General features: G+C 48.9%; 3 protein-coding genes and 1 non-coding gene across 9 annotated transcripts; 2 read left to right on the forward strand and 2 right to left on the reverse strand.

Moving 5' to 3' along the window:
- Positions 1 to 33,554: 33,554 nt before the first annotated feature.
- On the reverse strand, positions 33,555 to 43,320 carry CUNH1orf109 (chromosome unknown C1orf109 homolog). 4 transcript variants are annotated; one of them, XM_032246995.1, is made up of 6 exons: positions 43,097 to 43,320; positions 42,001 to 42,105; positions 41,271 to 41,548; positions 37,319 to 37,498; positions 34,376 to 34,494; positions 33,555 to 34,216 (listed from the first exon to the last, which is right to left on the reverse strand). In XM_032246995.1, exons 3-6 carry the CDS (start codon positions 41,543 to 41,545, stop codon positions 34,179 to 34,181), a joined length of 612 nt encoding a protein of 203 aa, XP_032102886.1. In that variant the 5' UTR covers positions 41,546 to 41,548; positions 42,001 to 42,105; positions 43,097 to 43,320; the 3' UTR covers positions 33,555 to 34,178. The 4 variants fall into 4 exon arrangements, with proteins under 4 accessions (XP_032102886.1, XP_032102887.1, XP_032102889.1 ...); XM_032246996.1 differs by lacking the exon at positions 42,001 to 42,105; XM_032246998.1 differs by lacking the exon at positions 43,097 to 43,320 and having other exon boundaries at positions 34,376 to 34,498; positions 42,001 to 42,206.
- A 739-nt stretch (positions 43,321 to 44,059) lies between these two features.
- CDCA8 (cell division cycle associated 8) lies at positions 44,060 to 61,304 on the forward strand. Its single transcript, XM_032246994.1, has 11 exons — positions 44,060 to 44,204; positions 44,302 to 44,410; positions 44,532 to 44,660; positions 47,805 to 47,845; positions 50,824 to 50,896; positions 52,629 to 52,714; positions 53,966 to 54,030; positions 55,106 to 55,201; positions 57,283 to 57,409; positions 58,557 to 58,643; positions 59,909 to 61,304. The coding sequence occupies exons 2-11, from the start codon at positions 44,317 to 44,319 to the stop codon at positions 59,951 to 59,953; spliced, it is 843 nt and encodes a 280-aa protein (XP_032102885.1). The 5' UTR covers positions 44,060 to 44,204; positions 44,302 to 44,316; the 3' UTR covers positions 59,954 to 61,304.
- Positions 61,305 to 66,943: 5,639 nt separating this feature from the next.
- Positions 66,944 to 115,596, reverse strand: EPHA10 (EPH receptor A10). 3 transcript variants are annotated; one of them, XM_032247002.1, is made up of 18 exons: positions 115,382 to 115,588; positions 113,247 to 113,311; positions 111,852 to 112,530; positions 104,367 to 104,522; positions 103,101 to 103,451; positions 86,595 to 86,728; positions 82,799 to 82,970; positions 78,499 to 78,607; positions 74,649 to 74,710; positions 74,379 to 74,504; positions 73,050 to 73,235; positions 72,509 to 72,570; positions 72,082 to 72,285; positions 71,635 to 71,784; positions 71,191 to 71,384; positions 70,441 to 70,596; positions 70,159 to 70,267; positions 66,944 to 67,759 (listed from the first exon to the last, which is right to left on the reverse strand). In XM_032247002.1, exons 1-18 carry the CDS (start codon positions 115,485 to 115,487, stop codon positions 67,634 to 67,636), a joined length of 3,147 nt encoding a protein of 1,048 aa, XP_032102893.1. In that variant the 5' UTR covers positions 115,488 to 115,588; the 3' UTR covers positions 66,944 to 67,633. The 3 variants fall into 3 exon arrangements, with proteins under 3 accessions (XP_032102893.1, XP_032102890.1, XP_032102892.1); XM_032246999.1 differs by having other exon boundaries at positions 67,731 to 70,267; XM_032247001.1 differs by lacking the exons at positions 66,944 to 67,759; positions 70,159 to 70,267; positions 70,441 to 70,596; ... (3 more) ...; positions 72,509 to 72,570; positions 78,499 to 78,607 and having other exon boundaries at positions 73,152 to 73,235; positions 115,382 to 115,596.
- Positions 101,087 to 101,190, forward strand: LOC116529649. Its single transcript, XR_004259585.1, has one exon. It is a non-coding gene; the product is annotated as a small nucleolar RNA U13 (small nucleolar RNA).
- Positions 115,597 to 141,436: the final 25,840 nt, after the last annotated feature.

Consider the following 141,436-nt stretch of genomic DNA (forward strand, 5'->3'; position numbering starts at 1 on the left):
GAAGGAAGGAAGGAAGGAAGGAAGGAAGGAAGGAAGGAAGGAAGGAAAGGGAAATCTAACACAAGGAAAGTACTTCCTCCATCTGCTTTGTGGTCTGGTTTGGGGGAGTAGGGACTATGACTTCCAGATAGCTGAAGGGGCAGCTCGGGAGAAGTGGGAGGACACATGGTGGACCCCACAGGCCCCTCCTCCTGCTCTCTGTAGCAGTCTGCTATGATGCCCACACTACTGGAGGGCCAGCGGGCCTGGTGGAGAGATCAGCTGAGCCTGCCTGAAAGGCCCCAGGCTGGAGAGGTCCTGGGCTTGTCTGACCAAAGGCACCTGAGGCTGATGGAACTGGAGGAGGAGGGAGAGCTGTGAGAGAGATGCTCCTGTTTCCCAGCTCATGGCCCAGATCTGGGGATTGGGGTCCTAGACAGGAGGTGTCAATCAACGAACTCTGGATGGAGGAGTCATCACCCTGATCATTCACCCCCCAGATTGCCCGCCCCTGCCCCAGAGCCTCCCCTCCACCTGTGGCTCCAGAGTTCCTCCAGAGGAGGTGGGGTGACTAGAGTGCGCACGGCAGTGCATTAGGAAAGGGGTTTCCCATCCGTGCCTCTCCAGCCGAGGCCCCCAGAGTCGGGTGGGGCCGATCCCCCCTGCAATAATGTACCCAGTCTGCCTAGGAGCCAGGGAGTGGTTGACTTCATCCCACAGCCCCACCTCAGCAAGTACAGCCGGGACTCCATGAGCTCAGGCCTCCCTCCACCCCTCCAATCCCCAGTCCCTCGGCTGGGCGTTCCATGTGTGGAGCTGAGTGTGAATACGTGAGTGAGCTGAGAGGAGCGTGCAAGCGCAAGTGTGCACTGTGGCAGCGTACATGTGTGCAGGTGTGTGTTAAGGAGTATACGTGTGCATTTGTTCGCCTGCATACGTGTGTTAGACCAGGTTGCTGAGCATGTGTACGTGTGCAGCTGTGTATATCTGTATGTGAGGGTCAAGAATCACAGAACTTCAAAGTTCCCAGGGACCCTGAAATCTTTCTTTCATTTTTTTTTTTTTTTTTTTTTGAGACGGAGTCTCACCTCTCTCCCAGGCTGGAGTGCAGCGGCACCATCTTGGCTCAATGCAGCTTCTGCCTTCCAGATTCAAGCAATTCTCCTGCCTCAGCTTCCCAAGTAGCAGGGATTACAGGTGTGTGCTACCATGCCCAGCTAATTTTTGTATTTTAGTAGAGACAGGGTTTCACCATGTTGACCAGGCTGATCTTGAACTCCTGACCTCAGGTGATTTTTCAGTCCCCACTGTAGGAGCAAATACATATGTGGGTGTGTGTCTGTACACAGGGGAAGGAGGAAGTACCAACAGGAACCATGACAGACACTCTCAGAGTGCCAGGCCAGGCGCTTAGCACACAAGATTGTAACCAGCACAACCACCCCGGGAGGTAGCGAAGGTGATAGCCCACTTTATAGTGTCCCCCCAGCACAGGGACCCTCACCGTGACCTGGGAAGGGGGTGCGAAGCCCCAAGAGGGGACAGGTGTAGGCGTGAGTGTGCACACCAGGCTGTGTAGGGGAGGCGAGGGTGGAGAGTGGGCACAGCACAGTCTCGGCACACACCTCGGGCTGCGTGGAGCATGGGGTCTGGCTGCAGTGAAAGTGAGTGAGGCTCTGAGTGTGCATGAGGATGAGGGAGTTTGCTGCGTGGGTCTGGGGGAGGGAGAGAGAGCAAGGGGATGTGTGAGCCTGTGTGCATCTGAGCGAGGGTCTGTGAAATGCATCGAGTTTTTCCCTTTTTTCTTTCTCTTCTCTGCCTTCAACCAGGAACAGATGTCTGAGCAGTCCAACGAATTGGAAACATCTGAAACAACTGTCCGAGCTGAAGTCTAATAAATAGAGCTTTCATCGCATTCCCTAGAAGGGGGTCGCTGAGGACAGGCTCCAGGGGGCATTTAGAGGAGTTGGGGGTGAGAGTGGCCTGAAGATGGGTGAGTGCAAGGACAGACAGACTGGTCTCCGCTTTCCTGGGAAGGACAGACTACCCTGGGAGGAAGGGAAGACAGACCTGCCCCCAGCGCCCCCTAGTATCCATAGGCCTCAGTTTTCCTATCTGTGTAGTGGGCTTGGTATTCAGTCTATGCAGCAGACCTGTTCTGGGACCTGGCCCCCTAAGGAAAAAGCTTTTTTTTTTTTAAGATGGAATCTCACTCTGTCACCTGGGCTGGAGTACAATAGGGCAATCTCGGCTCACTGCACTCTCCACCTCCCACGTTCACGTGATTATTCTTCTGCCTCAACCTCCCGAGTAGCTGGAATTACAGGCGCCTGCCACCACGCCCGGCTAGTTTTTGTATTTTTAGTAGAGCTGGGGTTTCACTATATTGGTCAGGCTGATCTTGAACTCCTTAACTCAGGTGATCCCCCCACCTCAGCCTCCCAAAGTGCTGGGATTACAGGCATGAGCCACCACGCCCAGCTAGGAAGAAGCATTTTAACTTGGAAACGGGCTGACAATTAACCAGACAATGGCGCTGAGGGAGAGAAACCAGGCTCTTGCCCCCTGCCCCTGCCTCTCCTTGGGCCTGGCTTCTGCGCTACCCACCCCCGCCACCTCCCAGTGCACACATGGGGCCTCCTAGATCCCCAGAGCTTACTTGCCTTAAACTTTCCAAAGCAAGATGCACTGTCCGCCCTCCTCCCCCAGATGTGTTGGTTTGAAGGGTCTGGTGAGACTATTATAACTGGGGTTGGTGGAAGCAGGCAGGGGCCTGGAGGAGGGAGCTCAGCGGTGTTGGACGGAGGGTGTTCTGGCAGGCCTCACTGCCACCCTCATCACTGCCTGGTCCCAGGCCCACTGCTGCAGAGGCACATTCCTAGAACTACCCAGGAAGTGGCGACCCAGGGGCCTCATTCTCACAGGAGCCAGATGCAGCGCCCAGGGACCCCAGAGAGGGAGAGATGGGCAGAGGTGAGCCCAAGGAGCCAGGGCCTCCAGTCCAGGCCCCTGAGAGGCTGGTGTGGGAGGAGGGCAGACCACAGGGCTCAGGATGGACAAAGGCCTTCCAGAAACTTTGGCTCCGGGGATTTTTATCTCAGAGCCCCCAGGGGCTGTGCTGTAAAAGAGAGCGCCTCAGGAGCCTGTCCCCAGCCTGCCAGTTCTTGCTTGGGTCTTTTCTGCTCAGTGGTTCTCTACAGTAGTAGCAAAGAAAACATTCCCCTGAACCCCAAAAGCGAGGACAGAGAGAAGGCAGTTGGTCCTGCCTTTACTACAGATCCAGGAGCTGTGTGACCGTGGCCACCTCTGTAAGCTGCTGAGCATCACCTCTGTGAAACTGGTGTACGTTAGCTCCCATCTTACCAGGTTGCTGCAAAGATCCCGTGCAATGAAAATGCAGAAGCTGGTAAGCAGTCACTGCTCCCGTCAACAAATATTGACTGGCCTGGTGTCGTGGCTCAGCCTGTAACCCCAGAGCTACAGGGGGCCGAGGCGGGAGGATTGCTTGAGCCCAGGAGTTCCAGACCAGCCTGGGCAACATGGCTAAACCCCATCTCTACCAAAAATACAAAAATTAGCCAGGCGTGGTGGCGTGCACCTGTAGTCCCAGCTACTTGGGATGCTGAGGTAGGAGGATTGTTTGAGCCTAGGAGTCAGAGGTTGCAGTGAGCAGAGATCATGCCATTGCACTCCAGCCTGGGTGACAGAGCCAGACCCTGTCTCAAAATAAGCAAAAACAAAAACAAATATTGACTGACAATTTGGTATGGCCAGGCCATGGGCTAGACCCTGAAGTTGAGAATGAGCTCAAAGCCTTTGTACATGCTGTGCTTTCAGCCTGGAGCCCTCTCCTCCCCATCCTCACCTGCTTACTCCTATTCATCCCTGCAGGTTTCACCTTGAAAGCCCCCGCTTCGGGAAGCCTTACCCCAACCCACTGCCTGGGCTCGGACCTCTTGCCTGTGCTCTCTTAGAAGTCCTGGCTTCAGGCCAGGCGCGGTGGCTCAAGCCTGTAATCCCAGCACTTTGGGAGGCCGAGGCGGGTGGATCACGAGGTCAAAAGATCGAGACCATCCTGGTCAACACGGTGAAATCCCGTCTCTACTAAAAATACAAAAAATTAGCTGGGCATGGTGGCGTGTGCCTGTAATCCCAGCTACTCAGGAGGCTGAGGCAGGAGAATTGCCCGAACCCAGGGGGCGGGGGGGGGGGTGAGCCGAGACCCCGCCCTTGCACCCCGGCCTGGGAAAAAAGAGCAACACCCCCCCCCCCCAAAAAAAAAAAAAAAAAAAAAAGTCCTGGCTTCTCCCATTGCAATAGTCATTACACATTAGCTCGGCCACTTGGTCGAGGATGACTCCCCATCCTGTCCCCGAGGCCCCAAGACTTTGAGTTTGTTGAGGGCAGCACTGTGTTTACCTTATTCTCTGCCATATACTCAGTGTCTGTCACATGTTTAGCATGGGACTGGTTAAGTTTTTAAAGCTAATATATGTGCAGCATTAATTTTGGGCCAGGAGGTGGTTTGTCTTTTTCTTTTCTTTTTTTTTTTTTTTTTTTGAACGGGGGTTTACTCTTTTTTCCCAGGCTGGAGTGCAATGGCGCGATCTCGGCTCACCGCAACCTCCGCCTCCTGGGTTCAGGCAATTCTCCTGCCTCAGCCTCCTGAGTAGCTGGGATTACAGGCACGCGCCACCATGCCCAGCTAATTTTTTGTATTTTTAGTAGAGACGGGGTTTCACCATGTTGACCAGGATGGTCTTGATCTCTTGACCTCATGATCCACCCGCCTCAGCCTCCCAAAGTGCTGGGATTACAGGCTTGAGCCACCGCGCCCGGCCTGTCTTTTTCTTTTCTTTTTTTCTTTTTAGAAGCAGGGTCTCACTCTGTCACCTAGGCTGCAGTGGGGTGCAGTGGGATGATTCTTAGCTTACTGAAGTCTTGAATTCCTGGGCACAAGCAACCCTCCCACCTCAGCCTCCTGAGTAGCTGTGACTACAGGTGCATACCAACACGCCAGCTAATATTTAATTTTTTTTTTGTAGAAATGGGGTCTCACTATGTGCCCAAGCTGGTCTCAAACTCCTTGGCTCAACTAAGCCTCCTTCAATCTCTCAAAGTGATGGGATTACAGGTATGAGTCAAAAGCCCCTGGCGGAGGTGGTGTTCTGTGAGATTTACACAAAACAACTCATTCCAATCTGAAAATCCTATAAGGAGCCAGGCACGGTAGCTCACGCCTGTAATCCCAACACTTTAGGAGGCTGAGGCGGGTGGATCAGCTGAAGTCAGGAGTTCAAGACCAGCCTGGCCAACGTGGTAAAACTGTGTCTCTACTAAAAATACAAAAATTAGCTGGGTGTGATTGCACCTGTGATCCTAGCTACTCGGGTTGGAGAGGGTTGAGACAGAATTGCTTGAACCTAGGAGGTGGACGTTGCAGTGAGCCGAGATCACACCACTGCACTCCGGCATGGGCAACAAGAGTGAAACTCCTTCTCAAAAAAAAAAAAAAAAGAATCCTATGAGATACTATTATCCATGTTTCAGAGAAGATAATTCAGCCTCAGGTTGTATAGCTGATAACGAATGAATAAATGGCATGGAATAAGCTCACCGCCTAGTGAGGTAGACGGTAGTTGTTAGAAGAGAGAGAGACAAGTTGCAGCCCAGTAGCTCTGGGAGCCCAGCAGGGTCTAATCCGGGATTGAATGTGAGGGGGACGGAGTGGACTAGAGCTCAGGCCCCAACAGCTGGTGGATCCTCTTTTGGTTCCTCCTCAAGGTGCTCCTTCTGGTCCCTCTAGCCAGGAACAGGGCGGGGCCTCACCTCTTCACAGTATCCTGGTTCCTGCCCTCTTCCCTCCCTCAAAACCCGGGACGTCTCCCCACCAGCCCACAGCCAGCCTGTCCAGCCTAGGGGGTTCAGATCAGCCTTCCTGGGCTCAGACTCTCTCACCTTCCCTGGCCTTGGTCTCTATCCCTGCATCTTCCCTGTCTGCTAAGGACATCATGGGGTCAGAGCGCCGGGGCTTCTTGCTGCTTTTGCTTTAAGTAAACAAATAAACCCCGTGTTCTCAGCTTGGATGGGAGGAGGTGTCCTCCCTAATCCACACCAATGCTTCTCTTTGGCAAGGCCCCTTCCCCCACCCCCGAGAGTCTTCCTCCCCTCTCACCGCTCCCCAGAGCCCCTTCCCTTTGGGAGTTAGCCTTGGGCTCCAGCACCTGAGACTTCAATCCATCAGAGGTGGTTCCCAAAGGAGCAGATCCACAAAGTCCGTCTGATAAGTCAGATGCCATGAGGACTCCCAGAGGTTGGAGCCAGGACTAGTCTAGGTCTCGCCCTGGGTGAGGTCACAGCAGCTGGGGAGGCCTAGAGGGAGGGCCTGCCAGGCAGGGGCTGGGCATGGTGCTCTTTCAACGTTCCTCCTAGCTGGGAACCCGAGGTGTCTTCACACTTGAGCTTACACTGAGATTGAGGACAAGCCCAAGTGTCTCTGCGGTGGTATGCCCCGGCCGTGTAGACTGTGAACAGGTGTCTGTGTGTGTGTGTGTGTGTGTATGTGTGAGTTGTGGGTTGACATATATATGCCTGAGTGTGTGCCTGTAAAAGTGTACTTGAGTGTGTAAGAGACTATGTTTACTCTTTGAGGCAGAGTCTCACTCTGTCACCCAGTGCAGTGGTGTGACCTCAGCTCACTGTAACCTCCGTCTCCTGGGTTTAAGCAATTTTCCTGCCTCAGCCTTCTGAGTAGCTGGGATTACAAGCATGCACCACTACACTGGCTGATTTTTGTATTTTTTAGTGGAGATGGGGGTTTCATCACGTTGGCCAGGCTGGTCTCGAACTCCTAACCTCAAACGATCCTTCCCACCTTGGCCTCCCAAAGTGCTGGGATTATAGGCGTGAGCCACTGCGCCCAGCTATAAGAGACTCTTAAGTGCCTCCCTAGGGTGGCTGTCTCTGTGTGTCCATGTGTGTTAGTACCCAGAGGGGACACGTGTGTGTGAGTGTGCATGTGCGTGTCAGTAACTGGAGTGAGGGTCTCACGTGCGTCTCCATGTGCCTCCATGGCTGTGACGGGGCGTGTTTGTGTGCAGTGAGATGTGACCGGGAGCTCGGGCAGCCTGACACTCACACCCTGCCCATCCCTGGCAGCCCTGCCTTGCTGGGCTCAGACTCTCAGAGAGCATTTTGGAAGGTTTGAGAAGGCGCATCCTGGCCCCTTGCAGTCACCCAGACAGACCCACTGGGTGAGGAGGAAACCAGAGTCTTCGGAGGCTCCCATGAGGCTAACTCGGTTACACGCTCATTACTCAATTTCCCCACTATGAGCCCAACGCTGCTGGCACCCCCCCCACCACAGCTCTGTAGCCCTCCTGTGGGGTGTGGGGAAGGCTGAGGGAGGGCCCCCAGGCCTCAGTATGTACGGGAGACAGCCCTGCTTTGGGGAAGGCCTAATAAGAGTGCTCCTAGAGGACCCCAGAGGTGGACAGTTAGTCCATCCTGTGAAGCAGATAAAGTCAGCGTGGCCTCATCTCACTTGTCTCAGCCCTGATCAGCCCCTCCCCTCAAGGCCACTTGGTGCCAGTGAGGGCACAGCTGGCTCCTGGGTGCTGGGAGCCACCCCAGAAGGTGGGAGGGGCCTGACTGCCCTCCCCCTTGAGGAGATGTGAGGTGCAGAGACGCGCAGTTCCTCACACCCCCAAACCTTCACCATTAGAGGTGCGGTTTGCAAAACCCAACACCAGTCTAATGAGAAGCACATTGTCTCCCAGAAGACGCCGGGAGGAGAGGAGAGGGCAGCTCCCGCACCCTGCCATCCCCAGGAGGGCCTCCGAGCTAGAGGGAAGAAGGCCAGCTGGCCCCTCTGCCCACCCCTTCTGGCATGCCCCACCCTCCCTTGCTCTGTCTTCCCTTACCGCAGGGTCCCAAGCCTTTCGCCTTCCCTCCTGGGGGGGTCATTTGGGAGCCAGATGTGGAGTTCCAGCCTCTAGGAGGGAGGAGCACAGAAGGAGAGAGAGGGAGAGTGGCCTTTAGAATCAAACAGATGTAACATTGGAATGCCGGCTCCACCACTTGCTCACGAACTGTGATCTTGGGCAAGCATCCGAAACTTTCTGGGCCTCTGTGCCAACACACCCGCCCCCGAGGATGGCCTGAGAATGACAGCAGACCCCTAAGGCCGCACCTGAGAAGCAGTGCCTGGCACATCACAGGTGCTCCACGCTTGGGGGTGCCACACGGATGGCGAGGAGGGAGAAGACATGGGGGAGTTTCCTAGCCAATGCTGAGGAGGAACAGCGAAGGCAAAGGAGCAGGCCGTGTGGGTGGAGGCGAGAGCCGGGTGCTGAGTGCAGGAAGCCTGTGGGAATTCCAGCTCTTCCCCTGGTGCTCCCTAGGGCTCGGGACTGGCAGAGCCAAGGAGAAGCTGCAGGGCGGGGGCCAACTGCCCAGGCTCAGCTCCCAGCTCCTCACTTACTGGGTGTGACCTCAGACAAGACAGTCACAGTCCCCTTTCCAAGCCATGCGTGCCTCCTTTGCAAAATGGAGAGATAATAGTACTTACTACTATCCCAAAGTTTCCATGTAAGAAGGAAATGGCTATGATCTGCTTCCATGTGTGCCTGGTTCGTAGTAAGTCTGCAAAGAAATTTCTCCTCTCCTTCTTTCTGCTTCACCCATGTAAGATGACCTACTTACTGACCCAATCATGTACACACAGTACCTTATTCAACCCTTAAAATTCCCTATAAACAACCGAAGGTCCATCAGCGGGTGAAGAGATAGCACACGGCCAACCACACTGTGGAATACTACTCAGCAGTGAAAAGGGATGAAGGGGGCCACACGTGGAGGAATCTCAAAGCGTTCTGAGAGAAGCCACACACAAAAGACCACAAACATCATTATTTATTTTAATGAAATGTCCAGAAAAGACAGAAAATAGGGCTGGATGTAGTGGCTCACACCTGTAATCCCGGCACTTTGGGAGGCCGAGGCAGATGGATCACTTGAGGTCAGGAGTTCAAGACCAGCCTGGCCAACTTGGTGAAACCCCGACTCTACTAAAAATGCAAAAATTAGCCAGGCGTGGTGGCACATGCCTATAATCCCAGCTACTCAGGAGGCTGAGGCAGGAGAATCGCTTGAACCTGGGAGGTGGAGTTTGCGGTGAGCCGAGACTGCACCACTGCACTCCAGCCTGCGGCAACAGAGTGAGACTCCAACTCACAAAGAAAAACAAAAGAGAAAGGTGGTGGCTCAGGGTGGAAGTGGGGAGTGATTGCAGGTGGGCTTGAGAGACATTTTGGGGGTGACGGAAAGTTTCCAGAGTTGGGTGGTGGTGATGGGTGCACAACTCTACACGTTTACTGAAGATCATTGAATTATGCACATAAAGTGGGTACATTTTATGTATGAATTTTATACCTGAAGAAAGTTATTTAATTAAAAAAAAAACAAAGCTATGAGATCAACATTACTAGCGTTTTGCCTTTAAAAAATTTATGGTAGGTTTCCGGAATTCAGTGCCAGGTTTGTTTGCCTCCAAAGCTCATGGTCAGCTTCTTTAGTTTGGGAGATAAAAGGAAAAACAACAACATGAGGTGAACATTCTTTTCTTTTTTCTTTTTATTTTTTGAGACAGGGTCTCACTCTGTCGCCCAGGCTGGAGTGCAGTGACACAATCACGGCTCACTGCAGCCTTGACCTCGGGCCCAAGCCATCTTCCCACCTCCATCTCAGTCTCTCAAGTAGCTGGGACCACAGACGCACGCCACCACACCTGGACAACTTTAATTTAATGTAATTTTTTGAGACAGAGTATTACTCTGTCGCCCAAACTGGAGTGCAGTAGCACAATCTCGGCTCACTGCAACTTCTGCCTTCCAGGTTCAAGTGATTCTCCTGCCTCAGCCTCCCAAGGAGCTGGGACACAGGAGCATGCCCCCCCACCTGGCTATTTTTTGTATTTTTAGTAGAGACAGGGTTTCACCATGTTGGCCAGGCTGGTCTCTAACTCCTAACCTCAAGTGATCCGCCCTCCTCGCCCTCCCAAAGTGCTGGGATTCCAGATGTGAGCATTCTAGGACTCCGGTTTGCTTTCCACTTAGTAGCCACAAATTGGCTCACAGGAGTGAGGTTATGAGTAAGGAAGAGGGGCCTGGACCCCAGAAACAGTCATCGCCAGGGAAGAGGTCCTGCCACTCAGAGTCCTGCTCTGCCCACGGGCAGTGGGGGCTTCCCAGGCACCACTGAGCTCTCTTTGTCCCTTCTCCCTTCTGTCTCTCTGTCTATGCTTCACAGTGATACTACAAAGTAAGGATTATTTTTCCATTTTGCAGACGAGGAAACTGAGGCTCAAATAGACGAAGTAGCTGGCCCAAGTCCACACTACTGCTACCGGATGTGACTTTAAATGCAGCTGAAAGTCCCCAAGCCTCCATTTTCCCCAGCATGCCTAGCTGCCCCATCTCTCCATTTCTCTCAGTCTCTCTGTGTCTACCTCCTTCAATATCTGTCTTCCCAGCTCCGTCTTCTATCTGTCTTTCTTTGTCTCTCTTTGCTTGCCTCTATCTCTCAGCCTCTCTGTCTCTCCCTCTGTGTCTCTGTCTCTGGCTCATTTATTTTTTAATAACCACAATAATGAGAAAAGCTCCTTCCCGACCCTCCTGGGGAGGGAGACAAAAGGAGGGGAGCCTGGGGAAGAAGGGGAGGGATAACCTCCCCTCTTGCTCCTGAGAAATTTAATAAAGGGCCTGAGAAAGTGCTGGGCTCCAAGGCCAGCCAGTACCCTGGGAAAGGGGGCGGCCCCCTCCCCCACCACAGACACCAGCTCTGCACGGGCCTGGGGTCAGGGAGGGAGTGTCTCACTGCTGGCCCCCCTTCTCCAGCTCACAGGCTTTATCTCTCCCCTCCCTGCTGGTGGGAGCAGTTCCCCCAGCTAATCCGTCCCTGAATATGGTCCATACCAGACTCCCTCCCCTTGACCCAGACCTGCCGGCTTTCCCAGGAGAGCAGCTCAGAGGCTCCGAGGGGAGAATCAATCACAGAATCGTAGCCTCTGGACTCACAGGAGGTCAGGCGGTGCAGCCCCCTGCCTTCGCTGCCTCCAGGCCAGCTCCCCACGAGGCCGTGCCCAGCCCCCCAACCAGCATCGGTGGAGAGGGGGCTGGCCCTTCCCACCCTCATCCTGACCTGCAAAGGCACCTGATACCAACGTGCCCAGTTGGCTTCTGGCCAGAGACAGCCCAGGATCCCAGGAGGGAGGTTACCAGCCCTCCCGCCTCTGCCTCCTTGAGGGCCAGCCTTGGCCAAGATGGAGAAAGCAAGTCATAGCGTCCTTCAGTCCCGCCCTGGCCTCACCTCTCCCTCCATGGGTGATTCATTCCGGCAGGGGCTTAGCAGGTCAGAGTGGAAGGATGCCCTGGTCCACTCTCTGAGGGAACCAAGGGGATGAGAGCTGCTGGTTGATAGGTGAGAGGGGGTTTCCCAGGGGGCTGGGAAAGGAAGCCTGGCTGCTGAAATGGACCCACAGAGAGAAGCCGCGGGGTTGGTGAGAAGAGGCCAACTCCTCAGACGAACAGTGCAGGTGGGCCAATCCCGCTCTCCACCCAGGAATGCGCTCCGGCTCCTTTCTTCCCAGAGAGACTGTCGGCCCCAGGGCTGCCCAGGCACAGTCATCCTGCTGTTCCCAGGTGTCCAGACGGCATTTCCCAAGCTGGGAAACCACACTTTGGCAGAGCTGACAGCATCTCCCACCTGGCCAGGAACCAGAGGGAGGGGCTGAGGGCCTGGGACTGAGCATGCATTCACATGCTCCTTGGCTGCAGACCACACTCTACCAGGCCGTGCTGCGGTCCCAGGATAGGGAGTAAGAACAGCTCATTCTCTGGGGGGCTTACAAAGTGCCAGAGACTGTGCTGATGCGTTATCCCACTAGACCCTCACAGCAGTGCAATGTGCCATCTGCACTTTAAAGATGAGGAAATTAGAGGTCCAGAGAAGTGAGGTCACTGGTTCAAGGTTACAGCCAATCCATAAGAAAGCCACCGTTCCAATTTGGCACCGAATGGAGCACAGCATGTCCAAGGGACAACAAGACACCCTTTCTGTCTCAAGAAGCTCGCAGACAAGAGAAGTGAAGCAGGGTGGGGTACCAGGGAAGGGGCAGAGAGAAGAGTGGGAGCCAAGGGTTGGAGGGTTACGGAGATGGCCTGAGCTAGGATTTAGTCCCACCTCCTTTAAAAAGGGAAGGCAGAGCAGTGACCTCACAGGCACTGCCAACAGATTCCAGCTGCTCACAGGCTCTGCGCAGACTAGCTGCCTGTCCACCCAAGTCCCAGGTGTCTAGTGGGCAGCCAGAAGCAGCCACACTCCTTCACACCTGGGCCCCCCTTGCCTGGGGCCTCAGGCAGAGCAAGTGAGAAGGAGCCAAGAAATGGAATTGGGAGACAAACATTTGCAGCTCCCAGCCTGATTCTGCTGTGTGCCAGGGCCTGCCCTGGGCATTGTGATGGTGGCAGCCGAGACCAGCTGGACAACGCCCTGTCCCACCTTGAGAAGCCAATGATGGAACATCTTAAAACCTCCTCAGATAACTGTGGCCGTGGGGAGCGGAACGCACTAGGCACCGAAAGGGTGGTAGCCAACCCCAGGGGTCTGAGCTTCCAAAGCTCTCTCTTGGGGTGTAGGCAGTGCAGCGAGGGAAGGCCTGGCTACTTCCTTTACTGCGTCTGCAGAAGGAGAGGTGGCCAGCAACGACCGGAAGAGCAAGACCTTTCCCAAGTGCCCCATCCCCACTGGCAAAGCACTTAAAGACCCTTCCTTGTCCTCTCAGGTAATTTTGATTCTCTAGTCCTTAAAATAGGAGTTTTTTGTTGTTGTTGTTGTTGTTGTTTTGAGACGGAGTTTCACTCTTGTTACCCAGGCTGGAGTGCAATGGCACGATCTCGGCTCACTGCAACCTCCGCCTCCTGGGTTCAGGCAATTCTCCTGCCTCAGCCTCCTGAGTAGCTGGGATTACAGGCATGCGCCACCATGCCCAGCTAATGTTTTTGTATTTTTAGCAGAGACGGGGTTTCACCATGTTGACCAGGATGGTCTCGATCTCTTGACCTCGTGATCCACCCACCTCGGCCTCCCAAAGTGCTGGAATTACAGGCTTGAGCCACCGCGCCCGACTAAAATAGGAGTTTTAATCTCCATTTTAAAATAGAAACTGAGGCTGGGCATGGTAGTTCACGCCTATAATCCTAGCACTTTGGGAAGGTTGAGGCAGATGGATTACTTGAGATCAGGAGTTCAAGACCAGCATGGCCAACATGATGAAACCCCATCTCTACTAAAAAAAAAAAAAAAAAAAAAAAATTAGGCAGGCATGGTGGCGCATGCCTGTTATTCCAGCTACTTGGGAGGTTGAGGCATGAGAATCACTGAAACCAGGAGGCAGAGGTTGCAGTGAGCCAAGATTGTGCCACTGCACTCCAGACTGGCCCACAGAGCAAGACTATCTCAAAATAATAAAATACAATAAAACAGAAACTGAAGCTCAGAGAGGTAATGAGCTTTACCAGAAGACACACAGCCAGTGAAGAGCATCACACAGAAGCTATCTCCCAGCTCCTTGCCCAGTTGTGTGGAGACCCCTGGTTTATGCTGGAGGTGGCAGAATTTGTGGGGAGCTGAACGGTTTCTGACTCCCTCTCTCCCCAGGGGGCAGCTGCAGGTGGCCAGGCACAGTTCCTGCCGCCCCATGCATAGCACCAGCCCCATGGTGGCTGGTGGGCAAGCAGAGGCTCTTTGGAACACGTGTTTCCACTTTCACTGGAGCTGGGAACTAATAGCAGAAAAACCTGTGAAGCTGCTAATGGGATAATGGAGAAAGTATTTATTTATTTTTCGAAGGAGGCCTGTGAGGATCTGGGGCAGGCCCAGTGTGAGGCCACAGAGGCGGGAGGTCAGCCCACTGTTAACAGGGATTAAGCAGACAGCGTGGAATGAGGGGGTTTCCGGAGCAGAGGCTGGCGGCAGGGCCTGGTCTGGTGCTCTCAACGCCCGCTCTCCCTGGGGACAGTCAGGCTGGACCCGAGGACTCCAATCACTTCTAGGTAGGGAGCTCCATGCTCCGAGCTCTCCTCTACGTCTGCTTCCTGCTATCCTCCCCAAGGTGCAGGCACCTGGGAGGGGGGTCATCACATGGGTCTCCTGTCCCCAGGCAGTGTGACCCCGGCAGCTTCCTGAGGGATGTCTGGGCAGCTGCCTCCCACTGTGCACAGCTCTGGAGGGAGATGGTTCATATTGCAGCTTCGGCTGGAGTCGCAACCATCCCCGGGAAGCTAGTTCTGCAGAAATGTCTTCATGAGCAAGGCACAATGGGTCTGCCCTCCCCTGACCCTACCAGTGAGCCAGTTGTCATCTTTCCAGCAGATAGCACTGCCCTTGGACCTCCCAGCCTTAGCCCACTTAGAAGCCCCTGTTAAGCTTGAGGGCAAGAAGTCCCTTAATGGTCTTGCAGTGCAGTGGCTCTCAGGCAATGGGTGTGGGAGAGGCGCTCAGAGGCATAGGGGAGGCTCAGCAGGCAGGACCCCAGGCTCCCCTGCTCTAGTCAGAGCAGTCCCGCCTTGTTCTACATCTTGACATTCCTCACATTTCTCTCCACAATACTGAGGTTTCTTCTTTTTTAAAAAATAAAAATAGGCTGGGGACAGTGGCTCATGCCTGTAATCCCAGCACTTTGAGAGGCCAAGGCAGGTGAATCACCTGAGGTCAGGAGTTCAAGAGCAGCGTGGCCAACATGGTAAAACCCCATCTCTATTAAAAATACAAAAATTAGCTGGGCATGGTGGCAGTCGCCTGTAATCCCAGCTACTTGGGAGGTTGAGGCAGAAGCATCGCCTGAACCCAGGAGATAGAGGTTACAGTGAGCCAAGATCACACCATTGCACTCCAGCTGGGCGACAAGAGTGAAAACTCTGTCTCAAAAATAATAATAATAAAATAAAAATAAAATGCATTTAAAAAAATCTCTGCTGTTTCCCATTCTCTGGAAGTGAAATAACTCAGGACTCAGAGAGATGGGACTGGACTGCAAGTCACTGGCCTCCTGGCCCAGAGGTGATCCCACCACCCTCTGCTTAGAGTAACCAGTGAGACTTCAGGAAAAACAGAGAGAGGCTAGAAATAGTCCTTGAGGGAGTGGAGAGGTGGGAAGAAGTGTTTGCTTGGTGTTCCCAGAGTCCCTGGAAAGTCGTTTCATCTCTCTGGGCCAGCACAAGGCCTGCATGGGAGAAGTGGCGTTGAACAATTAAGTGTGAGGACAGTGAGGGTGGCAGGGACCTGTGTGCAGTTGGGCTGGAGGGCCCCTGCCTTTGAGGCTGACCCAGACGGCAGGGGCCCTTCCTTCCTGCAGGGCAGCCTTGCTGGAGGCCCCTTCTTTCTGGTCTAATAGTGAGTAGTCCTGGCTCAGGCTACAGGGTCCTTTGTTTGTCCAGGCCAGCCTGGGTGTCTTCTCTCAACACAGCCCAGGAAGGCTAAGGGTCTGGAAAACCCCACCCTGCCTGCTTCTTCCACTGTGACTGGTAGGTATGCAAAAATTCCCGATGCACCTGCCACGCTGGAGGGATGCCTGGCTCATGACTTGAGAGCTCACCCTTCTTGGTTGCCAGTGCCTCTCCACTAGGAAAGCTTGTAAGTTTCAGATCAGATGCAGGCTCTCTTTGTCAAGCCCTGTTCACTACAATTACATTGTATTTTCTTGGGAACATGCACTGGACATTTGTCAGTTCAATTTCCAACCTGTCCCCCATCCTCCTCACTCTCCTGTGCTGGCTCCTCCTGCATTCTTTTCCTTGGGGAAGCAAGAGGAGGCATTTGGGGAGGGACACCCCTCTGCCTTCGTGCTGCCTGGCTCTGGGACAATTGGCCTAAGTTATTCCTGGAGACTTAGGCAGACATTGGGAAGAACTTCCTGACCAACAGTGGCTTCGATGCTGAAACAGGGGCACGAGGAAGATGGTGAAGTTGTTGGCTCTGGAGACGTTTTATGGGGGCTGTGTGTGTGGGGAGTCTTGAGGGGCTGTTAAAGACAGAGGTAGGTCACCTCTTAGGAGCCCTAGTCCTAAGCCCAGCCACAGGCCCAAAGTCCATGCTCATCCCTTTGACAAATATTGGTTGAGCATCTGCTCGGTGCTGGGCATTTACTGGGTTCTGGAGAGAAGGGAGCAAGAGACACAATGGCTGTCCATCCCAGGTCAGGAACCAGTGACCAGAAAACTTCAAGAGAGTGCCTTGTCACTGCTGTGATAGACAGAGAATCAGGTTCAGACACCTCGACTGCTCTAGAGGGGATGGGGGAAGACTTCCTGGAGGAAGAGACATCTCTGCTGAGACTAGAAAAAGAGGGAGACAGTGAACAGAGCAAGAGTTGGACTCTAAAATCCCAGGACCTGTGTGCCATTGAGGTACACCCAGAAGCTCAGCTGCAGCAGCATCAATGAGCCTTTTTTTAATTCTTTAAGTGGATAGCCCAATGCAGAGAAAAATCAAACCAGCAGATCACATGAATATGCAGTAAATGGGAAGACATCTCTGTCAATTTGACATATTTAGCCCAGTGCTTGGCACACAGTAGGACATCCACAAACATTTGTTAAAGGAACAAGACATTTGGTCAGTCTGGAACTCAGCATTCTCACTGGCCCTCTTTCTCCCCTAAACCTGCAACCTGTCTCAGCTTAGAGCCCTGCCAGGAGAGGATCAACCACCAAACCATCCCAAGTCATGTATTTACCGGGCCTCGCTCCACAGCTGTGTCCTGCAAAGAAGTAAAAGCAGTGACAGCAATGTGCACTGAGTGCTTCCCATGTGCGGGCACCATTCTCATCGCTCTACCCACGTTGTCCCACTTAATCCTCACAAACACCATATGAGATGGGCACTGCCATGATGCCATTTTACAGGTGAGGAAATGGGAGGACAGAGAAGTGATGTGCTTCACCTGAGGTCACACAGCTGGTACATGGATGATGGAAATATCGCATTCTGTGTAGCTACAAGGTGTCAGGCATAGCTGGGGCCTTTAATTCTTAGAATAACTAAGAGAAGCAGGTATCAATCTTCCCCTTATACAAATGAGAAAAACCAAAGCTCAGAGAGTTAAGTGTTAATAACTTGACCAGCCTGGAAGATGCTCCTCTGGAATTTGGCTCCCAAAATAGTGCTCTCTCCCCCGCTGTATCCCATCAGAACCCCAGGACCTTTTCTGAACTGGGGTGCAAACAGCTGCACCCTGGTGAGCTCCGGGAGAGAACCAGCTCCAGGAGGCAAGCTGGCCCGGTGACTTGCCAGCAGGATTTATGTCCTGTCCAAGGAGGACGGTTTGGCTGCTGTATGAAAGGCTGAGCAGAGCTCCAAGATGGAACTTATTTCCATTAAACGATCTCAAATGTTAGGCAGCACGGCCTGGGAGCTCCTTGTGCACGCACCCAGGCGGCTGGCGGCCAGGCCGCCTATAACAAGCATGCCTGCTGACCTCATGGTTACTCCTAATGCAATTAGAGCCCACTAAGAGAAGGTTCCAACACCGAGCCTGAGCAGCGTGCTTTCCAGGGCACACAGCAGCCCCTCCCGCCTGAGAGATGGCACTGGGACAGAGGGTGTTGTTCTAATGAACTGAATGAGATCCATTCCAATGCAGATGGATGAAGAAATTACCTGCAGATGTGACTACACACAACCATTGTGACTGTCCAGGCTGTCACGCAGGCTCGGACAGCCAGGGCCTCATGGAGCAGGGTGCCTCCCATGCAGCCCCCTGCCTCTGGGCAAGGCTGACTTGTGCCAGTCTGGGCTGATGAGTGATTGCTGCCTCACTTAGGCCTCCCGGTCATCAGTGTTTCTCAGGGCTGTGTTGCCCAGAAGCTCAGCTGGTAGGGTGGGACTCCCCAGGGGTCCTGGCTAATGGCCTCAGGAGGGTTTCTGCAGGGGAGCCCAGGAAGCTGCCCGTGGTCCTCTGGACACACTCCAGTGGGGCCAAGTCCTCCTCCACGTGCACTGCAAAGCCTCCTCCCTGGGTCTTTGAGTCCCTATGCATTTTTGGATTATATAGAACCAGATAACACATTTTTTTAAAGACAGCTATGGAAAAGGTTCCCACATTGAAGGTTCCACAGGATCCATAAGAGCATTATTGATTGATTCATTCATTCATTCATTCATTCGAGCACCCACAAGGCTCCAAACTGTTCCTGGCTGGGACAGAAAAGAGCAGCAAACATGGCCCCTGTCCTGGAGGAGTCCAGGGAAAGGAGATGGATGTGTAAATAGCTGGTTACCCGAAAGTGGGATGGACTATTATACTGGAGTGTATGGTACAGTAAGTCCTTACTTAACATTGTCAATCAGTTCTTGGACACTGACTTTAAGCAAAACAACATAGAACAAAACCAATTTTTCCCCATGGACATTGAAAGAAACAAAATGCTGTTATATGAGGACCTGCTGTACGTTGTTTTCCTTAAAGTCAGTTTCCAAGAAACTACCAACAACATTAAGTGAGGATTTACTGTACTCTGGGGACTCGGAGGAGGACGGTGACTTGGCCTGGTGGTCAAGGAAGGCTTCACAGAGGAGGTGATGTTTAAACTGAAAGGTGAACAGAACCTCCCCAGGTGGATGAAGGGAGAAGGCATCCCTAGCGGGAGATCCCCCGTGACAAAGGCGTGGGGCAGAGGAGGGCACAGGAAGACGAGGGGCTCATGGGCTCACAAGGGGCCTTGGACACCAGGCTGGAGACCCAAGGAACCTCTGAAGGTCTTCTGGGACAAGAGGACAACTTGGCTCAATTTCCATGGTAGGGCGATCCTCTTGACAGGGCGTGTACTGGAGGGAAAGAGGTTGGAGGCAGAGGCCAGCAATTGTCCAGGCAGGGAGAAGGGAGAGGGAAGGGCAGATTCTTGGAGGTTTGGACAGTACCACCATCTTGGGGACTTCCATGCTGGGGTGGGATGTAGCAGGGAGTGGTGAGAAGGCAAAAAAGGAGAAAGAGTCAGGAACCATGAGGCTGGTGGTTGAGAGGAAGCTCGCATCGGGAGGGGCAGAAGGATCCTCTCCAGGCATGGCTGCCCAGTGGTTAGGATCCAGGGAGCCAGGACATCCGTGTTCCTCTTCTTCACTGGCACATGTTCCCCCAAGTCAGAAAGTTAATTCTCACCCCTCTTCATCCACCTCCTCCCAGCGTGGAGAAGACAACTGGGAAACATCTGGGGGAGATGTGAGGAGCTCTTTGGATTTTCTGAGCCCACAAAGTCCACGATGGGTGATGGACAGAAAGTCCCAAACCCAGTCTTGCTGTTGAGCCCAGCAGCTTCCTCATCCAGCATCCGTAGGGGCCTTTCCATACGTTCCCCGCCCCCAGAGCCTCCGCACCACCCTGGCACCCCTCGGCAAATGACCTTGCCTCTTACCTGCCATCCCAAAGACACTCCCACCCCTCAAACCCACTGTCAGGTTTCCAGCCGTCCCGCCCCTACTCCTGAGCCAGCCTCTCCGCCTGCTGCTCAGGGACTCTGTGCCATCAGCCATCCTTTCTCATGCCCCTCAGCTGACAGAACAGGGTCCTGTCTCCTCCACTCTAAACTGCCCCTGCATCTGTTTCAAGCTACTACCTTCTTCCTTTCTCCCTTAAAGGGCTTTCTGCACACGTCACTTCCATATCCTCATCTCTTTCACCCTTCAACCAGCTGCAGACTAGCTGCTGTGCCCCCACTTCCAAGAAACTCTTCTTACAGAGGCCACGGCCTGTACAGGCCTGTTCCCATCTACGTGTCCTTCTGCACTTTCATCATATCGGACCCTTCCTTTATTCCTCCCTCCCTTCCTTCCTTCCTGCTTCCCTCCCTCCCTCACTCCTTCCCTCCCTTCCTTCCTTCCTGCTTCCCTCCCTCACTCCCTCCCTCTCTTCCTTCCTTCCTGCTTCCCTCCCTCTCTCCTTTCCTCCCTTCCTTCCTTCCAGCTTCCCTCCCTCCCTCACTCTCTTCCTTCCTTCCTGCTTCCCTCCCTCTCTCCCTTCCTTCCTGCTTCCCTCTCTCCCTCCCTCCCTCCCTTCTCCCTCCCTTCCTTCCTTCCTCTGTCTCCTTCCTTGGCTCCTGCCCCCAGTACCTGCTGGTTTCCCTCTCACCCTCTTTGCCACCTCCTTGGGCAAGGTCATACAGGTTGAGCTTCCCCAGCAAAGCCCCCAGATGCTTCTCCTTCTCTCTGCACACATTCTCCCGAAGCTTGATCCTCACTCCAGCCCTGACTTCTCTAGTGACCTCCAAACCCATCTCTCCAGAAACCAGCAGATGTCCTCCACCCCATGTCTCATATTCTGTCTCCCCCACCCACCAATTCCCCACCTGTCCCCTGCCTTGCTGACCAGCCAGCAAACTGGAGTCATTCGCCTTTACTCTCCCTACATCCAATGTATCACCAGGTCCTGCTGATTCAACCTTCCAAATATCTCTGGGATCGACTTCTCCCCATCTCCACTTTCATCACCCTAGCCTGGTCTGGTATCTCACACCTGGACAGCCTCCCAGTCTTCTCTGCCTGAAGTCGTCCTCCCTCTAGGTCCCTGCAGAGCTGGTCTCTGCCTTCCCCTCTGACCTCATCTCCTTCCCTCCCCTTTATCTCTTCGTTCTAGTCCCCCTGCCTGCCTGCTCTTTCCTGAATACACCAAGTTGGTTCCCACTCCTGAACTCTCTGGAAGGCTCTCCTGCCAGATCAGCAGTTCTCAAACTTTTTGGTCCCATGACTCTATTACACTCTTAAGAACTGAGGGGCTGGGCATGGCGACTCACACCTGTAATCCCAGCACTTTGGGAGGCCGAGGTGGGTGGATTACTTGAGTTCGGGACCAGCCTGGGAAACATGGTGTAACCCTGTCTCTACAAAAACTACAAAAATTAACCACATGTGCTGGTGTGTGCCTGTAGTCCCAGTTACTCAGGAGGCTGAGGTGGGAAGATCGCTTGAGTCCAGGAGATCAAAAAGAAAAAAGAATTGAGGATTCCAGGCCTCAGATATGGTAGCTCATGCCTATAGTTCCAGCACTTTGGGAAGCAGAGGTGGGAGGGTTGCTTGAGACCAGAAGTTCAAGACCAGCCTGGGCAACCCCCATAGCAAGACCCCATCTCTGCTAAAAAGAAAATCAGCCAGGTGTGGCGGCATGCACCTGTGGTCTCAGCTACTCGGAAGGCTGAGGTGGGATCACCTAAGCCTGGGAAGTTGAGACTGTAGTGAGCTATGATTGTGCCACTGTACTCCAGCCTGGGCAACAGGGTGAGGCCCTGTTTCCAAAAAATAAATAAATAAAAAATTAAAAAGAAAAATAATTGAGGACTCCAAAGAATGTCTGTCTGTGTTCACATGGGTTATATCCATCATTGTTTACCAATACAGAAATTAAATATGAGGATTTTTAAAAACAAAATACAAGCCAGGCTCAGTGGTGTGTGCCTGTAGTTCCAGCTACTTGGGAGGCTGAGGAAGTAGGATTGCTTGAGCCCCAGAGTTCTAAACTAGGCTGGTCAACATAGTGAGACTTGGTCTCAAAAACAGACAAATAAACAAACAAAAAAAGCCAAACATTAGCACACTTAAGAACATATCCCATTAGCTGTTAGAGCAATGACATCATCATACATCACAGGGCACCTGAAAACTTCCTTGTAGACTGGTGAGAGAATGGGACTTACAAATAGCATCTCAGCATCATAAAAAGTTTCCACTTGCAAAACCCCTGAAAGGGTCTTGGAGTGCCCAGAAGGTATTGAGCACAGCTCACTAGACAGTCACATGCCCCACTCATTCACTTCATTTAGGTGTAAGAACAAAAGTCACCTCCTCAGAAAGCCTCCCTCTCTCTCTCTCAGATTTCCTTCTCTCTCTCTCTCTCTTTCTTCCTTCCTTTCTTCCCTTTCTTTCCTTCCTTCCTTCCTTCTCTTTTTCCTTTCTTTCCTTCCTTTCTTCCCTCCCTTCCTTCCTTCCCTCCCCTCTTTCTTTCTTTTTTTCTCTTTCTTTCTTTCTTTCTTCCTTCCTTCCTTCATTCCTTCCTTCCTTCCTTCCTTTCTTTCCTTTTCCTTCCTTCCTTCCTTCCTTCCTTTCTTCCTTCCTTCTCTCTCTCCTTTCTTTCCTTCCTTCCTTCCCTTCCTTCCTTCCCTCCCCCCCTTTCTTCCTTCTTTCTTCCTTTCTTCCCTTTCTTTCCTTCCTTCTCTCTCTCTTTCCTTTATTTTTTTCCTTCCTTCCTTCCTTCTCTCTCTTTCCTTTATTTCTTTGCTTCCTTCCTTCCCTCCCTTCCTTCCTTCCCTCCTCCCCCCTCTCTTTCTTTCTTTCTTTCTGAGACAGGGTCTTGCTCTGTCACCCAGGCTGGAGTACAGTGGCATAGCCATAGTTCACTGCAGCCTCGACCTCCCAGGATCAAGTGATCCTCTCATCCCAGCCTCCTGCATTGCTGGAAACATAGGTGTGTGTTGCCAAGCCTGGCTAATTTTTTTTAACTTTTTGTAGAGACAAGGGTCTCCCTATGTTGCTCAGGCTAGTCTTGAACTCCTGGGCTCAAGTGATTCACCTCCCAAAGTGCTGGGATTACTGGTGTGAGCCACATGTCCGGCTTGCATGGTCTTTATAGAACTTATTACCATCTGAAATTATTTTCTTGCTTATTTTGTTCCTCCCCATTAAAATGCAAGCTCCATGAGAACAAAATCTAGATTCTTTTGTTCACCTTGGAGCCCAGCATAGTGCCTGACACACAGCGTCAAAGATCTTTAAATGAATGAATTTTATCAAAACAGTTGTTCTTAGCCATTGCTCTGTATTAGAATTACTTGTGGGGGAGGGGATTTTTAAATTCCTGCATCCCGGCCAATTAAACCAGAATCTCAGGGGGTGAACCTGATTCTAACCACGCATCAGTGTTTTATAAAGTTCCCCAAATGACTCCAATGTACAGGCGAGAATAAGCACCACTGGTCTAGCTTCTTAAATCCTCACTAACAGAGAGACTGTTTATTCCTCACTGGGCCAGAGTTGCACTGGATATAAATAAGGGCAACTCTGTCTTGCTGGACCAGACAGCCAGGCCCAAGGGCAACTGGATTGAGGAAGCTACTCAGCTCTCTGTGGGTGAGAACTACCCTCCCTGGTCCCGGGCTGTGGATCAAAGAGATGGGATTGGCCGCTTGCACAGACGGCGCTGGTTACTCTCTCCAACACGTCTGCACGGCTTGCTGCACTGGGAGCATTTTTCCCCTTGCTGTGATGCAGGATTCTGGTGCTTTGGAGACTCGCAGGGAACAATGATTATTTCAGTGGACAGAGATACAAATGATACAGGTCCCCAGATTTCCCTGGGCAAGGAGGAGGCTCACATTGCTGGCCTGGGCGCTGAAGGGTAGCCAGGAATTGACATGCCTATGCTCCCACCTGGGCAATGCTTCCCACACTGAGCAATCACCAGAACTCCCCAGAAAGGCTGGAGGCAGCCACTGTCCAACCCAAAGCAGCTCTTAATGCTAAGATGCCAAGCGGGAATTCCTGATTCCCAGCAAGAGAAGAAAATTTGCCCAGCACTGTGCCAGGTGCTTTTCACACATGAGTTCACCTCATCCCAGTAGTTCTCAGAGGGGAATGTTTTCCATTGCACAGGAGAAGAAACTGAGGCACAGAGAGGGTAGGTGATTTGCCTAGAGTTGATCAGAGTTAAAATCTCAGATTGGCTATGTGACCTTTGAGAGGTCATTTGACCACACACACCCCCAAATCAGCATCCTTGTCTGTAAAACGGGGGAAATAGCACCTATCTCACAGTGTCGTTTAATGAATGTGAAAGCGTTAGGAGTAAGCATGAAGCTGGGAAACTTCCATAAGTGACAATTATAGTGTTATTCTTATTGGCTCCCAAGTCCTTTTGCTTCTCAGAGGAAAATCACTTCCATTTCTGATGTGATTTCAAGTTTTTTTGTTTGTTTTTTGGAGACAAGGTCTTGTTTTATCACCCAAGCTGGAGTGCAGTGGTGCAGTCATGGCTCATTGCAGCCCTGACCTTCTAGGCTCAAGTGATCCTTGCACCTCAGCCTCCCAAGTAGCTGGGACTACAGGTGTGTGTCACCACACCCAGCTTATTTATTTATTTGTTTGTTTGTTTGTTTGTTTATTATTGTAGAGACAGCTTTGCATCAGCTCTGTGAAGTTGAAACTTTTGTCTACCTGCCCTCTTTTGTTTGATGAAGACCCTGGGGTCTAGAGAGGTCAAGTCACACACTCAGGTCCCACTGGGGTGGCAGAGCTGGGTCAGGAACCCAGATGTCCTGATTCCTCACCCAGGACCTTCATCACACAGCAGCAGCCACAGAGGGCTGTGGCTTACCTTGGCCTCAAGGAGAGGATACACCCTCGGTTCTCTGGGAAGGAGGGAGCTGGGGAAGCCCGGGGTGGGAGGGGATGCTAAGAGGAGGGTGGAGCTGTGTCCTTGATGTGGTGGCTGGGCCCCCATCAGGGCTGTCGCCACAGTCCTAGGGTTTGGCTGGGATGGCAACCACCATTTCCACCAGTGTGGCAATGCCGGGTGAATCTAGGTCCGCCAGCCTTGCCAGGGAACCCAAGCCAGGCGGGCTGGGAAAGGGAGGATGCTCTGCCCAGCCTGGCCTGTGGGTCTTTGCTGTTGGGATAGGGGTCATCTTCTGTCCTGTTTCACTTCCATCAGCCAGCCTAGTTCCTAGGTAGCCAGTGACTACACCCCCAGCCCAGCTGGTAACTGACGGAGGAGGAAATGGGCCTCAGCCCCAAGTCCTCCTCCAGTGGTAGGATAAAACCTATAATTAAGAACCTACTGGATGCTGGGCTTCATCCTCTGTGGTTTGAGTGAATTAGTTCATTTCATTTTCAAAATAGCTCAGTGAGTCAGGTCTTCTTATCCTAATCTTACAGGTAAGAGGGGTAAAACACCAGGTCCACATCCTAGGTGGTAGAGCCAGGATTATGACAAAGCTCACAATCTTTCTAGGATACCGTGGTTTTACAGGAGGCCATGGCTACCAGCAGCCAGCCAGTTCTGCAAGGGACCACTGCCACCCCTTGCACCCTCCCACCGGGTAGAGCAGAGCTCACCTTCTCCATGTCAGGCAGCCGTAGAGGTCCCTGCACCATTTCTACCACTTGGTTCAATTCCCAGATGGGGCTGAGTCCCTTGCTGAGCTGGTAGGGATATAAGAATGTATAAGAAAAAAATAAAGTTTCCTGCAGGAGCTGGATTTAAATTAATAATAATAATAATAATAATAATAAAACACACCTGTAATCCCAGCACTTTGGGAGGCTGAGGTAGGCAGATCTCTATTTATTTACTTATTTAAGAGATGGGGTCTCACTGTGTTGTCCTGGCTGGTCTCAAACTGCTGGGCTGAAGCGATCTGCCCGCCTTGGTCTCCCAAAGTGCTAGGATTACAGGTGTGAGCTACTGCACCCAGTCCAGGTAGATCACTTGAGCCCAGGAGTTCAAGACCAGCCTGGACCACATGGTGAAACCCTGTCTCTATTTAAAAAAAAAATTTTTTTTAATTAAGTGGTAAAGAGAAGTACAAGTCGTGTGCTGAGAAAGGAAGGGTTATTTTCACCTAGGGGTGTAAGAAGAGATACCACAGAGGAGATGGTGTCTGAGTTGGGCTTGGAAAAATAAGAAAGTAGGTCTCATAGCGAGAAGCAATGTCTTGCCTTTGAGGTGGAGGTGGGAGTTCGGGGGTGTTTTCTCTAGCAAAGAACCCAGCTCCTCCATAAGAGCAGGCAGTGTCTTCCAAGCAGAGTGCAGTGCCTAGAAATCTTTTCTGGAAAATGATAAGAAGGGGCCAGGAGCAGCTGCAGATGACTGAACGAGTTGGGATTGGCAGGCACCTCTTGAGGGCCTGGAGAGATACTGTCACATAATAGGGGTTGGCTGTAGCCAGAGAGTGGATAACGGGGCACCTTTGGGAGGGGAACAAGGCCAGATTCCTCCATGACAGGTAGCTAACCTGCTCTGCAAAGGCTCAAACCTGGAGAAGAAAGGGTCTGTCCACAGAGCTAGGGCAGCTACAAGCAGCAGGACCAGAACTGGTCCTGGTTCTGGGCAGAACTGGCAACATAATTTGCAGGGCCCAGTGCAAAAGGGAAATCGGGCCCCTTGTTCAAAAACTGTTCAGAATTTCGAGAGTGACAGCAGAGCATGAAACCAACCTTGGGAACCCTTGTAAGCGTGGGCCACAGGCCCATGAAGCCAGCCCTGAAGTGTGGGCTAGGGGAAGCAAGTGAGGGATAAGGCCACAGGAAGGGCAGCCTCAGGAGCCTCTGATCTAACGGTCTGATCAAAATGAAGAAAACAGGGCTGGGCGTGGTGACTCAGGCCTGTAATCACAGCACTTTGGGAGGACAAGGTGGTTGGATCACCTGAGGTCGGGAGTTCAAGACCAGCCTGACCAACATGGAAAAACCCTGTCTCTACTAAAAATACAAAAAAAAAAAAAAAAAAAAAAAAAAAAAGAAGCCAGGCATGGTGGCACGTGTCTGTAATCCCAACTACTTGGGAGGCTGAGGCAGGAGAATCGCTTGAACCTGGGAGGCAGAGGTTGCAGTGAGCTGAGATTGCGCCATTGCACTCCAGCCTGGGTGACAGTGCAAGATTCCATCTCAAAAAAAAAAAAAAATGAAGAGAACCCATACACACAGGTGGGTAACCCTAAGACACAGCCAGGGCCACACTCTGCCTTTCCTACATGCACTGAGGCATTCTTAGCTCTCCCAGCCACCCCGTCCACCCCAGCCAACCAGCATGCTCAGAGTCCAGGTCTTGCCCTATTTGGAGGAGAGAGGGCATTTAAATTTCATCTCTCTCTGTTGGGGGAGCTCTAAATGCTGGGAAAAGATGTCATGCCTGGAGACCATCTGGGGAAAAGGCTTCCAGAGCTGTTTTTTTAATTTACAAAACTGACAACTGAGGGTAGGGGCCTTTGGCAAGTACAGAGGGTGATGGCCCAGAAAAGAATCGAAGTATTAATAACGGGCTCGCCTGGCACTGGTCTCCTGTCCCCCGCCCTGGGGTTCATGTGGCTGCGAGGCCTGATGTCTGTTTCAACAGTGGGATCAAAACTGGCTTTCAGAGCAACATAAGCCACGGGTAATTTTTAGCACAGATGTAACTTTCTAGTTCCTTTTTCCTACCCCTCATTTTTCAGTTGCCTTTAAAGAGGCCGCAGAGAACTGAAAAACAAATCCAAGTTTAAAGAGACAAGTGCAAAAATGCAAACTGGGCAAGGGGACAGAGCCGTCAGCTGGACAAAATGTGCCTGGAAAACAGCATCCTCTGCTTGGCAGGTGCCAGGGATTTATGGTTGAGTTTTGCAGACGTTTCATCACGTTACGAGCCAGCTCAGGAGACCCTCATAAAACTCTGCTTATATGAAAGAACAAACTAGCTGATAAAAGTCAGCTGTTGCCTATAAACGCACTGTGGGGATTGCAATTGAGTAGCAGATTTATTAGTCTGGGCTCTCTGTGCAAATTAAGAACTGCTCCACACATTTCAATTGGAAGAGATGAGCAAGAGCAGAGAGTGTTGCTCCCTGCTCACATGATGGCCAACAGGCCATGCTGACCCCCACCCCCATTACCCACTCTGCTAGAGAGCAGAGGGAAGACGCTCACTGAAATTAAGTCACAGAGGATCTAGTCTCACATTCCCCATCTTGCCTCCCACAAAAACCCACAAAAACAGTCACTCTCTCCATCCACTGCATTCCCCACACATCCTTCACAATAACACTTCTCACGAAGGGCTTGCAGATCCGCCTGGCCTACTAAATCATGGGCTTCTTTGATTTACTTCTGTATTGCTAATGATGAGTTCTGTGCTGGGCACACAGGGAGGCCTCAGAATGAATGGATATGGATGTGACAGACTGTAAAGCCCCATATACATAAGTTATGACTATCCCATCCCAAACAGCATGGAGGGGCCAGGGGATCAATGCTGAGGTACCTGCTGGACTTGAGGACTTGGAACAAAAGGGGGAGAAGAGGTGCAGTGAGGGAGTTATGGAGGCATTTCCTCCCCCAGAGAAGGGTGGTCTTTGTGGCTGCTGTTCCCAGCCATCAATCTCTGTGCTAACTGCTGCCTTTTCTCAGGATTAAGGCTCTTTCTTAAGGAATGACCCTGAAACAGAATGAAGGGTACTTACTAAGGCTGCAGATATCTAGCCCCTCACCCCACACACTAGATCGGAATCTCTGGGCCCTACAGTCTCAGAAAAATGACTTTCCTTTGCACTATGTGGAAACCAAGAAGGAGCCTTCCAGGAAGGATGGGGAGGAGGAGAGTGCCTAGAAGGGATACCCGTCATTCCTTCAGAAGCACTGGCTTTCTCCTACCCTTCCCTGGCATCAAGGGCAAAAGTTTAAGACTCTGGTAGAGCATGCCAGGATTTGCTCCAACCCTCTTGGCTATGGGATCAGAGGGAAGGGTAACTGGCAAGGTTGTGGCTGTCTGGAAGAGGCTTGGATACTTCATGTGCCACTGCCAAGTCGGATGGGGGTGGCTCTGCACTGCAGGATCCATGTCCTGTGCGGGGCTGGGTATCAGAAAGCCTCACTCTTGTTACAGCTGAGTAGACGTGCTCTTGCCTTCCGTGGCAGAGAGGGAACAGTGATGTGGGGAGAAGCGCCTTTCACTGGAACCAGGCAAGCCCTGGTGCAAATTCTGGCATCACTGACAAGCTGTGGGCATTTAGAAAGCTTACCACGTGGCTGGGCACGGTGGCTCACGCCTGTAATCCCAGCATTTTGGGAGGCCAAGGCCGGTGGATCACGAAGTCAAGAGATTGAGACGATCCTGGCCAACATGGTGAAACCCCATCTCTACTAAAAATACAAAAATTAGCTGGGTGTGGTGGTGCACACCTGTGGTCCTGGCTACTCAGGAGGCTGAGGCAGAAAAATCGCTTGAACCCGGGTGGTGGAGGTTGTGGTGAACCGAGATCATGCCACTGCACTCCAGCCTAGCAACACAGTGAGACTCCGTCTCAAAAAAGAAAAGAAAAAACTTACCAGGTCTCTGTCTCAGTCTCCTCATCTACCTATTGGAAGTAAGCATACTTGTTTCAATACTTGTTGAGAGTTTAAAAAGATATTAAACAGCCTAGCACAGAACTATATACTTAGTGTGTTACTAATAAAGCTTAAGTGAATTTCAATCCCTTTAATGCTCACAAATGTACCAAAAGCCCTCACTATATCCTCTCACTTAAACCTTACAACCCTGTAAGGACATATCATCACTTCCACTATATAGAGGAGGAAATAGGCTTAGGGGAAATTACTTGCCCAAGATCACATGGCTAGCTAAAGGCTGAGCTGAGCCTTGAACCCAGGTGTCAGTTCTCTCCTTCCCCTCATCCCCAAACCTGCTCCCTGAAATGTGCACTCTTCCTCCCTTCTCACAGGGAAATGGAATTATAAATGATCCAATATTTGAGCAGGTTGGGAAGGTACCTGGCTTCTCATCCCAATTAAAGTCAGACGTCATAAAGTCCCCATAAAGCCTGGGCTTTCCTTGGGCAGGGAGGAGTCCTTCTCTTTGGGCCCGGGCAACCCAGCAGCTTGAGACAACCTTACTCTGAGAGAAGAACCTGAACGTCAATTTCTGGATGTGGATGGGGAGGGACAGGATAGAGGGAAACCAAAACTCTTCATTTCATCCCAAGGCTGTCTGACACTGATAGAGAAAGGGGTTCTGACCCAGCTGAGGGTAACAGAGAATGGAACTCACATTGGTGTCTTTGTTCATTAGCCAGTGGCATACATAGAGGAGCACCGGAAGTACTCCCATTGTGGTGACTCTCCCTCAATTTAGTTTATCAATTTAGTGATCCCAGTTTAAAAAAAAAAAAAAATACTGACTTTTGTTGGAAGGTGGTAGGATTAGCTAATTGGAAAATTCGAGGGGGTAGGGCAAGGCCTGATGAAGAAGAGTGGGAGTACAGGGGGGTTGATATTATAAAAACCAATAGGTATTAAGACTTTGGAAACGAATATCCACCCTCAGGGGCTATTTAAGTAAATTACAGTTTACTCACACAACAGAAATCTAGACAACTCTTTTAAAAAAAATGCAAGAAAACTTTTTATATATAATGAACTCCAAGATACAGTAAGTCAGGAAGAACAAGGTGCAAAAGTGGGTATATGGTATGTTACCATTCATATAAAAATGAAGGGAGTTTTTTTGTTGCAGTGATTATCTATTGCTGAGGAACAAATGGCCCCCAAACTTAGTGATTTAAAACATTTATTATCCCAGTTTACATGGATCAGGAATCCAGGTACCGCTTACTTTGGCTGGGGTCTTCAAGAGGCTGTAGTGAAGCTGTCAGCTGGGGCTATTGACCCATCAAGTGGGAGGGAGGATCTGCTTCCAAGTTCACTCACATGGCATTGGTCTCTCACATGAGCCTCTCCATGGCTGCCTCACAGCATCGCAGCTGCCTTTCCCAGGATGGGTGATCCCAGAGAGAGAGAGAACCCAAGATGGAAGCTGCAGTTTTTTTTTTACCTATTTCAGAAGTGACATCCTACCACTTACGTAGTATTCTATTCATTAGAAGTGTTTCTATGAGTCCAACCTGTATGGAACAAGACGGGAGTACACAGGGCATGAATACCAGAGGTGGGACCACTGGGGACTGTCTTTGAGGATACCTACCCACCACACTCACACAGGCAAATAGTATTTATGGAAGGAAGGATACACTAGAAACATTCAATATTGGTTGCCTTCTGGGAAGGGAATTGGCAAACTGGGGGAGAAAAATTCTTCGCTGAAAATACTATTGTTCTTTTGGAGACAGGGTCTCACTCTATTGTCCAGGCTAGAGTGGAGTGGGATGATCATGGCTCACTGTAACCTCAAACTCCAGGGCTCAAGTGATCCTCCTGCCTCAACCTCCCAAATAGCTAGGACACACCACCACACCTAACTCTTTAATTTTTTTGTAGAGACAGAGTTTCACTATATTCCGCAGTCTGGTCTAAACTCCTTACCTCAAGCCATCCTCCCACCTCAGCATCCCGAAGTGCTGGTATACCTTTTTAACATATTGACATATCGCTTAAAAAATAAATCAGGCCAGGTGCGGTGGCTCACACCTGTAATCCCAGCACTTTGGGAGGCCAAGGTAGGCAGATCACTTGAGGTCTAGAGTTCGAGGCCAGCTTGGCCAACATGGTGAGACCTCAGCTCTACTAAAAATACAAAAATTAGCTGGGTGTGGTGGCACGTGCCTGTAATCCCAGCTACTCGGGAGGCTGAGGCAGGAGAATCACTTGAATCTAGGAGACGGAGGTTGCAGTGAGCTGAGATCACACCTCTGCACTCCAGCCTAGGTGACAGAGTATGACTCCATCTGAAAAATATAAACAAAATTTATTTTAAATTTAAAAAGAACAATGAAAAGGATGGCATTTTAACAGAAAAAAAGCTAAGAGGGAACAAAATGAAAACAGTAACAATGATACTTAAATACTATATAGTTATTACTGAGCACCATAAACATGGCTGTTCCTACCTAGCCATTACTTGCTTCTGAGAGTTTAGAAAGCTCTTTATTACACATACATACACATAAGCAAGCAACTCCCATTTGTAGAGCAAAATACACACGCTCAAGCTGGGATTCACAGTTCTCTTCACAATTTGGTTCCAGTCCACCCTTACTGATCCATTTCCTGCCATCCTTCTATGAACCTGTTATTTGTGATACTAAACTGTTATTTGCCAGTTCTGGTGGGTAAAGGCAACAAGCACAATGCCTGGCACACAGCAAGCTTTCGTCAAAGGTTGGCTTCCACTCCTATGCATGGAATGCCCTGCAGCTCTCTCCCAGCCCCCAGTAAAATTCCCCTCAAGACCTACCTCAAATGTGCTGTCATCAAGGAGTCCCCACAGGCAATTAGTTATCACCTCTATTCTCCCACGGCACCTGTTTTTACCTTAGCTATCACACTTTTATGATCGTATTACAACTTAAATCTCTGCAACCCAAAGTCTGGACCTTGGGCCATCAGTATTGACATTAGCTGGGACTTTGAAATGAATCTGGGTCGGGCACAGTGGCTCACGCCTGTAATTCCAGCACTTTGGGAGGCCGAGTCGGGCGGATCACGAGGTCAAGAGATCAAGACCATCCTGGCCAACATGGTGAAACCCCGTCTCTACTAAAAATACAAAAAAATTAGCTGGGCGTGGTGGCGCGTGCCTGTAAACCCAGCTACTCGGGAGGCTGAGGCAGGAGAATTGCTTGAACCTGGGAGGTGGAGGTTGCAGTGAGCTGAGGTCACATCACTGCACTCCAGCCTGAGCCTGGTGACGGAGTGAGACTCTGTCTAAAAAAAAAAAGAAAAAGAAATTAATCTGGGGCCCACCTCAGACCTACAGAATCAGAATCCGAACCTTAACAAGATATCACTGATTTATTTGCACACTAATCTTTCCCTGGTTGAACTGTGAGCCTTTCTAGGGTTCTCTTTCATCTCCGTCCCCCGAGCCCAACATAAGACTTGACACTCAAAGGTTTTTTAAGTTTTATTTATAATATGTATATGATAGATTTTAATTTCTGAAAAAATAAATACACATTATTAATAATAGTTATAGGTATATAATGATGCATAATCAAAATGGATTATCTTTATAGATAGAAAAACATGAAGATTTGGGAAAATGCATGTAAAATGTAAGATAAAATGTAAATTGTAAGATATAATACATTCACAAAAGGTATATAATTGTGTTGAGCTACATTTACAGATATAAAAAGATGAACAAATTACATTAGGTTTAAAAAAAAGACAATCTAACAGTATGTATCAATGATACCATGTTTGTTCTTTAAAAAATTTGTGAATTGGCCGAGCACAGTGGCTCATGCCTGTATTCCCAACATTTTGGGAGGCCGAGGTGGGAGGATCCCTTGAGCTCAGGAGTTTGAGCTGGGGAATATAGTGAGACCCCATCTATATTGAAAAAAATAAAATTTATGAATAGACACTGAAAAGATACACATCAAAATATCTCTAATGAAGTTTGTTTTAAAATTTTCTACTTAAATTTTTTCTAGTTTTCCTGTGATCTTTATAAAAGCGTATCACTTATAAGAAAAGTTATTTTCATTTTGGAAAAATATCTATACCCTTTACTAAGCCGCTTTACATTCAAAGGCCAAGATTTTTACAGCGCCCTGGGAAGCTGAAAGGTTTGAAAGTAACACCACTATTACATGGATGACGGTAGCGGGCCTTGGAAATGTGATCCCAAAGGAGTGACTCTGGGCTGGTGTTCTCCCACCCTGAAACTACTCCAGACTCAGAGGAATGTGGCAAGCCAGATGCCAGCTTTGGCCAAAAAAATAAACCCTGTCATTTTAGGAGTCTCACTATGCCAGTGACTTCCTCTGAGAGTGTAACAGTAATGAGGAACCCTTCAAAGACAAATCATTAGGAGTCTCACTATGCCAGTGACTTCCTCTGAGAGTAACAGTAATGAGGAACCCTTCAAAGACAAAGCATTCAGGATTCATGCTGCACCACCTCCCCCTGGTGGCAGGCGCTGGAAATTGGCTTGATGATAACTATTGCAATTGGTCAAAATTTTTTAAATATATTCCGTCAAAATCACACTTATTTCTTTAAATCATCAAAACCAGTTTTCCTTTTGTCGAGGATTCAAGTATTGACAAAAGACACAAAGCCAGGACCTGCTGTCAACCAGACGATGCTGTGGATGATACCAAGGGCAGTGTGGCTCTTTGCCTCCTGTCCTAGCCTTCCTTACCTCTTCAAGTCTACAATGGATGCAAGGCACTATGTTCTTCCTGCTTTCTCTCTATCTCCATCCACTTCCCTGAGCCTCAGAAAAGGGCAAGGCGCATGGCTCACATACTCTCAGCCACGGCCTGGCATGCAGCAGCTCCTTCAGACATCTAAGCACTAATCCCCCCCAGGACCCAGTCTTCAGGTTCAACTCATTGATATTTCAAATATGTCAGATTGAAATACTGACGTTTCTTTAGAAATAGCAGGGTGCAGCAATGTCAGTCTTCAACTGTGGTGCCCGTTGTCTCCAGATAAACACAGCTTCCTTACTCTTCCAGGAAGAAGGACACATTCAATAGGATATCTGAAATAGGAAGAGAGAAAAACTGGCATTATCACCTCTCCAGAGAATATAAAACACACAGAGGCATAGCAAGGGCATCTTTCTAATGTTTCCAAAGAGGTGGGCCACAGGGAAAAAATGGAGGAGAGGAGACATGAAGGAAGAACAAAAACCCAGTACCCTGTACAAGATCTTGGTGTTCATCTTTTGAAATTCGGTCCCAGGCCTTCGGCAAAGCTTGGATGTTTGCCAAGTCTCCCCACTGGATAGAAGAAAGAAGATACTTTCTCTTCAGGTACCTTCCTGGAAGTTAAGGACTGCTCAAAAGAAAATGAAATATGCTGAAGAAAAAAAAAAAAAACGCCCTGGTAAGAACCAGAAGGAAGTATAAAAGTGAAAGTGCAGATATCCTTACACTTTACCAAGTGGGCCTGATTAACCAATGCTACAAATATTTCCTACAATATTTACTAATATGGTTTTGTGCTACAGGGAAAGAGGAATATAACCATCCCTGAAATCTGGGATCTCAGCACGGTGAGGACAAAACCAGATCCTGAGAAGAAAAAACAAAAGTGACGTGAAAGGTAAAGCTCAGTGGAGGTCCTGAGAATCAATACATCCAATTCAGAGGACATCAGGGACACTCCAGCTGGTAGGAAACATAAGCAAAGGCACAGAAGCAAAGATGCATGGAATGAATTCACAGAAAGCAAATCTTCCAGTCTGCTCAGCATGGATGCCACATGGAGAGCAGTCGGCAAAGCTGAAAGGTGGGCTGAGCCAGAACAGAAAGAACACTGAGTACCAAGGTAGGGACTTTGAACTTGATCCCACTGGCAACAGGAGCTATTCCTATACAGTACAGTACAATTCTGATCCTAAGTAGCAGGATCAGAACCAGACTTCCTGAAGATACAGAGTGAGATCATTAATTGGAGTCAGCTTAGAGGGAAAGAAACTAGAGACAGAGAAACCTGTCAAGAAGCTACATGCAATTAAGAGTCCACGTGAGAGGTAAGAAGCCACGTAAGCAGCAGAGGGGACAGAGAAGGAAAATTGAAGAAGCACCAGGGAAACAGAATGAAAGGACTTGAAGAGTGACTGTGTCAACATTCTGGCACATAGCAAGTGCCCTGTAATGTCAGCCGCAGCTCTTGCTCCTTCTGCCCATGCTCCTGTTGCTGTTACTACTGCTGCTACCCATGCATTTAAAAGAGGAAATAGGCCAGGTGCGGTGGCTCATGCCTGTAATACCAGCACTTCTGGGAAGCCGAGGTGGCAGGATCACCTGAGGTCAGGAGTTCAAGATCAGCCTAGCCAACATAGTGAAACCCCATCTCTACAAAAAATATATATATAAATTAGCCAGGCGTAATCTCAGCTACTTGGGAGGCTGAGGCAGAGAACTGCTTGAACCCGGGAGGTAGAGGTTGCAGTGAGCCAAGATCATGCCACTGCACTCCAGCCTGGGCGACAAGAGTTAAACTCTGTATCAAAAAATAAATAAAAGAGAAAACAGGGTGGATTCTACAACTCAAGGAAAAGGGGGCTGAATTTGAGGGCTAGATTGAGGAGTTCAATTGTAAATTTGAGTTTGCAGTTCCAAGAACAATCTAGTTGGAGGCATCTGCAGGAAACCAAAAATCAAGACTAGAGAAAAGCAAAGCTGGGGTTTGGGAGTTATTCACATGAAGGCAGAAGCCTAAGCCAGAGGCTAAAATTTGGCATCAGGCAAGAACTGAGAAAAGACCAGGCATGGTGGCTCACACCTGGACTCTTAGCATTTTGGGAAGCCAAGCTAGTAGCATCACTTGAGGCCAGGAGTTCAAGACCAGCCTGGTCAACACAGCAAGACTCCATCTCCTAGGGAATTTGTTTTTTTGAGAGAAAAAGGTTAGAGCTTCAACTAATTGGTCTTTCCGCTTTTACCTTTGCCCCCAGTACCCCAAATCTTACCCCACAACAAAGCCAGAATGATACTGTTAAAGACATAGGTCTTATCCTCCTTACTCAAAAGTTTCTAAGAGCTTTTTCTTTCACTCAAATGCTTTTTATTCTGGGGGGAGGGGGGCTGCAGTTTGAGACAGGGTCTTAATCTGTCACCTAGGCTTGTTCACACCTAGGCTGGTGATCACGGCTCACTGCAGCCTTGACCTCCCAAGGCTCAAGCAATTCTCCCACCTCAGCATCCTGAGTAGCTACGACTACAGGTGCACACCACCATGCCTGGCCCAAAGTCGTTTTTTTTTTTGTTTTTGTTTTTTTTTTTTTTTTGAGACTCTATTACCCAGGCTGGAGGGCCGTGGCATGATCTGCAACCTTGACCTCCCCAGTTCAAGAAATCCTCCAGCCTCAGCCTCCCAAGTAGCTGGCACTACAGGCATACACCACCATCCCTGGCTAATTTTTGTATTTTTCTGTAGAGACAGGGTTTCACCAGGTTGCCCAAGCTGGTCTCAAACTCCCAGGCTCAAGCAATCCTCCCACCTCAGCCTCCCAAAGTGTTGGGATTATAGGCATGAGCCACCACACCCAGATCCCAAATTATTTCAAAGACCTTCAAGTCCCTACAAAGTCGAGCTCCGTCTTACTACCCTCATCTGCTATTAAGCTCCCCCTCATACTCTGCTCTAGCCTCCTATTTCCTGAATATACCAGAAATGTTCTTACCTCAAGGCCTTTGCATTTGATGTTTCCTTAGCCTAGAACTTTCTCTCCCCAAATATCTGCGTAGCTCTTTCCCTTTCCCTCTTCAGATGTTTGCTCAAATATCACTTTCTCATGAGGCCTGCTCTGACCACTCTATTTTAAATCGCAACCCTCTCCTCCCCTCCTCACTTTCCCCACTTTATTTTTCTCCATAGCACTTATCATCATCTGGTATTCTATTTTCCTTTTTTAATGCCTGTCTCTCTGCACCAAGAACAGTGCCTGACATGCAGTAGCTACTCAATAAATTATTAGAGGAAGGATTGTACAAAAGAATGCAGAAAGAATCCAAGTTCAGGAACCCCCAAAGAGAACTGATCCATACTATATAGTTTTCCAATCTTGTGAAAACTGAAATTTGAAAGACTTAGAACAGCTCTGGCTATGATCTGAAATGTGTGCAAAGGATATGAATTTCGATAATGCCTCTCAATATCTTGCAACCATTCCAACATGTCAGCCACAGAGGGGCTCGCCACTGAAGACTGCAGGACAGCATCAGTGCCAACTGTGTCTGCGTGTTGTTCATAGATCTGAAACACTCGCTCCACATGGCTGCTGACCGTGTCTCGCACCTTGAGGAGGATGGCTCTGTAGGAAAGAGTCTGACATTAGGCAATATCATGAGACAGGTATAAAGGAAGGTTTCTCAATTTTGGCACTACTGATATTTTGGACTACAGGATTCTCTGTTGTGGAGAGCTGCCCTGTACTTTGGAGGATGCTTAGGAGTATGCCTGGCCCCTACCCAATAAACAACAGGAGTAAACTATACCTATACCCTCCATAAGCCATAACAACCAATGTCTCTAGATGTTGCCAAATGTCCCCTCATTGCAAAACCATCTCTTTGTAATCCCAGCACTTTGGGAGGCTGAGGCAAGTGGATCACGAGGTCAGGAGTTTAAGACCAGCCTGGCCAAGATGATCAAACCCTATCTCTACTAAAAATACACAAATTAGCCAGGCATGGTGGCAGGCACCTGTAGTACCAGATACTGGGGAGGCTGAGGCAAGAGAATCGCTTAAACTGGGAGGCAGAGGTTGCAGTGGGCCGAGATCATGCCACTGCACTCCAGCCTGGGCAACAAGAGCGAGACTCTGTCTCAGGGGAAAAAAAACCATCTCCAAGCGAGACCAGTGGGATAAGGGAATTAGTGACAATGCCTTGGAGGTAGGAGTGGCTCAAGAATCAAGAAAGGGGCTGGGCACAGTGGCTTGATACCTTAATTCCAGCACTTTGGGAGGCTGAGGTGGGTGGATCACCTGAGGTCAGGAGTTTGAGACCAGCCTGGCCAACATGGCAAAACCCCATCTCTACTAAAAATAAAAAAATTAGCCAGGTGTGGTGGTGCACGCCTGTAGACCCAGCTACTCGGGAGGCTGGGACATGAGAATCACTTGAACCCAGAGGCAGAGGTTGCAGTGAGCTGAGATAGTGCCATTGCACTCCAGCCTGGGTGATAGAGTGAGACTTCATCTCAAAAATAAATAGAATATTTTAAAAATTAAAACATTAAAAAAAAAAAAAAAAAAAAAAAGCCAGGTGCAGTGGCATTCCTGTAATCCCAGCATTTTTGGAGGCCAAGGCCTTGAAGCTAGAAATTCAAGGCCAGCCTGGGCAATTTGGCAAGACCATCTCTACAAAAAATTTTAAAAATTAGCCAGGTATGGTGACAATCACCTGTACTCAGGAGGCTGAGGCAAGAGGACTTAGAGGCTACAGTAAGCTATGATCATACCACTGCACCTCAGCCTGGGCAACAGAGCGAGACTCTCTCTCTAAAAATAAAATAAAAAGAAGACAAAGTATTAAGTAAAGCACCCAACATTGTTTCGTGAAACATTCCAGTTATATATGCATGTATGTGTGTCTATGAATAATACAAAATATATTTTTTTCTGTAAGTCAAAGTCCAAAGCTAAAAACCACTGAACTAGAAAAAACCAAGTGCCTCTTGGGTGGTAGGCTTTGACAGGCAGTGTTTTATTCTTTAAATTGAGATGTAATTCACAAACCATAAAAGTTACCATTTAAAAGTATACAACTTGCAGTAAACCTGTTCTGTATGATACTACAATGGTATATAAATGTCACTAAAGGTCAGGCATGGTGGCTTACACCTGTAATCCCAACATTTTGGGAGGCTGAGGAAGGCGGATTACTTGAGGTCAAGAGTTTGAGACCAGCCTGGCCAACATGGTAAAACCCCGTGTCTACTAAAAATAAAAAAATTAGCCAGGCGTAGTGGCGGGCACCTGTAATCCCAGCTACTCAGGAGGCTGAGGCAGGAGAATCACTTGAACCTGGGAGTGGAGGGTGCAGTGATCTAACGGAGGTTGCAGTAAGCCAAGATTGTGCCACTGCACTCCAGCCTGGGTGACAGAGTGAGACTCTGTCAAAGGTGACAGACAGATCTAACAACTGTATGATTTTCTACATTAACTTATCCATCATTTCATGAGCTGCTTTACCTCTCTGATCTCATCTTTTTTTTTTTTTTTTTTTTTTTTTTTTTTTTTTTTTTTTTTTTTTAGAGACAAGATCTGTCACCCAGGCTGGAGTGCAGTGACATAAACATGGCTCACTGCAGCCTTGACCTCCTGGGTTCAAGTGATCCTCCTGCCTCAGTCCCCTGTGTAGCCCCCGTGTGACCACAGGTGCCCATTCCCAAACCCAGATAATTTTTTGATTTCTTGTAGAGTCAGTCTCACTTTGTTGCCCAGGCTGGTCTCAAACTTGTGGTCTCAAGCAATCCTCCTGCTTCTGCCTCCCTAAGTGCTGATATTACAGGCTGAGCTGCCATACCCAGCTGATCTCACCTCTTACCAGGCCTCTGCTCCAGTCATACTATTCTCTCTTTTTTTGAGACAGAGTCTTGCTCTGTCACCCGGGCTGGAGTGCACTGGCATAATATTGGCTCACTGCAACCTTCACCTCCCAGGTCCAAGAGATTCTCCTGCCTCAACCTCCTGGGACTATAGGTGTGCACCATGATGCCCAGTTAATTTTTTGTATTTTTAGTAGAGATGGGATTTCACCATGTTGTCCAGGCTGGTCTCAAACTCCAGACCTCAAGTGATATGCTTCCCAAAGTGCTGGGATTATAGGCATGAGCCACCGTGCCTGGCCAGTCAAACTACTCTCTATGCACGCTACTCACACCCATGTCTTGACTCAGTTTACACCTTTTCAACCATCAGGTTTTAAATATCACTTCCTCCCAGAAGTTCCTCCCTCCTCACAAGCCATACTTATTAATATCTTAAGAAATCTCACAATTTAATTCACTGTCTATTTCTTCTGTTCTATTAAGAACAGGAAGTAAGTCTGGTTCATTATTGTATTCCTGGCATCTTGCACTGGTGCCTGATGAATGCATTTTGTACAAATAAATAATAGGAATGTCCTCATCTGTGACAGTTTCCTATTAGTCTATGGCACAGACTGTATATACTGGAACTTTCTTTTGTTCTGGTTCAAGGAAAGGATACACATGCCCTGTCTCTTCTCTGCCCTTAATAACCTATAACTCTCATCCTGGACAACAAAGTAAGCCTCCATCTCTACAAAAATTTTTTAAATTAACTGGACATAGAAGTGCATGCCTGTTGTCCCAGGTACTCAGGGGGCTGAGATGGGAGGATCGCTTGAACCAGGGAAGTCAAGGCTGCAGTGAGCTGTGATCATGCCACTGCACACCAACCTGGGTGACAGAGTAACACCCTATCTCAAAAAAAAAAAGCCTGTAACTCAGATACTGGGTCTGACAACAAGTGTATCAGAACTTAGAGATGTGCTTCTCCTGGGCACAGAGATTCCAATCTACAGCAGAACAAAGTGGTGATTAAGAGCTCTAGCTTTTGTGTCAAACACCCTTGAGTTAGAATCCCAGCTCCACTCTTTACTAGTTGTGTCGCTATGGGCAATCTGCTTGAGCCTCAGTTTCTTACCTGCATGGAGTAAGTGCAGTTAAGTCAGAGATATGTTGAAGAGACTTTATGACGTAATATATGTAAATCCCTTAGCTCTGGGACCTACTAAGTTTACACAGCTCCTCACTGCCTTTTACCAAAGAAAAGTATAGGGGAGAGCTAATACGCTTTCTTTGCTCCTTTTCTGTTCTTTTGTGGTTTCTACTAAGCCCACCACAACCATGCCTAGTCTCTGACAAGGAAAATACCAGAAAATGGCTTTCTGACAGAGGTCCCACTGCCCCAGATGGAAAGTAAGGAAGGTTGAGATACCTCCAAATGCCATGCTTTCAAGGAGAAAAACACCTTCTAGACTGATCCTAGCTACATATAAAACACCTCGCTTTAAAATTCTTCCACCAAGAAAGAGCACTACGGAGCCGCTTACAGCCTTTCCCCTAGCTTGTCCAGGACGATGTCACCAGCCGCCAGCTGCTTACGCCTCAGTCGCTCTTTTAAGTCTGGGAAGGCCCGAAGCGCCGGCACATCCTCAAATCTCAGGTTCTGTGCGGCCTGCAGCTGTTCCGCCAGGTTGCTGAGGGAGACCAGGAGGGGCTGGCAGTCTAGCAGGGCGCTCTGCCACAGGCTCTGCTGCTCCTCCACCACGGGGAAGCACTTCTTCAGGGCCTCCTGCACAGCAAGCAGAGGCCGGTCTTGAGTCATCTTCTGTTGAAAAAGATAAAAACATAAAGAAAATAACCATGTAGGGGTGCCAAGTCAGTCGGGGAGGCACTGGGTCGAAGGTGGGCGGTCATCTCCATCCTCGTGTTTGGATAGGAGTTGTCTCACCTCCAGAAGTGGCTTCTTTTTTTTTTTTAGATGGAGTCTCACGCAGTGGCGCGATCTCGGCTCACTGCAACCTCCACCTTCCAAGTTCAAGCGATTCTCTTGCCTCAGTCTTCCCAGTAGCTGGGATTACAGGTGCCTGCCACCACGCCCAGCTAATTTTTGTATTTTTAGTAGAGACGAGGTTTCGCCATGTTGGCCGGACTGGTCTTGAACTCCTGATTCGCCCGCCTCGGCCTCCCAAAGTGCTGGGATTACAGGCGTGAGCCACCGCGTCAGGCCCTGCCTCAGCTTTGTGAAGGAGATCCTGGCTTTACCTCGGGAAGGATGACCTGGATAGGGCAGTCTCCTGCTACAGAGAATTCCCGGCATCCAAGCGCCGTCTATTCTCTGACCCAGAGGCCAGTCTCCCCTGCCTGAGGCTGCCGGTCGCCTTCCTGAAACCAGGAGAGACAGCCAAAGTGTGAGAACCCTCCAGACCTGCACACACACCCGTAGTCTGTCTGCGTGTGCTCAAATGTGACCACCCCGCAAAGCTCCTCTAGCTTGCAGGGCTACTGAGTCGCGAAAATATATCGTTGTGCCGCAATGACTTCTGGGTACTGTAGTCCCACATGTGGATTGGCCACTCGGCTTGAAGCTTCCTTGGGATGTTGCAGCCGTCCCAACACGGCAACTTCTTATTTGTCAGTCTGCGGCAGTTTAAATTGGTGGCGGTGTTGCCACGTCCTATTAGCTGGGAGTCTCTTCCTCTCAGCTTGCGCCTCCGGCTATGCCTTAATGACACATTTTACAATGTTTGTGGCACAGCCAACTGGCAAAAACTAGTGAATCAGGGGTTCCTGACGTGGCAGCTCTAGCTAAGATGCAGGGGGACGTCCTAGGTGCCCAGGGAAGTCGGGCGCATTGGGGAGTGGGGTGAAAGAAGCCCTGAAACCAAGAGGCTGGAAGCCCGACTTGCCCAGCATAAAAATACCTGCTGGGGGGAGCCTGCATTAGGTACCGGTTGTCATCACCTCTCATCTTGGCCATCTGCCTGATGAAGATCCTCAGGCACCCAGCAGACGGGTGTCACCCCCATCACCCACTGCCCAGGGCTGACCTCGGGCGGAAGAGCTACATTCAAGTACTTGTTGCGTGTGGAGCAACAGGACAGGCTGGAAGGGAGAGAAAGGACTCTCCAGGAAGGGCCAGGCTTGCCAGTGCCCCCAAGCTTGCTGGTGCCTATCAGGAGCCTGCTTGGCACCTTTGCTTATTTCCTCAATTGTTCCTGAGCTCAGAGGGGGAGAGGCAAGATTATCACCCCTACAGTCTATAAAATGCACACTTAAACACAAACACAACCCCTCTGACATGGCTTCAGACCGCATCCACAGGTGAAAAGCACCAAATCCAAACAATCATAGCACAAACTCGTCAAGAGCTCACCAGTCTGGCCGTCTGGTCGCCGTCCGCCTTGAGACTCAGCCTGAGCTATCGCTCTGATCCCTGGAGACTTCAAGACTAGCCTCTAGCCTTGCTGGGCCTCAGCACAACCCCTGAGCAATCCAACCCTGTGGCTGTGGACAGATGTCAAGATGCACAGTTAGCACCTCCGACTGGACCGCGGCTCGGCGGGGCTCGCCGTCTACACGCCCAACACCCAGGGCTGCCTCCTGCCTTGGGCTCCCTGTTGTCTGGCGACCGCTGTTCCTGCTGCAGTCACCGTATGGCCAGCTGCCAAGCGCCGCCACCTGCACCTTAAGTCGCGACCCCGCACTGCGCACCCAGTCGAGGCGCCAGGATGAGAGCTGGGCAGGAGGGGCCAGCCCGCGGGCGAGCGAGGAACGAGAGGGTTCCCCCACTCGCTGCCCAGACTGGCCGCGCGCTGGCACCGCCCACCCCAAAGCCTGCACCCCGCCCCCTTCCAAACTCTGCTGGGTGGGGCTGCTCTGTCCCCACCGACCCTCCACTTGCCCGAGGTTTCCTCCACTTGTCTGAAGTTCGGCCTGGGAAGCTTTGGACCCTGAGGAGCGCAGAGGTAGGCAGCCAGCCAGTTAGTAGTCAATCAGTGGGTCACGGCGGCCCTCGGCTACTCAGTGGCAACCAGGCCAGAAAGAAGCAGCCTCCCAAAGTGCTCGGATTCCCAGCGTCCAAGTGGGCCCCCGGCGTCCTAGTCGGCCCCCAGCACTCCAGAGCTTACAATGCCGGGTTGCCGCCGCAAGGCCTGTCGGGAGTAGTAGTTTATATCGTTTACAGCTGGCCAGGGCGGAGCCGGGTGAGAGGTGGAGAGGGCGGGGAAACAATCTTGAACCACAACTCCCAGGAGTAACCGCGACGGCGGCGGCCGCGCTGACGTACTCAGGCTGTAGAGGGCGCATTGGGCGGGAGACCCTGGGCCGGCAGGAACTTGCTTGTGATTGGATGTTGTGGGACGGCGGCTTCTCATTCGTCAGTCTGTGGCCGTGGAGTTTGAACTGGGTGGCGGTTGGCGGTAGAGCCGCTCTCTCTCACTTGCACAGGGAGGTTTTGCTTAGCCCTTGTCTCGGGAGCGCAGGTACGTGCCTGGCGACTTCTTCGGGTGGTATTTGTCCGCCTTTCTCGTGCCTACCCGGTTCCTTGCCTCCCTGCCCCATCTCCGCCGCTCCCCGCAGCCTCCGCCGAGCGCCATGGCTCCTAGGAAGGGCAGCAGTCGAGTGGCCAAAACCAACTCCTTACGGAAGCGGAAGCTCGCCTCCTTTCTGAAAGACTTCGACCGTGAAGGTAAGGGGCCGGGCCGTCACGGCTTCCTGGGGCGGTCGCGGGATGCTGGTGGGTGGGGACACGAGCAGCACATATTCACCCGCCCCGTGACCCGTGTCCCGTTGGCTCTGCCCTCCCGCAGTGGAAATACGAATCAAGCAGATTGAGTCAGACAGGCAGAACCTCCTCAAGGAGGTGGATAACCTCTACAACATCGAGATCCTGCGACTCCCCAAGGCGCTGCGCGAGATGAACTGGCTCGACTACTTCGGTAAGAGCTGGAACGCTTCCCTGGGCGGAGGCCTGGAGCCCCTTGGGGTTAGGTGACACCCTTCAGAAAGGGCTCGCTCAGATGTCACCTTTTAATGAGATCTGACATGACCACTTATGGAAAATGGCAGACCTACTGCTCCCCTTCACTCTGTCTCACTTCCCTACTTCGTTTTTCTCCATGCTTTTCTCTAAAGGTCTAGCTAGCAAATATTTTAGTCCACTGGTGCGGGGGGTGGTGGGGGTCTCTGTCGGACTACTCAACTCTGTGATACAGTTCCAAAACAGCTGTAGGGAATGGGCATGGATGGGCTGTATTGCAATAAAATTTTAGTTATGGATACACTGAAATGTGAATTTCGCATAATTTTTCCACATCAGGAAATAGTATTTTTATTTATTTATTTATTTTTTCGACAGAGCCTCAGTCTGTCACCCAGGCTGGAGTGCAGTGCAGTGGCGTGATATTGGCTCACTGCAACCTCCACCTCCTGGGTTCAAGTGATTCCCCTGCCTCCTGCCTCAGCCTCCGGAGTAGCTGGGATTACTGGCGCCCGCCACCACACCCGGCTGATTTTTGTACTTTCAGTAGAAACGGAGTTTCATCGTGTTGGCCAGACTGGTCTTGAACTCCCAACCTCAAGCCTGCCTCCGCCTCCCAAAGTGTGGGATTACAGGTGTCAGCCACTGCCCGGCCAGGAAATAGTATTTTTTAAAATATATGTGTATTTTGGCCGGACGCGGGGTTGAGGGGTGTGGCTCACGCCTGTAATCTCAGCACTTTGGGAGGCCGAGGTGGGCGGATCACAAGGTCAGCAGTTCAGGACCAGCCTAGCCAATGCGATGAAACCCTGTTCTCTACTAAAGAATACAAAAATTAGCTGGGCGTGGTGGCGGGTGGCTGTAGTCCCAGCTACTCAGAAGGCTGAGGCAGGAGAATCTCTTGAACCCGGGAGGCGGAGGTTAGGCGGAGGTTGCGGTGAGCCGAGATCACTCCACTGCACTCCAGCCTGGGTGACAGAGCAAGACTCTTGTCTCAAAAAAAATTAAAACAAAAACCATAAAAATATATGTATATTTTCCCTTTCCCATGTAACAATGAATAAATGATGTAGTTAGTTAACCAGAGCTCAGATAGAATAACCCAAAGCAGCTCCTTCTGCAGCCTATGGAAATTGCTACCTTAAAAATGGACACATCAGTTTTCCTGGCCAGAGAAAAATCACAGCCTGTTTCCCCCCTCCCTTATTAAATGTCCAGGGAAATGCAGGAGGCTGGACTTTCTGCTGGATTGCCTTTTCTTTTTCTCTTTTCCTTATTATTAATTACCCAGCATGTAGTCTCCTTCTTGGTTAGAAATGCATGTTCTGCTCACATATTTGACATTTAATGATCCTTTTGACTTGCCCTTTTATTTATTAATATTAAGCCATTCATTTGCTCATTTCCACAAATATTGAGTATGTGTCAGTCACAGTGCTAGGTGCTAAAGATGCACTGGGGAATAACACAGACAGTGTCTGCGACTTCAGGAATATGCAGGTTAGTAGAAAAGAGCTATTAGAAAAATCCACATGCAATTATCTAATTAAGTATAGGTACTACAAAGGAGATAGAATAGAGTCGTGGTCAGTGAGCCTATTTATATTGTGCTTCCTATGCCAGATGGGCATTGTACCAAATGTTTTATATACATTGACGAATTTTTCTTCCTAACTAATAATAATATTTGTTTTTCTTTTTTCTTTTTTTTTTTAAAGATGGGGTTTCACCATGATGGCCAGGCTGGTCTTAAACTCCTGACCTCAGGTGATCCACCCACCTCAGCCTCCCAAAGTGCTAGGATTGCAGGAGTGAGCCACCGCACCGAGCTTTAATATTTCTGTTTTTCAAAACAATAAGATTAAGGTACAGAGAAATTGGATACTTTGCTCAGGGCCTTATAAGCTAGTTAGTGGCATAGTCTGTTTGAACCCGGGTATTCTGGTTTCATTGCCTAAGATCTTAACTGTTTTACAAGATACTATGAGGGTTTCTAGCAGGAGGATCTAAGCTAACTTTTTATTCTACATGTAAATCTCACAAAGACCTTTTCATTCGACACGTTTACTATACAGCTGTTGTCCGCTAGATTTTTGCAAGAAGCAAAGGATATCATCTCTGGAATTCAGTCCAAGGCAGAGATGGACATTTAAATAGCTTTGAGTAGTTGTTGGGTATTATGAGGGTCAGCAACTAATACCACACTTTGCAGCAGCCTGTGAGATCGAAAAATAAGCAGGCTGGGTGCAATGGCTCATGCCTATAATCCCAGCATTTTGGGAGGCCGAGACAGGTGGATTGCTTGAGTCCAGGAATTTGAGACCAGCCTGCACAATATAGTAAGACCCTATCTTTAAACTTAAAAAAATAATAAAAATTTTAATGAGTTCCTAGTGAAAGGAAAACAAGAAAAAAATTTTAAAAAAGAAAAATAAGCAGGGAGCAGGGCCTGGGGTGGGCGTTCATGCCTATAATCCTAGTACTTTGGGAGGCCGAGGCAGGAGTATCACTTGAGCCCAGGAGTTCAAAGCCAGCCTGGGCAACATAGCAAGAGACTACATCTCTAGTTTAAAAAAAAAAGCCTAGACAACTTGGCGATACCCTGTCTCTACAAAAAAATACAAAAACTAGCCAAATGTGGGGGCACATGCCTGTAGTCCCAGCTACTTGGGAGGCTGAGGTGAGAGGATCAGTTGAGCCCTGGAGATAGAGAGCTCTTAAGATAGCCACTCCACTCCAGCTTGGGTGACAGAGCAAGACTCTTGTCTCAAAAATAAATAAATAAAATTTAAAAAATATTTTTAAAAAAGAAAAATAAGCAGAATTTTTGGGGTGATGTTTGAGCTGAGTTTTGAAGGATGAGTTCGAAATTAGTCTAGTACGGAGGGGAATTTCAGGCAGAGGAAATACAAAGTACTATGGCAACAAGTCAGGAGAATCAGTGGCACACCTGGGATATAACTTGGAGAAAGAATAGCTTAGATGGTGAAGGTCCTTCAATGTTAGACTACGGGCTGGACCAGTTTTAGAAAGACAAATGGTACTATTAGGTGAGATGATTTATTGTTAAAATCTAATCGTAACTACAATGTTCTTTTTAAAGCCCTTGGAGGAAACAAGCAGGCCCTGGAAGAGGCAGCAACAGTAAGTGACCTGTCCTGTTTTCCAGCCGCTGCTTAGTTCTTAAGTCTAGTCCGGTCCCCAGAGCCAACGAATAGGTGTTTACTGTGGAAGAGGTTGCCTAAAGGGACATTATCTGTTTGTGTTAACTGAAAAATTAAAGTTGGGCCAGACACTGTGTACACGAGACCCCTATAGTTCTGAGCCCTACAGAGGGTGGCAGTTCTATTTTTGACCAATTTCTTGCAGTCGTTTGTCCTGAACTCTACAGTGGAAGTAGAAAGCCTCAAGCCCAAGTTCCTTTAAGCCCCTGGGTCATTACAGTGTGCGTTGGCCTGCTAGAAGACGAGGCTGTTTTCATCTTGTCATACTGTAGAAGCAGTGCTCTTGCTGGGCATGCTCATTACTCCCCAACCCCTCTCACCTCCTTCCTCCCAGCATCAGTACCAGGATTGAAGGCAGTAAGAAGAGGATACAAAATAGAGCATTGAAAGCTGCATTGTCCAATAGTAGCCACAAGGTACATGTAGCTATTTCAGTTAATTAAAATTAACAAAATTAAGGAATTTATTTTCTCAGACATACTAGCCACATTTTACATGTTCAGTAACTACATGTGACTAGCGGCTACTGCATCAGAGAGCACAGAAATAGAACATTGCTACTCTTACGAAAGTTCTGTGAGACAGCATTGGAAACTAGTCTATACAAGGGCTTCACAGAGTTCCCTAGGCACTCTAAAGTCGTATACAAACAATGTGTGTATACACACATTTGTGTATCTTTCTGTTAGTTTATTGCAGCCTCCACTGGATTTACAAAATAAACCCCAAAATTGACATCTTTTGTTGAGTTGATCAGAAGCATTTGGAATCTCAGGGTTTAAAGGAGTCTGACCACCAAGGGTACACAACAGATCTCCACCAGCTTCATTCAGAAGTTAAAGATAATGAGGAGCCAATTATCAATTTGGAAAAATTTGGAGCATTTGGGGATGAATACTGTAGAAGGGAGGTGGGGATTATTCACCCCTCTAAACACACTGAGCTCTAATGTTTTGAAAGCGTTACCTCTGAGATGAATCCTACTTACTAGCTAATGCAGCTCCCTCTTTTTAAATTAGACACACAGAACTGCAAATGAGAACTTCTAATGTAATATGAGAGATCCATTGCTACCACACCAAATTGAGAGAATTCTAGCCTTGATTAATATGATTTAAAACCCAAGAAAGGAATGATAGAAAATCTATAAAAGCTCTTAGTTGGGAAGTGTGTTGGGGCTCCCACGACCACCTTCAGGTTTGGTGATTGAATAGGAAGATTCATGGGGCTCAGCAGCATACTGTCACACCCATGGCGATGATTTATTACAGTGAAAGGATACAAAGCATGAATCTAACAAAGGGGAAAAGTACACAGGGCATAGTCCAGAGGAAACCAGGCTTCTAGGAGTCCACTCCCTGTGGAGTCACAGAGAACATGCTTAATTCAACACTTGTGAAATGTTGTCTACCAGAAAAGCTGATTAGAGAGTTAATGCCCAGAGTTTTAACTGGGGGCTGCTCATGAGGCATCATCTATCTACCTAGCACATGTCAAAATTCTAGACTTCCAGGAGGGAAGTAGGTATTCAGCAGGAGCCATATTGTTTGCATAAAGTTTAGGTGCAATGAGGCATTCTTGTTAAGGAAAGATGGGAACTTCTCTGAAATCCAAGTTCCCAGATGCCAACCAAGGCCAGCCTTGCAAACAGGCCTTTCTATGTGTTTCAGCCTCGGGCCTGCTCTGCTAACTCTCCTGCACACTAGATGACCAGTGGCCTGCCACCACGGATGACTCCATAACATGTTATGGAGTCAGTTGTTTATAGAGATGGCAGAATGTTGGCAGGAAAGCCACTTTCTGTTCCATCAAACCTGGCAAACATCAGTAATTTATTATAGCAGTATTTCTTGCTAATCCTAAGACAGCCTCAGAATCCTTCTTTGAATCCTTCAAGCAGTCCCTACCAGAGATGAACTTGTGCCATTCCAAACCTGTAATAATTATTCTGATATTTACATATGTTCTATAAGGAAAGGGCTAAGAATCATGACTGCTCTTTAATAAGAGTGCCCATAGTATGGGCACTACATATGAAAAAAAACCTAATTTGAATGGTGACTGGAAGCCTTTTTGAAGGACTCAGGATCATCATAGAAAACCTTATTGAGACCCTGTAGATTGATCCAAAAAAATGGTCAGCCTGACACAGAGCCAAGTGTTGGAGAGGATGTAGATCATTAGGAACTTGCATTGTTTGCAGATGGGCTGTAGACAAGGGTAACCACTTTGGGAAACAATTTGACATAATACAAAGGCTGAATATTTATGTAACCTATAACGCCTTTGATCCCCTATCCTAAGGACAGAGCCAAGGGGAAACTTGGACATGTCCATCAGACACATAAGACAGTTCAAGGTAGCATTGTTTATAATAGTATGAAACAATTGATGAAGCATGGACAAATCCATGGTGGTATATTCACACAGTGGGGTATGATATAGCAGTGAAAACAAATTTACTACAACCACAAATAGCGGTGAAAACAGCCAAAACCAAACAGAATGTTTAAGTACATGTGAAAAAGCATGTCTTTGTGTGTACACACGTATACACATATATGCCTGTAAATGTGAGCACATACACATACACCTTATGATTGAGCAAGTGGAATGGGATGGTTACCTCTGGGGAATGACAGGATCAGGAGACCCATCACATTTGCGAGAAGAGACAAGGAAACGGAAGAAGGAATAAATACACAGCGGAACCAAGTAATTGGCAATGTTTTAGGTCTTGGGTTGTGTGGTGGCTTTATGGGAGTCTGCTACATTGTGTATTGTATTATCACTTACATTTAACAGTCTTATGTATCAAATAATAGTTAAAAAAATTTTTTATCTCGAAATATTGTTCCTCGTGTTTTGGTGAAATAATGCTGGCTATGTTTGTCATAGGCTGACCTGGATATCACCGAAATAAACAAACTAACAGCAGAAGCTATTCAGACACCCCTGAAATCTGCCAAAAGTGAGTACTTTTCAAAACTCCTTGTCCAATAGAAAGAACTGAGGCTCAGCTTGCTTGGTTGGCTGCTCAGCCAGGGTCTTGTTGGTAGAGTGTCGTCCCTTTAATCTCTGGTTCTTAATCTTGTAAATCCAAAAACTTGCTTTTGGATGCTGTATTTAATTATTATTATTGTTTTATTATTATTATTTTTTTTACCCAAACACCAATTCAAACCAGAAATTTAGTTTATTGTATGCAGGACTGCTGCTAACCAAACTCAAGACTCCTGTGTGAACTAAAGTGAAAGTGAAAAAAGGAAAAAAAAAAAAAAAAAAAAAAGCTGTGCCAGAAACCAAACATTATTGCTAGAGAGGTGTTAAAAGACTGGTAACACCAACTGGAACTCTCCCTGATGGAATCAGCAAAGTTGAAAAAGAAATGAAAAAGGAATGACTTAGCCCAGGCGCTGTGGCTCACACCTATAATCCCAGCACTTTGGGAGGCTGAGGCGGGCAGATCACCTGAGGTCGGGAGTTCAAAACCAACCTGACCAATATGGAGAAACCCCATCTCTACTAAAAATACAAAATTAGCCAGGCATGGTGGCGAATGCCAAGGTACTCAGGAGGCTGAGGCAGGAAAATCACTTGAAGCTGGGAGGCAGAGGTTGCCATGAGCCAAGATCGGGCCATTGCACTCCAGCCTGGGCAATAAGAGCAAAACTCTGTCTCAATAGAAAAGAAAATAAAAAAAGAAATGACTTGGCCAGGTGCAGTGGCTGATGCCTGTAATCCCAGCATTTTGGGAGGCTGAGGCGGGCAGATCACAAGGTCAGGAGATCAAGACCATCCTTGCCAACGTTGTGAAACCTGTGTCTACTAAAAATACAAAAATTAGCCAGGCATGGTGGTGTGTGCCTGTAGTCCCAGCTACTCGGGAGGTTGAGGCAGGAAAATCCCTTGAAGCCGGGAGGCGGAGGTTGCAGTGAGCCAAGATTGCGACACTGCACTCCAGCCTGGCGACAGAATGAGACCCTGTCTCAAAAAAAAAAAAAGAAAGAAAGAAAAAAAGGAATGACTTTCTCTGCGTGCAGTTCAAAGTTACTCAATTCAGGCCAGATGCAGTGGCTCACACCTATAATCCCAAGCCGTGGGGATCACTTGCGCCCAGGAGTTCAAGACTAGCCTGGGCAACATAGTGAGACCCTATCTCTGATTTAAAAAAAAAAAAAAAAAAAAAAAAAAGAAAGAGAAAAAAAGTTATTCAATTCTATGATCTATCTGCATAAAATCATCTTGCATACATGTCCCACACTCTGAGAAACACTATCTTACAGGAAAAGTTATATAAGAAACCAGGTTGTGACTAGTGAGCAAGGCATTGGGCCAGGATGAATTGTGACATAGACTTAATGTGACTGTCATTAAGCTATGATAGTTTGATGGATCCAGCTCTTATAAGAACATCCTGACCCATGGCCAGGATATCAGAGCAGGGCAAACTCAAGTTTGTCTGACTCAGAGTCTTTGCTCTTATTCAGAATGCTGGGCTGTCCCTACAAAGCATCATGAGGTTTCTTAACACTGATTAGTTTCCTTTGTCTAAACTCTCTTTCTTAAAAAGTCTTCTTTAATTTTAGTTCATTTCTTAATTGCAGTTTGGGATTGCATATGTTTTATTCCTATAAGAAATGTGAATGCACAAAACTTTATTCTCATTAGAAATACCACACTGTTGAAACTGTTTCTTATAGCACGAAAGGTAATACAAGTGGATGAAATGATAGTAGAAGAGGAAGAAGAAGAAGAAAATAAACATAAGAATCTTCAAAGTGCAAGAGTAAGTGGACACTGAGGTTGGGGGCTGGGGGTTATCATGAAACAAACACAAAAATGCATAAAATACATTGTTGTACACCAAGAGCTCATAGTTTAGTAGAGATGATCCTACTTTACATGGCAGTGACAGGAGTGATAATTGACTGGTGTCCAAAGTGTATAGAACACAGAAGAGGAAGCTAGCAAGTCTCCCCTACCCCATTAGGACATAGGCAGGGCTTTCAAGGTGAGTGAGAGCCTGCTAGCTGAAGAAGAAAGCAAAGAGGAACAGTATTTAGGATAAATGGGGGAGGGGGGAAACTGGAGATGGGGAAACCAGCTGGAAGCTTATGAATTCTTGAACTGACGTGCTGATACTATAAAAAGAAGGAATGGTTTTGAGATAGGTTTTAGAAAGTGGCATAGTTGGTGGAGAAAAGGAGGAATCAGAGATGTCTGCATGGTTTCTAGCTAAGGCAGCTGCCATTCAGTGAGGTATGGGACTTGGGCGGCAGAGTGGTGCTGGACTGGGGGTAGGGGGAGTACGTGTCAATTGCATGGCATGTGAACCATTTGATAGTTTTCTAGGACATCTAGGCTAGACAGAAATTTCAGCCTGGAGCTCAGGGAGAAGAGGGAGATTGAGAAATACACTGCCTCCCAGATCTTTAAGTGTTTGCCCCAGTGTGGGAGTAGAGATGCTTGTGCAGGAAGAGAAGGAGTCTGAGGGTGAACATGGAGGGTAGAGAGAGGAGCTGCTAAGGCAGGCTGCCAAGGAAGCTAGAGAAGCAGGCAAGATGGATCCATCATGGAGGACAAGGGAGGAGAGAATATATGGAAGATAAGCAGTGATTCTTGCCAGGGACCTCCCAGGCCCCAGGAAGGGAGCACTGCAGGATTTGCCTTTGGTTGGGGACCTGGGACGCCCTGAGTGACCTTCACAGCAGCCCTTTATGTATAGTAGTGGGGGACAAGCCAGGCTGCAATCAGTTCAAAAGAGATTCACTTTTAATCTTGGCCAAAATCCTCTATTTTGAAAACCCAGCCGGTGGAAATTCAGTTAGTTATGTTCTGAACTTTTTAAGTCATTGAATTCTTATTATATTTAGTATTAATTTACTACATTTAGTATTAACTATCCAAAGCTTGTTCCCTTTCTGTTTTTTGGTTTGTTTCTTTTTTTCCCTTTAAAAAAAAAAAAAAAAAAGCCCTCCTTACCCTTCCTCTTTGCTGGGTTTTTTGTAAACTTAGTCTCATTTGATTGTGACTGCAGGTCAAAAGGTGTCCTCCATCCAAGAAGAGAACTCAGTCCGTACAAGGAAAAGGCAAAAGGAAAAGGTAGTGGGCTTTCTAAAGTTGTGGTGTTTTGGGTTTTATTGAAGAGCTATATGTATCATGGCTGAAAGTGAGGGGCAGTGGAAGGCTCTGGTGACTAGTGTTTGAGAGCAGCTTAAAATCACTGAACCCTTGAGTATCTGAAGTATAGCAGGAACTGCCTGTTATATTTCAGCTCCTGATAGCCCATGTGTAGAGCTACCCCATAGCTCGTCATAGAGTGACTGTCACTTAACTATAATTAGTTTCTTGAAATGTTTTGTCCAGTCCTTCAAAGTGAAGAACCACTATGGGCTTGAGTTGATTATGCTGGACTCTACCATAAGCCATGTGGGGAAGGTGAAACAGCTTAGGAGAGTGGTCACTGGGTTGCATGTCTGTGGAGGAGTGAACTAATTTCTCCTTGAGCAGAGCAGCAGCTGCCTGGCACAAGGACAGAATTCCAGCTGGGGGAGCCTTTGCATAAAGAGGCCATCTTGATTAAAAAGTCAGATTCTGAGGCCGGGCAAGTTGGCTCACGCCTGTAATCCCAGCCCTTTGGGAGGCCAAGGTGGGTGGATCACTTGAGGTCAGGAGTTCAAGACCAGCCTGGCCAACGTGATGAAACCCCATATCTACTAAAATTACAAAAATTAGCCAGGTGTAGTGGCACGTGCCTGCAATCCCAGCTGCTCAGGAGGCTGAGGCAGGAGAATCACTTGAACCTGGAAGTCAGAAGTTGCCATGAGCCAAGATTACGCCACTGCACTCCAGCTTGTCTGACAAAGCTGTCTCCAAAAAAAAAAAAAAAAAGTCAGATTCTGGAGGCAGACTGCTTTGGTTCAAAGTTCTGGCTCCACCCTATTGGATATGTGATTTGGGGCAAGTTTTTAAAACTCGGTGCACCTGAGTGTCTGCATCTGTGTATGAGGATAGCAGCAGTGCTGGCGTCCCGTATTGTTAGGAGGGTCACATGAGTTGAGGTGTGCGAGCTGCCCAGAGCAGTGTCTCACAGTCAGCTCTCTACATGTCACTCCTCTGCTGCTGCTATTGTGGAACCTGAGAATTGGCATGCCTGATGGCTGTTTCTTACCTGTAGGTCAAGCCGTGTTAACATTGTTACCCCAGCCATGGGCCGATTGGAGGCGTCCATGGTCAAACCAACTCCAGGCCTGACACCTAGGTTTGACTCGAGGTGAGTATTGAGGGGAACACTTGGATTTGATGGGACTCCAACACTGAACATACCCAGAGAAGTAGTGTCTAAGAAAATAATCCTAGGCTGTGCACTGTGGCTCACACCTGTAATCCCAACACTTTTGGAAGGCTGAGGTGGGCCGTTCACTTGAGGTCAGGAGTTTAAGACCAGCCTGGCCAAGATGGCGAATCCCTGTGTCTACTAAAAAGACAAAAATTAGCCAGGTGTGGTGACCTGCGCCTGTAATCCCAGCTACTAGGGAGGCTGAGGCAGGAGAATTGCTTGAAGCCAGGAGGTAGAGGTTGCAGTGAGCTGAGATTGCACCACCACACTCCAGCCTGGGCAACAGAGAGTAAGACTCTGTCTTAAAAAAAGAAAAGAAAATAGTCCCGAGTCCTTGGCCCCAGATGCTTCATCAGAGGACAGTGGCCAGCTGGGTTTCCTCATGTATGCCTCTCCCTTGAGTGGAGGTTCACCCATCTTCAGTGGCAAAATGATTCTTTATCCGATGGGAAGGAGGCGAATATTCTGCCTGTGATGACAAGGAGGCCTCTAGGTGACGTTTTTGGCCTTCTCTGATTCAAATCAGAAGGTTTTTATTTTATTTTTAAAATATTTATTTACTTTAAGACAAGGTCTGACTCTGATGCCCAGGCTGGAGAGCAGTGTCACAATCACGGCTCACTGCAACCTTGACTTCCCAGGCACAGATGATTCTCCCACCTTAGCCTCCCATGCATGCCACCATGCCTGGCCAATTTTTTGTTTTTTTTGTAGAGATGGGAGTTTGCCAGGTTGCCCAGGCTGATCTCGAGCTCCTGGGCTCAAGAGATCTACTCACCTTGGCCTCTCAACGCATGCTAAGATTACAGGCATGAGCCATCATGCCCCGCCTCAAATCAGTTTTTTAAAGATGAGTAGGCACTCTCCTGTACTCTTGATAGAAGTAAAAATTGATACTGCTTTTTTGGAGGCTGGCATAAGCAAGGATGTTCTTGCAGCATAAGTTAACACCTTCCAAAGAACCTAGGTAACTAAATAGGAGATGCTGCATAGCCATTAAAAAAGACTGGATCTGTGTGTGCTGATAGGAAAGAGCTTCATGATCACAGAGCATCTCCGAGCAGGTTGCTGAACACTGCTGTATGATCCCATTTGGTTTTATATACATAGAAAGTTTCTGGAAGTGGAGATAAGGAATTCAGAGTGGCTGCCCCTGGGGAATAGAGTAAGAAGTGGTTATCTCTGGTGTGGGGAAAGTGTGGAAGATTTATTTTCCGCTTTTAATTGCCACTTATTTATTTATTTTTTAGACAGAGTCTACCCTGTCACCCAGGCTGGAGTGCAGTCGTGTGATCTCAGCTCACTGCAACCTCTACCTCGCAGGGTCAAGTGATTCTCCTGCCTCAGGCTTCTGAGTAGCTGGGAGTACAGGTGTACACCACCATGCCCAGCTAAGTTTTATATTTTTAGTAGAGACGGGATTTCACCATGTTGGCCAGGCTGGTCTTGAACTCCTAACCTCAGGTGATCCACCCACCTCAGCCTCCCAAAGTGCTGGGATTACAGGCGTGAGCCATTGCTCCCAGCCAATTCCCACTTTACTGCTTGTTTTTTCACATGAATATTTAACAAAAGGCATTTAGGGAAAACTAGGTAGCCGTATTTTAACTGTCTTGAGAAATTAGTATAATGATGTAATCTCTAAATCATCCTCCTTGCCTCTGAAAAATTCCTCTTGATGGAAGCAGCCACTCCTGGAAACAATTAACTAGCTTATTTCTGGCTTTGTGGATGGATGGATGACTGGCACCCATATGGAGCTTTGGACCTAAACTTTTGGATAAGAGTTGACTTTTTGCTAGATGTATGTTCAATAATTACATCCTTCTTTCTCCAGCTGTGTTTAGTCATTACTGCTTTAAGAAAAAAATTTTTTTTTTAATTTAGAACTTGCCTTCTTAGGAATGTGTGATTTGAAAACTGCAGCTTGAGGCCAGACGGAGGTTAAAAGCGTCTATAGAATCTTGTGTCATCCAATTGCCAAGCCATCTTCACAGAGATTTTTCCCATTCTAGGGTCTTCAAGACCCCTGGCCTGCGCACTCCAGCAGCAGGAGAGCGGATTTACAACATCTCAGGGAATGGCAGCCCTCTTGCCGACAGCAAAGAGATCTTCCTCACTGTGCCAGTGGGCGGCGGAGAGGTGAAGTATTTCCAAGGGAAGCCAGGCCACAGTGTGCTGCTTAGTCAAGCATTTCCCTCCCCTGGGCCCTCACCCACACTTCTCCCTCAGAGTCCTTTCAGTTGCGTGGGTCCTGATCTCCACAGTTCTGCAGGACTCAGAACCCAGTTTTCTCTCCCAGGTTAGAGGCCCAGACTGCAAAGATCATTGCCCAGCTCTGGGTTCTATCTGTTTTTCTGATTTGTGTCTGTATGTGTGTGTGCATTTGTTTTTTTGTTTTATTTTTTGAGGCAGAGTCCCACTCTGTCACCCACACTGGAGTGCAGTGGCATGATCTTGGCTCACTGCAGTCTCTGCCTCCCGGGTTCAAGCAGTTCTCCTGTCTCAGCCTTCTGAGTAGCTGCAACTACAGGCACATGCTACCGTGCCTGGCTAATTTTTGTATTTTTAATAGAGATGGGGTTTCACCATATTGGTCGAGCTGGTCTCGAACTCCTGACCTCAAGTGATCCACGCCCCCTCAGCCTCCCAAAGTGCTGGGATTACAGGTGTGAACCACTGCACACGGTCTCCATCCATTCATCAGCTAACATTTGCCCACCTGATTGTAGCAAGCCTGAGAAGTAGACATGGGGCCTGCCCTTGAGAAGCAGCTCAGTGGTCAAGACGGGGTTGCAATCACGGTATCTGTGATGTGCGCAACAATAGAGATGTTAAAGGGTGGTGCAGAGGAGGGCACCACCGAGCTATGAGTTTAGTCTACAATTAGGAGCATGAGCTCTGCCTTCAGCTTTCTGTAACTTTAAGGGATTCTGAAGCAGGCTGAGCTCAGTTTCTCAGGGCTGCATGGAGTGAGGTGCTGACCTCAGCCCCTGTGAGGGGAGGATAGTTTGTTTCAGACGTGCTCTGCAGGGCATTTGGGCATTTCTAAGATAATGTGCGCGCCTTTTGTGCCCAGGTATTCCAGCCTCCACCCCAGTGATAGCACTGATGTTATCATTGTGTCCATAGGGCTAACACCCTTCCTGCCTGTCTTGCCACTTCCCCATCCCAGCCATTCCCAACCACTAAGTGCAGGATATCAGGGGGATCCTTTGGGGCACACTGCCAGATGAGGGTTCCTGCCCTAAGGGACATGCCAGTTTAACCCACTCCCCTCTCTATACAGAGCCTGCGATTATTGGCCAGTGACTTGCAGAGGCACAGTATTGCTCAGCTGGATCCAGAGGCCTTGGGAAACATTAAGAAGCTCTCCGTAAGTCTCATCTTCATCTCCACACATAGCATGCCTCTAGTAGCTTTCTTGCGCTGCCTTTATTTAGGATTGTCTTTCGGGCCTGGGCTAATACTTTCCACTTAAGTTTATATTGTCTTCCTTCTCCCCAAAGATTTTGACTATTACCCTACTTAGATAGCAGCAGTTCTGTTCCTCCATGTATGTTGAGTTTTGGTCAATCCCAGAATGCGTGCTGCAGAAGTTCCACTACAAAATCAAAATTCTGCCTCATTCAGGCAGTTAGTGCTGGGGGTATGTTAGGGCACTATTGGCCACCAGAAATTGAAGCCTAGAATAGTTCAAGAATGAGGGTCGGGCTTGTTATCAGGAATTTTACAGCATTAACAGAATCGAAGAGCGAACTGAACAGCCAAGCCTCTGGAGTGGTGGGGCCCATCAGCTGGGGCCTGTGAGCTCATTTCTCCCACACTTCTTCGTTCCTTCCTCTCAGCAGATAACCTCCACAGGCTCTAGGTTCTGTTCTCACTTAACATTGCTTTGCATGTGGCTTTGAGTAACCATACCTCCAACTCCAACTTTATTGCTTCATTGCCCAGCTGTTCAATTTCTTGTCTCGGTTTAAATTCTCAAGAGATCCAGGCACAGTGGCACACACTGTAATCCCTGCAGCTCAGGAGAAAAATTGTTGGAGTCCATGAGTTCAAGGCTGCAGTGAGCCATGATCGTGCTGCTGCACTCCAGCCTGCGTGACAATGAAAGACCTCAACTCTAAAAATAAATTCTCCAGAGGAAGAATTTAATTGGCTCAGCCAGGGATGAACCTCCTTGGTCCAGTCAGCCATTGTCTTGGGTGGTAGATGGAGCACTTAGTGCAAACATAGCAACCTTACCCTCACTTTGCTGTGGGGTCTGAAGGGTACATCCAAGGAAGGGGACAAGGTGGGGCTGGTTTCCCAAACCTGTCATTCTGAACACAGGCCCAGTGCTGAGATCACACACACACCTAGCCACCCACATCTTGTGACTGTCATCCTCTAGCTAAACCTACTGCATTACTTTTCTCAATCTCATATGATACCTTTACTGTTTCACTTGAGTTGTTATTTTACTCCCTTGTTCAGATGAGAAAACAAGGTTCAAAAAGGTGAATTCTTGTGTGACACAGATAGAGAATGGAGGGGCTGAGGCTCACTCAGACCTGTGCTCAGGCTGACTGTGGGTGGCCAAGGGGCAAGCCTGCCAAGTGGCATCCTCTCCAATGACCTCTCTCCTTTTCTTTTTAGAACCGTCTCGCCCAAATCTGCAGCAGCATACAGACCCGCAAATGAGAAGCCAAAGTTGACAGGATGGACTTTTAATGGGCACCTCTGGGACCCTGAAGAGACTTCTTCCCTTCAGGCTTATTGTTTGAGTGTGAAGTTCCAGAGCAAGGAGCCATGTTGCTCTGGGGGAATTCAGGAATTCAGACATCCTCTTCCCACACCAGTTAGGTAGAGCTGTGCTGTTCAGCCTCCCATTCTAGCCGACCCCAGCCACCGCTTGCTGGCTCCATGCCATGGAAGCTTCCTGTCAGTCTCCCAGCTGAATCCTCCCTGCCCTCTGAGCTGCTGCCTTCTGCCTCCTGTAACTCAGCATCCTCTTCACCCTGCCCTCCCTGCAGTTGAGAGGGCACAGAAGAACCCTGTGTTCTCGGGAAGACTGCCTTCACCACCCCTACCCAGAGAACCTCTGCATCTGGCATCTCTGCTCTCTTCGCTTGAGACTGGGAGGTTTAGGCTCAGATAAATGAGCTCTGGGCCATGAGAGGGCAGGTCCCATGAGTGGGCGGAACTGTACAGATCAACAGAACAGGACAGTTGGCAGCAGTGACCTCAGCAGGGAACATGCCCGTCTCCCTCCTGCACTCATCACACCTCCCCGTCCTAGCCTTTCTCTTCCTCCTCCTATGAGAGGTGCTAAATGGGACTTTGGGATCTTTCACCTGCTGTGCCCAGTAGTTCTTTTGAAACCCGTTTGTGGAAGTGTTTTATGTTTATCCCTGTTTACTGGAGACCAAATACTGGTTTGGGGACAACTTCCATGTCTTGCTCCTCTACCTCCCTAGTTAGTGGGAATTTGGATAAGAGAATTGTAGAGCTTAGATTCTGGGGGTTTTATGTGATTGTCCATAGAATAACTGTCTAAGCTGTCCCTAGTCCAGTGGTCAGCTTAGAGACAGTTATTCTATGGCAGTCACTTCAGAGAGCACTTCTCTGTTCCGGAGCTCATGGGGGCGGGGCGGGTGACTTGCTTGGTGGTCTCATTCCATGTGTGCCTGTGCCTGGGGCATGGGCTTTGTTAAACGGAGTCAGCAGTGAGGTCCTCATGCTCCAGCCAGCCTCTCTGCCCCGGAGAATCATGCACTGTGTTCTAAGAATTAGAACTCGAGTCCTCACCCCCAGGCCTAAGGACACGTGGCTTTCTCATGTAGGGCTCTTTGTGGTGGTTACTATTTTGCAATAAGACCATTTTGGTAAAAAAGTCCTGTTCAAGTTGTATTCTTTTAAGTTCTTTTATTCTCCTTTCCCTGAGATTTTTATATGTATAGTTCTTCTGAGTAATGGAATCTTTAAGCTGATTGTTCTAGTCAGAGTTGGTACCTGCTTTCAATAAATTCTGGTTTTGTGTTTTCTTTTGTAATCACTATTCATCCTGCTTGTCCTCTCCAAGCTATGCTCTGTGGACCGGGGAGACAGGAACTGGTATGGGGGTCTGCACAGCTGCTTTTCTCAGAAGATGTGAAAACTTTTGCTTCAGGCAGAATCATTCTGGTATCTGAAAGGGGCTCACTACAAGATCCAGGGCATCAGAACCTTCATCCCCTAGCAGAGCTCCCCAGTACCTTCATTCCATGAGTTAGAAATTTATATCTGGAAGGAGAACACCCAGGGTCTCTAAAATTCCCCAGTACAGTGGACTTTTGCTGGCCAGGAACAAAGTGGGGCAAGAGTAACTCAGTGATCATGAGTCTCACTTCCCAAAGTTTCTGAGGCCGTGGCACATCCGCCTCCCGTGACCCTAGGCTGAAAATGATCAACCTGGAGCTAATGATGCAGAGGGCTCTGCCTAAAAGAAGACAACCTGGGGCATACCTAGCCAGGCTACTGGGCATGGACAATGTAGAGACTAGAAGCCTGGTGGTGACAGCATTTGGAAGAAGGGTTACTCAGTGCAGGTAAGTAACCCGGACTACACATCATCAGGCCTAAAGAGCCTGACACCAAGGAAATACTTAGGATCTAACATTCTTTACCCAGAACCAGGTTCATCCCATTTCACTCCATCTGCACCACTGCCTAAATCACCTCGTAGGAAATGCATGTTATGCAGCAGGTGCCTAATTAATGCCTGAGACTGAGACGTGACAGTTTGGCATTTCATAAAAGGGGCTAGCTTGGAAAGTAAAAACATCCTCAACCCAGGATTTTTTTTTTTTTTTTTTTTAGAGAAACTTTTTTTTCTTTTTTCCCCAGGCTGGAGTGCAGTGGTACGATCTTGTCTCACTGCAACCTTTGCCTCTCAGATTCAAGCAATTCTGCCTCAGCCTCCTGGGATTACAGGCACACGCTACCACACCTAGCTAATTTTTGTATTTTTAGTAGAGACCGGGTTTCACCATGTTGGCCAGGCTGGTCTCCAACTCTTGACCTCAGGAGATCCACCCATCTCAGCCTCCCAAAGTGCTGGGATTATAGGTATGAGCCACTGCGCCCGGCCCCATTCCAGGATTTTTTCCAAAAAAAATTTTTATCATATCTCTTGTTGATATATTTTGCAGAACTTATGTCCCCACCGTCCAAGGATTTTTAAGTACAGGCTGAACTATGTCACAGGGCTAGAACAAAGACAGTGTAAATCTTACTGCCAGCCCCAGACATGCTTTCACACTCATTGGGTTGGGTTTGTTTTGTTTTGTTTTTTGTTGTTTCCAAATTAGTGGCTAACCATTTAAATATGGGGTGATTGATTACACAAAGATTGCTAGCCTCCGAAGATGAGATCTGACAGCCCAGGCCAACAGTCAGCTGGAGCTCAGTAGCAGCTTTCCTGGGCCCACAGAGAATCCTCTTCCGGTTCAAAGCAATCCTAATGAGATTACTTCTTCCCTTGATGTTACCTGCCTCATCTCTGTAGGCAATTTAGTTTGCACTGTCTGCTGTGGAAAGAAAGCATAGAAAAGTAGGGCTGCCCCAGGTTGAAGGGAGGATGGAGGCCTGGAGTCCTTCCCCAAGGCCTCTGGGGCAGCTTCAAGGAACCCTAGAGGTCCAGTAAACAGCAGGTTCATTCTTTGTCTTATAGGGCCCCTGTTATTTCCAAAAGCTCTACAGTACTTGGGGCTTCCTGTTGTGAGGATTACAAATGTATTATCTTGAAAGGGTTAGATTACATTACTCATATGAAGAGTTAGCTCATGTGTGTGTATGACAGGAGATCACCTAAGCATTTCTCCAAAGCATCAGACATGACTTTTACCTGGAGGAATTAATATCCCTGGCCCCACCCACGATAATGAGCTCACATACCAATGCAGGGCTCAGCTCCACGAGGTAGCCCCACACCTCTGAAAAACAAAGCATGTCTCAGTGTCCACCTGTGTATACACTCTGGTGGGTCCGTTTTCTAATTTTACACAGTATCATAGCTGTTGACCCATGCCTAACATTCAGCATGACATATGTGCTCAAAATTTTCATTGTAGATAATTCCTGTGGCTTCAGAAATGGAAGGACTGAGACACACGCTTGAGAGGATTCCATCAGAATTGGGGGCTACACTGGGCTCCCCACTAAAGGGGAGTCTGGAATCCAATTTGCTTTGCCTAAGGTGCCATCTCCCTTTCCGGAATTAGACATTTCCTCACTTCCATATCATCCCTTCCTGCGTCACCCCAACTGTCAAACGAGGCCCCTCCGTCCCCTCCCTGCCAGCTGTAACCTGCACTTCTTGCCTTCTACGCTTTGCCATCATCCTTCCCTTAGTTGATATTAGGATCTGCCTGGTTTATCTTTTCTGATCCTTGGGTGGTGGATATGGTGAAGGACAAACATACCCTTGGCACCAAGATACCAGGAAGAGCTCAGCTCCATCTGCAAATTCTCAGTACCCACAAGCACACCCATGTTACAATATGCTAAGAACCATCAGGATGGAGGCAGGTGACAATCTTCAAGGGTACACTCTTCCAATCTAGTGCCAAGGTTACCCTGGCAAACCTCCTCCCCTTGACTCTTTATAAGGGCCCAGCTGAGGGTCAAGAAGGAGTGCTGGCCGGGCGCAGTGGCTCATATCTGTAATCCTAGCACTTTGGGAGGCTGAGGTGGGTGGATCACCTGAGGTCAAGGGTCCAGGACCAGCCTGGCCAACACGACAAAACCCTGTCTCTACTAAAAATACAAAAATTAACCAGGTGTGGTGGCACAAGCCTATAATTCCAGCTACTCACTGAGTCAAGAAAATCGCTTGAACCCAGGAGGAGGAGGTCACAGTGAGTCAAGATCATGCCATTGCACTCCAGCCTGGGCAACAGAGCGAGACTCTGTCTCAAAACAAAAAAAAAGGGCTGGTTCTGTGGCTCATGCCTGTAATGTCAGCACTTTGGGAGGCCCAGGTGGGCAGATCACGAGGTCAAGAGATCGAGACTACCCTGGCCAACATGGTGAAACCCTGTTTCTACCAAAAATACAAAAATGAGCTAGGCATGGTGGCGAGAACCTGTAGTCCCAGCTACTCGGGAGGCTGAAGCAGGAAAATCACTTGAAACCAGGAGTTGGAGGTTGTAGTGAGCCAAAATCACACCACTGCGCTCAAAAAAAAAAAAAAAAAAAAGGAGTGCTGTGGGGCGGAGGAAGGAAAAGGGGCTGAGGAGAACCCTAAATGAAAGCCAAGGGAAGGTGTTGCAATGGGGAAACAAGTTTGGTTTTGATGTTTTCATCTTCTTCTTACACTTATACAATTAGTCTTAATCAAAACATATTCCTTGAAACTAGGCTTGAGATACCCATTATCTGCTCCCCAGGTGCTGATAAGCAACATGACGTCATTCATGAACCAAGACAATTTCTGGCTTCTCTCTGTTGCCTCAAGACCCCAGGGGCTCCACTAGTAAACTCGGGTGGGAAATGTCCTGAGAATAGCAGGGTTTTTCCAAGATACTGGCAGACAGTTCCATTTCAATGGCAAAGGGTACACAAAGATTTAAAGGGAGAGGTGCAGGGCAGTGCGGTGTGAGCTCTACTCATATCCTGAGCCGTGGGGTGGAGGTAATGCTAGGAACTGAGATGCCTTCCTCTAAGGCCCAGCGCGCGGGCATTGGCTCCCAAAGGCAGTGAACACAATGCCCACTTTCGCCTGGGAGCCCACTCATACCTCCTTGGGGACTAAGTCAGGTAGTGCCCCCTCCTAGTCCCCCAAAACACCTAAGATTCATCCCTATTGCCATGGCTTGGATACGTTTTACTTAACTGAATTTCCCATTGCACAGTGGGGCCTGACATTGCCCGAGCCAGCCATCTAGTAGGTGCCTAGTCCATGTGCAGTGAATGGGCAAATTCCTTGTCAAGCCAGATCAGCAGGCCCCCTGCCCAGAGAAGGTCCATTCCTGACCACATGTTGTACGTCTACCTGGTGCCTCTCGCCAGCTAGGTGATAACAATGATGATGATGCTAACAGTAACGCTGATGACAAGTGGGCACTTCCTCTGCTCTGTGCGCCAGGCACTGGGGTAATGCCGGAGTCCTGCATTCCCTGGCTGCATGCCTCTTTTGCAGCTGACTTCAGCAGAGCAATGCTGCTAACATCTAATCCACTCCTCATTCATACCTCCCTACCAGGAGTGACTTCTTAAGTGGAATTGGGGGACAGAAGGAACAGCCTGCTAAGCTCAGTACCATCTGGCTTCTCCTGCAGATCTGCTTGCCCACAAGAAAGGTGCACCCTGCTCTGCTCCCATCATGCAGGAGCCGAGGGGGCGGCTCTGCCCCTACAGCAGGTGCCTGCCCCACACGGCTCAGCCTGGCACTGGGTGGGTCTAGTTCAGGGGAACGATGGGAAACACACTTTGACCCTGATGCACAGCATCTTATTAATTGAAGATGTACATGTTAACATCTCTGAGATTGGGATGCATCTTCCAGTTGGCTGTGATGTTTCTTTCTTGGTAGGACATCTCATACTCAATGGCATCTTAAATTCAAAGAAACTTGGTAAGCAACATTCTCTAGTTAGCCTTATCAGAGAGCTGGTATTTTGCTCTCCATCTGTCCCAACGGATTAGTACTTAACTGGCTCTGAGCACAGGCAGTGGGGGAAGGGGTATTACTTATCACCACCCTCACCATCCAACCTCTTGCACTGTGCCCTTCCCATGTCCTGAACTATGCAGATGAGGAAGATGCCTTCTCCAGCCTTAAGAACATGAATGGCCCCGGGCAGGGAGAGGAGAAGCACTAGCAAGCCAATTGAGACATGGAGGACTCATGTCATCCAAGTGTGTGCATGCACGTGTGTCCATAAGTACATATATGTGCACATGCATGGGCACTCAGGCCTTGCCCCTGCACCCTTTGGCTCCTGGTCATTGTCTCAGCCCACTCTTCCTCCCTTCGCTGGACTCCTCAGAGATTCCCAAAGTCCACTCCCCAGTCCTCTCATCTGGCTTCCGTCTGACAATGAAGGTCACCTTTATGGGTTGAATTGTGCCCCCACCAGACCTCTATGTTGAAGTCCTAACACCCAGCAACTCAGAAGGTGACTGTATTTGGAGACAAGCCCTTTAGAGTGGTGATTAAGTTAAAATGAGGCTGTTAGGGTGGGCTGGCATGGACCACTTCAATATGACTGGCATCCATATAAAGGGGAAATTTGGACTTATAGAGGGAAGATGATGAGAAGAGGCAGAGTAAGAAGATGACCACAGGCAAGCCGGGAGAGAGGCCCGGAGCGGGTGCTTCCCTTGCAGCTCTCAGAAGGAAACAACCTTGCCCACATCTTGGACTTCCGGCCTCCCGAGCTGTGGGATGGTAACTCCCCGTTGGCTAAGCCACCCAGTTGGAGGTGCTGTGTTACAGTAGCCCAAGCAAATGAACACACTCACCGAGAACATCCCAGTGCCCGCAGACAGCCACTCCTCCCGCCTCTTTCACTTCTTGTTTGTTTTTCTACTGTCACCCAGGCTGGAGTGCAGTGGCGCAATCTCCGCTCGCTGCAACCTCTACCTCCTGGGTTCAAGCGATACTCCTGTCTCAGCCTTCTGAGTAGCTGGGATTACAAGCACCCGCCACCACGTCCGGCTACTTTTTGTATTTTTTTGTAGGGAGGGGATTTCGTCATGTAGGCCGAGCTGGTCCCGACCTCCTGGCCTCAAGCGATCTATGTGCCTTGGCCTCCCAAAGTGCTGAGATTACAGGCACGAGCCACCGCACCCAGCCATTTCTCCTGTATGTAACACCAAAACTTGCTCTGCAGCAGCAATGGCACAGCTTCTGCTGGCCTCTCCCACTGCCCCCCTTCATCCAGGTGCCTGCCAATGCTAGTGTCTCCCAGCTCCTACACATGCTGGCCAGGGGGCCTCCTTCTCACTGAGGCTTCCACCCACATCTGAATGCTGATGACTCCAAAGCTGTCTCTAACTTACATATGTGATCCAAGGTTTGGAGCAGAAATCCCCCTGCCTCCTGGACATCTCTGCTGCATATCCTGCAGGCATCTCAAACAATACCTATTCAAAACTGGGCACTGGGCATCCTTTCCTGGTCTCTGCCCTCCCCAGTACATCTGTCCCAGTGAAGGGCCCCATTGTGTCTGGGACAACTCCCTTGGTCTACTGGTCTTGAGACTAGGTGACAGACTTCTCTACATATGCAGGGCACCCAGTTCCCTTCGGTACCCTGGGTCACACCATCCTGTCATGGATCCTGGGACATCTTTCACAGCAGGAGCAGTGTTGGACTCAACTCTGTGCAGAGAGATCTCAGATGCACACTCTGGACAACGCTGTCCCAGAGGAAGAGAGCAGAAACCCTTCCATACTAGCTATATGATGATCAAGCAACTGCCACTCAAAGAGGCACCGCATCACAGACAAGTTTTTATTATCCTGCATAGAGAACCCAAGAAATATAAAAACATCTCCAGGAGAAACCCCCTCCGACTGGCCCCCTCTCTCCCTGGGTGAGCTCAGACCAGGGTAACAGGGGCTTGCAGGCTACCTCTGTCCAGTGAACAAGTTCCATATAAAAATAGATCTGTAGAGGGCTCCCAGAGAGCCACTGCCCACACCACACCTGTGCAGGACCGAGGCCTGGGACCCATCGGGATTCTGGGACCTCACTCCTCAGTGGAGGGGAGATCTACCCTGGACACCGAAGTCTTGCCAACACAGCCAGGGGCCCTACTGCAGGAACAGCTGGGGTAGGCAGAGGAGACTTTGCCCTGCAGAGAATGACTGATGTGGCTGGAGATGGGGATAAGGCTCCATCCACCCAAGAAGGGAAGCTGGTCCCCATATCCCCTGGATGCTGGTCTGGGCTTCCTAGGAGGGGTGGGGTGGGGAAGGCGGATCCTGGAGGGCACCTGGCCGGGGGCTCCCCCAACCCTGACAAAGGTGGTAGCAACATCTTGGTCTCCCCGGTACTCCCAAAGTCACTGAGCTGGGGCGGGTGCTCAGGAGACGGGGAGGCAGGGGGCTGGGGGAGATTCCAAGAGGTGGGGAGCTGCTGCTGGCAGGGTGAGGCCAAAGGCACAGCTGTAAGTCATGTCCCCCACCTCGAGGTGCTCTGCAAAGACACCCTGCACCTTCCCACCTCTGGGCTTTTTCTCATGCTAGCCTCTCTGCCTGGACTCACCTTGTCTGAGGCCTGCCATCTTGCCTGCCTGACACTCCACCCACCCCAAGGAAAGAACCTCCCCTCTCCCGCCCGCAAGGCCCTGCTCAACTTAATCTCAACTTCACACATGGAGAGTGGGCATCTCCCCCTCCAGCCTACCCACCCACTGACCCAGATGGCTGCTGGGGGCCCTGAGCACTGGTGGATGATGCTCTGGAATGACTTCTCAGTACCTGAGCTCTTCTCCTGGGCTAGTCTGAACCCCTGCAAGGGCAGGCTGTGTGTCTCTTTCACCTCCTTCCGCTACTCCTGTCTCCTTCTGCCTGCACCATCCCACCCCACCCACACACCGCCAAGCAGAGCAGACAAGTGTCAGGGGTGGCTTGGACAAACTCAGCCCCTGTAGCCCTACCGAGATCCAGCTGCCTTCCTGCCATCCTACAAAAGCCCTGGCACCCTGACCCCCACCATTCCCAGGGGCCCTTGCGGATAAGAAACTCTGCAGTGGGCTCAGCACAACCACTTCTGCCAGGGTTCCACAGAAGTCAGAGCGGGGAGGGGCGGGCTCCATGGAAGGCTGCGTAGTGCCCAAGTCACGGAGCTGGCTGGAGGGGGGTTGCCTCCAGAGTCCCCTCGGGCTGTACAGGGAAGTGGTGGTGCCATAGGGCAGAACCAAGGACTCTCTCTCCAGAGCCAGCCTCGTCCCTGGACTGGGTTCTGACCCCAGCTCTGACCCTGATTCCTCACTTGGCTTCAGTTTCCCCCATCTGGGGGTTAGACCAGCCTGTATAAGAGAGAGGACCCGTCTCTGAGTTTCCTCTTCACCCTCATCAAGGCTGGAGAGAAAAGCTCTTGGGTCCCTGGGGAGATAGGCCTTCATGCTTTTCCCAGATGTCCTGGCCACTGAGTTCATAAAAAGAATGCACACGAGGGCCTCCTGGGGCCTCAGGGAGCACCAGGGCCTTTGTGGTCTGGCCTGGCCAGGACTCTTGGCCTCACCCTGAACTGTCAGCCCAAGGCAGGCAGACACAGAAACCCCAGCTCCTGAGTCTAGGGCTCTTGGGTGTCAGCCCCTGAGCTCAGCACCATCTTTGCCTGCCTGGGCCTTGGCCAGCATCCAGTCAGCCCCGCCAAGGCACAGGAAGCTGAAAATGATGCGACTCCGGCCCCACCCCCGACGCCTGAGCCACCAGGCAGCTGCGGTCACTGCCAGGTGGAACAAGAGTACCCCAGGACCCATGCTGTCTGACTGGTCACTGGGTCTATGGGAAAAGGGAGCATCCCACGGGGTAGGTCCCAGCCCCCAGTGGGTACAAATGGCAGTTGGGCATGGGCCAGGCAATCTCAACCCACTGTCTTCCCTCCCATCCCTGCTCCAGCTCTTCTCTGAGACCCTGAATTTCCTCCTGCTGTTATCTCAGGGGTCCTCCCTAGAGATCTGAACCTCTTTTCAGGGACACTGAGTTGGCCAAGGTGTTCAGACTGGTGGAAATGGGAGGAGCAGGCAGTGAAGCGGGGAAGCTGCGGCCTCACACCAGATCTAGGCCCAAGCGAGGAAGCCGGCGCTCCCTCCCACTGCTGGAGCACAGCTCGCCACGGTCCTTGGGCAGGGCTGGGGGTCTGGACCCCCACTAGAGTCCCGCCTTGGAAGAAGCGGGGCCACTCACACCTGCACCCCCTGGCCCTGCAGCTGGAGCACTCGTGCCTGCAGGGCACCGATCCCGCTAAGGAGGGCCTCTCGATGTTCAGCCGAAGAGATGCCCAGGCTCACCAGGTCCCTGAAACAAAGGCTGGTCACACAGGCCGGCTTGACCCCAACTTCTGTTCCTCCCACGAAGGCCCTCCACTCTTCCTCCCCTTTTCTGGACAAGTCAGGGCTCCCCAAGATAGTCAGGGGCAGGGTCCCTGGAATCCCCCAGCCCTAGCCTTGACCTTGGTGCCTTGGACTCACTGGGTGGTCATCTCGGCCACGGCCTCCAGGCTCCCGTAGCCAGCAGCTGCGAAGCTGTCCTTGTAGCGGCACAGGTCCAGGGCCTCCAGCCACGCGCCCACAGAGCCAAAGGAGGGGAAGGTGGAGAAGGCACGGTCCGTTAGCGGGGTGGGAGGCCTGAGGGTCAGAGGAGCTGTGCTCAACCGACAGCTGGGATCTGGGCCCAGACCTGGTGGCCTCCCGAGGAGAGGCCAGCTGAGGGTGGACAGGAGAAGAGGAAGGTAACCGGGCCCCAGGGCTGAACCCGGCTCACAGGGGCACTGTGCATTCCCGCAGAGGCGAGGGCTTCAGGCTCTTCAGGCAGGCGGAGGCAGAGCCAGCTAAAGGTATGGGAGTATCTGGAACAATCTAGGGTAGGACATGCCTAGGACTGGTTGGTGGCTCATATTTGGAACAATGAATATTAATTTCACATATTTGATTCACTGGAACTACAGATGTGTTAGGGCTATTACCATGTCTGTTTCTCCAGTCAGAGGCCATTGCACCCGGGGATGTGGGCAAAATCCAGGAGACGCAGAAGTGACAGGACAGATGTGCAGTGTGGTGGGCCTGGGCAGATGGGAGGCTACAGCCCTCCGGGGCAATGGGGTGAGCAATCGCTCCTGGACAGGTAGGGGGGTGGGTGGAGGTGGTGGGTTTGCACTTGCGACATGCAGGGAGGCCCTCCGTGGGCAGATGAGAGGCTGGGGGTCCCATGTGGGAACATACCTGGGACAGGTGGTTGGGGCACACTTGGGGGGCTCTGGGTCCTGCACCATCTTGCTCAGGATGCTGTGGATCTGGGAGAACCTGGGCCGCTCACCTGGGTCCTTCTGCCAGCAGTCAAGCATTAGTCGGTGCAGCAGAGTGGGACAGTTCCTGGGGGGTGGCAGCCGAAAGCCATCCTCCACAGCCTTGATCACCTGGGCCATGGGGGTGGAGAGCAGAGAGGAGGCTCTGGGTTCCCCCAGCACACCATGCACACACACACACACACACACACACACGCACACACTGCAAGGAGAACTGAGGCAGTGGCCAGGCAGAACCAGACGCAAGCAGAAGAAGAGGGGCCTGGGACAGGAAGGCTGAGGGTCAATGGGCAGAGGCCAGGGAGCTGGAGCCCGAGGTGAGGGGGTCGGAAGGCCTGGAGCTGGAGCCACAATTACTCACGTCTTGGCCAGACATGTCCCAGTAAGGCCGCTCCCCAAAGGCCATCACCTCCCACATGATGATGCCGAAGCTCCACACGTCACTGGCAGAGCTGAAGTGGCCAAACTGAAGTGTCTCAGGGGCGGCCCACAGCGCCGGGCTCCGGCCACTCTGTAGGGGCGGGCAGGTCAGGGGTAAGGAGGAACTGGGTCACACAGGTTTCCCCACCACGCCGAGTCCCAGATCCAGCCCTGCGTGTCATCCTCCCAGGCAACCCCTAACCCCAGCCTCACATCTGAGAAAGGCAGACAAACTGATTTCAAGGCAGGGTACCCTCTGACATTTATTCCAAGACCGACTAGGTGGAGCGGCAGGGAAGGGAATGGAAGCAGGGAGCTAGGGGCTCCAGGGCAGCTTGGTGGGAAACAGGCAGCGCAGGCAGGCTCAGCTGGGGGAGGGCGCCCTCACCATGGTGGTGTAGACAGCCTCTGCTCGGTCCCGGGGGCCCCGCCCAAAGCCAGAGATCTTGCAGACAAGGTCGCTGCTGACCAGCACACGGCGAGCTGCCAGGCCCCGGTGAACGTAGCCCATCTCTGACAGATACTTCATGGCTGATGCCAGCCCAGGCAGCAACCCCATCAGCTGCCCAGCCATCAGCTGTCCCTCGTGCTGCTGCAAAGGGAGGAGACAGAGACCAGGGCTGTGGGCTTCGATCCCCTGGTGTTGTGTGACACCATGGTGGTCACCTAGTTCTCACTGTGCTTTACAATGTGACCACAGGTCAGCCCAGCCAGTGGGGATGATGCCAATTCCAAGCCCTACCAAAGAGGAAAGTGGAGGACCCCTGCCTGCTTTACAGAATAAAGTGGTCATCGGCAGCCCCAGGGCCACTCACCCTGAGGAAGCCGTCCAGGGCCCCATGGCTCATGTACTCGGTGACGATCATCAAGGTGCTTCCTGTGCCCAGGGATGGGAACACACACGCTAAGTTGCCTGCTCACCCTCCACCCTGTACACACACAAGTTTCCCCACTAGGGCCCCAGACTGGGCCTCAAGAGCCGGAAGCAGCACCAAGCTCCCTAATCTCAGCACCCTCCTGCCCTGCCCAGGGCCCCCTAAGCCAAGGAACAAAAGAGGAGACATCTGTAGGGGATAAAGGTCAAGGCCAGGAGCTGCAACAAGCTTGCCAAGGAAGATCACTCAAGGGCAAGGGGACCCACCCCCTAGAGTATCACAGGTCAGAAAGGTCACTCTGAGCCAGAGTGGCCACTCTAGGATAAGGGCCACCCTGGGTCAGTGAAAGCTGAGGCCACTGGCTGAAGTTCCCTCCCATGGCTGACGGAAGGACCTGGAGGGGCAGGGGCACCCCAACTCCCACCCCATCATTTCCACCCCCCATACCCGGAGCAGCAGGAAGAGGGGCACCAGGCCCTACCTCGGGTGACAACACCCTCCAGCCGCACGATGTGGCTGTGGTCAAACTGGCCCAGCGTGAGGGCTTCGGCCAGGAAGCTGAGCCTCTGTGAGTCGGAGGCACTGTCCCTCAGTGTGTGCACGGCTACGGGCAGCTCCTGGCGGCCAGGGAGCTGCAGGCAGCCACAGCACAGCTCCCCAAACCGCCCTGTGGGGAAACAGCATGACTCTGACTAGCCTGGCCAACACGGCAAAACACATAAGTTAACAAGGCGTGGTGGCGCATGCCTGTAATCCCAGCTACTTTGGAAACTGAGGCAGGAAAATCACTTGAACCCAGGAGGTGGAGGTTGCAGTGAGCTGAGATTGTGCCACTGAACTTTAGACTGGGCAACGGAGCGAGACTACATCTCAAAAAAAAAAAAAAAAAAAGAAAGAAAGAAAGTGACTCCAGATCATAGACTCTTTCCAATTTAAATCCTGGTAAACAGAGTAGCAGTGTGACCTGGAATTCCAACTCTTCCCCTCTCTTGGCCTCAGTCTCCTCTGTGAAATGAGGATTCCTCCCTGCCTTCCTCAGTTGGGGGAGGTTTCCAAGACTTAAAGAAGGGACGTGGCACATGCCAGTGTGCCAACAGCCATCAAACCCCATGTGACCCAGGATAGATGGCAATGACATGTATTCTGCCACCCTGCCCCTTTCCAGCTTCTGTCCAGCAGGTCTGGAGACAGTGTCAGGGAATAATATCAGGTTCCCCGCGAAAGCAGCTGCTGTCTCTGAGCACAGGGGTTGAGGATTTGCAGTCAGGAAGAAAGGCCAGCAGGAGTCTGGCCCTTAGAGGGCAAGTACCAACAGCCAGCCCCTGTGGGGAGTACTGGGAGGTCCCCACAACAGCCCCCAGGAGGCAGATATCATGCCCATGTCACAGATGAGAAACTGAGGCTCTGAGCAAAAGAGGGACATGCCCCTGATCATGAGGAGGTCAGTGGAAGAGCCAGGACTAGAACTCAGGTATGCCTGGACCCCAGGCTTGCAAAGGCCCTTCCCCCCTGCCACATGAATGCCTGGGACTAAACTGCCAGTGGCAGTGTGCAGAGGTCATGGAGGGACCTTGAGGACCGGGAGAGGGTCACAGACCTTCTGCCACTCTCTTCCCTGTAATCAGCCAAGGCAGGGACTTTCTGGGTGGAGGGTGGGCTTGGTGTGGGCTTGGTGTGGAGGCAGGGTTTCCAGGCAGGGACTTGGGTGGAGGTGGGCTTCAGGATAGAGGTGTGGACAGAGTGGGGGCATGGCCTGTAGAGTAAGTGGGGCTTCCACATGGGGACAAGGTTTCCTGGGCACCCAGCTTGCCTGCTCCAAGGCTCCTCTCCAGCGTGACGCTTTTCACATCCAGCTCCTTGGCGAACAGATGCACAGCCTGCAGCGGGTCCCCACAGCTCTGGGGGTCCAGGAATGTGCGACGTGTAGGGACTTTGACTGGGAGAGAAAGAGATGAGCCTAGGGAAAGGGGCCACCATCGCTGGGGCGGACACAGGGGCTCATGCAGTGGAGCTAGGCCGAGGGCGGAGGAGTGAGGCAGGGTGGAGCCCCCCCCTTCCCAGCCAGGCCCAGCCAACTCACAGTGGAAATACAGCTCCTCTTCATCATGGGCATCTCCTCCTCCTTTGCCATAGCTGCAGGGCCTGGCAGGAAGTTCAGGGTCATTCTTTCAGCCAGGCTGCCCCAGCCCTTCCCACTGCAGAGCATTGAAGGCAGCACCTCTTTGTCCCTTCAAAAGACAAGGTCTGTGCCCTGGGGGAGGGACCTTCTTGTCCAGCTGGTTGAAAAACTTCTCTGTGGTTTGACTACCTCCCCATAGCACAGATACAACTGTAGCCCTAGACCAAACCCTCACCACTGCCACCCTTCCCAGTTACCTGCCCACAGTGAAAATGATTGCAACTCCAGAGGCACCCAATCCATACCCTGACTGCAGCCCCCAGCTGCCCCCACCTGCGGTTCTGTGAAAGTGTGAATAAGGCAAGCAGACCCAGCACTCAGGGCAGCTTCTGGTCTGGTCAGGAAAACAAACACGGAGAGTTAGCCATAAGAACACTCATCGGTGCCGACAAAGGAAAAGGGTGGTGTACTGTGGGGACATGGGACAGACAGGCCTGACCTGATTCAAGGTCACTGTGGATGGCTTCCCGAGACAGAGGCAGCCAAGGGCCAAAGGACTGCATCACAGTCAACAAAGCCACAGGCTGGCACTTGGGCTCCCCCAGGGGCGGGGCCTTACTGGCCCAGATAAAGACTTCGGCTTTTATTCTGGGAGCAGAGGAGAGCCCCTGTGGGGTTTAAGCAGAGGAGTGCGGTGATTCGATTTATACTTTAGAAAGAGCTCCAGTTGCAGGGTGGAAGCTGCCGCTGGAGTCACCACAGGGGACGAGCTGGCAGTGGTTCCGCCATGGGGTCCACATGGGCATGGAGAGAGGCAGGGGACTCCAGTGACAGGAAGGTGACAGGGACCACAGGACTGAGAGGCGGCCGGATGGCAAAAAGGAAAAGGGACAAGTTGCCCACAGAGTTTATGGCGGTGCCATTTACTGGGACGAGGAGACTGAAAGTTCACATTTAGACATCTGAGTTTGTGGGCCTGGGGAATAAGCAGGAAAGATAAGAAGGGAGTTCAACGTGTGTGAGTCTGGAGCTTGGAAGAGAGGCCTGCTCTGCAGATACAAATCAGGAGCCACAAGCATGGCCCAGGGAGAGGATGGAGCCTGAGAAGAGGGACTGGGAACAAGTCTGAGAAACCCCAACAACCAGGCTAGAGGAAGGAAGCGGGAGGACAGTACAAAAGAACCGCCAGAGGAACAGGAGAGAGCGGGGAAATGGGGGGCGCTCTGGAGGCGATACTGCGGTTCACGGGGATCAAGGACAGAGAAAGTAGAGCGGGTGGTGAGAGAGGTCACATAAAGGTACAAGGAGGAGAGACCAAGGGAGGAGTCTCCAAAGTTTTCACAGGAGAGATGATGGCGTGTAGATACAGATGGGAAGGAGGAGCAAGGCTGTCACACAGAGGGAGGTGGCCACCAAAGGGTGTTGACAGCCTGGGCTGGGAACCTGACCACACGGACCTGCTTCCGAGCTCCTCCACCCCGTAGCTGTGGGACTGGGTGGCTCCGTTTTCTCTTTAATAAAATCAGAATAAAGCTAGGCCTGCCAGACGGCAGGCTGTCAGACAGCTCACCAAGGCTCCACACATATCCCTGTTATGTGGGGCAGAGGGGGACGTTAGGAGTAACAGTGACAAGATGGCAAAAGGGTGGAGTTCAATCATAGGTGGAAGGATTGATCCTGGCTGGGAGGATCACCTCCTCTAGAGAAAAGGGGGTGAGGATGGGTGCAGAAGCAGGCACGTTTGTGGGCTGGGTGGTGAGAAGTCCAGGGGCCAGTGATGAGGCTAAAGACCAGGTGTGACAGGTGTGACTGAGAGAGCAAGCTGCAAAGACAGGGTGTCTGCAGGCCAAGAGTGGAACTGGATTAAGTACTGGGGTGAGGTCGGGCATGGTGGCTCACGCCTATAATCCCAGCACTTTGGGAGTCCAAGGGTGATGGATCACCTGAGGTCAGGGGTTCAAGACCAGCCTGGCCAACATGGTGAAACCCCATCTCTACTAAAAATACAAAAAAAAAAAAATTAGCTGGATATGGTGGCACAGGCTTGTAGTCCCAGCTACTCAGGAGTCTGAGGCAAAAGAATCACTTGAACGGGGGAGGCAGAGGCTGCAGTGAGCTGAGATCACGTCACTGCACTCCAGCCTGGGTGACAAGAGCAAGACTCCATCTAAAAAAAAAAAAAGTATTGATGTGAAACATTCTAGGGGGATGGTCAGGAGGAACAGAAGGGATGATCCTCGGGAACGAGAAGCCAAAGAACCGAGAGGCAAGCAGGGGGACAGGCTGTCCAGCAGCTACTGAAGTCACCCAAGGTGGTGACAGGGCTTCCATGAATGAGGGGCAACATCCAGGAGAGATGCGTGGAGATGAGGTGGGGAAGGCTGAATGGACGGAGGAGCGAAAGAGGGTACATGGTGAGGAGAGGAGAAAAGCTTCCACTGGACCACATGGCTGAGTGAGAAGTGGGCAAGCCAGGGTGGACTGGACAGGAGGGAGATTGGAGGTGAGGGACCACGGCACAGAGCAGGTTGGCCTAAGAGGCCTGCCTGGCTGGGACATGCCTGCTGGAGAAGAACGTCTCTCTACCCCTCTGCACTCCCCATTTCGGTGCAGCTGGATTTGGGGTTTGGAATCCTGCCCGGGCTTGCTCTGCCTCTGTAGGGCACCTACCTCCAGGGTGCTCCTGACCTGCAGAGCCTCTGCTTGAAAGAGGGGCTCTTGGCTTCCTTGTCTCCCTTTCCTCCTTCTGCCTCTCAGAGCCCCTCAGTGCAAAGCCAGGATGAGGTACTCGCGGCACCTGTTCATCCCTGCTTTTCCAACGGAGCCAGCACAGGGACCTGCATGCTCCATGAGCAAGGAGCACTCTATTCTTGTTCTGCCTTCCTGGTTCGCCTGGCCCAGGCAGAGCTGGCTCCCAGACTAGCGAGACAGTGTTCTCTCCCACTCAGTCACTTTCAGTGCCTCAATCAAGGCCAAGCAAATAGCCAGTGCCAAATGAATGCCCACTGTCCTTCCAGCCACCAGGCAGTTCCACGACACTGAGATGTGGCTCCGCAGCCCACCCACCTCTCATCTGCTTCTCCACTCCAGCCCATCTCATGCAGACTTTCCAACCTCTCCAGTCTGCTGACTTCAGCCCAGCCTGGGACCCATCTAGGACGACTCTGCCTGCAGCAGAGTGCGGCCCTGGGGAGAAGAGGGGATACATGCCAGGAGGCCTCTGCTGCCTGCAAAAGGACTAGAATCTTCTCTGAACCAGACTCAAGCCAACTCAAGCTCTAGGTCTTTCCCCTTCCTCCTATCCCCTTTCTCTGCTCACCCTCCTGCAAGCTTCTTTCTGGTGGGAGTGGGAGGTTTCTGCTTTATGAATTGCCCTCTCTGTCCTGCTCCTCCCACACATATACATACACACAATTTCTGCCTTTTCCCCTTTTTCCTGTGTTCAAGGGCCTCAAGAGGCCCAGGGGCAGGGGCTGGGGGCCTCTGAGCGCCTCAGGAGAATCCTAATCACACTGGAGCAGCCGGAGCTTGATGCCTTCCTCGGTGATGCCTTCTGACATTTAATGAGTTAAGGCGCTAAATCCCCTTCATCCCAGAGCGGCTGAGCTAGCTGCAGTGCTGGCTGCCGCATGAGCCGTGAGTGGGGGGAGGGGCCAGACGACACACACCTGTATCTGCACAGCAGTGTGCACGAGGGTGCTGCAGATCTGCATGTGTGCAAAGCAGGCAGACAGGGATGCCTGTGAGCACATGTTAATGTGCATGGGGACATGACCCACCAGGGGTCACCCAGGCTGGGCCAGCCACCTACCTCCTCCAAATGGCCAGCACACTCATCACGGAGCCCAGGACGAGGAGGGCCGAGATGGTCACTACGGTGACGACAACGGCAGGGCTCTGGTCCCTGGACCCTGAGGCAGCTGGGAGGAAAATCACGAGGTTGAGGTCGGCAGAGGACCTGGCTCCTGGGCAAGCCCCAGGGCAGACTCCTATCCTCACCCTGTAGCAGGATTCCCACAGCCTCTGCACTTGGCACAGCCACGGAGCCACCAAGGCAGTCCCACTGACCACAGTGGCACCTGGAGTCCCAAGAGCTTCCTCTGCTCCCAGGGCAGGACACCTCCAGGTCAGCCCAGCCCCTGCTCAGAGAGAGAAGCAGGAGTCCAGACAGGCGGGGCCAGGCCTCCCTCTATGCCTTTTGGATGGGCAGTGAGAGAGACTCAAAGTCACTCTGCAGGAGGAATGGCCTCTGCTCTGAGATCCCTACCCCCAATCCAGACCATCCACCAACAATAATAAAAAGGGCTAATGGTAACAGCACCTTACTCCATTCAAGATGCTGGGCCATGTGCCTTAACTATAGTCTTGTTTCATCATCACAATAATCCAGGAAGGTATTACTGTCTCCATCTTACAGCTGAGGAAACTGAGGTAGAGAAGTTACATAATTTGCCCAAGGTCACATGGCTAAAAAGTGGTGAACCTAAGATTTAAGCATGACTCCAAAACTCTCTGTCTGATTCCAAAGCTGCTTTGAACTTTTCCCCCAAGAGAGCAGCCTAGAGGACGCTTGCTCTCAGCCCTACTCATAGATCTAACCAATTGGCCTATTCAATCGATCCATCCATTCATCCAACCTACGTGCCCGGTGTGCATTAGTACTGAGGAGATGGTGATGAATCTGGAGGGGTGCATGGGCCCATGGGTGTGACAGAAACAACAATCTTAATTGTAGAATGAAAAAAGAAACAGAAATGAGCAGAGCTGAGCAGAGGCGCAATAATTTCTTCCTAAAGCCAATGAGGAAGACTTCACAAAAAAGGTGCCATCGGAACTGGACCTGGAGGATGGAAGGATTCCTGATGTGCTTAGACACACACGCTGGGTCTGAAAATGGCAAGTCTTCCCATGTGGCAGGGAAACAGACTGCATGAAGGCGGAGAGTGGCAGATAGGAAGCTGGAGGGTGGGAAGATGGAGGGAACTGGGGGAGAAGAACCTGGAGGGCCTTGAGTGCTAAGCTAAGGAGTATAAACTTTCTCCTATGGGCAACAGGGAGCAGTGGAGAGAGTTCCTGTCCAAGAAGAAAAGGAATGAGGGTGTCTGACAAGGTGGGAGTGAGGATGCAGAAGCGGTGCTTGAGAGAGGTGAAGGTTTGGAGTAACTGTTAGGAATGGGAAGAGTACTAAGTGGCCCTGAAGGCTGAACTGAGACTGGAAAAGTACATGCCTGCAGGCAGCCTCTGCGTGGGACACGGGGAGGAGAATGGTCCAGGTCTGGAGACTAGCAGCTGGGCGCAGGAAGACGTCCAGGGAATGAGGGCTGGCAGAGTTGGGGAGTATTTCTGATGAGATCATCTGCAGGAGCTGGGTAGAGATAGATGTGAGGCCCACAGGAACTAAAAGCCTGGGATATGAGTTGGACCCAATGAGCTGTCTTTGGAATGTCACAGGGCAAGTGAGGAGGAACAAAAGAAGAGAATTAGAGGCCCAAAATTCTAAAGTCAAAGAGGGCATTTCAGAGCCCAGGTTTCCAGAGGTAAAGAGGGCTGAGGGTCTGGGCAGGGACAGAGGGGATCAGAGTTGCCAAGAGCTGTTTGAAATGAGGCATCCATGTGGACACAGAAATGGGGAGTGAGAGAAAGATGGCAGCAGCGGGCAGCCTCTGAGATGGCATTCCCACCTCCTGGTATCCACTCCCCGGGAGTGTAGGCTGGACTCACTTGTGATGAACAGAATATGGCAAGAGTATTGGGATGTCATTTCCAAGATCAGGAAACAAGACGAATGGCTTCTGTCTTGGGTGCCCTCTCCCTGGCTCACAGTCTCTGGAAGAACTGAGTGGTTGTGGTGGGCAGCCCTAAGGAGAGGCCCATGGGACAAGAAACAGTAGGCCTCAGCAGCAGCCAGCAAGACCCTAAGCAAGGAGGCGGACTCTCCCCCAGCTAAGCCCCGAGATGATCACAGCCCCTGAGGACAGCTTGACAGCAGCCTTGGAAAAGACCCTGAATCATGGCACCTAGCTGAGAGGCACCTATATTACTGACCCGTGGAAACATGAGATTGTAGATATTTGTTGTTTTCACCTGCTAGATGCTGGGGCAACTTGTTATACAGCAATAGGTAACTAGTACAGTGGTGAAGCATAAGCCTTCACCAAGACCCTGATTTGGGGCCAGGCATGGTGGCTCATGCCTGTAATCCTAACACTTTTGGAAGCCAAGACGGAAGAACTGCTTTGAGCCCAGGAGTTTGAGACCAGTCAGGGCAACATAGCAAGATTCCATCTCTATTTTTTAAAAAAGAAAAAAGATCCTGGTTTGGAAGGCAGGGGTGGTGGCTCACATCTGTGATCCCGGCACTTTGGAAGGCCGAGTGGATCACCTGAGCCCAGGAGTTTGAAATCAGTCTGAGCAACATAGTGAGACCCCCCCAAAACTAAAAAATTAGCTAGGCATGGTGGCGAGTGCCTGTCGTCTCAGCTACTTGGAGGATCCTGGAAAGTTGGGGCTGCAGTGAACTACGATTGTGCCACCGCACTCCAGCCTGGGTGACACAGTGAGACCCTATCTCAACAACAACAACAAATCTCAATTTGGAGACATGGCCGATGGGAAACCACGCTCTGCAGATTGGCAGAACCATAGCCATGGCCACAGGAAGGGAGGCTGGGATCTCAGGAGTCTCTACTCACTGAGAGGCACCCGATAAATGGAGACTATCAGGCCTTCTCCACTGACAGCCCCCAGCTCCTGCCCCCACCATGCCCACTCCAGCCAAATCTGCCCCCTTTGTTCAGGTGGCTCCCTCTCCCCCAAATGCCTCCCTGCCCATCTGTACACATTCAAATGTTCCCCAGCTGTAATCTCCCCTTTCCAGCACCTGGCCGAGGTCTGACACTTTTCACACTCAGGCGAGAAGTGTAGTCTTCCTTCCCAGAACTCAGAGCCCCTCAACATTTTATCTTCTCCTCCCTTCGGGCTCAGAGATCCTCCTATCTTGGATTAGAGTCATGTAGCAGGTTGGAAAGAATTATTATCTTGACAGCTGCTGCCAGAATGGCTCTTAGGGGGAACTGCCTTTGTGCAGGAAAATATTTCCATGAGCTGCTCAGGGTAGATAGAGGTGAGATCCTGAGGGCCGGGTTAGCAGCAGGCAAAGCAACAAGCTAAACTGCTCTGCACACATCAGGGAACTGGGGAGTGGGTGGGGAGAGGAACCAGGGGAGGGAAGTAAAGGAGGAGGGAGGAAAGAACAATATTGTGGAGAAGCCAGAGATGTTTTCAGATGAGGATCTTCAATGTCCAGTTTGTGTTTGGTTTTGACAATAGCTTTATTGAGATATCATTCACATACCATGTGATTTACCCACTTAAAATGTGTAATTCTTCTTTTTTTTTTTTTTTTCCACACAGAGTCTCACTCTGTCGCCTAGGCTAGAGTGCAATGGTACCATCTTGGCTCATTGCAACCTCTGCCTCCCAAGTTTAAATGATTCTTGTGCCTCAGCCTCCCAAGTACCTGGGATTGCAGGCGCCCACCACCACACCTGGCTAATTTTTGTATTTTTAGTAAAGACGGCATTTTGCCATGTTGGCCAGGCTGGTCTCAAACTCCCGACCTCAGGTGATCCACCTGCCTCAGCCTCCCAAAGTGCTGGGATTACAGGCGTGAGCCACCGCACCCAGCCGCAATCCTTATTTGTTGTGTTTATCACTGTAACGCAACCCCTTCATGTCTGTCAACCTTCGATGTAGTCAGCATCATGCTCTAAGGCCTAGTGGGGAGAGGGACAGTGTCCTGTGTTTGGGTCTCTATTCAAACTGAGTTTCTATCCAGCCGAGACATGGGTTGTAGCTGTTCAGAAACCCTTGTAGCCTCTCCTGTGAGCTCCTCCAGGACAGGCTCCCAATCTAATTCATGTTGGTGGATAGGCATTAGTCAGTGGATTCCAAAGTCATTAATTAATTAGGCTGCAATTAAACTGTTCTGCAGGCTCCCTGAACTGCGCAGATAACTCCAGATAACTCTGCCCATCTATTTGTCTCCCTGCCTCGGTCCCAGGCAGGGTTCTCTCTGTCCAGGTCCCTGTCCACTCACACACACTACTTACCCTCCCCCGGGGTCTGCACTTCAATGCTGGGGTTAAAGCTCTGGGCCTCCCAGGATGGCCCTGGGGAAGCAGCCCGGATCTGAAAGACGTAGCGGGTAGCCGGCTTCAGGTTGGTGACGGTGACTGTGGGCGCCCCTGTCCTCACCGTGGAGTAAGCCTGCTCACTCTGACCCTGGAAAGAGATCGAGAAGTGAAGCCCACCAGCACCAGACCCGCTGTTCTAGGAGAACGAAGGGTGAAAGGAGCAGGGAGGCAGGAGAAGCACATGTGGGTTGAGTGGGAAAACCCAACCCCAATCGTCTTGGGGGATCCCAGGGATCTTTTCCTTGGCTCCTTAGCCCCTGTCTTCACCACAAGCTCCCACCCACACTCAGTGGCACTTGCAGCTGAGAATAGCCCCACCTCTGCATGAGGGAAATTTTAGAGAAGACACCAGATCCTCCTTCCGGGGGAACGATAGGATGGGGGCCACCAGGGCCTGTCAGTCCAGGCTGAGCTGGGCCAGTGCCCTAGGCAGGCCTGAAGCCTCAGAGGACAGAGTGAGAGAATGAGTCTTGACCCACGATGGCCTGCAATGGCTCACAAGGCTTTTCCTTCCTTGACGTCTGATTTTCACAACTGTCCTTCATGGCTCTGAGGACAGAAATGATTATCTTGTGTGTTTGTTTGTTTCAGAGATAAGGAAACCCAGCTCAGAGGGGTAAAGACTCCCCCAAGGCCCCAGCTGGAGCTGTCACTGATGAGCGCCTACTCAGGGCCAGCTTCTGCAGGAGACCCTTTACAAGCTCAACCTCCCGTGAGCCTCACAACAGCCCCTCGGAGCCAGAATTTCCATCTCCTTTTTAGGTGAGGTTCACATCAAGGAAAGCGCCAGTGCACCCTCTGAAGCCCTGCAGAGCCTGTGCTGACTTCTCGACATCACGGTGCCCCCACTCCACCCCAACACACCTGACGATGGCATACTAGAGACACTCCTCCCATCATTTCATCCCTGCCCCCACCTTATTAGAGCCCCTGCCACATCCACAGCCCCAGAAGTTTCCTCTCCCCGCTGATAATTTGTGGCTCCAGTTCTTTGGCCATACCATTCAGGAATTGGGACAGACTTTGACCCAAGCTGGGCCAATCAGAATCTCTCTTCTAGGCCGCTCAACAGTCCATTGAAAGACAGAGAAGCAGCAGCTTTAGGACCTAGGGGGTAGGGCAGGCTAGGGGCAGGGAGGAGGAAGGAGCAACGACATTGGCCGTTGGCGACACGCTATGAGCAGGCCCCTCTGCAGCACGGGCTGGACTGGTGTGTAGAGAGAGGTTGAGATTGAGATAAGAAGCATGTGGTGCCAGAGAGGGGCTGCCAGATACCGCCCCCAGGCCCAGCGGCCCAGCAGGGCTTCAGCTCGGCAGGCTCCTTGAGACAGCCCTGAAGCCTTTCAAATATAGCCCTTTTATACTTGTTCCTTTTTTTTTTTTTTTGAGATGGAGTCTCGCTGTGTCACCCAGGCTGGAGTGCAGTGGTCCAATCTCAGCTCACTGCAACCTCCGACTCCTGGGTTCAAGTAATTCTCCCTGCCTCAGCCTCCCGAGGAGCTGGGATTACAGGCGCCGGCCACCATGGGTTTCGCCATGTTGGACAGCCTAGTCTCGAACTCCTGACCTAAGGTGATCCACCACCTTGGCCACCCAAAGTGCTGGGATTACAGGCATGAACCACCACTCCTGGCCTTGTTCCTTCTTTTTTATTGCTTTGGGGTTTTGGTGGGTTTTCTTGAGACAGGGTCTTGCTCTGTTGCCCAGGCTGGAGTGCAGTGGTGCAATCACTGCTCCCTGCAGCCTTGGCTGCCTGGGCTCAAGCAATCCTCCTGCTTCAGCATCCCAAGTTGCTGGGACCACAGGCGCACACCACCATGCTGGGTAATTTCTTTTTTGTAAAGGTAGGAGTCTCACTTTATTGCCCAGGCTGCTCTTGAACGTCTGTCCTCAAGCCATCCTCCTGCCTGGCCTCCCAAAGTGCTGGGATTACAGGCGAGAGCCACTGAGCCTGGCCCTTGCTCCTGTTTTTGAGGGTTTTCATGCCCAACAAATTCACACTCCCTGGCTAATGGCCTGGGAGCATCCATCCAGCTCAGACTTGGGACTCTTGTCTATGCCCTGATTCCCAATGTCCATTCAGTGAGTCCTTTCTAAGCACCTGCTGCATACCTAGCCCCTTCCCAGCGTCCTTTGATGCTGTCCCCTAAATATCAGCATTCCTCAGGGCTTTGTCCTGGCCACTCTTCTCAGTGCCCTCCTTGTTCTTCTCCTCCAATCACCTGGCTACAGCTACTGTCTCTGTGCTGAGAACCCACAATCTCTCTCTCTCTCTTTCTCTCTCTCTCTCTCTCCAGGCCAGGCCTCTCCCTTGAGCTTCAGATCTGTAAGTCCACCTAGGTGTCCCACAAGGTCCCCTGAATGCTACATGAGCAAAACCAGGTTCATCATCTTGCCCCAAGCCTGCCCTTTCAACTCAATGCTTCTCATCTCAGTCAGTGGTACCCCATACTCTGGGTTACCCAGGTCAGACACCCAGCAGTGACTCAGGACTCTCTCCTCCTTCCCGCTCAGCCCCAACACTCACAGCTCTCAACAGACTTGTAGTATTCAAAATCTATTATCTGATTCAGCAAAGAAGTCCCTCATGTTGTTGAGGAGTGAGTGAAGTTCTGACACAGGTAGAAGCTGAAAGAGGTTTCACTTTAGTGAATATAATTTGTACCAAGGTGAGAAACAGTTTAACGGTAGCTTACATATAGATTTAAAGAAAATAAATTGGCCAGGCACAATGGCTCATGCCTGTAATGCCAGCACTTTGGGAGGCTGAGGCAGGTGGATCACCTGAGGTCAGGAGTTTGAGACCAGCCTGGCCAACGTGATGAAACCCCATCACTACTAAATATACAAAAATTAGCCAGATGTAGTGGCTGGGGTCTAATCCCAGCTACTTGGGAGGTTGAGGCAGGAGAATCGCTTGAACCCAGGAGGCAGAGGTTGCAGTGAGCTGAGATCATGCCACTGCACTCCAGCCTGGGCAACAAGAACGAAACTCTGTTTTAAAATAAAAAAATAAATAAAAAGATAATATGGGGAAATGAGCAGATTGGAATGTGACTCCATTTGTTGCATCACAGCTAAGCTGCAGCCACAGATTGACAACAGACACAAGAGGTCAGCAAAAATCAGCACAAGTATCCTATGGGGATCAATTGGCTATATGGAGTTCACAATCAAGGGTTCTGTATATATTTTATTATCACCGTAAATGCTGTGCTACACATTTTTTGTATCACTAAAATTATAATAACTCATACATTTATTGTTCTGGAAAGCTGGCTGCTAAACATCTACCAGCACACCACCACACCTAGCAATGTGCTCCACGTGCACGCATTTTTGTAAAATTAGAAATGATATGATCTTTCTGTGTCCTTTTTCTTTACAAGGGCTCTACAAATGGTACGTATAAGATTCAGCCACACAAAATCTGGACCAAGCCCCAGAGAAATCTCTTTGTCAACTGAAACACTAGGTGATGTGCGAACAATGGAAATGGTTGGTGATGGAGACAGATCTGAGCGGAGAGAGGAAGAGCAGGAGTCCGGGGAAGGTGAGAGAGACTCCAGCCTGGAGCCCCTAGGAGAGGGCAGTTATGTTTACAAAGGCAGTAACAAGGGCTTTTGCTGGGAGGACGGCCTGAAGAACCAGAAGCCCGGGGTGGGGGACAGGTGCGGGCCAGGCTCCAGGTCCCTCCCAGACACGTACTCACCTTCTCGTAGTATCGGATCTCGTACTCCGTGCCATTGGCCCCAGGGGCTCCGGCTGGGATGGGCTCCCGCCACGACAGGGACACGCTCTGGGGCTCCACTCGGTCCCTGCGGATCTCATCCTCTTCCCAGGGCGCTGAAAGTAAGTAACATGGTATTCTCCACCTTGACCCCCTACGTGGCAGGATTTGGGGTGGGGGAAGAGGGAGCAGTGTGCGGGGCTATGGGAGGGGGCTAAGAGAGGCCTGGGGCGTGGTCTCAGGGGCTGTGGGCGGGGCTAGGGAACAGCCTGCGAGGCGTGGCCAAAGGGGAGGAGTCTGTGGGACGGGAGGAAAGAGGTCTCTCTGCCCCCATAGTCCTTTTTCTTCTTTGTCCCTAGAGGGAAAAGCATTAGGCCTTCTGCTACTTGCCCACTGCCTGCACCCCAGCTTCTCTCACGGTGGTTGGCTCTAAGGCTGCAGGCTCTTTCTACACTTGCTGCAGCTTGGAGACATAAGAGAGCATTTAGGGGCAGGAAGACCTGCTACTTAACGATTCCAATGGTCTGGTCAAGTGGTAATACACTCAACAAACTAGAAATAGAAGGAAATTATCCCAAAAGAATAAAGGCCATATATGAAAAGCCTACAGTGAGCATTATACCCAATGGTGAAAGACTGGAAGCCTTCCCTCCATCGTCAGGAAAAAGGCAAGATGTCTGCTCTCATCGCTTTTATTCATCATAATACCAGAAGTTCTAGCCAGAGCAGTTAGGCAAGAAAAAGAAATAAAAGGCATCCAAACTGGAAAAGAAGCAGGAAATTTATCTCTGTTTACAGATGACATGATCTGATATGTAGAAAACCCTAAAGATTCCACACAGAATTTTTAGGCCAGGCATGGTGGCTCATGCCTATCATCCCAGCACTTTGGGAGGCCGAGGTGGGTGGATCACTTTGAGTTCAGGAGTTCGAAACCAGCCTGGCCAAGATGGCAAAACCTTCTCTCTACTAAAAATACAAAAATTAGCTAGGCATGGTGGCACATGCCTGTAATTTCAGCTACTCAGGAGGCTGAGGCTGATGAATCACTTGAACCTGGAGGGGAGGTTGCAGTGAGCCAAGATCACACCACTGCATTCCAACCTGGGCAACAGAGCAAAACTCCATCTCAAAAAAATAAAATAAAATTTAAAACTAATAAACAAATACAGCAAAGTTGCAGAATACAAAACCAATGCACAAAAATTAGTTGTGTTTCTATACATGATGAACAATTCAAAAAGAAAATTAGGAAAACAGTCCCACTTATAATAGCATCAAAAATAATAAAATACTTAGAAATAAACTTAACCAAAGGGTTGAAAGACTTTCATACAGAAAACTACAAAATATTGCTGAAAGAAATTAAAGAAAACACAAATAATTGGAAAGGCATCCTGTGTTTGTGGAATAGAACACTTAATATTGTTAAAATGTCCCTACTACTAAAAGTGAACTACAGATTCAATGCAATCCTATCAAAATCTCAGGTATTTTTTTGCAGACATAGAAAAAATGTCCTAAAATTCACATGGAATCTGAAAGGAGCATGAATAGTCAACACAATCATGGGAAGGAAAAATAAAGCTGGGTCAGAGGCAGTGGCTCCCACCTCTAATCCCAGCACTTTGGGAGGCCAAGGTGGGAGAATCGCTTGAGACCAGCCTGAGCAACACAGTGAGACTCCATTATTTACAAAAACCAACCAACAACAAAACCTACCCACACACACAAAGGTGGAGTCCTCACACTTCCTGACATCAAAACATATTTCAAAGCTACAGAAATCAAAAAAATATGGTACAGACATACAGACCAATGAAACAGAATACAGAGCCCAGAAGTAACTCCTCTCCATATATGATCAAATGATCTCCCACAAGGGTACCAAGGTTATGCTATGCAGAAAGGATAGTCTCTTCACCAAATGGCACTGAGAACAGTGGATATCCACATGTAAAAGAATGAAGTTGGGGGCCGGGCGCGGTGGCTCAAGCCTGTAATCCCAGCACTTTGGGAGGCCGAGGCGGGTGGATCATGAGGTCAAGAGATGGAGACCAACCTGGTCAACATGGTGAAACCCCATCTCTACTAAAAAAAAAAAAAAAATACAAAAAAAAAAATTAGCTGGGCATGGTGGCACGTGCCTGTAATCCCAGCTACTCAGGAGGCTGAGGCAGGAGAATTGCCTGAACCCAGGAGACAGAGGTTGCAGTGAGCCGAGATCGCGCCATTGCACTCCAGCCTGGGTAACAAGAGCAAAACTTCGTCTCAAAAAAAAAAAAAAAAAAAAGAATGAAGTTGGACCCTCACCTTATATCATACACAAAAATGAACTCAAAATGGATTAAAGACCTAAATATAGGATCTGAAATGATTAAACTCCTAGAAGAAAACACAGGGGAAAAGCTTCATAACACTGGATTCGGCAATGAATGATTTCTTGGATATGACACCAGAAGCACAGGTGGGAAAAACAAAAATAGACAAATGAGACGACATCAAACTTTTAAAATTCTGCAGGGCAAAGGCAACAATAATCAGAGTAAAGAGGCAATCTTTGAAATGAGAGAAAATAGTTGCTAACCATATCTCTAAGGGGTTAATATCCAGAATGTATAAAGACTGTCTAGAACTCAATAGCAAAGACCAAATAACTCCGTTTAAAAATGGACAAAGGACTTCAGTAGACTTTTTTTTAGGCTATCAGGTGAGGCAGTGAGAGTGGAGAAGGAACAAAGGAATCTATAGCTGGATGTGATCAATCAGCTGTAAACAACACTGCACTCTGACCAGCCTGAGTAGACATTTCTTCAAAAAAGATACAGGCCAGGTGCAGTGGCTCACGCCTGTAATCCCAGCACTTGGGGAGGCCAAGAGGGTGAATCACCTGAGGTCAAGAGTTCGAGACCGACCTGGCCAACACAGTAAAATGCTGTCTGTACTAAAAATACAGAAGTTAGCTGGGTGTGGTGGCATGCATCTGTAATCCCAGCTATTTGGGAGGCTGAGGCATGAGAATTGCTTGAACCTGGGAGGCGGAGGTGAGCTGAGATTGCACCATTGCACTCCAGCCTGGGCAACAGAGTGAAACTCTGCCTCATAAAAAAAAAAAAAAAAAAAGATATACAAATGGCCAAGAAGTACATGAAAAGATGCATAATATCATTAATCATCAGGGAAATGCAAACCAAAACCACAATGAGATATCACCTCACACCGTTTAGGATGACCACTACCAAAAATAAAGAACAAACAAGTGTTGGCAAGGACATGAAGAAATTGGAAGCCTTGTACATCATTGGTAGGAATGTCATTGGTGCAGCTGCTATGGAAAACAATATGGAGGTTCCTCAAAAAATTATAGTTACTATATGATCCAGCAATCCTGATTCTGGGCATATATCCAAAAGAACTGAAATCAGGTCTTGAAGAGATATTGCTCACCCATGGTCACTGGGGCATTATTCATAGTAGCCAAGAGGTGGAAGCAACCTAAATGTATAAGTAGATCAATGGATAAAGAAAATATGGTGTATATACACAATAGGATATTATTCAATCCTTAAAAAGAAGAAAATTCTGTCATATGCCACAATATGAATGAACCTTGAAGACATTATGCGAAGGAAAATAATCCAGTCACAAAAAGACAAATACTGCATGATTCCACTTATGTGAGGTATCTAAAGCAGTCAAACTCTTTGAAACAGAAAGTAGAATAGTAGGCCAGGCGCAGTGGCTCATGCTTGTAAACCCAGTGGCTCGCGCCTGTAAACCCAGTACACTTAGGGAGGCCAAGGCAAGCGGATCACTTGAGGCCAGGAATTTGAGACCAGTCTGGCCAATGTGACGAAAGCCTGTCTCTACTAAAAATACAGAAGTTAACCAGGCATGGTGGCAGACATCTATAATCTTAGCTACTTTAGAGGCTGAGGTAGGAGAATCAGTTGAACCCTGGAAGCAGAGGTTGCAGTGAGCCAAGATTGCACCAGTGCCCTTTAGCCTGGTTGACAGGGTGACACCCTGACTCAAAAAACAAAGAAAAAAAAGGCGGCCGGGCGCGGTGGCTCAAGCCTGTAATCCCAGCACTTTGGGAGGCCGAGGCGGGTGGATCACGAGGTCAAGAGATCGAGACCATCCTGGTCAACACGGTGAAACCCCGTCTCTACTAAAAATACAAAAAAAAATTAGCTGGGCATGGTGGCGCGTGCCTGTAATCCCAGCTACTCAGGAAGCTGAGGCAGGAGAATTGCCTGAACCCAGGAGGCGGAGGTTGCGGTGAGCCGAGATCGCGCCATTGCACTCCAGCCTGGGTAACAAGAGCGAAACTCCGTCCCAAAAAAAAAAAGAAAAAAAAAAAAAAAAAGGCTAGGCGACGTGGCTCACACTTGTAATCCCAACACTTTGGGAGGCCGAGGCCAACGGATCACCTGAAGTAGAGAGATCGAGACCAGCCTGACCAACATGGAGAAACCCCATCTCTACTAAAAATACAAAATTAGTTGGGCATGGTGGCACATGCCTATAATCCCAGCTACTCGGGAGGCTGAGGCAGGAGAATCGCTTGAACTTCGGAGGTGGAGGTTGCGGTGAGCCGAGATCACACCATTGGACTCCAGCCTGGGCAACAAAAGTAAAACTTAGTCTCAAAAAAAAAAAAGAAAAAGAGGCCAGGCATGGTGGCTCACGCCTGTAATCCCAGCACTTTGGGAGGCTGAGGCAGGCAGATCACCTGAAGTCAGGAGTTCAAGATTAGCCTGACCAACGAAGGGGAAACCTTGTCTCTACAAAAAATACAAAAATTAGCCAGGCGTGGTGACAAGCGCCTATAATCCCAGCTACTTGGAAGGCTGAGGCAGGAGAATCACTTGAACCCAGGAGGCAGAGGTTGCAGTGAGCCAAGATTGCGCCATTGCACTCCAGCCTGATGGACAAGAGCGAGACTGAGTCTTAAAAAAAAAAAAAAAAGAAAGAAAAGGAAAGTAGAAATGGTAGTTGCCACGAGAGGGTCGGTGGGGGCGGGGGGGGGGGTAAAGGGGAGCTGTTGAATGGATATAGAACTACAGCTTTGCAAGATGAAAAAGTTCTAAAGACCGGGTGTTGTAGTTCACGCCTGTAATCTCAGCACTCTGGGAGGGCCAAGGTGGGAGGCTCACTTGAGCCCAAGAGTTCAACACCAGCCTGGACTACAAAGTGAGACCCTGTCTCTGCAAAAAATCAAAAAATTAGGTGGGCATGGTGACACACACCTGTGGTCCCAGCTATGTGGGAGGCTGAGGTAGGAGGATAGCCTGAGCCCAGAAGGTCAAGGCTGCCACTGTACTCCAGCCTAGGCAGTACAGCAAGGCCCCATCTCAAAAAATAAAAAGAAAAAAAAAAGGAAAGGAAAAGAAAAAGTTATAGAGATCCACTGAACAACATATCTAGTTAACATACTGTACTATACACATAAAATAGGTAAGATGATACATTTTATGTGTTTTTTACAATAAAAAAATTTGATGCCCAGGTCACAGCCCAGAGCAAACAAGTCATTGCCTCTGTAGGCTGGAGCTCAGGAATTCGTTGTTTTATTTAAGTTTCTTGGTGATTCCAGTGTGCAGACACGTTGAAATTGCTAGTCTAGATAATGTCAGGTGAACAGCAGCACACACACACATACGCATGTACAGGAGGTAATAACGCCTGGGGTTTGTGTTCAGCAAAGAGGTTTCCAAGAGAAGATGCCAGGAAAGCAGTGGAAGAAATGGTTCCAGGGCTCCGAAAAGGTGTCTGAGAGAAAGATGGAGATGCAGGAGCTATCAGAAGGTAAAGGGATGAAACTGTCCAGGGAAAACGCCAAGAAAGAGAAGAGGAAAAGCTTTTAGGGACTAAGTCTGAGAAACGCCAGCATTTAAGAAACAGGCAAAGGAAGAGAAGTTGGACAAAAAGGAGCCAGAGAGGCAGGAGGAAAACCACGGGTGAGCAAGGTGATGGAAGCCCGGGAAGAGAACATTTAGGAAGGTTCCCTCCTGACTTTTCTGGTGGTGAGCCCACTATTGGTCCACAAGCAAGTGATCTTACTCCCTGAGCCTCAGTTTCCCCATGTGTAAAATGGGAACAATGATGACACCTCCTAGGCGTGTTGTGGGAATTTTACAAAGTAATGTGTATGAGAGACTGAGCTAGCACTTGGCACCAGCATTCCAGCAAGAGGAGCTGGCGCTGGGCAGTGTCTTATGTCGAGAAGAGACAGAGTAAGATGATGATTCAAATTTCCCTCTGGCTTTCATAAAGTGAACGTTCCTGCTGCCTTTGGGGGATTGAGGAAAGCAGAGATCAGAGAGCAATAAGGCAAGGAATTGGAGACGGGAAGTATGTGGCTCAGGCTTTGACAAGGGAGTGGATGTGGCTTCTAGTCTTAGACGGTATATACATCTATCAGCCTCCACTGCATGTTTTTCCCAAATTCCAATTAAAACATAGAGACACAGTAAGAGTTGAAAACCCACACCATCACCATAAACTAGTCTTGACAGCTGATTGCCAGAATGGGGGCTGGAGAGTAGAGTGGCACATTTCTACTTACGATCAAGCCAGTGGGACTAGATGAAAAAGTGCGACTGTAATAAACCCCCAGGCTATACTGCCCACAGAGTGGCATTGCCTCCCATTCTAAAAATAACTCGAAAAATCCTTTATTCCTCCCCTCAGTGTCTGACCCTCTAAAAAAAAAAAGCCAGGTCTTTGTCAAGTGGACAATGCACAGCCAGCACTCTAGTGCAGAGCTGCTTTCGAGGAAAAGTGCTCTTCCCTGTCCCCCAGGGGCGCTTCTCAGCCGAAATTCACTTTGAGATGGCAGCTCCCAGAAAAGACCTAAGCGCAAAGTGAGAGGAGTGGTGAAGCATTGTAGGAGGTGGCAATGTTCCTTGCAAATACAGACAGGGGCAGAGATGGGAAGGGGAGGCTAGAATATCATTTTTTTAAAGCTACATTTGTGGAGAGCATTACACAGCCAGGATAGAGAGGTAGAAGATGGTTCCATTTCAGTTCCAAAGAGATAAGTAGATGAAAGCCTGATAAATCCTGCTAATGGATCTAAAAGCTCTCCAGCTGTAGATTTGGGACGGGAATCAGCCAGCACCCTGGTGGGGCCAAAGTTGCAGCAGATAGTACTGGAAACCCAGTCGACAGCCTTGTCCCCCTTTCCTGCTAGCTGAGCTGAATTTTTGGTTCAGAGTCTACCGTCTCCCCATAGGTAACTTGGGTAAATTCTGGTTGTTCTAAGACATTTGTGTACACTCATTCTCTTTGCCAATGAATGGTTTAGGGTTGGACCTATAATCCATTTCAGGCCAACAGAAGTTAGCTGGGGATGGGGATTCAGACAAAGTTTCTTGCTTTTAAAAAGATACCTGCAAGGAAGAAACAGTTCTTTTTCTGCCTCTGAATGGTAAGGATGTGATGTCTGGAGCTGCTGCAGCCAACTTGCTACCATGAGGGAACCAGCCTATATGATAAGAATGGCAGAGAGGACAGAGAAAAAACCTGAGTCCTCGAGGACACTTTTGAGCTGCTGAGTGAACCAAGCTCTAAAGCTTAATGGGACATAAGCCTGTCTTTAAGTTGAGGAGCATCTACATATAGATAGGTAGGTAGATAAATAGATAGATAGATAGATAGATAGATAGATAGACATAAAGAGAGTGAGAGAAAAAGAACTACACTACGAAATAGTGCATATTGTTTTAAAGTAGCATGAAATAGTTGAAAAATTTTTACATGCACAAACCTCCATGAAGCACTACAATCAGCAACATAAACAAAATAAAAGCAAGTCATCTAGAAATGAAAGCCCATCCTCTAAAATAATTTGAGTCAAAACTGCAACACTAAAAAGAAACACAGAAATATTAACCTTGGACTAAGCAATGGTTTCTTAGCGATGACACCAAAAGCACAAACAACCAAAGAAAAAATAGGTAAGTTAGACTTCATCAAAATTAAAAGCTTTTGGCTGGGCACAGTGGTTCATGCCTGTAATCCCAGCACTTTGGGTGGCTGAGGCGGGTGGATCACGAGATCAAGAGATCAAGAACATTCTGGCCGACATGGTGAAACCCCATCTCTATTAAAAATACAAAAATTAGCTGGGCGTGGAGGCGCACACCTGTAGTCCTAGCTACTCTGGTGACTGAGGCAGGGGAATTGCTTGAGCCTGGGAGGCAGAGGCTGCAGTGAGCTGAGATCATGCCACTGCATTCCAGCCTGGTGACAGAGCAAGACTCCATCTCAAAAAAAAAAAAGGTACAAAAATGAGCTGGGCATAGTGGCATGTGCCTGTAGTCCCAGCTAATCTGGAGGCTGAGGCAGGAGAATCACTTGAACACAGGAAGCAGAGGTTGCAGTGAGCTGAGATCACACCACTGCACTCCAGCCTGGGCTACAGAGCAAGATTCCATCTCTGGGGAAAAAATATTAAAAGCTTTTGTTATTGAAAGGACATTCTCAATAAAGTGAAAGCCAAGCCACAGAGTGGGAGAAAATATTCACAAATCATTTATCTGACAAGGTTTGTATGGGTTAAATAGTATGTCTGAAAAAGATACACTGAAGTCCTAACCAGCCCCCATCTCAGAATGTGATCTTATTTTCACAGAAGTAATCAAGTTAAAATGAGGTCATTACGGTGGGCCCTAATCCAATATGACTGGTGCCTTATGAAAAAGAGAATTTGAACACAGAGAAAAACACACATGGAGAGATGATGATGTGAAGACACCAGGAGAAGACAGCCGTGTGACTAGAGTGATGCATGTGCAAGCCGAGGAACACCAAGGATTGCCAGCAAACATGAGAAGCTGGAAGAGCAGGGAAGGGTCCTCCCCTAGAACCATCGGAGACAGTGTGGCCCTGATGACGTCTGTTGCAATACATTTGTTTTAGGCCAGTAGGTGTTTGGCACCTTGTTACAGCAACACTGGGAAACTAACACAAGTGTCTAGTAGCTATAATACATATCTATAGTTATAATATCTTGTAACTTAATGACAAAAAGAAAACCCTGCACAGGAAAAGATGTTCAAATACTAACGATATATTAGTTATTAGGGAAATGCAAATCAAAGCCACAATGAGATCCCACCTCACATCCACTAGGATGGATACTGTTAAAAAGACAAACAACAACGAGTATTGGTGAGGAGGTGGGGAAACTGGAACCCTTGTACTTTGCAGGCAGAAATGTAAAATGGTACAGCGGCTTTGAAAAAGTTGATAATGCCTCAAAAAGTTAAAAAGTTACTATATGTAGGGCCGGGCGCGGTGGCTCAAGCCTGTAATCCCAGCACTTTGGGAGGCCAAGGCGGGTGGATCACGAGGTCAAGAGATTGAGACCATCCTAGTCAACATGGTGAAACCCCGTCTCTACTAAAAATACAAAAAATTAGCTGGGCATGGTGGCATGTGCCTGTAATCCCAGCTACTCAGGAGGCTGAGGCAGGAGAATTGCCTGAACCCAGGAGGCAGAGATTGCGGTGAGCCAAGATCGCGCCATTGCACTCCAGCCTGGGTAACATGAGTGAAATTCCGTCTCAAAAAAAAAAAAAAGTTATATATGTATTAGTCAGCTCGGGTTACAATAATAAGAAACCACAGACCTTTAATAACAAAGGTGAGTTTCAGGCTAGGCATGGTGCCTCACACCTGTAATTCCAGCACTTTGGGGGCCAAGGTGGGCATACTGCCTGAGGCCAGGAGTTCGAGACCTGCCTAGCCAACATGGGGAAACCCCGTCTCTACTAAAAAACACAAAAATTAGCCAGGCGTGGTGGCATGCCCCTGTAATCCCAGTTACTCTGGAAGCTGAGGCATGAGAATGGCTTGAACCTGGGAAGTGGAGGTTGCATTGAGCTGAGATTGCACCACTGCACTCCAGCCTGGGTGACAGAGGAAGACTCTGTCTCAATCAATCAATCAATAACAAAGATGGCTTTCCTAATAAAACTCTATTTTCTCACACTTCTGGAGGCTAGAAGTCCTAGGCCAAGTGCTCAGCAGATCTGTAATCTGGTGAGAGCTATTTTCCTGACCAGTCACCTTTCCACTGTGTTCTCACGTGGCCTTTCTTCTGTGCACAAATGGACACAGAGTGAGTGTACTGTGGTGTCTCTCCCTTTTCTTATAGAGATACCAGTCCTAATGGATTAGGGCCCACCCTTATATCTCATTTAACCTTAATTACCTCATTAAAGGGACTATCTCCAAATATAGTCACATTAGGGTTTAGGGTTTCAACACATGAAACTGGAAGTAACATAATTCAGTCCATAACCATATGACTTAGCAATTCCACTCCTAGGTATACAGCCATGAGAATTGAAAATATACATTTACACAAAAACATATATATATATATGAATATTCACAATAGTATTATTTATAATAGCCAAAATGTAGAAACAGCCTAAGTCCAGCAACTGATGAATGGATAAGCAAAACTGTGATCTATCCATGCAATGGAATGTTACTCGGCCATAAAAAGGAATGAAGTACTGATACATACTACAACATGGGTGAACATTGAAACCATTACACTAAGTGAGAGAAGCCAGGCCTGAAAGCTCACTTATTGCATAATTCCATATATTGAGATGCCTAAAATAGGCAAATCCATAAAAACAGAAAGACTAGTTGTTACCAAGAGCTAGAGGAGGTAGATGGAATCTGAGTGACTAATAAGCTTCCTTTCAGGGTAATGAAATGTTTTAGAATTAGATAGTGCTTGCTGCACAACCATGTGAATATATGAAAAATCACTGAAATGTATGCTTCAAAAGGGTGAATTTTATGTTATATGAATTATACCTTTAAAAACCCATATTACTAATAATGTGATAATATCATGTATCAAATGTATTGGAAATGACAAAGCTATACTCAGAGGAAAACTCATAGCTTTAAAAAATTAAAATGAAAAATAACTGAGCACTGAACTTGCCTAGAAAAAGACTTCTGAGGTTGGGCGTGGTAGCTCACATCTGTAATCCCAGCACTTTGGGAGGCCAAGGCAGGTGAATTGCTTGAGTCAGGAGTTCAAGACCAGTTTGAGCAACATAGTGAGACCCCATCTCTACAAAAAATGCAACAGTAGCCAGGCATGGTGGTGCACATCTGTAATCCCAGCTACTCGGGAGGTTGAAGCAGGAGAATCGCTGGAACTCAGGAGGCAGAAGTTACAGTGAGCCAAGATCATGTCACTGCATTCCAGCCTGGGTGACAGAGAGTGAAACCCTGTCTCAAAAAAAAAAAAATTTTTTCAGGAAAGCAGGAGAGTGGTATTAATAAAGATATAATCATAAAATACAGCTGGGCATGGTGGCGTGCACCTGTAATCCCAGCTACTTGGGAGGCTGAGGCCACAGAATCACTAGAACCCGGGAGGCGGAGGTTGCAGTGAGCTGAGATGACACCACTGCACTCTAGCCTGGGCTAAGGAGTAAGACTCCATCTCAAAAAAAAAAGAAAAAAAAATCATAAAATAAGAGACAAAAGAGCAACAGAATTGATAGGTTCAAGAGCTGACTCTGTGTCATAACCAATAAAATAAACTTCTGGCAAGGATAATTAAGAAAAAAAGAGAGAGATCACAAGCATACAACAGGAAGAAAGAAAAAGTAAACTCCAGGTACTCAGGAAATGTATATACATTTCTAATAATAAATTAGAAAAAGAACACCAAAACATTTTCTAGGAAAGCACAAATTTATAAAACTGATCAAGAAGAAGTTACAGTAAAGATTAAAAATATCAGCCTTAGCTGGGGATGGTGGCTCATGCCTGTAATCCAGGCATTTTGAGAGGCTGAGGCAGGCAGATTACCTGAGGTCAGAAGTTTGAGACTAGCCTGACCAACATGGTGAAATCCTGTCTCTACTAAAAATATAAAAATTAGTCAGGCGTGGTGGCACGTGCTTGTAATCCCAGCTACTCGGGAGGTTGAGGCAGGAGAATCACTTGAACCTGGGAGGTGGAGGGGCAACAAGAACAAAACTCCATCTCAAAAAATAAATAAAAAAGAAAATTAAAATTAAAATTAAAATATCTGGCTGGGCATGGTAGCTCACACCTGTAATCCCAGCACTTTGGGAGGCAGAGGTGGGCAGATCACCTGAGATCAGGAGTTCAAGACCAGCCTGACCAACATGGAGAAATTCCATCTCTACTAAAAATACAAAATAGGCCAAGGGATTACAGGCATTCACGAATGCCTGTAATCCCAGCTTTTCGGGAGGCTGAGGCTAGAGAATCACTTGGACCCTGGAGGCAGAGATTGCAGTGAGTCAAGATTGTGCCATTGCACTCCAGCCTCAGCAACAAGAGCAAAACTCCATCTCAAAAACTAACTAAATAAATAAAATATCAAACTTTGTCCCAAAAAATGGCATAGATCCCAGAAAGTTTCCCAGGCAGTTTTTCATGCCTTCAAGGAATATATAAATTTGCTATTAAAATACCCCAGAGCAGAGAAAAAGAAGAAATTTTTCCTGATGCCTTTACTAAAGCCAGCATCACCGTAGTGCCAAAACTTGACAAAGAACACACTACAAAACACTAATCCCTCTTAGAAATGCAGATGGTTCCATGCCAAGATCTCTTTGTATAAAAAATTTTTAAAAAAGAAATGTAGATGGACAAAAACGTTAAAATATAAGCCAATGAACTCAGCAAAATATCAAAAGAATAATATACTCGTATCCAGTAGGGTATAATCCAGGAGTGCAGAGAGCTCAGACTGAAAAATCCATTGATAGCATTCATCATAGCGACAGGTCAAAGGGGGAAAAATGTGGTCATCTTGAAAATGCTTAAGAAGCATTTTATAAAATTAACATCCATTTCTGATTTTTAGAAAAAGTTCAGTAAAAAGCAGAAGTATTATATGGCCTAGGGGTTAAAGGCTCAGGGCTTTGAGGGCACACAGACCTGGGTTCCAAGACCAATCTGAGTTTCATTTAATTTTTTTTTTTTTGAGGTGGAGTCTCACTCTGTTACCCAGGCTGGGGTGCAGTGGCATGACCTTGGCTTACTGCAATTTCTACTTCTGGGGTTCAAGCGATTCTCCTGCCTCAGCTTCCCCAGTAGCTGGGATTGCAGGCTTGTGCCACCACACCTGGCTTTTTTTTTTTTTAACTACAGGTGGTGTTTCACCTTGTTGGCCAAGCTGAAACCCCAACAAACTCCTGATCTCAAATGATCTGCCTGCCTCGGCCTCCCAAAGTGCTGAGATTACAGGCGTGAGCCACTGCGCCCGGCACCATTTCAATGAATTAATGTAGAAAATCATATTGCACAGTGCCAAATACAGTGGCCCTCGATTAGTAGCTTAGTATTATTATGAAGAAAGTGGAAATAGAAGATTATTTCCTTAACACGCCTTTTAAATCCATCTGTGTCAAAACAGTTAAGATTGCTCATATAAAATCCCAGATAAAAGTATTACATATACTGTCATGGATTGCTAAATGATGGGAAGATGTTCTGAGAAATGGGTTGTTAGGCGATTTCATTGCTATAGAAACATCAGAGTATACTTACACAAACCTAGATGGTATAGCCTATCACACTTCTAGGCTATAACCTGTACAGCCTGGGTAACAGCCTGTGACTGTACTGAATACTGCAGGCAATTGCAACAGAAAGCATTATGTGACAGGAGTCTTTCAGCTCCATTATAATCTTATGGGACCACCATCATATATGCCATCCATTGTTGACCAAAATATCATATGGTGCATGACTGTATTAAAACAAAAGGGGTTTTCCAGCAATCCCATTACTGGGTATATACCCAAAGAACTATAAATCGTTCTACTATAAAGACACATGCACACATATGTTCACTGCAGCCCTGTGTACAATAGCGAAGTCCTGGAACCAACCCAAATGCCCATCAATGATAGACTGGACAAAGAAAATGTGGTACATATACACCATGGAATACTATGCAGCCATAAAAAACAATGAGCTTGTGTCCTTTGTAGGGACTTGGATGAATCTGGAAACCATCGTTCTCAGCAAACTGACCCAAGAACAGAAAACCAAACACCGCATGTTCTCACTCACAGGAGGGTGTTGAACAGTGAGAACACGTGGATTCAGGGAGAGGAGCATCACACGCTGGGGGCAGTTGGGGGGTAGGCGAGGGACGGTGGAGGGTGGGGAGGGATAACATGGGGAGAAATGCCGGATATAGAATACACCTAAAATAAAATTTTAAAAAAGAAAATATAAAATAAATTTTTATTTTTGTTTAAAAAAACAAAAACAAAAAATGAAAGGGGTTTTATGGGTAGATAATTACAAATATGAATACAGAGATAAAGATAGAAACATTTCTGGAAGTATATACTCTAAGATATTAATAGTGGTTTATGTCGGCATAATAAGATTATAGCTTTTTTCTTTTTCTATACTGAATTCTTAAAAATGTGATCCTTTGGTAGTTTGTGGGTGTGATGATTGGGAATTCACACTCATGTGTGAGATGTGTCACCCTTGAACCTTTTTACGACATTGGCACAATACCCGTCTAACATGAAAGATCGATCGAAAAGGAATTTTAAAAAATGTAAATGCAATGGCAAATGTTAAATCACAATAGAGACAGTAAAAAACAGCACTGTTCCAGAAACCCAGATGAGTTGGGAAACCTCCAAATGGCAGTGGAAATGGATTAAGAGCTCAAAATGATCAAGGAAGTCAAGTGACAAGGTTTGAGAATCAGAAAGTGAATGTACAACCTAAGGCTTAGATATATTTTAAATAAGATATATGTTTGAGCTATCAAGAGTTCTAGTCAAAGCAGTAGCTGAAGAAAACTTTTTTAAGAGACATGGTCCGGCTCTGTCGCCCAGGCTGGAGTGCAGTGGCACAATCATCGCTCACTGCAGCCTCAAACTCCTGGGCTCAGGCGATCCTCCTGCTTCAGCCTCCTGAGCAGCAGGGACTATAGGCACACACCACCATGTCTGGCTAATTTTTAAAAATTTTTGTAGCGACAGGGTCTCACTATGTTGCTCCTGGCCTCAGGCTCCCAAAATGCTACAGGCCTGTGCCACTGTGCCTGGCCTGAAGAAAACTTTTCCAGGAAAAAAAAAAATTGTGCAAATCAAAAGGTTTACTCAATCAAAAGAAATCCATATTGGTCAAATGATTATTTTTGGCTGGGCGCATGGTGGTTCATGCCTGTAATCCCAGCACTTTGGGAGGCTGAGGCAGGCAGATCACTTGAGGTCAGGAGTTCAACACCGGCCTGGCCAACATGGTGAAACCCCATCTCTGCCAAAAATACAAAAATTAGCTGGGTATGGCAGTGCCCACCTGTAATCACAGCTACTTGGGAGGCTGAGGTGGGAGAATCTCTTGAACCCTTAAGACAGAGGTTGCCATAAGCTGTGATCACACCACCACACTCCAGACTGGGTGACAAGAGCAAAACTCCATTTACAAAAAAAAGTTTATTTTCAACAAGTTAAGTAGGTTAAAGAATATTCTAACATCCGTGTGTATACATATATATGTCATAAGTCCCAGTTACGTAGAAAAGAATGAAAACAACCCTAGCCTCAGACTTCTCGGCAACAGAACTGCCAGAAGACAGAAGCGGAATCACAGAAGGCAGAGAAGCAGGGTCACAGACCGATCCTATCGCCTGGATTAGGAAGAGAGTCAGAAACCATACCACTAGTTTATCTTTCTTGCAAAGAATACAAGCATTACTTGAAGGTCCCCGCCAGTGGAGAAGCGAATCAAAAGAAACTGTCAGGAGTGAAGGTGTGGTGGAAAAAGGCTGCAGGTCTTCACTTTCATCTCATGTCCAGTCTCAGCGATGTGTTGGCTGGTGCGTTCCATTGCCCCTACAGCCTAACTCTACAAGCTTCCTTGCCATTTCCCGGGGACCAGGAAAGGTGTGGCCAGCGCAGCAAAGCCATGCAGAGGCCGAGGGATGGAGGCAAGGGACACACGACGGCACCCCGCTTCCCCAGACAGAGAGAAGGAAGTAAATTCGGCTTCCTACTGACTTTTTTAAAGGTAAGGTAAGAGATTAAGGGACTTTCCACCTCTTTTTCCCTGAGAAGTCAGCGGCAAGGCCAATTGCAGATCTGTGAGCGGGACAACGGCTTTGTGCAGGGCGCTCAGGAGAAAGGCGAGCACCCAGCGGCTTCCAGCAGACTCACAGAACCGCGCGCCTCCCCTCTGGCCGGGTAGCAAGGGGACGCCTGCATTCTCAGTCCCTCTTGCAGACTCGGGAGGGCGACTGACGCTGGGAAGTCCGGGGGTGACTTCGTGTCCCGGAGAGGCGCCGGGTGCGTGCACAGAGGGCTTCTCTGGGGCGAGTGGGCGGGGCTCCTGCTGGACCGACGGGGCGGCCCCGGGAGGGCGCGGGGGCCGCAGGCGCTGGGGCCTCGGGGAGGGGGACGCGGGCAGGGGGGCAGGCGGCCTTACCCCCGGGCCCGGTGGAGACGGTGACCTGCGCGTAGGTGGCTCCCGCGGCGGCCGCCGGACCCGAGACGCCGTTGAGCGCGGCCACGCGCACGGTGTAGCGCGCGCCGGGCCGCAGGTGCAGCAGCGTGGCGGCGCGCTCCCGCAGCCCGGCCTGGCGCGGCACGAAGGCCACGCGCGGCCCGCACGGCTCGCACGCGTTCGCCGGACCCTCGCGGCCGCAGCGCAGGCACAGCAGCGAGTAGGTGACGTCCGAGCGTCCGCCTGAGTCGGCCGGCGGCAGCCAGCGCAGCCTCAGCGCCAGCGGGGAGCGGCTCAGGCTGTACTGCAGGTCCCGCGGCGCCGACGGCGGCCCTGGGCGGCACAGGGGCAGGGCGGTCAGGGCAGGGCGTGGGAGCCCGCGAGGGGGGCAGGATGCACTGGGCGGGCGGGGGCTGGTCCACCTCCCAGTGAGGCGGGAGAAGCTGGAGCGCGAGGATCAATCGGGAAGGAGGGAGCGGGCGCTCATCAGGGGACAGGGTGGATGAGGGGGACAGAATAGATATGCAGGGACGGGGAATAGGGGCGTGGGGTCAGTCAGGGAGGAGGGCAGAAGGGACGGTCAGTGAAGGGACAGGGATGGTTGAGCGGAAACGGCGCCGTGGGAGCCAGTGGGCGTGGGAGATAGGACAGGGGAGAGGGGTCTGGGGGTGGGAGGGATGGGGGCGTGGGTTCAGTCGGGGAGGTTGGAACAGAGATGGTCAGTGAGGGGTCAAATACGGATGAGCCCCGGGCGAGAAGGAGCAGGAGCTGGTCCCTTCCCCAGGGAAGGGTCAGGGACCCAGGTGTGAGAGCCCTTGGGAGGTCGGCAGGTGAGAGCGGCAGGGCAGTTGGTGAGGATTTGGGAGGAGGTAAGTGAGGAGCCGAGGATGGGAGTGTGTGGACCCTGAACCGATGGTGCAAAGGTAGGGAGCCCCTCTTTCGGCTGGAGTGTAGGTAGCGTGCAGAGAGGGCGGCAAAGGGGCGCTTTCCTCAGTGACCCGCCAAGCATCCTAACCCCATCCTCCGACTGGACTCACGTAGTTGTCCTGGCTCTTCTCATCCAAGGCCTCGGCCCCCAGCACCCGTTCAGGCTCCGGTCCCCACACCCCGCCTTCCGGGGCGCTGGCCCCCGTACCCGCCCTCGTGCGCCCCAGTGCGAGCCCCCGCCCTCACCACCACCCGGATCAGGCCTTTCTTGTCCTCCCCCACCCCGCCACCCTCTGCAGTGCCGCCTACAGGGGAACTCACGGGTGCAGGAAGCCGAGGGCGGGTCGGTGGGCGAGCGCGCGTAGCTGTCCTGGCACACGCAGAAGGTGGAGGCGTTTTCCAGGGCCCGGCTGTGCTCTGGGCACGGTGAGCAGAGGGGCCGCCGCGGGGACACTTTGTAAAACCCTGGGGGACAGGCTGCAGGGCATGGCGGGTGAGAAGCCGGGGCTCCGCCACAGCTTCTCCCGGCTTTGCTGACTGGCCTGGTTAGGGCAGGGTTTATCTCCTCCAATTACGATAGGAAAACAGGGGACTCCAGTCAGCACTGCCCCGTGAAGTGACTCCTAAACAACCCATTACCGACCCTTAGTAAACGCTCAGTGTGTTCGGAAAACTTTGAAATATTTTACTTTCAGCCGGGCGCGGTAGCTCACGCCCTTAACCCCAACACTTTGGAAGGCCAAAGCCAGAGGATCACTAGAGTCCAGGAGCTGGAGACCAGTCTGGGCAACATGGTGAAACCCTGTCTGTATTTACTTTTTTAAAAATTATGTCTGTTAATTCGTATCCTTACAACCACCTGTGGGGTTATCCTCTTTTAATTTTTTATTTTATTTTTGTTTTTGAGAGAGTCTCGTTCTGTTGCCCAGGCTGGAGTGCAGTGGCCAGATCTCAGCTCACTGCAACCTCTACCTCCCAGATTTATGCGATTCTCCTGCCTCAGCCTCCCAGGTAGCTGGGATTATAAGCTTGCACCTCCATGCCAGGCTGATTTTTTTTTTTTTTTTGTATTTTTAATAGAGATGGAGTTTCACCATGCTGGCCAGACTGGTCTCGAACTCCTGGCCTCAAGTGATCCGCCCCGCCCCCCCCACCTCTGCCTCCCAAAGTGTTGAAATTACAGGCGTGAGCCACTGTGCTTGGCCCTTTATCCCCTTTTTAAAACGAGGGAGCTAAGGCTAGGAGAGGTGAAGTTGCCTACAGCTACTGCCCCACAGCCTGTGGGATTCCAACCCAGGCCCGCATCACACCACCCTCATGCCCACTGGAAGAAAATGAGCCAAACTCTGCAGTCCTGGTGTGAGAAAGAGAGGGGAGAGAACATGTCCCAAGGGCTTACCCAGGGACAGACCCATAAGCATGCATGCACACACACACACTCACACACCCTCCCACCGCCACCGTCATTCGAGTTAGTGCATCATAAATTCTCAACTGAAAGTAAAGCCAACCAGGTGCGGGGAGGGCGGGTGGAGAGAGAAGGGCCAGTAAAAGTTCCCTGGGCCATGAGTCAGACCTGGTTCCAGTTTTGACACCTACTCAGTTTGCTTCTCACTTCTCAGAACACAGGTTGTTAAGAGCACAAGTGTTTCTATCTGAACAACCTGGGTTTGTAGCTGAGTCACACCACGTATTTGCTGTGTAGCCTTGGGCACATCAGTTGACCTCTCTGAGACTTGTGTTGAATACCTACCTCAAAAAAGGTTGTTGGAGGATTGAGATAAAACATGTAAACCACCTAGCCCAACACCAGCCACATGTTCACAATAATGGTAGTAATTACTGTTCCTCCCCTACAAGCCTCAAGTGATAACTGCTAAACACCCACTTCAAAACATTTCTCTCCCGCTGGGCCAAGGAGGGAGGCAGTGGCTCCTGGCCCCACGTCTCAGAGCTTGGGTGGCCCTCCCCTTGTTCTCTGGCCCTCCCCTCTAGTTTAGCTGGCTGCTCTCCAGCTCCAAGAAGATGCAGTACAACAGAAAGGGTGCAGACTAGCTCTTGGGGAAGAACTTTCAGCCTGTGTGGGAGAAGAGGGGAGGGGACTAGGATTCCCACTCTTTGGAAGGTTTAGGCTCGGGAGGGTCCATCTTGCCCAGAGTTCTGGGCAACACAACTCTGTGGGAGGGGCTCAGCAGCCCAGGAGCTTTTGGAAGCCTTCTCTGCTGGCAGAACAAAGCATGGGCCAACTATCCCCATGGTCTGGTGGGCAGCAGAAAGCCAGGCTGGAACTTGGCAGGCTTGGGTTCTAGCATTGGCTGGGCCACTCCTTGTGCCTCTTTGGCCTCAAGAAACCACCGGTCAAATAGGAATAACAATCATGGCCTGTCCACTTCTGTTGTGAAATAGGAGCGCAAATGAGGGCCCAGATAAAGGATCTGTTCACAGGGTTTCACGGCAACAGGGGAAGAATGCTGGGGGCTCCCTCCCCACAAGTGTATGAGGGTGGCAGCTGTCCTAGAGGTGGGTGGGCCCATCAGCAACAACAGTGGCATCTCTGCTGTGAGAGGCTCTGTTTAGAAGGGGTTTGTGCTGAAGAGCAGATTCAGGGATTCCTGACTGCCAGCCCCTCCCTCTCTTCAAGGTCAGAACTTCAGAGCTAATCTGGCTCAGCTCCCACTGGCCTGGTCCCCCGGCAGCTTCCCTAGCAGTAGCCACAGTCTTTGTCACATACTTCATCATGAGGCATTCACCGGTTTGTGAGACTGCCTTTGTTGAACAATGCTAGCAGAAAGTGCTCCTTAGGATGAGCCCCCATTAGCTTCCCTGTCTGTAATCCAACCCAAACCCACATCACACCACCCTCTTGTGCCACCCCATCATAGGGGCTCATTGTGCCCTATGGACCCTCAGGGAACATATCTGCTTGGGTCCCTTGGCTCCAAAGCAGTCCCACTGAGTTGTTTTCTGTTTGTTTATTTGTCTGTTTGTTTGTTTTATTTGTTTGTGACAGCGTCTTGCTCTGTTGCCCAGGCTGGAGTGCAGTGGCACAATCATAGCTCACTACAGCCTCCACCTCCTGGGGCCAAGCAATCCTCCCATCTCAGCCCTACCAAGTTGTTGGGACCACAGGCATGCTGTGCCACCAGGCCTAGTTAATTTTTTTGTGTGTAGACATGGAGTCCCCCTATGTTGCCCAGGCTGATCTTGAACTCCTGGCTCAAGCGATCGTCCTGGCTTGGCCTCCCAAACTGCTGGGATTACAGGTGTGAGCCACTGCACTTGGCCCTAGTGGAGAATAAAAGATACTGGTTACATGCCCTGATTTTTTTTCCCCCAAAGGAAATCCCAGTTCTTTCACTAATTTCTCTAGTGACTAAGAGAGAGAACAAAAGTCAAGGTCACTAAAGAGAAACAAAAAGGAGAAAAGAACATCTTAGCTCTATTTCCCTCTTATCTGTTTACTTTTAGAGGGGAGCCTGTGTTAGCTGCAGAAGGCACTTGGAAGGCCTTTCTAAATCCAACAATTTCCCTCCCTTCCTAATATCCTCCAACAGCTCCCCACTGCCAGCCACTCTACTGCGCTACACTGAGCTCATCCTTTCGCCTCTGGGTCTTGTTCTATAACTCCTTATATCCCTTTTCTCCTGGCAAACTTCTATACTTCTCCAAACCCCAGTTCAAATAACATCTCCCCAGTGAAGCTTTCCTTGGCATTGTCCACAGCTCCCAACTCCCCAAGGCAAAGCTGAAGCCATTACAAGTGACCTTTTCCTGATCTCATCAGACATGGATTGGGTTTCTGAGTCTCTTTCTCTCTTCTTCTCCCTCATTTCTCAGAGGAACCTCCTCCTCTCACTCCTAATCCATTCACTCAGCAAATATTTTTTAGCGTCTGTTATGTAGGCTTTATAGGTACCCAGCAATGAATAAAACAGACAAGGACCTTACTGTCCACCTCTACAGATGCTCTCCCTCCCACCTTATAGGGAGAAGAGAAGCCATCAGTTGGTAATTCCCTCAACATCTGCCCATCAAAACACACAAATGCCCCATCCACAACCATCTCCCCCTCCTCCTTCTTTCCAGTCCTAGAGGAGGGAATGAGCCACCTCCTGTGGAAGGCCAGCCCCTCTGTCTCCACCCTGGAACTCTCCCTTTAACCTCATCAAAGACTACATTTCATCAGATGTCTCCCCTCTTGGTAGTGAAACAGTAAAAAGCAGCCCATTTTGGGTGCAGGCAATAAGGGCACAAACTATAGAGTATATAAAAACAATAATAGAACTGACTAAAATCTGGCCTGCTTTTTATTAGCAACATGTGTCAGCAATTCTAGCTCACATCAATAATAAAATACTCCTGCCTCCTGGGACTGGGATGGGGATCCCCCCCCATACACACTTGGTACTCCAGTGACTCTTTGCCCTTCAGCATACAAACAAATCTCTCCCATCTGCAATATAAATCCTCTCTCAACCCAATGTCCTCCTCGAGATACTGCCTCTTCTCCTAATTCAAATCCAGGCTTCTAGATTCACTGACTCCACCTCTTCAGCTTCCTTTATCCCTCAATCTACTGCAACCTGGTCTCCCTACCCATCACTCAGCTGCAATTGCTCTCACCAAGGCCACCAAGTGGGCACTTGCTAACCCTTGACTTACCTGACTGCTTCCCAACTCTGTAGGCCATTCCTTCCTGGACACCCCGATCTCTCTAGGCTCTCATAATATCACACTCTCCTAGTTCTCCTCCATACCCTGCCCACTCCCTCTCAGTCCTTTTAATGGGCTCTGTATTTTCTACTTGTCCTTGAGTATTGCTCTTCTATGAGTCTTCATTGTTGGCCCTCTTGGCTTCTTCTCCCACACGTTCTCTCTGGTCTGTCCCAATCACACCCACAGCTTCAAGTACTATCTCTGTCTTGCTGAGCTCCAGACCCACTTTCTAACTACCTCCTCTGGAAGGTGCCAGGGACATCATAAATATGATGTGTCTATCCATGTCCTGTGTTCTGTACCCCAGTGAATGATCCCTCTGTCCATTCAATCCCCAGTAGCATATAAGTCACAGGGGATTCCTTTCTCCTCCTGTATCACATGGTCACTAAGTGCTGTGGATGCTAACTTATGATCCTCATCTCTCAATGATCTCTGCTACTACCTTAATTCAGACCTTGTGCTCTTTCTCCTGCACTATTGAACCATCTTTCGTCTTCATCTTCTGGCTCCTAATCCTTCCCTTTTCAATCCCTTTTTTGCAGCTGCAGCTTGAGTGATCTTTTGAAACTACAAATCTGAGCATTTCAGATCCCTGCTTCAAATCTTCCCCATTGGCCTAAGCTCTTTATCCCAACATTCAAGGCCCTGCTTCTCTCCAGTGCCATCACTTAACTTCCCACACCCCCACATGCCCTCTGCTCTAACCACATTTGGTTATATAGGCCCAACCATGCTATGTTCCTTCCTGCCTCCATGATTCAGCATGCAATTCCTGAGCTTAGAGTACTCTAAGCTGCCTGGGAAAAAAGATCTTCTCACCTTCTCTGGGATGCGTTCTCCATGCTTCCCAGAACCCAGCAAGTTTCTCCCTTCCATGCTTCCTTAGCTGCCTGGTTGTGCGTCACATCCTATGGTAACCACTCATCTACCCAATGCATTTTCACTGAACACCTACCATATGCCTTATCCTGTTATGGATGCTGGGGCTGCTGACACTAATAAGACCCAGTGCCTGAGCTCAAGAAGTTCCTAATCTAGGTGTGATCCCTGTAGTCCCACCGACTCAGGAGGCTGAGGCAGAAGAAATGCCTGAACCCAGGAGCTCAAGGCTGTAATACACTATGATCGTGCCTATGAATAGCTGCTACAATCAAACCCAGGCAACACAGACCCCCATCTCTAAAAAAATAAAGTACTTAATCTAGTGGTGAAAACACACGTAAGTAGATCACTGCATACCACAGGGTAAGAACAGAAATAGAGTTTTCAATGAGTGCTGGAGAGCACAGAGGTGGATCCTAACTATATCTAGAGAGCTCAGGAAGGTTCATGCCTCGCAGTCTTTTGCTAAATTACAATTTCTGCAGGGAAGAGATGGTGGCATTCATCTGTATACATATAACAAGCCCTCGATAAATGCAGCTGGCACATCCTCAATTCATATTGGATGGATGACTGAACAAAGGAATGAGAGCAAATTGAGTCACTTCCTCCTCTGTCTTCCCACCACTCTGTGTATCCCTCTGTTATAGCATATATTACCCTCTTGTGGTTTTTACATTTTTGAATCTCTCCATCTAGACTGTGAGCTTCTTGAGAGCTGGGACTATGTCTGACTCATTTCTGTTGCCCTGGCACCCAGAAAAGGACATCGTTTAGAAGAAGCATACCTTGATCTTTCTATATCAAGTGCACACATTCATAACCCCATCCTCACCCTCTGTCTCCAATGCCACAGGCAGAAGAGAGAATGAGAGGTCTGTTCCTAACGCCCTCATCAGCCTGAGAACCCAGCAAAACCTCCAACATGAAGGATCTCCCCCAGGGAGCACAGTGATTGTAGTTCAGAGAGTGGGATGTGATCTTAGTAATCATCTAGTGCAACTTTTCAATCCCTCTCTCTAGCATAAAAATCCCCCCTGCCAGCCTCTGACTTGCAAGCATGTGGTCAGTGACTGGGAGCTTCCTCCCTGTAATGCAACTAGTCCCACTAGCCTGAAGCTTGGGCTGCTGTAGAGTTCTGCCTTAGGTGCAGGGGAGACCACATCGTGTCGTAGAAAGAATGCGAGAGTTGGGCAAGCCTGAATTCTGATCCTAGCTCCCCATTTCCTAACTTTGTAAGTGAGGTGCTGATCTCTCCGAGGCTCTGTTTCTTCATCTGTGAAGGAGGAATAAGGATGACTTCCTTCAGGCTGGGCGCGGTGGCTCACGCCTATAATCCCAGCACTTTGGGAGGCTGAGCCAGGTGGATCACAAGGTCAAGATGTCGAGACCATCATGGCCAACATGGTGAAACCCCATCCCTACTAAAAATACAAAATTAGCTGGGCATGGTGGTGCATGCCTATAGTCCCAGCTACTCAGGAGGCTGAGGCAGGAGAATCACTTGAACTCAGGAGGTGGAGGTTGCAGTGAGCTGAGATCGCACCACTGCACTCCAGCCTGGTGACAGAGCGAGACTCCCTCTCAAAAAAAAGAATGACTCCCTTTAGGCCGGGTGTGGTGGCTCATGCCTATAATCCCAGCATTTGGGAGGCCAAAGTAGGCGGATCACTTGAGGTCAGAAGTTTGAGACCAGCCTGGCCAACATGGTGAGATCCCATGTCTACTAAAAATACAAAAATTTGCTGGGCATGGTGACGCGCACCTGTAATCCCAGCTACTTGGGAGGCTGAGGCAGGAGAATCACTGGAACCCAGGAGGTGGCCGTTGCAGTGAGTGGAGATTGGGCCAGTGCACTCCAACCTGGGTGACAGAGCAAGAGACTCAAAAAGTAAAAATAAAAATAAAAGAATGGTTTCCTTTATTGCCATGAAAATAAATGAGAAGGCCTGTGTGAGGTGCCTAAGATTCAGGTCCCTAATGCCTCCTTAGCTAGTCAATTTCACCTCCTAGTAACTTCACTCATTGGCCCTGACTGGACCCACTGGAAACTCCAACATGAAACATCAGGACAGTCCTTGGGCTCAGAGCCCAAGGCTTCTCCACCCTCCTCGCCCCCAGCCCCGCCTTTTTCATCTAAGGGACACTTTCAATTGCCACTTACGCTCTGCACTCCCACCCCACAGCCCCCAGCCAGCTGGATACCTTCGCAGATGTCACCACGCTCCTGGAATCCCGCGCTGCAGCTGCAGCGGCCCACAGGCACCAGCCACTCGCCGTCCGCGCCGCAGTGCATGCGCGGGGGGCTGCCGGGCTCCCCTTCCGAGTGCGCCACGCACGTTCCGGCCACTTCCACCAGGGTGGAGAAGGCGCTCTCGGCTGCGGTGGCGGGGAACGTGGCCAGTCCCCGCACGGTGGCACGGCACTGCTTGTAGTAGACGCGCACCGAGACAAGCGCCACGCAGGCGCCCACGTCCTGAAAGGCCAGGTGGAAACCCCTCCGGCTGAGCGGGCCGATCTCGCGCACTTCTGTGTTCAGCTTCATCTTGCGCTCGCCCAGGTCGCCCTGCGTGAAGCTCTCGTCCGCCGCGATCGTGTCGATTTTGCGGGGCCGGCTGCCGCCTAGGCGGGGACGCCCGCGCCCCAGGTCAGCCTCCGTTTCCAGGTAGTAGACGTTGAAGGTCTCCTTGCAGGTGCCTGCGGCGCCAGGGATGCTGCTGCAGTCACGGAGTGTGAACTGCAGCTCCACGAAGATGCGCTGCCCGCGGCCGCGGCTGATCCAGCCAGTCTGCAGCCAGTTGTCCTGGTTGGGCTCCAGCACATTGCACACTTGGTATGTGCGGATTGGACGGTCGTGTTCATCCACACCGCTGATCTCCTCCCACTGGGGACAAGAGTAAAGGAGTGGGCAGCTCAGAGCCAACACGCTTCCAGGAGGTAGAGTGCTAGCAGTGACTCCTGCCTTCTCTCTCACCACCATGCACACCCCAGAAATTGTAAGATGCAGTACTGGGAGAAACTTTGAAAACAAATGAGTCCAAATCTTATTTTTATAGATAGGGAAACAGGCTCCAGAGGGAGAGTGATTTGACCAGGTATGTGCCTCAAAGTAGTGGTAGAGCTAGGAATGATGCATATAGTCTCCTGATTCTCTGACCAGTGCCCTTTCTGCTCCACCAAGCTGCTGTTACAACCCACATCATCCCACCCCCACCCGAAGTTCCCAAGCCTCTTTTAGGACTCCCAGTCTTGCTTGCTCTGTCAATCAACAACATTGCTTGGAGGATCTACTATGTGAAAGGCACTGTCCTGTATTAGCTTCATCCAGTTGCCAGGTTTCTGTTCCTAGACAGCCAGTTCTCTCCTCATTTATTCACTGTGGGGTTTTTGTTTGTTTGTTTGTTTTTGTTTTTGTTTTTGACTGTCTAACTGGCTGATGACTCAACATGTTCTAATAGGCTACTCTGGCTTGAGGCCAGGGCTGCTGGAGATCACACACTATGAGGAACACTTTGGCCGATGTAAACATGGGGAGCTTAAGGGGTTGTGTCCTGGACCACCAGAAGGTCCCTGGGACAGGGAGGGACATTGTACACTTACCCCATTACTAGGTAGTGCAGTCCAGCCCAGCTCAGCCTGGGAGGCTTTGGAATCCAGGAGGATGACTAAGGAGAGGGGAAAACAGAAATGTCAGAAATCAAAAATGCCAATTTAGCAGGAGAGTGGAATCCTTTGGTGAAGTTCCCGTAAATTTGCTGAGGTAATGCAAAATGTGACAAATTATATGGACAAGTTTTCCCCACTCCATAAATTTCCAGGAGTGGATATGAATAGCTCAAATCCAGAGAGAGGTAGCCAAGTGATTAGGGAAGGAGCTTGTATTCAGTTCCTGGGGCTGCTTTGACACATTTCCACAAATTTAGTGGCTTAAAACAACACATTATTTTCTCTTACAGTTCTGGTGGTCAGAAGCCCAAAGCCATTTAAACTGGTCTAGAGTCAAGGTGTCAGCAGGACTGTTTTCTTTTGGAGGCTCTGAGGGGAGAATTCATGTCCTTGCCACCTTCAATGTTTAGTGGCTACCTGTAGTCCCTGGCTTATGGCCCCCTCCTCCATCTTCAAATTATCTCACTTTAATCTCTGCCTAGGTCACCACACTTCCTCCTCTTCCTCTGACTCTTCCTGCATCCCTCATACAAGGACCATTGTGATTATTCGGCTCATCCAAATAATCTAAAATAATCTCTCCATCTCGAAAGATCATTAATCACATATGCAACGTCTTTTTTGTCACTTAAGGTAACATTCACAGGTTCTAGAGATTAGGACGTTGACGTATTGGGGGTAAGGAGTCAGTATTCAGCCTTCTACAGGGTCCATGGCAAATACTCTCAGGTTGGCTCTCAGATTGGGGATGGGAGTCAGTGACCCTCCCTAACCTTCTTAGGTTCCCAAAATTATAGATAAGTGTCAATTAGACAAAGAGAAAGTCAGTAGTGAATGTATCAGGGGATTCCTGTATATACCCCCAAATCCACTCCCATTCAGACATGAAGAATTTAACATTTTTAGTCTGACTCCCATGGCCTCTGAGAAAATAATGTGGAGAGATACTGCCAACAACTGGAGAAATAAAATCTCTTCTCAGCCAGCCCTTTTCCCAGGGGCTGTCACTTCCACTGCTTTTGAAAGAACGTCAGGGGTCCTTTTATGTATACCTCTTTGACCCTTCCTACCAGTGAAGCTTGGAGTCCCTTTATTCCCCCAGGAGGCATCGGATCAGCAGTCTGCAACCTCTTAGCATGGATCACAGAAACTGGTTTGGGCAGCAAAGCCCGCAGACTAGAGACAGGAGGCCAGGGCATCCCGGAGTCTTGGAATATTATCCTCTGGAGCTTAAGCCAGGGGCTGCCCCACCAAAATGAGGGCCTCTCCAGAGGTGTCAGCGAACGTGGGCAGGACCGCCGACGGCTTTCCGAGATCCGTGCAACTGACTGCACATCGGAATTGCATACTGGAAGGCGTCAGCCATCCAGGGCCCCGACCAGCCCCGCGGTCAGCGCCTCAGATTCCAGCTCCTCCAGATTCTACACCTAGATGTGACGCCTCTGGATTCAACTGAGCGTATAGCTTCCCCAAATGCAGAATCAGAGGCGAGACGCGGGCTCTAGTATCGCCGACAGCCTCAAAGCCAGCAACGCGGAGCGCGCCTGGTAGACTACGCTCAGAATTCAGCACTGCGGACAGTTCCACGATCAGCAAGTCCGGCAGCGCCCGGACCCAGCCCCCTCGACCAGCCTTCAGCCTCAGGTTGGCCACACTGTGGTCTCCTAGCCACTGTGGTCCGGGCTCCATCCCGTTTTCCCATACTCCGAGCTCATCTCCGCATCTCCCTGTCTCTACTCTCTTTATCTCCCCGCCCCCACACCTCCCACCTCCAATCACTCAGCTTGTCCGTCTCGCCCGCCCCTGGACTGCCGCCTCTGGCTCCCGCGGTTCCTGGTCTCTTTCTTCCCCTGCCTCCCGGGTCTACAGTCCCCAAGCTCCTCAACGCCGCTCTCTTCGCTACTGCTTGGCCACATTTTTCTGTCTCTCCAGTTCTTTGCTGCCTGCTTGCTTCTAGCCCCAATACAGACTCTAGTCTCTCCAGTGACTCCTTCCCCAAAAATCCCCGTCCCTAGCCCCCCTATCTTTTGGCATGCCAGGCTCCGAGCAGAGCCCACCAGTCTTCTCACCTTCCTCGGCGGTCCCAGGCCGCCAGGGTCCCAAAAGCACCGCGAGACAGAGCGGCATCCGGCAGAGGAACAGGCGCAGCGGGTGTGCACCGGCGCCGGTCTCCATGGTCCGCAGACCGAGATGTCAGTGCGGCGGCGGCTCAAGCCGCGCCAGCCTAGCACAGCTGAGCAGTGCCCCCAGACCCCAGCGCCAGCTGGGGGCGGGGTCTCGCCGCTCACCATCATCCATGGGGACCAATCACTAGGCACCGCCGCGGGATGCCCACCAATCCTCGCCAGCAGAGGGTGGGTAGGTGGAGTTTCATAGGCCAGGGGTGGAACACCCAACTGGTGGGGAAAGGAAGGGGTCCCGCAGATCCCCAAACCGTGGGGGGTGGGGCAGCGCTGGGAGCTGACGGGGCTTCTGCGCGAGGGGGATGAGCTGGCGTCGGTGGCCCAGAGCGCTAAACCTTAGCTCCTCATTCCTGAGAAGTAGGCAACGTGGGTTTGGCTTAAGGAGAGGCGACTCTCGGGGAGGCGGTGACACTCGCAGCCTCTGAGCTTGTCTGGAAGCTCCCTTGTTCTCAGGACTTGCGGGGGTTTTGAAGGCTTATGCCCTGACCCCAAGCTCTGGAGAGCTCTCCTATCTCCGTGCCCTAGGTCTGTTCCCGTGTTTGAGGCTCCTGGTGTCTCCTGGCTCATCCCTCCCCTTTCTCTTCCCGCCCTCATCACACAGACACAGACACACACACACACACACACACACACACACACACACACACACACACACAGCGGCAGGAAGGAGGGGCCGAACCCGACCTCGGAGCTGTTCGGGAAAGGAGAGCAAAGTGAGGGACGGGGTCCCGCCCTACCAGCGCGGTTCCCAGGCTCGGAAACCATGTGGACGCTGGGATGGGGGCGGTGGTGGTTTTGCATGAACGATCAGTTCCTCAGGTTCTTGCTTCTGCTGTCAAGACACAAGCATCGCACCTCACAGCCACCCCTGTCCTCAGTCTGGTCAGAGTCGGGGTTCCCCTCTTCGGTCACCCCACTCCGCCCACCCCAGGGGACTGATGAAAGGCACCGCGGCCAGGAATCCGATACATCTGCGAGAGAGGCGGAGCAATCCTGGCAGAGTTCAGCCGGCGTTGAAGAAGCCGCAAGAGCACATGGAACACGACCTCTGTCTAGTGAAGGTCATTTATGTACAAGCTGAGGGTTTAACACTTTGGTGGTGGGAAGGGCTGGGGCCCACCAGGACGAGGGAGGCGGCTACTGAGCGCCACCATCCGGGCTGAACTTGAGGGGAGAAAGCTCCACCCACCTTGTGGCTTTTTCCGAGCTCTTTTCTTGGGGGACCCATCCCCTCTCTGTTTGGAAGCGAATATAGCCTGAGAAGCCTTGAGAGTGAGTGTGAGTCCTGTGACTTACTTGGCCCCTGCGGTCCGAGTGTTTGTGCGTTTTGCATATATGTATCCCTTGCCCCTCCAACCAGCCGTTTCTGGGCGCCATGCTCTGTGCTGCGGATGCCCTGGTGAACTACGCTGCCTCTGCCACAGTCCATACCTCTTTGAATGCCGAGTGTAAGGAGGATTCCTGGCATCGTAGATCACTGGCCATTTACAAGCCGTTTTCATGTGCCATTCCTGTGTGTGTGCATGTGTGTGTGAGTAAATGCACATTTGCTCACTCAGACATATTTGCTGGACAGTAGCAATAGGAGGAGTAGGTGGGAGGAATTCGTCTTCTTTACCTGCAGAAAGAAAGGTCATTAGCAAAGGCTGTGGCTTGGACACCGCAGGAGATAAGCCCGCTGAGGAAGCAGAAGGAGGTGTGACATCTCTTCAGTCCTTAGAAGCGGGCAGGACCTCTAAAACCAGACCTACCTGAGGAAGGGTTCTCACACTGCCACCTCCTTTCCATCTTCATTCTCCTCACGCTCGATTTTTCCCCTCCCCCTCCCTCCAGCTCTGGGAGATGGTATTTTTAGAAGCTGCTTAGAGACCCAGGACTCCTTTCATTTCAAAATGAGGCCTCACTACACCACCCCTCACTCCTCTTTAAAACCGGGTTCCATCCCCTTAGCAGGCTCTAAGGCACCAATCATGGCTTCTTACTGAAGCTCCAGGGACTTCAGCCCAGAGGTTCAGACCCTAGGGGCTAAAACAAAATACAGACTTCCTCTGAACCTGACAAGGATCTTTCAGAAACCAAACAGATGGGGGAAATTATCTGGGGAAATCTACATAGGATGCTCTGGCAAACACCTGACTGTTGGAGTCTGGTTTCCACCCTCTTCCGCCACACACACCTTCAGGCATCTGGGGGAAATTTCCAGATGGAGACCCTAGGAATAGAGGGAAAGAAGAGGAAGGAGTGAAATAATCCTTCCCCTTCCTCTGAGCAATTCATTTATAATAAAACCAGAACAGAGAAGCCCCAGTGAATGTAGATATATGCAAATCAGCTGGATCTTAATAAGAGTTGCTCTAAGGCGAACCACACTCTACCAGGAAGCTGCAGAACAGACAGCTCAGTGAAGAAATTCAGGAGGGCCTTGGAAGGAAACCAATCCACTGCTTATCTCGACCTTTAAGTGATGGGAGCCAGTTAACTAATGGCTGGGGTTAGGTTCCTCCCTAGAATAGCAATGGGGACTAGTGAGATTGTGGGTGGGGACAGAGAGGGGTATCTGTGGCATTAAACCCTCATCCCTTGGGACAGATTTGGGTTGCTTTCTGTCCATGGTGCTGAACCCAATGGAGTCTGAACACTCAGTTGGACTTGGGACTTCTCTGCTGCTATGCTCTGATCCTTGGCAGGATCATAAAAGGTAAGTAGTCGTGTTGCATAATCTTAAAGGTTTTCTCTGTTTAATTTTCAACATTAGTAAATTAAATGCTTTATGCTTCCTTTAAGAAAGTACAGCGGTTGCATCTACTCCTCCAGCCTATAACACAAATTCTGTAATTCATGTCTCCAGGAGATAAGCAGCCTTCACTCCCTTGTAGAAGAGTGAAGGAGCCTGGAACCCAACCAGAAACATCTTATTTCCTCTTTTGCTTGTCTCAGACCCCTACTGAAGCAGGCTGGAAGGGATACTTCTCTTTACTTCTACCTCACTATCTTCTAGGATCATGGGGAGGACACCTGTTAAGGCTGAGCAGCTTCATTAAACACCCAAAATAATAAAAAGTGATCTTCCAGGGAGCAGATCCAATGTTGCCACAACCTCCATCTCCAAGTTACTGAAAGTTACAAATCTAGGTGCTGAAGATTTGACCTCTTCCTTTTGCACAGATACAGAAAGTACATTGAGCCTGACTGGACAGAGAAGATTACCTCCTCCATAAAGAAGTTTAAGATTGTGGATGGGTGTGGTGGCTCACACCTGTAATCCCAGCACTTTAGGAGGCCGAGGCGGGGGGATCACGAGGGCAGGAGATCAAGACCATGCTGGCTAACACAGTGAAACCCCATCTCTACTAAAAATACAAAAAATAATCCCAGCTACTTGGGAGGCTGAAGCAGGAGAATCGCTTGAACCCAGGAAATAGAGGTTGTGGTGAGCTGAGATTGTGCCACTGCACTCTAGCCTGGGTGACAGAGCAAGACTCTGATTAAAAAAAAAAAAAGGTTAAGATTGTGTCAGAGGAATCAGGGTCAAGCCCTACTCTCAGGAAGAAGGAAGGAGGATGAGGAGGGGCAAAGAGCAGTGGGAGCTTTATTGTTCAAAGTGTCAAAGGATCTTTTTTTTTTTTGTGAGACAGTCTCTCACTCTGTTGCCCGGGCTGGAATGCAGTGGCCTGATCTTGGCTCACTGCAACATCTGTCTCCCAGGTTCAAGCAGTTCTCCTATCTCAGCCTCCCAAGTAACTGGGACTACAGGTGCACACCACTACACCTGGCTAATTTTGTATTTTTAGTAGAGCCAGGGTTTCACCATGTTGGCCAGGCTGGTCTCTTAACTCCTGACCTCAAGTGATCTACCCGCCTCAGCCTCCCAAAGTGCTAGGATTACAGGTGTGAGCCACTACACCTGACCTAAACTGCATTTTCTCAGATAAAGGAAACAAAGCATTTAATTTACTAATTTTGAAAATTAAACAGAGAAAACTTTTAAGATTATGCAACACAACTACTTACACTTTATGAGCCTCCACTTTTTTCTCTGTAAAATAGGAACAAAAACACTTTTCAGAGTTATCGTGAGGTCAGAATATAATTTTTACGTATGGCCGAGAATCGTGCTTGGCAAAAAGCTCTGGTATATATTATTATTCAACTCCATGGTCAATTAAGGTAAACCAAAAAAAAAAAAAAGAAAGAAAAAGGAAAAGAAGTCCGAGCATGGTGGCTCATGCCTGTAATCCCAGCACGTTGGGAGGCTAAGGCAGGTGGATCGCCTGAGGTCAGGAGTTTGAGACCAGTCTGGTCAACATGGTGAAACCCTGTCTCTACTAAAAACACAACATTAGCTGGACGTGGTGCTGTGTGCCTGTAATCCCAGCTACTTGGGAGGCTGAGGCAGGAGAAGTGGTTGAACCTGGGAGGGGGAGGTTGCAGTGAGCCAAGATTGCACCACTGCATTCCAGCCTGGGCAAAAAAGAGAAATACCATCAAAAAAAAAAAAAAAGAAAGAAAGAAAGAAACGAAAGGAAGGGAAGGAAAGGAAGGATTGTGCCACTGCATTCCAGCCTGGGCAAAAAAGAGAAACTCCATCAAAAAAAAAAAAAAAAGAAAGAAAAAGAAGGAAATGAAAGGAAGGGAGGGGAGGGGAGGGGAGAAGAAAGAAGAAAGAAAGAGGGCCGGGCATGGTGGCTCACGCCTGTAATCCAAGCACTTTGGAGGCCAAGGTGGGCAGATCACCTGAGGTCGGGAGTTCAAGACCAGCCTGACCAACATGGTGAAACCCTGTCTTTAAGGAAAAAAAAAGAAGAAGAAGAAAGAAAGAGAGAAAAAAAGAAAACAAGGGATAAAGGAAGGATAAGTGGTGACGTGGGAAGAAATAAAGATATGTATAAATTAAAAAGAGAGAGTCATAGAGGAAAAGACAGAATAAGGGATAAAGAGACAGCTGGTTGAGATGAATGTGGCTAGAAACACAGGAGTCTGAAAGAAACGTGCTTGAAGAGACAGAGGTGTCATCAGAGCAGGCTGGCTGGCCAGCTGCCAAGTGGCATCAGAAATGACATTTACCTTGGTGAATTCATCATGGTCCAGGTTTATGAACTTGACTTTAGCAGCATTAAGAGAGAATCTATCTGTTGCGGGGATGGAAAGTAGATCCTACTAACCCAGCTCCTATCCTGCTATCTGAGCCAGAGAACCAATGAATTAATTTATGATGAGAAATGGAACTGCCAAGGGGGCCAGAATGCTCACAATGCCATGTCCAGCACATTCTTTTCCGGTAGGAAAATATGCACAGGAAGCCACTTTATGATGTGAAGACAGCTTTGAGAGTGGGAGGGGAGGGTGGTGAATCGTTTAAATATTTGACGGCATCAGGCTCTGATAGCCTTGTACCTCCAAATCCCCAGAAGGGATAAACCTGCTACTGGCACCTGAGTGACTGTAGGGGCCAGGGCTGGGGCTAGAATATACAAACATGTGCTTCTCTGACTCTCTCTCTCTCTTTCTCCCTAATACATATATACATACACACACATGCACACATACATGTATTTGTGTATGTTTTGGAGACAGGCACTCTGTCGCCCAGGCTGGAGTGCAGCGATGTGATCACAGCTCACTGTAGCTTCAACCTCCTGGGCTCAAGCAATCCTCCAACCTCCTGAGTATCTAGGACTACAGGCATGCACAACCATGCCCATAATTCTTTTTATTTTTTTCTTTTGTAGAGACAGGGTATCACTATGTTGCCCAGACTGGTTTCAAAGGCCAGTCTAAAGTGATCCTCCTGCCTCAACCTCCCAAAGTGCTGGGATTACAGGTGTGAGCCACCATATCCAGCCTTCTGACTCTATATTTTCATTCTAGCTCTATTTCTGAGCAGCCCATTTTCAGATTGAAGTCCTTTTAAATTTAAATCACCAAAGTAATATAAACTAATGAAAATCGTATAAGTAAAAATATCCATCCTTTCCACTCCAGATAGTCCCCTCCCCAAATTTATATCCTGTTAACAGATTGATATTTACAATTCCTGATATTTGCTACACACACACACAACTTTACAGAAAATTAATATATCTATTAGTGTGGCAAACACTGTTGATTATTTACACAATACCTTTCTCCTCTCATATTTTATATTGCTGACAGTCCCAATTTTATTTGAATGTTCTTCTACTGTAGTTGTTTGCTAGGAAAAAAATGATCCTCTCCCCAAGTTCATGGATAAATAGATTGCTATTTGCTAATCATTTTCATCCCATTCCATGTAGTGTGTGATTACAACCCTGGCCTTCTGAATTAGAAATTATAGAAAAGGCTTTCACTCCTAATAAGCAGAGACAAATGACAGGCAATATTCCACTTCTTCTCTGGATGTCATGTCTGCTTTTGACACCTGGAGCTGCTACAGCCATTACAACATCATGAAGGGGGATATCTCAACATTGTCAGTTAAGATTTTTCTGTTGTGTGTAACAGGAAACCAAATAAAATTGGCTTAAACAAAAATGAGCTTTTATTGGTTGATATAATTGAATGGGAGCAGATCTGCCTAGAACAGTAAGATTTTGCATTGGAATTGTTGTAGAGTGCACAATTACCAAACCTGGGTACTCCAAAAAGGAATGCAATGGAAATCCTAGAACTGAACAATGTAATAATTGAATTTAACATAGTAGATGGATCTGACAGCAGGTTACGCACAGCTAATTCCAGCATTAATGGTGTGGAATATAGTTGCAGCATAAAATATCCAGACGGAAGTGTGGGAAGAAAGAAAAGAAGTGAAAATATAGATACAAGAGAAAGAGACATATGGGACATGGCAAAAAGGCCTAAATACATGGAATTAGAGTCCTGGAAAGAGGAGAAAGAGGGAATAGGAAAGAAGTACTATTTGAAAAGAGAGTAGTTGAAAATTTTCCAAAATTGCTGAAAGATACCAAGATACATACTCAAGAAGCACTATCAATCCCAAGCAGAATAAATGCAAATAAAACATTTCTTTTTTGAGACAGAGTCTTGCTCTGTCACCCATACTGGAAATTCAGTGGTGTAATCTTGGCTCACTGCAAACTCTGCCTCCCAGGTTTGAGCGATCCTCCTGCCTTAGCCTCCTCAGTATCACAAAAATAGCACACAGTGATTACAGGCATGAGCCACCATGCTTGGCTGAAAACTACATTTAAGCACTTCACAATAAAACTGCTTAAAACGAAAGACAAAGAAAAAAATATTAAAAGCAATTAGAGAGAGAGAGAGAGATTACCTTGAAAGGAACAACATTAAGACTGACAATGGCCAGATGCAGTGGCTTATGCCTGTAATGAGCACTCTGGGAGGCCAAGGCAGGCAGATCACCTGAGGTCAGGAGTTCAAGACCAGCCTGGCCAACATGGTGAAACCCCATCTTCACTAAAATACAAAAATTATCCAGGCATGGTGGCACACACCTGCAGTCACAGCTACTCGGGAGGCTGAGGAAGGAAGGTCGCTTGAACCTGGGAGGCAGAGGTTGCAGTGAGCCAAGATTGCACCACTGCACTCCAGCCTGGGTGATAGAGTAAGACTCTGTCAAAAAACAAAAAAAAGATAACTTTGGCCAGGCGTGATAGTTCAAGACTGTAATCCCAGTACTTTGGAAGGCCAAGGCAGGAGGATCACTTGAGGCCAGGAGTTCAAGACCAGCCTAGGCAATATAGTGAGACCCCCATCTCTACAAAAAGTACAAAAATTAGCCTGGCATGATGGTGTGCACCTGTAGTCTCATCTACTCAGGGAGCTGTAGTGGGAGATCACTTGATCCCCACAGGTTGAAGCTACAGTGAGCTAGGATTGCACCACTGTACTTCAGCCTGGGCAACAGAGCAAGGCTGTCCCAATTTTTTGAAAAAAGGACTGAGGCTGGGCACAGTGGCTCATCCCTGTAACCTGAGCACTTTGGGAGGCTGTGACAGGAGGATCACTTGAGCCCAGCCATTTGAGACCAGCCTGGGCAACATTGCAAAATCCCATCTCCACTGAAAATAGAAAAATTAGCCAGGCATAGTGTCATGCACCTGTCATCCTAGCTACTCAGAAGGCTGGGAATGGAGGAGAATCATCTGAGCCTGGGAGTTCAAGGCTATAGTGAGCTGTGATCATGCCACTGCACTCCAGACTGGGAGACAGAATGAGAAAATAAATGTCTCAAAAATAAAATAAAATAAAATGAAAAGACTGACAACTGACTCTTTCATATAAATGATAAAATCCAGAAGATGATGGAATGGCATCTTTGAAGTGCTAAAAGAAAATAACAATCTAAAACTCTATACTCAGTAAAAATACTCTTCAAAAATGAAGGTACAATAAATATGTTTTCAGACTGTCAAAATTCTTCATCCACAGATCCACACTAAAGAAATATTAAAGGGAATTTTTTAAAAGAAACTCAAAAGGAATTATGAACATCCAGGAAAAAAATAAGATCAAAAGAAAGTAAATATGTGGGTAAAAATAAATGAACAATAACTGTGTAAAGTGATAATGTCATGTGACATTCTAAATGCACATAGAATTAAAACACATCGCAAAAATAGCACACAGTGTGGGAGCAGATAAATGGAGGTAAAGTATTTTAAGGTACTTGCATTGTCTATGAAGTGGTAAAAGAATTAATTTATATTAAACTTTAGCAAGTGAAGGATGCATGCTGTAATTACCATGGTAATCATGGAAAAATAGTAACAAAAATATGTTACTAACAAGCTAATGTAGAAACATTTGGAATAATAAAAATAATTTAAAAAGATTTAGAAGAGAGGAAAAAAGGAACATCAAACGTGTGGGAGAGTTACAATACAAATACTATTGATATCTTGAAACTCAGATGTATAAATAACTATTTTAAATATAAATGGACTAAATATTCCTATTTAAAAACAAAGATTGGGCCAGGTACTGTGGCTCACGCCTGTAATCCCAGCACTCTGGGAAGTTGAGGCAGGAGGGTGACTTGAGCTGAGGTGGTAGAGACCAGCCTAGACAACATGGCGAAACCTAGTGTCTACAAAAGAATACAAAAATTAGCTAGGCATGGTGATGCACACCTGTGGCCCCAGCTACTTGAGTTGCTGAGGTGGGAAGATCACTTGAGCCTGGGAGGTTGAGGCTGCAGTGAGCCATGATTATGTCACTGCACTCCAGCCTGGGTGACAGAGTGAAACCCTGTCTCAAAAAATAAAACAGGGGCCAGGCACGGTGGCTCATGCCTATAATCCCAGCACTTTGGGAGGCTGAGGCGGGCGGATCACGAGGTCAGGAGATCGAGACCATCCTGGCTAATGCCCTGAAACCCCGCCTCTACTAAAAATACAAAAAATTAGCCAGATGTGGTGGCATGCGCCTGTGGTCCCAGCTACTTGGGAGGCTGAGGTAGGAGATGATTGGACCTGGAAGGCGGAGGTCGTGGTGAGCAGAGATTGTGCCACTGCACTCCAGCCTGGGCTACAGAGTGAGACTTCATCTCAAAAAAATAAAAATAAAAATAAAATAAAATAAAATAAAACTAAGATTGTCAGATTGAGTTTCTAATTTACTTATTATTTTTGTTTTTTAGTATTAAAAAACTTTTCTTAGAGACAGGATCTTGTTCTGTTGCCCAGACTGGAATGCCGTGTTCAAGCAATCCACCCACCTCAGCCTCCAAAGTAGCTAGGACTACAGGCATGTACCACTACACCTGGCTGATTTTTTAAAAAAAAGTTTGTAGAGTCCGGGTTTTGCTATGTTATCCAGGCTGGTCTTGAACTGCTGGCCTCAAGCAATCCTCCTGCCTCAGCCTCCCAAAGCACTGGGATTGCAGGGGAGAGCCACCATTGCCAGCCCAGACTGGTTTCTGTGTTTTGTTTTGTGTTTAAGGCAAGGTCTCATTCTGCCACCTAGGCTGGAGTCAGCGGTATGATCACAGCTCACTGCAATCTCTGCCTCCTGGACTTGAGTGATCCTGTCATCTCAGTCTCCTAAGTAGCTGGGACTGCAGGCATATGCCATCATGCTCAGCTAATTTTTGTATTACATTTTTGGTAGACATGAGGGTTCACCATGTTGCCCAGGCTGGTCTTGAACTCCTGAGCTCAAGTGATCCACCTGCCTCAGCCTCTCAAAGTAATGGAATTATAGGGAAGAGTCATCATGGCCAGTCCAGGTTGGTTTTTTTGTTTGTTTGTTTTTTGGGATAAGGTCTCATTCTGTTACCCAGGCTGGAGTTCAGTGGCATGATCACAGCTCACTGCAACCTCTGCCTCCTGAACTTGACTGATCATCACACCTCAGTGTCTTAAGCAGCTGGGACTACAGGGATATGTCTTTTTTTTTGTAGAGATGAGGTTTCACCAAGTTGCCCAGGCTGCTCTTGAACTCCTGAGCTCATGTGATCCATCTGCCTCAGCCTCCCAAAGTGCTGGGATTTTAGGCATGAGCCGCCACACCTGGCCCAGATTGGGTTTTAAATAGCGACTTTATACTGCTTTAAAAAACTTCCACATAAGGATACAGACATGTTAAAGCAAAGGTTGCAAACAAACAAATAGTATAGTATGTGCAAACAGTATATAATATAAACAGTAACTAAAAGAAAATCAGTATCGTTAAACTAACACTATATAATTTTTTTTTTTTTTTTGAGACCAAGTCTTGCTCTGTCTCGCAGGCTGGAGTGCAATGATGTGATCTCACTCACTGCAACCTCGGCCTCTCGGGTTCAAGTGATTCTCCTGCCTCAGCCTCCCAAGTAGCTGAGATTACAGGTGCACACCACCATGCCTAGCTAATTTTGTATTTTAGAGACAGGGTTTCGCCATTTTGCTCAGGCTGGTCTCAAACTCCTGACCTCAGGTGATCCACCTGCCTCAGCCTCCCAGAGTGTTAGGATTACAGGTGTGAGCCACTATGTCCAGACTTCCTTTTTCTTTTCTTTCTTTCTTACTTTTCTTTCTTTTTTTTTTTTTTTTTTTTTGAAACAGAGTCTTGCTCTGTTGTGCAGGCTGGAGTATAGAGGCATGATCTTAGCTCCCTGCAACCTCTGCCTCCTGGGTTCAAGCAATTCTTCTCTCTCAGCCTCCTAAGTAACTGAGATCACAGGTGTGCACCACCATGCCTGGCTAATTGTTTGTATTTTTAGTAGAGACTGCCACCAAGCAGAACTGCAAGGTGCTGGCTGTCTACCAGGGGCATGAGCAGTTGATAGAAAATTACAGGAGGCTGGCCAGTGATCTCCTGGAGTGGAGTCAGCACACCAGCCCCTGGCTGGAGTACCCCATCCCCCAAAAGACCTTCCAGGAGATGCAGCAGAAGTCTTTCGTGACTACTGGTGCATCCACAAGCTGTCCAAGGTGCAGGAGAGAGGCCAGCTGGAGATCACCTTCAACACGCTGCAGACCAAGCTGTACCAAGCAACCAGCCCACCTTCATGCACTCTGAGAGTAAGATGGTCTCGAAGATCAACCGTGGTGGGCAGTACCTGGAGCAGGCCAAGAAGGGACATGAGGAGTTGCTGCTGAATGAGATCCATAGGCTGCAGCATATCAACCACTTGGCTGAGAAGTTCCAGCAGAAGGCTTGCATCCATGAGGCCTGGACCGATGAGAAGGAAGCCATGCCTAAGCAGCGGGACCATGAGATGGCCACCCTATCAGACATCAAAGCCCTTACCCACAACCATGAAGCCTTCGAGAGTGATCTGGCCATACACCAGGACTTGGTGGAGCTGATTGAGGCTCTGAGAGTGGAAAAAACTCAAACTGTTTTTCCTTTGCTCTCACACAACCCAGAATGCTTCTGTGACCAAATGTGTGAGTTTTTCCACACCCACCGAACAAGCAATCAAATCTGCAGCAGACACCAGCTGGTTGTCCTCCAGTTCAATTCAATTATAGTATTCTCTACCTGGAGATAGTGTCAGATCCCACAGGGTAAGGGTTCAGTCCTACGAGACTGCCTCCACTTCAGATGCTAATCACAAGCCCAATTATTTTTGCCTGTGCTTCAGACCAACCAGCTATGAATTGGGATTCCTGCTTCCTCCTCCTTGGAGTCCATTAATTTGCTAGAGCAGCTCACAAAGCTCAGAAAAACACTTTGCTTAAATTGGCTTTTTTTTATTATACAGGATATTACAAAGGATACAGATGAAGAGATGCCTAGGGCAAAGTGTGGGAAAGGGGACTTGGAGATTCCATGCCCTCTCTGGGGTTGCCACCCTTCGGGAACCTCCATGTATTCAGCTCTCCAGAAGCTCTGTGAACCCTGTCCTTTTGGGGCTTTATGGAGGCTTCATTATATGGGCATGATTGATTAAACCACTGGCTATTGCTGATCAACTTAATCTTCAGTCACTCTTCCCTTCTCAGGGGTAGGGTGGTGGAGCTGAAAGTCCCAACCCTCTAATTATGCCTTGGTCTTTCTGGTGACCAGCCTCCATCCTAAAGACCATCAACTCATCAGCATGCGAAAGGACATGGTTTCGGAAATTCTAACGATTTTTATGCCAGGAAACAGGATTGAAGACCAAATATATATTTCACAATATCGTAGAGGACATTTCCCAGGAACTCAATGAGCTGGATTACTGTGACTCCCACAATGCCAATGCCCAGCGCCAGAAGATCTGAGAGCAGTGGGAAGCCATGGGCTCTCTGACCCACAGTCACAGGGAAGCTCTGGAGAGAATGAAGACACGGCTGGAGGTCACTGATCATCTGCGCCTGGAGTATGCCAAGTGGGCAGCACCTTCTACAACTGGATGGAGAGCGCCATGGAGGAGCTCCAGGACATGCTCATCATCTATACCACCAAGAAGATCCAGGGCCTGATCTCAGCCCACAGCCAAAAGTTGACCCTGCCAGATACCGACAGGGAGAAAGAGGCTATCCTGGCCATCCACAAGGAGGCCCAGAGGATCATAGGGAGCACATGTTGATATTCACTTGGGGTGGCTGACGAGATATTAACTATCAGGAAAAGTTGTAGATTGTGATCTCAAACCTTTTGGAAGGCCAAAAGGTTTTATTGAGGCATGCTGAAGGCAGCTGCCTCATTAACATTAGCATAGGAAAGAGAGGCAATCAAAGGCCTTCCAAGTTTACGTCTGCTTACCCCACATCCCTTTGTCTCCACTCTGTGTACTAATGTAAATTTTGTGCTGGGTGGTCCTCTCAGGGGAAGATCAAAGGGGAATTACCTGTTAATAGTATTTACTCTGGGCCCTGGAACCTAAAGCTTTTATCAGTAGTAAAACCATTCTCTTAACCATGTTAATTATCCACAAATGTGTTAACTTAGAACCTTTATTGTAAAGTCTATGGAATAAAAGTGTGGATGGACAGAGGGTCTTTGTCAATTGGTTGCATTTCGCCTCTGAAAGCAGTCAATGGCCATCCCTAGCCCACTTGTATCACTGTAATGGTGTGAGAGTGCATTCATTCATCCGTCATTAAGTCAGGGTCTGCAAGCCAGACTTCCGCAGGTGATGGTCCACGTCTCAAGCAAACATACCAAACTGTCAGGCAGCAACCCCTACAGCATTGTCACCCCACCACCACCCCATCCAGATCATCCACTCCCAGTGGGCAAAGGTGCAGCAGCTGGTGCCAAAGCAGGATTATGCCCTTCTGAAGGAGCAGAGCAAGCAGCAGTCCAATGAGCACCTCCACCACAGTTCTCCCCAGTGTCATGGGGCCCTGGATCCAGACCAAGATGCAGGAAATTGGGTACATCTCCATCAAGATGAAGGGGACCCTGGAGGACCAGCTAAACCTGAAGCAATACGAGCAAAGCATCATGGACCACAAGCTGAACCTGGACCGGCTGAAGCAGAGCCCCAGCTCCTCCAGGAGGTCTTCATCTTCCACAACAAGCATATCAGCTACAAGGTGGAACACATCTGCATGGGCTGGAAGCAGCTGCTTACCACCATTGCCCACACAATCAGTGAGGTCAAGAGCCAGATCCTCACCTGCGACACCAAGGGCATTGGCCAGGAACAGATGCAAGAGTTTCAAGTGTCCTCCAGCCACACTGGCAACACCCATGGTAGGGTGCTGGGGCTGAAGGAGTTTAAGGCCTGCTTCGTCAGCTTGGGCTGTGACGTGGAGGATAACAGCAGAGCAATGCTGAGTTCAACTGCATCATGAGTGTGGTTGACCCCAGCCATAGCAGCCTTGTGGCCTCCCAAGACTTCATCCACTTCAGGCCTTGGGAGACCGCCAACATAGACACAGTCAAGTCATCACCTCCTTCAAGGTCCTGGAAGGGGACAAGAGCTTCATCAGGGCTGAGGAGCTGCAGAGAGAGGTGCCCCTGACCAGGCCAATACTGCCTTATCCACCTGGCACCACAACGAGCCCCCAGTGCCGTTTCTGGTGCCCTTGCCTACAAAACCTTCTCTATAGCTCCATACAATGAGAATGACTATGAGGCCCCTGGTGAGACTCAGATCAAACACCCCTCCTCATGGCCTCTGGTAGGGCCTGGGAGAGCCCGTTTCCCCCTTCCCATAGTGTGGGCCTCTACAGTAGCCATTCCTCTGAGTCTGTATCTTTGTGAAGTGCTCTCTCAGTCCTTTTTGGGGGGTGAGTGGGGAAGGGAAGGTAGGCTCTCTTCTCTTTATCGGTTGGCCAGGAGATTCTCTCCTACCCACCTACACACACACACACACACACACACACACACACGCACACACACGGTAGAGGTAAGCAAGACTCTTGAGGTTAGTGTTTCTGGTCTGGTAAATATACGAGGGGTCTTCATTCTTATTATTTATTTATTTTTTATATTGAGAATGGGGTCTCGCTATGTTGTCCAGATAGGTCAACTATCCTCTTGCCTCTGCTTCCCTATGTGCTGGAATTACAGGCATGAGCCACGGCACCCGGCTGAGGGGTCTCCAAAAAGTTAACAGAAAATGCATATTACAGGCCAGGTGCAGTGTCTCATATCTGGGGCAAGAGGATCATTTGAGCCCTGGAGCTCAAGACCAGCCCAGGCAACATAGTGAGACTTTGCCTCAGGAAAAAAGAAAGAAGAAGAAAGAAAAAGCAAGAAAGAGAGAGAGAGGGAGAGAGAGAAAGGAAGAAAGTGAGAGAGAGAGAGAAGAAAGAAAAAAGAGAAAGATAAAGAAGAAAGAAAAAGAAAGAAAGAGAAAGAAAGAAATGAAGGAAGGCGAAGGAAGGAAGGAAGGAAGGAAGGAAGGAAGGAAGACATTATCACATACTATGAAAAAATTCTGCATGGATTGCACCAAAATAAACTGATACTAACCTGTTACAACATGTGTGAACAGGATCTACTTTGAGGCACTAAAAAGGATAAGATATCAGTTTGAAAAGAGCCCTTATCAGAGTAACATGAATTATGTTAAAATTGAAGGAAGACCAAACACCACATTTATGGTGAAGCTTGGGTGGAAGAATGAGAAAATCACTGAAGCTTTACAAAAAGTTTGCAGGGGTAATGCCTGATATGATTTGGATCTGTGTCTCCACCCAAATCTCATGTTGAGTTGTAATCCCCAGTGTTGGAGGTGGGGCCCGGTGGGAAGTAACTGGATCATGGGGGTGGATTTCTCATTAATGGTTTAGTACCAACCCCTCGGTGCTATCTTGCAATAGTTAGTGAGTTCTGGTAAGATCTGGTTGTTTAAAAGTGTGGAACCTTCCACCCAACTTGCCTCTGCTTTTGACTATGTGACATGTCTACTCCCCCCTCAACTTCCACCATGATTGTAAGTTTCCTGAAGCCTCCCCAGAAGCTAAGCAGATGCCAGCATCATGCTTCCTGTTCAGCCTGCACAACTGTGAGCCAATTAAACCTCTTTTCATTATAAATTGCCCAGTCTCAGGTACTTCTTTATAGCAGTGTGAGAATGGATTAATACAATGCCCCAGAAAAATCAGCAGTTTACAAATGGATAGCTGTTTTTTTGTTGTTTTGTTTTGTTCTGTTTCGAGACAGAGCCTGGATCTGTCACCTAGGCTGGAGTGGAGTTGTGCCATCTTGGCTCACTGCAATCTCTTCCTCCCAGGTTCAAGTGATTCTCCTGCCTCAGCCTCCCGAGTAGCTGGGAATACAGGCACATGCCGCTATGCCTGGCTGATTTTTGTATTTTTTTAGTAGAGATGGGGTTTCACCATGTTGGCCAGGCTGGTCTTGAACTCCTGACCTCAAACAATCCACCTGCCTCGGCCTTCCAAAGTGCTGAGATTACAGTCATGAGCCACTACACCCAGCAGCAGCTGGTTTTAAGAAGGGATGAGATGATGTTGCAGGTGAGGCCTGCAGCAGCCAACCATCCACATCAATTTTCCAGGAAAATTTTCATCTCATTTGTGCTCTAATTGAAGAGGACCAACGATTAAGAGCACAAATAACAGCAAACACCATAGGCAACCCAATTGGTTCAGCTTACCCAACTCCAACTAAAAATTAAAGTTGTGGGGCTGGGCGTGGTGGCTCATGCCTGTAATCCAAGCACTTTGGAGGTCAAGGCAGGCAGATCACCTGAGGTCGGGAGTTCAAGACCAGCCCAACCAACATGGTGAAACTCTGTCTTTAAAAAAAATTTTTTTTTAAATTTTTTAAAAATTAAAGTTGTGAAATCTTTCCTCTCAATGGGTGCCAAAACGACTGTGCTCAGATCAGCTGCAGACAAAAGCAGAGCTTTCAACGCAAATTTTAAACAAATGGGATGAAGATACTGAAGCATTTATTTGAAGAATTGTAACAGGAGATAAAACATGGCTTTACCAGTACAATCCTGAAGACAAAGCACAATCAAAGCAATGGCTACCGAGAGGAGGAAGTGTCCAGTCAAACCAAAAGTGAACCTGTCAAGAGCAAGGTCATGGCATCCATTTTTTGGGAGATGCTCAAAGCATTTTGCTTGTTGACTTTCTAAAGGGCCAAAAACTAATACTATCTACTTATTATGAGAGTGTTTTGATAAAATTAGCCAAAGCTTTAGTAGAAAAACACGCAAGAGAGCTTCACCATAGAGTCTTTCTCTACCACAACAATGCTCCTCCCCATTCCTCTTCATCGAACAAGGGCAATTTTGTGGGAGTTTTGATGGGAAATCATTAGACATCCACCTTGCAGTGCTGACTTGGCTCCTTCAGACTTCTTTCTGTTTCCTAATTTTAAAAAATCTGTAAAGGGCACCCATTTTTCTTCAAGTAATCATGTTAAAAAGATTGCACTGACATGGTCACTTTCCCAGGACCCTCTGTTCTTTAGTGATGGACTAAATGGCTGGTATTATTTTCAAGTTTCCTGATCTTGATGAAGCTTACAATGTTTGTATTTTTTATTTCTACCTTTTAATTCAATTTTTCCATAAACTTTTGGAAATTCCCTCATATCTGATGTGTTGTTTTTTAACCTATGTGGAGGGACAGTGGATCCCTACAGTAAAACAGGTTCCCTCTATGTCCTGGGGATGCTCCTCCACACCCAAGTCTCTTCCTTTGCCCTTGAGGTCCCTTCAAGGCCTCTCACATCCAAGCCAAAGTCCCATGTTCCTTGTCCAGAAAAGGCCTGGAGGAAAGTTCTAGCAGAGGGTGCCACAGCTACCCCACAGGACCAAGGACCCCATCCAGTTCCCTTCTCTTTCCTCCTCTCCCCTGACTCAAGATTGCCGGGAGATGAGAGGCCCTGGCTAAGCACCCTGCTTTTTGCAGCAAAGGACCACCAAGCCCCTCACCCCTATCTCAGCCAGTGCTGGCCTTGCTTTGTCTGAACGATGAGTCTCGGATTTTCTAAGGACCAAAAAAGAAAAAGAAGAAAAGACAGAAAAAAGAAAAGAAAGAAACCATAACAAAACAGCAAAAACAAAAAAAAATATTTAAAAAAAACCTCTGGAGGCCGGGCACAGTGGCTCATGCCTGTAATCCCAGCACTTTGGGAGGCCGAGGCGAGTGGATCACCTGAGGTCAGGAGTTCGAGACCAGCCTGGCCAGCATGGTGAAACCCTGTCTCTACTAATAATACAAAAATTAGCCAGGGGCGGTGGTGGTGTGCTCTTGTAATCCCAGCTACTAGTGAGACTGAGGCAGGAGAATTGCTTGAACCTGGGTGGCGGAGGTTGCGATGAGCTGAGATGACGCGCTTGCACTGCAGCCTGGGCGACAAGAATGAAATTTCATCTCTTAAAAAAAAAAAAAACAAACTTTGGAAAGTGAATTTAAAACTTTCAGAGAATTACTATTTATCAACTTATAGGCTTATTATATAAATATACATTCTCCTAGTGAGAACAACAAAAAAGAACTATTCAAACCAACTCAAGAGGAGACAGGAGTCATTTTGTGGATGAAAACATCTCCCAAGAATGAATTGGACAGCCTGGTGGGAATTGGAGCTGGGTCTGGAAGCTCTCTGATACTGAGGCAGCTGCTTTCTCCTTTTAAAAAGAGTCTTTTGCTCATTCTCTTTTACTCTTTCCTCCCTGGGTCCAGTGCTGTTTGGTTTCTTCTTACAGCATAGATGCCACGTTTTCCTCTTTGCAGACAGACTGCTTGCTTCAACCTGCTCCAAGCATCTGCTCCTCATCTGGGCTGCCCATGATCTTGGCTTGTCACGGTGTTGACTCTGGTTTCTGCTGTGGCCCTCACTCTGAATGATCTTTCAACTCACCTCCCACATCTAAATTTTGGCAAATTCTTGGGGGTAGAATCTAATTGCTCAGCTTGGGTCAGATGTCTGTTACTGATCCAAAGAGCTGTGGTTGAGGGGACAGGGTCATCTGGCACAAAGATGGTAACGTAAGCAGAGAGATGTGAATGGCCAGGTTTCCCAAGTCATTTCTTCTATTTTATTCCACTGCATCAGACCAGACAGTGCAAATGGCCTTGCCAGAGGCCTTAGCTGCCCAAGTAGCTGCTCTGGTCATTGTGACACTATATGTAAACACTATGAAGGTGTAAAGCTTGTTGCTTTGTTCATCACTAGGTCTTCAGTGCCTAGAACTATGGCTGGCACACAGCATGCACTCAATAAATATGCATTGAATGAGTGAATGACTGAAAATTTGATAACATAATTCAATATTCCCTTCCAAACTCCCTTTCCTAGAAACTAAAACATCCTAGGGACATTTAACTTTTCTCAGGTTTAAGGGTTGGGATAGAGGGAAGGGGTATGTATGTGGGGGTGTGGCCTCCTTGTTAGGGATAATTAGTTTATTGGGTGAATTCAGTCAAGAGAAAAATGTGGAGGAAACAGCCAGGTGTGGTGGCTCACACCTGTAATCCCAGTACTTTAGGAGGCTGAGGAGGGAGGACTGCTTGAGCCTGGGATTTTGAAACCAGCCTAAGCAACATAACCAGACCCTGTCACTACTAAAAGAAAGAAAGAAAAGGAAGGAATGGAGAGAGAAAAGGATCTGGAGGAAGTAGAAGGACAGGGAAGGATGTAGCATCTTTTCTGCTTTGGTGGAGACCATAATAATCTCTTATTATCATAGCCTGTTCTTAAAATGACATCTCTCAGGTCTAATGATCCCATGATGAACCTTGATCCTATGTTCTGCTTCATGTTATAATCATTCTTGCTGCTGGTTCTAGGCCAAACATTGTGTAAATGCCTTGTTTGTTTAAGACTTACTACAAATATGTAAGAGGGTTATTGCCCTATATTTCCTTCTCTCCATATCCAAAGTTCTAAAAGGTAGTCCACTAGTCCACACTTCCCTATTTAATTTGTTTAAATTCACTTTCATTTTTGATCAAAGTAATATTGTACATAGAATTAAAAGTGAAATAGTACTACAAGACTTATAATTGAAATAGAAATCCTCTGCTTCCTCCTCCCATCCCCGAGTTTCAGTCCCCAGAGTCAACCACTTTTGCATCTTTGGTTTTACCTCCTGGTATTTCTCCACACTTACTGAATGTGGGACTGAATCTCGCACAGGGTAGGTCCTTGGTAAGGGAAGGTTTTTCCTGCTCTCATTCTGTTCCATAAGCCTCATGACATGGCCAGTTGGAGGGTGATGAGATCCCAGCATATATGAAACAGCTCATGAACAACTCAGCTAACATCTACAAACACCTACTGTGCACCAGGTTCAGGAGAGAGTATTTATTGTGCGACAATTAAGAGCACAGGCAAATGTGGGCTCAAACCCTACCCCAGCCTCTCCCTATCTCTCTGAGCCTTTGTTTCTTCATCTGTAACATAAGGAATTCCCTCACCCATAACACAAGATAGCTGTGAGGATGGTGTGTGGGAGCAGTCAAGCATCCTAAAACACAGCTAACATGGCTTCTGCTCCACCCAGTAGGGAACTAGCCATAGAGAAACTGTGGTTGGGAGACGTCTTGAGGGATGGAGTGAAATCTGAATAGGAAGGAAAAAGAAAAGTTATTACAAAAGAGAATTAGGCTGGGTGCAGTGGCTCACACCTGTAATCACAACACTTCCGGAGGCAAAGGTGGGAGGATCACTTGAATCCAAGAGTTCAAGACCAGCCCGGACAACATGGTGAGACCCCATCTCTAAACTAATAAAATTAAACAGAACTGAAGCACAGGCGTAAAGGCAGAAACAAACATGGCATGTTTGAGAGACAGTGAAAGGAGATCAATGTAACTTGAATGTCAGGTGTTTTGTTTTGCTTGTTTGTTTGTTTTTGAGATGGAGTCTCGCTCTGTAGCCCAGGCTGGAGTGCAGTGGCATGATCCCAGCTCATGCAGTCTCCGCCTCCAGGATCCCAGTTCAAGCAATTCTCCTGCCTCAGCTTCCCAAGGAGCTGGGATTACGGGTGCGTGCCATCATGCCCACCTAATTTTTGTATTTTTTGTAGAGATGGGGTTTTACCATGTTGACCAGGCTGGTCTCGAACTCCTGACCTCATGATCCCCCACTTCAGCGTCCCAAAGTGCGGAATTACAGGCGTGAGCCACCACGCCCAGCTGTTTTGTTTTCTTTCTTTCTTTCTTTCTTTCTTTCTTTCTTTCTTTTTCTTTCTTTCTTTCTTTCTTTTTAGATAGGATCTTGCTCTGCTGCCCTCAAACTCCTGGGCTCAAGTGATCCTCTTACCTCAGCCTTCTGAGTAGCTGGGATTACAGACACATGCCACCATACCTAGCTAATTTTTAAATTTTTTGCAGAGGCAGCCTCTCAATATGTTGCCTAGGCTGGTCTTGAACACCTGGACTCAAGCGATCCTCCCTCCTTGGCCTCCAAAAGTGCTGGGATTACAGGCATAAACTACCACGCCCAGGCTCATTTTAAATGTAGGAGATCATGTTGGATCAGCAGCTGAGAAAGCCCTGCCAAGGTAGCCAGTAGGGTACTCCTGTAGGGCAGGTGGGGGAGGAATGGGACAGTGTGCAGGTAGCACTCATGTGTGAGCAGCAGGCAGAATACATTGCGTTTGGGCAGAGGAAAAACCCAGATGTGGTATAATTAAGCTTTCTCTGGTACTCTGGAGACATAGCTGAGAGTTTGCAGAGAAGTAGCCTTAGTAAGATGGACTTAACTAGGTGGTTTCTAAGAAGACTGATAGTCCTAATATTCTATAATTCTATCATTATAGGATTGATATATGGTGACACTGGGAATATAGAAAAAGGGAAAGAATGAAAACATTTTGCAAGCATTATCAATATGACTTGGTTACCATTTGTATACTGGAAATTAAAAAGTGCATTGTTGGACATGGTGGTGTCACCTACAATCTCAGCTACTTGGAAGGCTGAAGTGAGAAGATCACTCGAGGCTAGGAGTTTGAGATTCCCAACTAATTAAAAAAATTTTAGGGCCAGGCGCGGTGGCTCATGCCTAATAACCCTAGCACTTTGGGTGGCTGAGGTGAGTGGATCACAAAGTCAGGAGTTTGAGACCAGCCTGACCAACATGGTGAAATCCCATCTCTATTTAATTAATTAATTAATTAATTAAAATTTTAATCAGCCAGGCATAGTAGTGCCACCTGTAGTCATACCTACTGGGGAGGCTGAGGCAGAAGGAACGCTTGAGCCCAGGAGTTCAAGGCTGCAGTGAACTATGATCTTGCCGCTGCACTCCAGCCTGGGCAACAGAGCATGCCTCACAAACATGACATGTTTATTTCTGCCTTTAGGTCTGTGCTTCAATTCTGTTTTATTTTGTTTTTTTAGAGATGGGGTCTCACTGTGTTGCCCAGGCTGGTCTTATGTTTAAAAAATAAACATTAAAGAAAAGTGCATCAACAGTTACTAAAGTTTAAAGACGTGTGCCTTAGAGATTGAGGTGCCCTTGGTTGGGGAGGTAGGTAGCGGAACTGACAGTAAAATATGCAAGTGAAAATTCTAGCTGACGCACGAAAACACATGAGGCATGTTCCCTGTCTCCAGGAAAATGAACTTGCTGTTTCTTCTTCCTGGAACTCACTTCTTCCAAATGTCTGCACAGTTTTCTTCCTCTCTCCCTCAGGCCACCCGCTCAGGGAGGTCTTCCCTGCCCAACCTGTTAGAAATTGTCAAATTTCCCCAGCCCCGCATTCCCTATCCCCACCTCCTGCTTTGCCTCTCTCTACAGCACTTGTCATCTGACCATTCTGTTTTGTTTATTAATTGATAAGCATCCTAATATGAAGACTGTATAAAAATTAGATTCAGAGGAATTTAAATGTTGTGTTGGAGAGTTTAGGAAAAAAAAATCTTATAAAGATATAGAGCCAGGCACAGTGGCTCACGCCAGTAATCCCAGCACTTTGGGAGCCAAGGCAGGCGGATTGCTTGAGCCAAGGAGTTCGAGACCAGCCTGGGAAGCATAATGAGACCCCCCCCCATCTCTACTAAAAATACAAAAATTAGTGCGGCTTGGTGGTGCATGTCTACAGCCCCAGCTACTCGGGAGGCTGAGGGGAGAGGATTGTTTGGGACCAGGAGGTCAAGGCTTCGGTGAGCCATGATCACGCCACTGCACTCCAGCCTGGGCGATGGAGTGAGATACTGTCTCAAGAAAAAAAAAAAGTAGAAAACAAATCATTAACTCGAGGAGAAACAAATACTGTACAAGAAAGGAAGTGTAATCACAGGTCAGTACTTTGTTCAACAGCGAAAAATGGTATAAATTGTAATATATTCACTAGTGATTTAACCTAAAAAATGATATGGCCTGGCGTGATGGCTCATTCCTGTAATCTCAGCACTTTGGGAGGCCAAGGCAGGCAGATCATCTGAGGTCATGAGTTCAAGATCAGCCTGGCCAACATGGAGAAAATCCATCTCTACTAAAAATACAGAAATTAGCAGGTGCGGTGGTGCATGTCTGTAATCCAGCTACTCGTGAGGCTGAGGCAGGAGACTCACTTGAATCCAGGAGGCGGAGGTTGCCACTGCACTCCAGCCTGAAAGACAGAGCAACTCTGGCTCAAAAAAAAAAAAAAAAAAAAATCCAAGTCGGGCTCAGTGGGTCACACCTGTAATCCCAATACTTTGGGAGGCTGAGGCAGGCAGATCACCTGAAGTCAGGGGTTTGAGACCAGCCTGACCAACATGGTGAAACCCCATCTCTACTAAAAATACAAAAATTTACTGGGCCTGGTGGAGGGCACCTGTAATTCCAGCTACTTGGGAGGCTGAGGCAGGAAAATCACTTGATCTTAGGAGGAGGACGTTGCAGTAAGCCGAGATCACATCACTGCACTTAAGCCTGGGTGACAGAGTGAAACTCTGCCTCAAAAAAAAAAAAAAAGACAACCGCATAGGGTCAATGAAAAAGGAAAGTGTAGTGACACACTCTCAGCTCACTGCAACCTCTGCCTCCGGGGCTCAAGTGATTCTCCTGCCTCAGCCTCCTGAGTGGCTGAGATTACAGGTGTGTGCCACCACACCCAGCTAATTTTTGTACTTTTTATAGAGATGGGGTTTCACCATGTTGGCCAGGCTGGTCTCCAACTCCTGACTTCAGGTGATCCACCTGCCTCTGCTTCCAAAGTCCTGGGATTACAGGTGGGAGCCACCACACCAGGCCTAGCCTATCTATCAATTTCAGCTGCTCTGAAAGGGTGTCCTCCTGCTTCCACTGAACAGACTGCTCTTTCAACTTGCTGCACAGATACTGCCCTGGTACTCCCTGAGCTTTTCTCTATGTTAGATTTCCTTTTTACTGGATCCCAAGTTCCTCCTCATCTTTTTAATTTACTTCTCTATTATATCCTTTGGTAGCTTCCTGAGAAAAAGAGCACAGGAGAAAAAAATGGAGACCTTGAATACCTAAAAAAAACGTCTATACAACACCAGTCTGGGCAACATGGCAAAACCTTGTTTCTGACAAAATTGAAAGATTAGCCAGGCATGGTGGCGCAGTCCCAGCTACTTGAGGGGCTGAGATGGGAGGATCATCTGAGCCAAGGAGGCAGAGGTTGAAGTGAGTCAAGATTGCACCACTGCACTCCAGCCTGGGTGACAGAGTGAGATCCTATCTCAAAAAAAAAAAAAAAAAAAAAAAGTCCATTCCACCCTCATAATTGTTTTTAAATTTTTTTTTCATTCTACTGGACTACAAGGTTGAATATACCACCCTCACAATTTTAAAACTAATTGTAGAATTCTAGGTCCAAAATTATTTTTCCTAAGAATTTTGGAAGAAATTCTCCCCTGCCTTCTGCTTTCCAGGGCCATTCTAATTCCAAATCCTTGATATGTGACTTCTTTTTCTTTGAAAGCTTTTTGGATCTTCTCTTTGTTTTCAATGTCCTAAAGTTTCATAGTGACGGTCCCGTGTGGGTCATGTTTCACTCGTTGCTCACTTAGGGGGCTACTGCAATCTGGAAAGTCATGTCCCAGGAAATTTCATTTTATGAGTTCTTTGATAATTCGTTGTTTCAGTGTTCGGAAAGGTTCTTCGGGGTTGGTTTGTTTATTTTTCTACTTCCTGTGAGATTCCTTGACTTTATCATCTAAAACTTTCTATTATAACAAAATTTTAAATTTAGCCTCTGTTATTTTAATTTCCAAGAGCTTTTTATTGCTTTCTGATCAATCTCCCCCCCCCACATTTATATAACATTCTGTTTTTGTTTCATGAATATGAAAATCTGTTTACTTGGCTAGCTCCATTCTGTTTCCTTCTCATCAACTCTTTCATTCTTTTTTCTTTCTTTTTTTCTTTTTTTTTTTTTTTTTGGTGGGTCTCACTTCAAAAGAAAAAAAGGCTGGAGTGCAGTAGCGCTATCATGGCTCACCACAGCCTCAACCTCCTGGGTTCAAGCAATTCCCTTGCCTCAGCCTCCGTAAGTGCTGGGATTACAGGCATGAGCCACTGTACCAGGCTAGCTCTCACTCTTTCTTCTCCATTTTCTTCCTTTGTTTCTTTTTTTTTGTCTGCTTGCTTGTTATTATATCTGCCTTTCATTCAGGGAGCTTTCACTAAATGTCTGGGAATTATTCATTATTCACATTTACAGTGAGGCACTAGAAAGCTGATTGAAATATCTGAATGCAAGAAGCATGTTTGCTGATTTATGTGTTTTCACTCTGGGTTGATCAGGCAGTAAGCTAACTTTTCAGTATGTAGAGGATTTTCATCAAGGGTCTCCATGTCATTCTGTGCAGAACTTTTCCCAAGAGTATTTATTTTTCTCCAGGGAGTCACTTGGACTTCTGCTTGGAAGGTTGACTTAAAAAACATTTTTTGGGGCGTGGGAGATCATGCCTGTAATCCCAGCACTTTGGGAGGCTGAGGCGGGTGGATCACAAAGTCAGGATATCAAGACCATCCTGGCCAACACAGTGAAACCCTGTCTCTACTAAAAATACAAAAATTAGCTGGGCATGGTGGCACATAGCTGTAGTCCCAGCTACTCGGGAGGCCGAGGCAAGAGAATTGCTTGAACCCAGGAGGCAGAGGTTGCAGTGAACCAAGATCGTGCCACTGCACTCCAGCACTAGGTTACAGAGCAAGACTCTG

This window comes from Sapajus apella, unplaced genomic scaffold (assembly GCF_009761245.1).
Source record: "Sapajus apella isolate SASKATOON/1434 unplaced genomic scaffold, GSC_monkey_1.0 scaffold62, whole genome shotgun sequence".
NCBI classification, from domain to species: Eukaryota; Metazoa; Chordata; class Mammalia; order Primates; family Cebidae; genus Sapajus; species Sapajus apella.

Bases quoted from the DNA above. Each gene is read 5' to 3' on its own strand.
- CUNH1orf109 (XM_032246996.1), bottom strand. From the start codon at position 41,545: ATGACTCAAGACCGGCCTCTGCTTGCTGTGCAGGAGGCCCTGAAGAAG. The intron at 34,495-37,318 runs ATATCCTTTGCA...ACTTCCAGGAAG, and splicing joins GAGAGGCATTATCGAAATTC to GTACCTGAAGAGAAAGTATC. The intron at 34,217-34,375 runs GTACTGGGTTTT...TTCCTATTTCAG, and splicing joins ACACCAAGATCTTGTACAGG to ATATCCTATTGAATGTGTCC.
- CDCA8 (XM_032246994.1), top strand. From the start codon at position 44,317: ATGGCTCCTAGGAAGGGCAGCAGTCGAGTGGCCAAAACCAACTCCTTA. The intron at 47,846-50,823 runs GTAAGTGACCTG...TGTTTGTCATAG, and splicing joins CCCTGGAAGAGGCAGCAACA to GCTGACCTGGATATCACCGA. The intron at 58,644-59,908 runs GTAAGTCTCATC...TTTTCTTTTTAG, and splicing joins GAAACATTAAGAAGCTCTCC to AACCGTCTCGCCCAAATCTG.
- EPHA10 (XM_032247002.1), bottom strand. From the start codon at position 115,487: ATGGAGACCGGCGCCGGTGCACACCCGCTGCGCCTGTTCCTCTGCCGG. The intron at 72,286-72,508 runs GTGAGTGGCCCT...CTCCCTTTGCAG, and splicing joins CCCTGGACGGCTTCCTCAGG to CAGCACGAGGGACAGCTGAT. The intron at 67,760-70,158 runs GTGTGAGTGGCC...TTCTCTATGCAG, and splicing joins TGCAGGGCCAGGGGGTGCAG to GATAATAAAAACTTGTCTGT.